The sequence below is a fragment of the Pomacea canaliculata genome, linkage group LG9, assembly GCF_003073045.1.
Source record: "Pomacea canaliculata isolate SZHN2017 linkage group LG9, ASM307304v1, whole genome shotgun sequence".
Taxonomy (NCBI): domain Eukaryota; kingdom Metazoa; phylum Mollusca; class Gastropoda; order Architaenioglossa; family Ampullariidae; genus Pomacea; species Pomacea canaliculata.
The window spans coordinates 26955055-27099233 of NC_037598.1; the positions used below are offsets into that span (position 1 = coordinate 26955055).

The 144179-nt window shown below is 44.2% G+C and overlaps 5 protein-coding genes and 1 long non-coding RNA gene across 12 annotated transcripts in view; 3 read left to right on the plus strand and 3 right to left on the minus strand.

Annotated features, from left to right (window-relative positions):
* LOC112573005 overlaps positions 1-918 on the minus strand; it is an 18608-nt gene extending 17690 nt beyond the window's left edge. For both annotated transcript variants that reach the window (XM_025253039.1, XM_025253038.1), the window contains exon 1: positions 85-918. In XM_025253039.1, coding sequence (XP_025108824.1) covers positions 85-885 — 801 coding nt within the window. In that variant the 5' untranslated portion in view covers positions 886-918. The remainder of the gene's footprint in view (positions 1-84) is intronic.
* Positions 919-8211: 7293 nt separating this feature from the next.
* LOC112572965 lies at positions 8212-12187 on the minus strand. The gene is made up of 5 exons (XM_025252983.1): positions 11205-12187; positions 10250-10876; positions 9665-9821; positions 9341-9550; positions 8212-9117 (listed from the first exon to the last, which is right to left on the minus strand). Exons 1-5 carry the CDS (start codon positions 11428-11430, stop codon positions 9021-9023), a joined length of 1317 nt encoding a protein of 438 aa, XP_025108768.1. The 5' UTR covers positions 11431-12187; the 3' UTR covers positions 8212-9020.
* A 10963-nt stretch (positions 12188-23150) lies between these two features.
* On the minus strand, positions 23151-91912 carry LOC112571559 (dystroglycan-like). 5 transcript variants are annotated; one of them, XM_025250620.1, is made up of 5 exons: positions 91763-91912; positions 69283-69337; positions 41311-41892; positions 31471-32217; positions 23151-31122 (listed from the first exon to the last, which is right to left on the minus strand). In XM_025250620.1, exons 3-5 carry the CDS (start codon positions 41548-41550, stop codon positions 29485-29487), a joined length of 2625 nt encoding a protein of 874 aa, XP_025106405.1. In that variant the 5' UTR covers positions 41551-41892; positions 69283-69337; positions 91763-91912; the 3' UTR covers positions 23151-29484. The 5 variants fall into 5 exon arrangements, with proteins under 5 accessions (XP_025106405.1, XP_025106406.1, XP_025106407.1 ...); XM_025250621.1 differs by lacking the exon at positions 91763-91912 and adding an exon at positions 74074-74143; XM_025250622.1 differs by lacking the exons at positions 69283-69337; positions 91763-91912 and adding an exon at positions 64756-64993.
* Positions 91913-110570: 18658 nt separating this feature from the next.
* Positions 110571-111571, plus strand: LOC112572271. Its single transcript, XR_003100963.1, has 3 exons — positions 110571-110682; positions 111118-111191; positions 111498-111571. It is a non-coding gene; the product is annotated as an uncharacterized LOC112572271 (long non-coding RNA).
* Positions 111572-111581: 10 nt separating this feature from the next.
* Positions 111582-114303, plus strand: LOC112572272 (galactosylgalactosylxylosylprotein 3-beta-glucuronosyltransferase 3-like). Its single transcript, XM_025251857.1, has 4 exons — positions 111582-111631; positions 112038-112124; positions 112309-112518; positions 113429-114303. Exons 2-4 carry the CDS (start codon positions 112056-112058, stop codon positions 113531-113533), a joined length of 384 nt encoding a protein of 127 aa, XP_025107642.1. The 5' UTR covers positions 111582-111631; positions 112038-112055; the 3' UTR covers positions 113534-114303.
* A 2452-nt stretch (positions 114304-116755) lies between these two features.
* LOC112572092 (galactosylgalactosylxylosylprotein 3-beta-glucuronosyltransferase 3-like) lies at positions 116756-121167 on the plus strand. 2 transcript variants are annotated; one of them, XM_025251622.1, is made up of 8 exons: positions 116756-117097; positions 117411-117469; positions 117788-118023; positions 118460-118533; positions 119384-119519; positions 119925-120011; positions 120235-120444; positions 120782-121167. In XM_025251622.1, coding segments are annotated over exons 1-8 (909 nt in total). In that variant the 5' UTR covers positions 116756-117095; the 3' UTR covers positions 120887-121167. The 2 variants fall into 2 exon arrangements, with proteins under 2 accessions (XP_025107407.1, XP_025107406.1); XM_025251621.1 differs by having other exon boundaries at positions 117416-117469.
* The last annotated feature ends 23012 nt before the right edge of the window (positions 121168-144179 follow it).

The window sequence follows — 144179 nt, forward strand, 5'->3', positions numbered from 1 at the left end:
GAATGTAAATGATTGTTGCATGCAACCACGCTCATACACAGAGGTCTACACACAATACAGAAAGCTACACAGTGTGACACCAACCTTGAGTGCTGCCCGTCGGAAGGGTAACATCTCCAAGATGCGATCCAGTTTGATGGCGTAGGCCAGGGTCAGGTCGTGTGTGAACTGTCTGCCTGCTTCGTTGACCGTGAACAGTGTGCTGGTGTTGGCGGCCTGAGTGGCCAGAGTGACGTGTCCCTCGCGTGACGACACGGCGTTCTGGATGACGTGCACCAGGCCGGCGTGTCCGAAGTCGAGAACAGATCGACAAAGGCGGAGCGCGTTGGCGGCGATGGGCTCGATGGCCACCACGGTCCTCTTCTGCAGAGCGGCTTGCAGCGCCACCAGCCCGACATTGGCGCCCACGTCGATGAGGGGCAAGTCACGTGACAGAGTTAGAAAACTCTCGATTTCTTTTTTCTCAAACATCCAGCCCTTCAGCGCACGTGCGGTCACTGTCTGGTCGTACTTGGCAGACAGAAAGCCGTAGAAAGTCAGGTTCCCGATGTCTGTGGACAAACTAATCGGGCGGAAGAGTTTTGACGGTCCGCAAGTCAGCTTTTGCCATTCCTTCTCACCACGTGACAGGAGGACATCCTCGTCGCTCCACGTGGGTTTCCCGCGACTGTCCTTTGCCGACTCCGCAGAAAGAGACTTTCTCTCGTCACTGATCCTACTTTTCCCCTCCACGTCAGCAGCGCTCCTGTCTGCCGCACCTGGCGGCGACTGACTGTTAATGTAGTATGTGTTGGCAGACAGGAAAAACGAGCTGTTAAGAAAAATAACTGCCATGACAAAGCCAGCGATTGCTGCAACCCCAGCAACCTTCACACGGTTAGGCATTATCCTGAGAGATCGCCTGAAACACACACAAGCATACACACACACACACACGCAAACATAAACACACACACACACACACATTATGTATATATAAAGGACCAGTCTATAATCGACTGACGATAATTACACCGACTTGTGTACCTGGTGTACAGACCTGCTAATCATGCTTACAGTACAGGTAACTAACTTAAGCATAATTAATTTCATGCATCTTGTTATACTTGACAGTCTGATTGTCACAACAGTTTCTGTAATCTGTGACAGTAGCATCTCTGTCATGTTACACTCTGTCTAATTAGTTTTTAAATCCAACTTTGCCCTTCCCCAGTGACCCCCGCATCGTGTACAAGTACTTTATTCTAACTTTTGTCGGCATTGACACGTGTCTGTATATAACATATAACATTTATAGTATATAACATATGTAAGTCAACAGTCAGCTGCTACTCAGCCTCCAGTGGCTGCTCACTTATTGATGTCCGATGATTAATCACGGGAATCGTTTTCTCCTGTACTTGTGTGATGGATAAGCTGCATCTTCAAAGACTAATTTATTTTCAACTCTCAGTCGGCTGTCACCACCTCGTGTACAGACGGTCAACGAGGAATCACACAGCTGCACACAAGTGTTGCCTTCATCTACTTTCTTACAGTTGATTTTCTCAAAGATAACATTTTAACGACGACATCATTAAAGCCACTCGCCACCAGGCAATAAACATAGTCGGGGCATGTTTGAATAGAACACGGGCTGACAATGTTGACAACAGTAAACATGTTTACGATGTTTGTTTACTGGCTCACAGACGTGTAGCCTGTGTTGTGTCCAACAGCGGGTAGAACTGAAACCTTCAAAAACTCATTTATCTCTAGAAAAGCGACATTGGCTTGATTTTTCCTACAGTCCGACTCTTGTTCAAAGTCTGATATCAGGTACTGAGTGTTAAAAAAGTGACTTGTAAAACAATAACAAACTCACAGCCTACATAATGTGTTGTTTGCTACATGTAAAACCATAAAAACAACAAACAGCAAAACAAAATAAACCTAGACCTACAGCAGTCGGTTTAACAGTGAAGTCGCCTTCATGGCGGACAACTAAACTGAAAATATTGTTCAGCGATTTCATCTTTTGTTACTTCAAGCCTCACCGTGAACTGAGCTGAGCTCATTCCACAGAGTTAAATAAAGATAAACAAAATTTACAAAAATTATTAGTGTAAAGATGGTGAAGGAAAATAGGATCTTGAAGTAAGGATTATAATATCGTCTTCCCTAGGACTACTATTGAAAATGAACGAAGGTCCAATAGATATTGAAAAAAAAAATATGAGTAAATACTGATAATCTAGTTACAAGTAAACAAATGGATAATTTGATGGATCCTTTACTCTCGGAGAATACCTCTACATCAGACCAGTCTCTCCAGGTCTTTGACGACAAGCTCGACAAGCTCGAAGGTTTCTCACGCAGAGACAATCTGAAGTTCTTCGGGATACCAGAAACTGGAGAGGATTCATACGAAACCTGTGCTGCTACGATAATACAACTCCTGCAAGAAACAATTCCAGGGAAAGTGTGGCAAACTACTGACATCGTGCGAGCGCACTGAGTCGGTAAGAAAATTGTGCCAGCAGGACATACCCGAAACAGAGAAAACAAACCACGTCCCATAATCGCTAAGTTCACTCGATGGTCTGACAAGTTGGATATACTTACCAAAGCACGAGAGAAACTGAGAGCAAAAGGTGTATCTGTGGCTAGTGATCTCACAGAAAGACAACAGTCGATCATAAAGTGTTACAGAGATAGCGGGGTGCGTGCGTTCTACAGAGGAGACCGACTCGTCGTTGGAGGACCCTTACACCAAAATACGAACAGACAACAGGAAGAGAGGGAGAATCCTCGAACCAACGCGGACAGATCCCCCTCTCAGCACCAGACAACCCTACAGCAACAGACTGATGAATACACACCAACAACAGCGCAGCAGAACAAAGGAGTCCGACAGCACCGGAGCAGTCAGTCCTACCTACCTCTACCTCTTTGGAACCGCTATCTACCTCTGCAATCAGATGAGAAAGAAGATGTCAACAGATTACAGGCTGATAAGCATGGGGAGCAAATTGACACAAACGCTGATACTGGCAGAGGGGCAACAGTGGAAAACCGGCATTCCAAGAGAATTCAGTGCACACCGACCACAATAGCACACGCCTTAGGCAACATTAGCAACAACCTACAGATGATTCCGACTGCTATCTTGCCTACTAAATGCCCTTCTGAATCCAGTATTACCAATACATCTACCGGCGACAATACAAAGGGGAAGGACACACCTCCATACACCAGTGTAACAGAAGCCAACAACAGCCAGACAGCCGATGTCAGCGAGTGTCCACCTGACAGCAATGTGCAAGTATCGTCCCCACACCCGGCATCGGTGTCCTCGGCTAGTCGTGACCCAGAAACCACGCACGGGGTACCCGTGCTGACTAGCCGGGTAAAGACAAGGAGCACGGCGGCCGGACACGCTGAAGAGGTCAAAGGGACGCAACAGCTGATGAGAGATGACAGTACACGAACACCCAAACGGCGCAAGAATAAGAACGGAGGAGCAAGCGAAAAGGGGAAGAAACAAGGCTCTCTGGACAGTTATACATGTATAAGTGACAAGAACACCTCAGATAGTTCAACAAGATCACAACCCAAGTGGAAATAGGAAAAAACTGGCCGTCAGGCAAGGCGTTTGACTTTTGCTAATTATAACGTAGAGGAGATAACTTGTTTGTAGATGATATCACGTCATTTGACTTTATTTGTTTAACAGGGACGCACATGGAGATAATCTTAACATCCTGCCAGAATACGTTAAGATTTATGCCCCTGCAAGAAAATTGTTTAAGAAGGGCCGATGGTCAGATAGGGTTCTTCTTATGGTAAAAAGCTGTTGGTCACAATATATAAAGGAAGCAAGATTTGATTCAACCAATATAGTTACACTGAAAATTGATAAAGAATTAATGAACTCTGACAAAGATGTTATCTTGATATCATGCTATGTAGACATGTAGTGCCAGAAGGCAGCCCTCTTTACAATTTGTTAGATATAAAAGATGGCATTCACCTATTAGAGGAAAGTGTATTGCAGTATATAGATAAAGATGAATTCTACTAAATTTCATGTGGAGGACAGTGTCCGAACAAGTTAGTACAGATGATGTTGTAAATTATTTTCCTTCTATGCCGCATTGTGTTACCACCATGTATGTATCCCCCCATGTCAAAATGACTATATGAGTCACTGACATTAAAGATCTCGTACTCGTACTCGTACCTCTACATCAATGCCATCTATTCATTTTAATTACAATATGATTTTCATAATGATGCAAGAGCAAGTGAGGCTCGGGTCAAACAATGTGAATGAAGCAGCTGAACACATTAGAATGAGAAAATAAGACATACCACACCAGCGCCAACACCTACCTCTACTTCCGACAAACTTGCAGAACACTAAGGCACATACGTGTACGTCCCTCCGACCCCAAAAGCGAAGGAGCGATATTTATACCTCCTATTCTTAACAAACCTACTTCGGTCACTAGAGGAAAAAAGGCAGGCTGTGTGTGTGTGTGCCTGTGTGTACCTGTCTGTGTGTGCCTGTGTGTGTGTGTGTGCCTGTGTGTGGCAAATGAACGGGTGGGGTAGGGGTAGCGGGGACAAGGGGTAGAGTAAAGGTTTGTTTAAGAGGCTGCATTGATTAGTCAGCCCGAGGATAGGATTTGCATCCTTCAGCCCACTGATGGCTGTGTTCTGGCCGCTGGCAACACAGCTGCGCAGAGATTAAAATCTCTTAAATATGAAAAAACCACATACAAACACGTGTCAAACCACATACAAACACGTGTCAAACCACATACAAACACGTGTCAAAGTGTACACGACTGTCAGGCTCGCACTCTGTACTCATTACATAACAACTGTAGTGAAGTCCCTCCACACAGCTCGTCAGCACGTGGGTAGACACTTGGTCCTCAACAGATGAGCTGCAGTCTTCTTCCTTCTCGAATAAACATCGTTAAGGTTTATTATGTCAGAGCTCAGAGATTATTGTGGTAACCGCCAAGCGGATTAAACGTACAGTCCGTTCACATGTCCACCAGATGATTGAGAGTGACCTCCCCTCGCCTAACTGGCGAATGGTGACGTGTCCTCCGTCATCTGTCGTCGTCGTCGTCAAATATTTGTGTCTAATGATGATCTGTGTATGTCTAACACCGTTTGCCATGTTCGTGCAGTGATTTCTGTGTCAACGTCTTTTCTTCTCCTTTATTTCTCCTTTATTTTTATTTCTGCTGCAATGTCTGCGCCATTTTGCTATGACAGTTGAGTTCAGTGGTCAGCAGCGTCCATTTCAAACTTTCAAACTGTTTCTGTCACTGCTGGGGAAAGTGTTGATGTTGATGTTGATGTTGTTTTGATGTCCAGCTGTCACAGCAAGCTTCGTGCGCACTGAAGACAGGTCTGAAACTACATCTGCAAGTAATTACCAAATAAATAAAACCAGCCTCAGGCATTTTCCGGAGTAAGGAGACTGGCTGCTAAGGGACAAATAAAATCTCTCTGTTGTCTCGCAGGGGTGTGGTTTCAAAGTCTGCTCTCTTCAAGTCATGACCGTGCTGTAGTGGACCGGGTGGATCCGTGAGGTCGGGCCATTGTGTCGATAGAAATCAGTCATAAAATATGAACAGGTTTACATCGCACCACTTGGCCGAGTAAGTGAGTATATTTATAGACCTTATCTCCCACAGGAGGCACGTGGACCTGATGTTATCTAACAGCCAGGTGAAGGGTAGGGGGCGAATCTCCTCCCCTCTGAGTACAGGAGAGTATCCGACATGATCTGCAGGTGCACACACACCGACACACGTACAGATACGCAAGCACACACACACACACACACACACTTTACAATGTGTATGTTCAAAGACTAGACTACGTAAGCAAATGATGACTGTTGTAATACCTGATGTGAGAAAGTGAAGATTGCGGAATGTGAGTACCTATGTAAATGGCTTATCTTGCAAGCAGCAGAAAGAAAATCTTCGCGAGACATAAACACATTTATTTGTACCTCAAAGTGTTATCCACCCGTTTTCTCTCATTTCCACAAGTACCCGTTGCTGTTATTGTAATCTTGCTTGGTGTCGACCTGCGTTGGTGTCAACCTGCGTGCGAAACGTGAGACTGATATTTCGAAATTTTCTGGTAATGACCGTTTCCGACAGTCATTTGAAACCTTTGATGACCAGTTTGCTCTCGGTAGTTGGCGTCTCGATGTCGTCACCGCTCGTTAGCTGTCAATCACCACCACAAAGACGAACACTCCGCTCGTTAGTGAGTCATTACCGGGGTCAGCGGCTGTAGCAAGATAGGACCTCGCGTCAAGACTCGAACTCCCCTCGAGGTATGCAGGCGCTGTGTTTTCTAGTGTTGCTGAACGGATTAGCAGACATTTTCGTGGTATTTTTTATCAAAACCAAAAATAAAGCGTGAGTTGTATGTGTTTAGTTTTTTTCATGTTATTTTTTATATAAATTTGACTGTAGTTACTCCTTAGCAGACGATCAAACACCCACTCGCGCAGTGATATCAAAGAAAATACAGTGATACCTCGGTTCTCGAACGCCTTGACTTTCGACCAAATCGGTATTCGACCAGGAAATTCGAGAAAATTTTGTCTTGGAATCCGAACAAATATTTGGAACTCGAACATCCGAACGTCCGAGATGAGCCGAGTTGAGCCGAATGGCGTTCATTCTGCCCAGCGCGCCTTGCTTGCGTCATCAGTGTGAGTGCAGAGAGAGAGAGTCACGTTTTGTGGAGAGAGTCATGAAATGTGTGCAAAATGGGCAGAAATCGCAAATTTTGTTGAACAACATCACCCTGATAAAGTGGTAGCAAATAGAGCAGTTAACATTTTTAATGACAATGTTATGTCCACTTTCCGCAAAATTTTGCAAAGGAGAAAAAAACAGCAAACAATTGACAAATTCTTCCGTAAAGAAATCAGACAAGCAACTGCAGAGCAAGATTCTGATTCTCCTCAGCAAAAGATACAGAGAACAGAAACACCCGAAGAGCAGTTCCCCTCTGTTTTTATTGAAGAGGACTCCCCTTCAAAACAATAACCATCCCCCTTCCCTCCTCCCTCCACATTCATTCCCTCCTGCCATAAAGTTTGGTACAGGTACAGTAAATGAAACACAATTTTCTGTACTGTACAGTACATTTTTTTGTTGTTGTTTTTGTTTTAATAAATACACTTTTATTTCTTATTTCTTGTTGAGACTCATGTTTTTCTACATATTATATACAAATTAGGCCAGTAAATAGGCATTTTCTGGGGCTTGGAACGAATTAATCCAGTTTCCATTACTTCCTATGGGTTTCATTGCTTCGGTTCTCGAACAATTTGGTTCTCGACCGTCCTCCCGGAACGAATTATGTTCGAGAACCGAGGTATCACTGTAGTCACACTATACACATCTCTTTGCAAGCTGTAATTATTTGAACTTAAAAGTTTTACGTGTTTACTGTTAAATTTAATTTTGTAGTATGCACAGACCATTGGTTGTCGCTGAGAGTTCGGTTCTGTCCTTACAACACCTCGAGTCTTGACGCGAGGTCCTATCTTGCTACACGGACACCCACTGGACACCCGGCCGAGGACGCAGTTTGCACACGACACTCGCCACCCTCACCGCAACCCCTCGTTAGCGGATAATTAGCCCCGACTTTGATCCTCGCTGTGAGCTGCCGCAATCGATTAACAATGATTGGTAGTCGCCGGTCACATGGCTTGAATTAAGTCTGCTGCCGAACATCGTGTTGCTGCGACCCTAACAGATTAAGATAAAGGTAAAGCCGCATCACGTGACAGACCGGAAATAAGGGGAGATAAGTGTTGCCGTCCTTGCTGTTGTTCATCTCTTGTTCGTACCTGGTTTCACGAAGGTAATAATTAGAACTTCGAACACAAGGGGAGGGTCTAGGACACCTGCTCGCCATGCTCCTGACGATGGCTGAGGTGCGAGACAAGAAGAAAGATTTCAGTATTCGCAGAATTTTTGGGTCGTGCAAGGTACAAGTCCTCTCAGTCTCTTCGTCAAGCTGTTTATATCTACATTTGTTTATCGGTCTTCTCATTCTCTTGTTCCTCTGCACTCATCTATTGTTATAAACAGGGACAGACACGTTTGGGAAGGAATAACAGTATGTTAGCTTTGCTGAAGGCTGTGCTTACTCGATTGCTTGCGCGCAAGTGTGTGTGTTTGTGTGTTTAGTCTGTGACGATTGCATTGTGTCGACGCCATGGGGGTCTCGATGGCAATGGAAGTTCATGACACAGACATGATGCCGAGAAATGGCACTGTCACATTTTATTTCAGGTAACGATGTGGCACACTGGCACCGTGACAATGAGCAACAGAGTGAAGGAGAGCAGCAAGGGAAGTAACTTGATAAGGGCGGTGTTGTCTCCCCTGCCCACATCTCCAGCCATCGACGTCTCGCAGAAAGAGAACCGACTTCGGGCCCAGGCCACAGAACAACTGAAAAGCTTTTTCCAGAAGAACCCGTACCCCAGATACCAAGAGCGAGAAATAATTTCACGGATGTTTAAACTAGACGCAGACAGGATTCAGGTTTTCTGTTTTATATCCTTTTCTTTCTCATTGATTTTCTTTCTTTCGTGTGCCTGTGTATATGAACAACGTTAGGTTTTAGCCATATGATCAGATTCATAACAGTGATGATACAACATGGTCTAATTTATTTTCCTTTATAGGTCCTATATATATATATGCACATTGTACTTTACTTTGTGCTCTGTGCCATGTTCAACAACACTAGAGACAAACGTCACAGGAAACCTGTTGTACTCATGGACATTTTCATGCTGCTCTATGTCTCTCTCTCTACCTCTATATCAATATCTCTCAGTCTTTCTCTCGCTTTGTCTGTTCCATGTCCTTTGCCAAGAATCTTCATGAAAACAAAACATTCTTGATGAGGTGATATCGTGATCAGGCAATCAGGACTCGACAATCCCTCCACACTCTCTCTCGTCTCTACGTCAGGCACCGACGACTGGAGCCAAACAAGATGTGTCTGGCAATCTCTCCCAGGCTGTTGTTGACCTTCTCAATATGCGCTCTCTCAAAATATCTGTGGCAAAAAAAAAAAAAAAGATAATTGTAAAATCAGACTGTCATGTTGACTGTCGGTTTCGAAATGCACAAGGACTCTTAGACTCCTCTAGACAGTTTTCAAACGCTTGGTGTGATGCTTCGATACTAAAAAATATTTATTGTGAATAGAACGGCTCAGACAATTTTCTAATGTATGCATCCATGATGACTCGATCAACCAATCAATCAATCAGACTCACTTGGTATTGAACCTGTAATACAGGTGAACACCGTGGTTGGAACGCCAGTCGTAGGTTCCTTCATACAGCGATGTCATGTTCTTAAAGTTTGGCGAGAAGAAAGTGTGGACCAGCTTGACCTCTCCCGGAGAGCTCAGCGCCATCTGGTAAGGAATTTCTCCAGAGTGCTGCATCCACCAGCTGTCGTTGAAAGTCTTGTAGGCGTCGTACCTGAGATGGAGGACAAGCTTCCCGATAAGTTCGACTACAACACATCACACTAGGATCGAGCTACTAAGACACAAAGATGCGCGGAGACAGAAGAGTCAGTGCCATCGTCTTTACCAGCGAAGCAGAAATGCTGCCTGAGGCTTGGCCAGGAACATGGCGTTGCAGATTCGACTTCCGTTGAACTCCACACCGAGAGTGACGTCAGACTGACGAAGGTCGTCAAGTGAACTCAACACCAGCTGATCCATGTCGAGGTAGAGGCCACCGTACTCTGAAACAGCCAGGCCGATATGTAATGCCTTAGAGATATGTAACTATATACAACTACTGTCTAACTCGACCATACATCAACTGTACAACTCGACCATACAAGCACATTATACTTATTACAATCAATCATACAACTACTGTATAACGCCACCATACAACTGTGTAACTTCACTATACATTACAAACAACCTCTGCAATAAAAGCTCTGCTACCTCATATCCTCCCTCCATCCACCTCTACCTATCACTAGGTGATGCAGGGTTCGATATTCACACTGTACGGTTGTCAAGTTCTTGTTACCTCCAGGGTCATAATTAGTGCATAACGAACATACGGGGTGGGGACAGAAGCTGTGCTCATGCTGCACACCAAGCAAAGCACAAGAACTAAACCCCAGATTCTGAGTGAGCACTAGTCACTGTCACTCACTCATCATCGCCTCCAGCCTCACGACGTCCGCGCGGTGATGCACCATGTCGATCTGGTGGCCAAATATGGCGGCAGGCTGCTCACGTGCCACGTGCACCACCTGGGGCACCAGCTGCAGCAGCACCTCCCAGGCGGGCCCGAAGGGAAGACGATCCCCGTGGACGAGCAGCAGACAGGGTTTGAAGAATCGGAGGGCACTGAGGGCACTGAGGAGGGCATGGTAGGGAAACTCCTCGCGAGACAGCGACACGTAGTGTAGTAGCCGGGGCACGGGCAGCCCGTCGCCATAGCAACGAGCTCGCACCGCTCGCTCCAGGCAGCTGTCGTTGAAGTTGACGTGGGCGGGCGGCGTGACGGCGGTGACCCTCTGCAGCGCGATGTCCGCGGACGCGTCGCGGCAGACGAGGATCGCTCTCAGTCGCGCAGCGCAGGGAACCCGCCGCAGACCCCAGTCGCACGGCAAGAAGCTGGCGCCGGGAGGAAACTCGGGAGGGAGGGGAGGACAGAAACCTTTCTGTGAGGCGCGAGCTCGGGCAGTCTCGAACAGGGACAGCATGTGGAGAACGTCTGGTGTGGTGGTCGTCATGGTTACAATGCTCGCTGGTTCTTGGCGATGGTCGGTCGGAGCTGTGGAGAAGATTTAAATGACGGGCTGAGTGGGTGGGGCGAAGGAGGAAGGCATTGTCACATGACCCCAGATGTTCTCACACTTCATTCCTTCAGTTCCTACCCGTCTGCGGGAAAGAAAGGGTGACAGTGGGAGAGAGACAGAAGAGTGTGTACTGTATGTCTGTGTGTTCGTGTGTGTGAGAGAGAGAGCGAGAGAGGCCGGATGAGTATGAATAATCCGTTCAGACAACTGTACTCCTAGACGATTGATTGGCTGTTTGATTGTTTTTCACTCATCCCATAAAAGAACAATTGTCACGTGATCACACTTGTTTCTAAACATTACCTGAAGAGGAAGGTGAATGAAGAGGTGGCGAGGACTGCTGTGGTTGCTTTGCGACATCAATGGTTGTCTCCTCTGCTTCAACAGCACTGGTTGACCTGCTGCACTCTGTACATCCCCAAAAGTGGTTCATCGGGGAGGAAATAAAGCTATACAAGAGTAGACAACTCAGTATCATAAGGGAGGTCAAAAGAATGAAGGTCCATCTCCTGAATTGCTTGGCGTACATGGCTGATGTTCTCCAGCGAACAGTTTGGCGCTAGGAGACAGGAGACTGAAGAAAGAATCAGAGTATGTCCAGCTAACACAGACAACCTAGCGCACTTTGTCGTTAGGAAACAGGAGACTTTGAAGAAACATTCAGGATATGTCCTGATGGCGTTAGAACCATTGTGTTGGAATGCTGCATTAACTGCATTTGTTGCAGCAGGTCTGATCACTGCCAAGATGATGTTTTCTGGTATCTGTCAATCACGCTGTCATCAATAGAGTAGACTAGTTTTGATCACTGTCTTCAAAAGACAGAAAATGTAAATGGGTTGAATGAACAAGGCGTTGTGACAAATGCGTTGTGACAAATGCGTGACACCAAGAAGACGTTGTAATGACCGTCAACCGTTCTCTTTTCGCCGGGCTGCTGATGAAAGTCCTCGGGATCAAGGAGTCGTCAGATGATTGTACATCTGAAGGACACGGGAAGAGCACTCTTCTTCTGCTGGACAGACAGATTGTCCTTAACATCTGGTCACACAGCAAAGCTTCGCTATTGACCAATCAAATGTTGTAAAGCGATCAACCAATCAACTTGTTTTGTTTGTTATTCCTTGTTACTGCTCGAAGAGCATATCACCGCAACATATCAGCTTCTTACATTGTGGTACAAGCGATCTCACCTTGACCATGACACCGAAGTGTGGATGTTAGTTTCGCTGATATCCGATGAAATGTCCGACGTCCAGCAGCTACACACCCACGAAATGTCCGACAATAACAGCGACCAACGCAAGCCAAGGGTGTAATGTCTTTTCCTCTCCTCAAGCGTTGACCTTGTGAACTATTTGCCGACACTGTCACCGGCTTAGGAAGACTCCCGGTCACCAGCTGTGGGTTAATGAACAGGCTGATCAATGGAGTGATGGACGATCAGGAGAGGAATCGACTAATTAGGAGGAATTGTTCTCCCCATTTATCGAGTGATTCCACTAATTGCTTTTGTCAACGTGACTGTGTGTGTGTGTGTGTGTGTTGCAATGTGCATATACCGGTGTCACTGTGTATTGATGGCATGAAAAGATGGACAGAGGGAGGAAGGATAAGTCTGAGTTGCGATCTGAGATTTGTGTGAAGACGATTATTTGAGGCGTGTAGTGATCACGTGAGCTCATTTTCGCCACCAATGTAGGCGATTGATTGAGGCACACACGTGCAGGATTTTCTCAACCGTGTCTGTTTTCTATTTGCATGTTGTATATCTACCTACAGTTATGTTTTGTCATTAATTATCTACATTTGGCTTCGTGTTCACCTTTCTAGTTGGATTGGAGCGGTTGACGTGGCAAAGGCCACAGCTACTCTCGCTACAACAATGAAAACTGGATGTCGTGGGTACGATCTCAGCATGGCCACTCATATGGTATTTATTTATTGAGTGTGGTCGGTGTGACATTCTGTAATATACATTTTATGCTTGCTTAAGATACTTGCTTCTCAATCTTCGTGTAAATGTAGATGTAAACGCAAAGCTCTCGGGTCCGCCCTCAGCAGTATACTGCGATATACAGATCAACAGCTTTTCTCGTTGTACATTTTCTATTCTGAGCAGCGGTGTGCAAACCCAGAGGTGAGTTTGTTGCACGTTCGATACCCGTGTGACGCAGTATTCTCTACCAAAGTCCCGCGGCTTAGAAAGTGAGTTGACAGAGTGCTGGAGACAGTACTACAGAGACCGAGAGATGTCTGACCTCGGAGAATGTCACCAGATATAAGGCTGGTCTTTAACACATCCCTCCCCGACTAAGTGCTACCTTTAACAGCTCACTACCCGACAACAGTCAGGTCACGGAGCTACCTGTACAGAACAAAACGCCTTGAGTATTCTTTTTCCAGGAAAGTATCGTGTCTGCAGACAGTAAGACTGAAACATAACTTTCCATAAAACATCATTACGGGATATAAAAGAACATAAAATAACATCCCAAGTTTAGATATCCATCTGTAATCACTGAGATTAACACCTGTCTCTCTGTCTCTCTCTCTCACACACAAGTAAAGCAAATCTGTGTACATTAAACTGTCTCTAAAAATAGAAAAACAAAGATAAAAAGTATATTAATTTTTAAAATATAGGAAATGGAGGTTCATATAGGACAAGCGTAAAGTATTTGCAGAAAATCTAAGCGCACATTAGAAGACTTCAGTGATTTCTTAATAACATTTATCGACGTTTATCACTGTACGTTTATCACTGATATCGATACCTACTATTTTTAGCAGTCAAGTTGGTTGGCTGGTTTATTTAGTAGGAAAGTGCTTCTACCTTTTGGTCATTTCGCGCTATGGAGAGGGAGGAAAAAGGAAACCGGAGTACCCGAAGAAAACCCCCGACGCCAAGCCCTACGAACAGGTGTCCCATAAAGAGAGTGTCCCGAGACCAGATCTGAACCCTGAGCCGCTGACTGCAATAGGGACATGCGAATTCCTACACTACCGGGCGCCCCCTTTTTTAACTGTCAACTCCTCTTACTACTTAGTCCTCTTTAACTAACAACCTATCCCACAATGCCAGTCCTTTGCCACACCCTTCCTTTTGCAATATCGTGTTACTCTCAGCTCTTGCTCTTATTATTTGGTTCCTCTTTGTCTTTTCTGTATTTGATTTTATTCTTCGTTTAGTAGGTTGTTTATTCTTTTATAGTTTAAATGTTATTTGTTTGTTTTCCTATCCCTAGTATCGAGTATTCCATGTTCCATTCTTGTTCTGAAGCGCCAAGAGCATGCTCCTTAGGAGTGTGAGTACGCGCTTTACAAGTTTTGCATTTATTGTTATTAATAACTATTGTCTCAAATTGAACTCAGTCTTTCCTAAAATCAATAATTACTTTCTATCAAGATTTATTACGAATCAGAATTTATTTTTAATTGAGAAATTGTGTATATGTAAAATGAAAGTTTGAAATCTTTGACAAGCGTATTTCGATGTGTAAAGGGAAGTAACTAGCTACTTACTTACTATGCACCGTAACAGGTTGCTTCCCCTGCAACGTGGTCGGTCAAGCAAAAAAAAATATATATAAATAAATGCAACGAACTACATCGACAAATGATGGTGAGAAATATGATGATCCTTTAATTTCAACAAAGTTAACCTCAGAAATTGTTTAAATATCTCAGTTCTTTGTTTCCATGCTGCTTCTTTGCTCATTTGCAGATTTTGTGTTAGTGCGCATGTGTGTGAGGAGTTATGCGTGTGTTAGTGCGTGCGTGTGAGTGAGAGTGAGAGAGTAAAAAGTTCTGATCTGATCCTCAGCCTCTGTTTCTACTGTGACGGTGCCGTTACGATGACGGTGACTCACTGAATCAACAGCACTCCATCTCCCATCTTCCAGGACGGAAACCATCAAAAATTACAATGAGCGGTGTTCATTCAACCAGCACTCGGTCACCAACGATTACGGCGCTACTTTCTCGTCCACCGTCTGCAGTCGCTGCCAAGCTGTCGTGCTAGTTACTGATGTTTCCCAAAGGAGTTGTGCTTGATGTGCAAGCTGTCCCCCTACGTGATGCGCCAGCTGTGCCCTCGTCTTTGGTGCGTCAGCTGCCCTCGTCTTTTGTTCACAAGACGCAATGACTGCAGCAGTCTGTACACAACCAGCCATACACACAAAAGAGAGGAACACAAAAAGACATTCTTCTTACTGTGTGTATATTAAATATCGGCTCCCACCAATCTCTTTCCACTGGCAGTTGAAGACAGGGAGGGGGAAGAGGGAATGCGTGGCGCCATTTCCTTGCCCGGACTCGGGGCCCGCCAAGTGCTGCACGTGGAAAGAGACTGGAATCCAGTTCGCGACCTTTCGCACGGTCTCCGCCTGGGTGCAGCGCTTTGTCAGAAATGTAGTTATTATTCGCCCCACACGTCTGTGTACGATTTGTGTCAGAAATCTTCCACAGGCATCTGTAGTGAATATTATTTTTATCTGCACAGATTTTTACAACTTCTCTCATGTAAGATATGTTTTCCTGATAGGCGATGTTACGAAATGACTTTCTTGACAGTTTGACAAAAAGAAACTTAAACGAATGTTCAAAGCCTGTCTTTAATTGCATTATTATTAACGGAACTCTGAAAAAAAATCACAGTGCATAACAAAAATAATTTTGTTCAGTCTGTTGACTTATCAGCTACACTGCTACAGGATACATGTACTACAAGATCCTCAAGAAGACTTTAAGGATGTTAATAACAGATTACCTGAGTGTATACTTGACTGGAATAAGTCAACTTGGTTTCTCAACTACGGATTTTCGTGGGGGCAGGCCCGTTCTTAGCCCCCGCGGGGCCCGAGGCAAAGGGCATGTGCGGGGCCCTCACGCCACGATCACACGGTTTTAGTTGGGATCTAAAGTCATTTCTTTCCTCAGGGATATCTCGTCTTTTATCATTGACAGCACGCTGATACACATTACAACATAAGCCTACGATTAATTTATTTGTAACGTTCGTCAATAGGTTACAATCAAAAGCGCGGGGCCCCTTGAAGCGCGGGGCCCTAGGCAGATGCCTCGTCCGCCTGCCCCTAAGCACGGCCCTGCGTGGGGGTATGTAATATGGGAAACTGAAAGACCAGAGAGAGAGAAGTGTTGAAGGAAAGAGAGTGTTGATGGAAAGTGTTATTGCCGAAATGGAGGGCAGAGTCCTAAAAGTTAAACAATTGGGCAAAAGCAAAACAAGAACAAACTTAACATCTGTCGGCTTCTCCCTGATATGAATGTTGAGTCAGGGGCTTGTCCAACGGTCCTCAACACTTCTACTCTCCGTGCGAGTGACGTCACACAGTACAGGATTGTCACCCAGGCCAGTGAGAAACGAGCGAAGTCACGTGTGAGGGTGTGGGCCATGTGGTTTTGATTTGTCTCCACTGTTTCACTGACGGCCTGTGATGACAGAGGCGGCGATTTTTTTTTCCTAGGCAAAACTGACACATTATCTAATAACAGGTTTCTTGAAAGAAGACCAACGGCTATGAGCTATTTCTGACAACAGCCGACGCCTTTATTTAGAGTTCGACTGAAGAATAGGGATGCTGCGGAAATGGACCCACAAGGTGCGCAGCTTTCGCTCGAGTACCTACTAGTGGGTGGGCCCTGTTCATGGAAAGCGGTATTGGCCGCCGGAAAATTCGTTTAAACACCGGAATCCATGGGCGCCTTTATGAGTCAGCGGGCGGCAACCTTTGGATCAAGACAAACGCAAACCATGCTCTCTCGGAAGAGAGACTGCAGTGCAGCTCTGCTTTTGGACGATATGTGTGATGTAAGTGGCACGTGATGTACGGAGAAACAAGCGAAGGACAGAAGGACATGGCTGTGGCAGACGTGCTCCCAATTCCCATCTTTCAACACAGCAGACGACCATATCTGGGCGGGAGGACAGACAAGAAGGGCAGATAACCGCTGACATTGAGACTGAGGAATGAGCATGTAGTTATGCCCCTTCTGTTCAGGGGAGGATTATCTCCTAGTTGCTCCTCCCCCTACCCCTCACCAACCTCCTTTCATATATTCCTGTCTCTACTCCCTAGCTGCTGTCTGGCAGAACACGTGGTTACCCTCACCCCAACCCTCACATTTTCCTCGTGGTTCACGGCAGCAGTGCTTTGCGCAGGTCACCGCGACCTACCAAGGTGACGTCATTTGACGCAATCGCGAGCACCGCGTGCGCCCTCTGCCAACCTATGACCGCTGCGTGGGTGCCAGGCGTCATATCCGCTCTTCCTCCTCGGGTCTTGACCTTTCGTGCACTCGGAAGGGAAGGTCGAGAGCACGGACCTTCATCATCACCACTCACTTAACTAGCACCGGTCGGACCAGGAACAAGCCGGACCGCCCGAGGGGCAGGTACTTGTCGTCGGGGGGACTCGATGAGACGCAGCAACGATAAAAGTACGACACGGGGGCCGATCGTGCACCTGTCAGGTCCCTCACTGGGCGCCTGTCCATTCTTTCACGTTTGCCAGCCAGCCAGCCAGACCTCACCTAAAGAACTATGTCACACTGTACTACCGTAACTGTAAAGATGGTGACGAACAGTCCTAATTTGTGATTTTTAAAAAAACGAAGAATAAAAAGAACAAAATAAACAAGCACTCTTAGAAAAGGTACATAAAGTAAATGTCTGGCTATATATACATTAAATATAATCCTTAACTTTATAAACTATGATACATTCATAATATAAAAAAGATTATTGTACCAATGATGGTCAAAGTATGGTCGTCATTTCACGCATAGACTCAAACTTACAAACTGCTATCATGAATGTGGAATAACAGAGAAAAGTGAGAAAAACTGCTTTACTAGATCAAAAAAGAGAGATAAATGTGTCATTCAAAACTGAATGGTATTCTATAAAATGGCCACAAGGCAACATTAAGGGTCTGGCAGCCAGTCATCATCTGACTTGGCAGACTACTTGTACAACATGTTTCTAAAACTTAAAACTTTCCTAAAGAAGTAATTAGAAAAAATGTCAAACGTCGCTCCTAATTTATTTACACGCCTTGCACAAGCACCTGCGAAAATTGTGCTGATGGGAACGAAAGTCTGGGGTCAATCTTATTTAAAGCAAGTTTTGGTTTAAAAATTGTAAACACTGAGCTGCGCACTGAGATTCTATAGAACTATATCTAAAGGTTTAAGGTATAAACGTGTATAAAACAGAACTGCGTTATGCATGTGGTTCCTGGACTCCAAAAAGTGAGGAACAGCAACTGGAAGAGGACATCATCAACACTAACCAGCACCTGCGGCGTCACAGAGCAACGATCCTCCTCTCACACCTACCCTGACCCATTCACCTCCTCTTCCCTTCCATCCCTTCCCCATCCCATAAAATCCTGTCCCTCGCCCTACTGTGGAAACACTTTTCCTCCCTGAACTCAGTAACTGATGATTTTCGCTAACTGCACCTCTCCCCTCCGTCCCGATCAGTCCCTAAGCTTGAGGTTAGTTCAAGAGGTAGCTGCTACAGCTGGCACAGCGCTGAAGACCTGCCAAAGGTCAGAGGTGAGGGAGTGTCAGGCTGGAGGTGACCCTAGGCCACCCCACCACCACCACCACCACCAACTGTGCTCGACTGGCAAGCCGAATCTCGAGACTTCTCGAGGACTCCGATATCAAAGCAAGAGCCGTTAGCGCCACAGGGCTCAGCCAGTGTCACTCGATAGTCGGACTCTAATTGGCTGACAGATAGGCGGACAGGCGTATAATGAGGTGCAGTTGCCGCCTGTGCTAGTTACTCAGGCGTGTCCACCCGCCCAGACACGCTGACATCACCAATTTACGTTTTCTAAGCGAGAACATTGCTGACACTGACCAAAGGGCTGTAGGAAGGTTCCAGAAGTGAATCAATCAAGAGACGCCAGTTTCACACTCGGTGTGTTTCCCGCAGTGACGTGCCAGAGAGTATCTTTATTGGTATCTTTGTTTGCTGTAGATAGCATTCAATTTTTATTCTTAAGCACAATATATCTAAAAGTGTACATTAAGGTTACTGCGTAAGTTGTCGCTGGGGTTTGAATTGCGGTTCTTTACTTTTAGGGTTAATTTGGGTTAGGTTAGGGTTAGGTGAGGCCTAAGTTAGGAACAGAGATGAAGACTCATCACAACATGTGAAGACGTACTACAAGAAAGTGTGCATAGACTTCAGCAAACTCAGAGTAAAAAAATAAATTCCTGATGTTACTAAACGCAGTGAAGAAAGGTCAGCTGTGGTGCGGGAGTTACCATGTCGTAATGTCATTTTGTTTGTACCTCGTGTAAATATCATGCTTATCAAATATTATTTTTAGTATTTGTATGATTTTACAGCAACACACTTGTGTCAACATTTTTTTTTTATTTGATACACTCAAACCTACTGACTACAGCAAGATGCCGTGACAGGGAGCCGGCGTCCCCAGGCGGACACGATGATGGCCGCCAACGAGAAGAGTTGAGATGGTGGAGCCTGATGCTGCCTGATTATTGTGCTTATTGCCGTTACAAATCTCCTGCTCAACGATTTTGAGCGGATGAAACAAGGTCAGTACTTGATTATTTTAATCCTCCAATGTACTCCAAGGTAGGGTTTATATTATGTTCTTACTGCAATTTATTATCACATCACCCTCACAGTTACTAATGATCGAATGGGTCTACTTGGGTTTAAGATGAATTTTTCCAACATTATAGACAAGATCACGCCACTCCTATTGCAACACCTCATATAGACCTACTCAAATGTGAGCTGCATTAATAAATGCAGGCACGATCACACGGGTGGATGGAAGAATGCACGATGCGGTAGATAACGACAGAGACGAGAATAACTCAGAGGTTCCATCTTGGAATGACGTCATGAGGTTTGTCATGCCCAACGGTTGTTGTTTTCTCTTTGCCTGTTGGCATTCAAGCTTGAATGTTGTTTTTCGCATCAGCCTGCTTTAGAGCTCAGCACAGCCAGCAAGCCGCCCCTCAGCTGCTCCTGTCTTCTCTCTTGCGATAGACAGACCTGTGCACGCGGTCTGGCTGATAAACTACTCATTCTCTGGTCCACGTGCATCCGTCAGCCCGGCGATAAAGGTGTGTATGTGTGGGTATGTGTGGGGGTGAGGGGCATTTTCTGGCTATACTACACCAGCTATAATCACTCTCATCAATATCTGGGTGAGATGGATTGTACGCATGTTATTTTTATATGTATTATTTGTGCGTGTGAAGATGATTGCAGTTATATATATGTGTGTGTGGCTGGAGATGGATGTTGTTTATGTATATGGGTGTGGAGATGCGTGTTTATATATATATTTGTGTGTATGGAGATATTACATTTATATATGTGGAAATGACTATATATAGTGAGAATTTGTTGTTATATATATGCGTGTGGAGATATGTTTTGTTGTGTCTGTATGTGTGTAGATATTTATGTTGCTGTATATACAAATATGTAGAGATATACGCACTGTCGTATATACACATATATGTGTGTGTGTGTTACCGACTGAGGATTCTCTCGATCTTGATCTCTTGTCGAGCGGTGACTAAGTTTTCCAGAGAAAGCCGTTGCTTAGTCGCTGATGTATTCACGTGAACCCGACAGAAAATAAAGTTGAGGAAGGTCAAGAAATCATCGAGGTTTGATAGTCTGCACGACATGCGGGATTTTCTTGTGGACACTGCACACGTGACAGCAGTTCCTGCAGACAGTTTGATGTAACATTAAAGAGAAAGTGTGATCACCAGTTGTCTTTAATTTCACGTGTTCTTTATTTTTTGAAAAGTTGTGCACTCGGCTTAGCGGGTAGCCAAGGGACAAACATTTGTTGTTGTTTCAGCCGCTGTGCTATCGGTTCTTCTCCTCAGAACACAACAATGGAGGGACGGGTGGGGTGGGGCAAGTCAAGACCTTCCGTTGCCTCCTAGATCACATCCCGTGCGCATGACAGACAGGTGATTACAACTTCCTGCTGCGAAGGCGATGCAATCGCTCACCACGGTTGTCGTCACAGCTCGCATTCGTGCAAGGGCGCCATCTATCGGCTCCAAGCAAGCCTTGCTATTTGTCGCCTTCTCTCCTCCCTGTTCACCCCATACCCCAAGCCTCCAGTCCATCTCCCTCTTCCACCCCCCACAACCCCCCACGTCTATTGACAGAAGGCGCCTGGGTTGGGGCTGTCATCTAGCGTGCCCTGTGTCAAAGGTCGGAAGGTAGCACGTTCTGTGTCAAGAGGTTGATACGGGTATGTGACGTGTCAACGGCAGCGAAAAGAAAAGCGTGTTTCTGTCTGTATTTGTAATAATGTGCGTTTTCTTCCACCCACCCAACCCCTCCGCGCCGAGGCGTGCACGTGCGTGATGTCTTCAAGATAAGTCTTGGAGAGTAAGAGTCGTCTGCCACCAGAACGCCGATGCTCCTCACCGCTCGCTCGTCCTCCCTGCACGTGCACAATCTCCATGCACGCACTACTTCCTGGCTCTGCAGCACGTGGCGAAGTGAGGAGCCGGAGACAGGTGTAGGCAGCAGCGGGCGCTTTGAAACGAATACAACAGGCGCGTGCGTGTGTGCGTGTGTAGGGGAGATGATTAGAGGGAGGGGAGACAACCGTTCTCACCTTCCACAGGTCTGCACGTGCCGGTGCTTAAACAGTTCGTAGATCACAGATGGGGAGATATTGAGAGGGTGGTGTGGGGTGGCACGTCTGCTGGCGTTGATATGGAAACACTGAGAGACTGGAGCTGTTCACGTTTGTTTTCTGTCGGTCGTGTGATGAAAACACACCAGACCGTTGTGAGTTCATACGGAACTCTTTCCGCTCGTGTCAAGGTCACGGTCAGGCTGCTTTATTGCACAGGTGACGTGCGCTGGTAACGGTCTTCATTGTCTGTAGCCGCGTGAAATGACCTACCACGAACATGTTTATGTTTGTATGTAATTAAGGCTAGAATGATATAATGAAGCGGACCGGAGGTGGGGGGAGAAGGGATGGGAAGACGTGGAGAGGCGGAAGGGAGAAAATAGTTTGTGAGTTTATTCCATCTGTCTTCTGCCTGTTTTTGTTAAGGTTACCGATATCACGTTTTGACAACACCACTAGACAATTAGGGGTAATTAGTGCTAATGAGAATGTGGTAAGGGATCTTGTCACAAGACAGGAAAGACAAAGTGTTTTGAGCGAGAGAACAGGTAGCGCCAGTGTCGCACGGCTTCTTTGTGACTTTGTGACTCTTGATCTCTAACACTGTGGTCAGAAGGCTGTCGCTGAAAACTACGGCCGCCCACGCAGACCAGAAACATGTCTTCCCAGCCATGAACACGATTTCAACCGCTTGGGGCTGTACAGCGACTGGGACTGCGGGACACCCGGCACGTGGACAACACGCGCAGTGCAAGTCCCGGGTGGGGAGGCACACAAGCCTTTACCCGTTCGTTGCGAGACAACGTATCGCTGTTTGCTCCCAGAGGTCGTGTGGAGGGTTCGTCGTCATCCGCCCCACACTGTGTGAAATAAGCTATTTTTAGCTCTGTCGGTGAAAGGACGTTTTGCTGTCTGGGCGGCCGTTTAAAGGGGAGATAATTATCTCACTTCTGCGTACGAAACATATACACTCTTCATAAATTAAAAAAAAAACCTAGACTGAATGTTTAATTCATGCCTGTGAGGCTGGGGGAAAAAACCCGACGTGCACATGAATACACTGCTCAAGTGAAAGCACCCCCTCATCCACTCTCCTACGTGTACACTCACTTGGTTTAACGATGGCGCACCCAGCATGCCTGTCGCACCCTTCTCCATATCGCACTTTCACCTGTCCATTCACCTGCCCACTACTTACGATACACACTGTTTATGTGTGCACTGTGGAGATGTCCTGGGTGTAGTATGACAACACAACGGTAAGTCACTGCCAGGACACGCCGCAGCCTCAACGTGCTGGGAGCGGCAGGGTGAGCAGTGTTCAGTGCAGTTTATTGAAGTTTATTTTACATTTGTGTTGTTCTTCGTTATTGCGTGCGTTAATGTTGAGCACATCCATCAGCAAGTTCAGCTGCAGACAATAACATCCACAGAACTACACAACACATACCAGAGGGACAAACACTTTCCTCTCTCACACACAGCCACATGCACACATACACATGCACACACACATACACATGCACGCACACATACACATAGACACTTTAGATACACTTAGTACATGTTTAATGATCAGGCTATGGCTGTTACAAGACTTGTACAAAGTGCCAGGGAGGTTAAGACATACACGATGTTTACAAATGCTGAACCTGATGACAGTCAGTCACACCGACACAGCAATCACCTGTCTCGTACGGCCAACATGGCGACAGGATGTGGACAGACAGGCAAGTCACATGCAAGGAGATTCTCGCAGAAATTCTGACACATCTTTGGAAGTGCAAGAGGTCGGATGTCAACATCTCGCTACCTGGCATCGCGATGTGATTCCATGGCAAGGATCAATCGTACACCAACGACACCCATATGTAAACATCACTAAACTTAGAAATGTACTCACCAATAAACCTGTTTTTGTCAGAAACAGAGCCTACTGAGAGATTCTTCATTTCTGTCTAGCGCCGCGCGCATGTCTTTTGGAACACACACATACACCATCCACACACACACACCTGTAACAAACACTGCTTACACACGTGCTTTCCAAGATGACTGACGGTGAGCTGGATATTACAATTGAACTGAAGTGTGTATATTCAGCCAAGTGTATTTTAAAAGCAGTTTAGACTAAACACAGCTCATAACAGAATAAGAGGCTGCTTATGCATCAGAAGGATGTAGACACAAATACATCGAGTTTAAAAATAGAAACACAAGCAGTCCATTCTGTCTGGATACAATCCCGAGGTGAGATGGGTACAAATATCACTGCTACACATTGCCTCCCCTCTTGAAAATGATAATTATTATAATAATGTTATTAGGCACACATTCAGGATGAATTATCTGTCCAATGGATTATATCTGCTTAACATTTTTGCATACAACGATCTCTCATTAACGACGATTTTGTGAGACTGCTAACAAAGAAAGGCATCTTCATTGTTAAGAGGGGCAGATAACGCAGTCCGTACGACCTCCAGTCTACAGGAGTTAGTTGCCCGCATGTGGCCAGGGCTGAAACTACTGGATACTAGTGGGACACGAACACTGCCTGTTTGACTGGCAGTACACCATCCATCAACAACCGCAGCGTAATGTAGATGACACACAACTTGACAACAATGCCAATAATAATACTAGAAAGCATTATAAATATTCCTGTAAGACAGAAAAATGCCACAACTGAGAAAAATACACTGATATAGCTAATGTTAGTTCCGATGCTGAAGGATTACAGTGTGAAGAAGCAGTCCCAGCAAAAGGCCACGCCCACAAAACGAAAACAAACAAAAAAGTTAAAAGTTGAAGAGAAGGGACGCAAATGGGTGACATCGTTGGTTGATGGCAAAATATAAAGAGAATAAGTCCTTGTAAAGCCATATAATTCTAGTTTTAAAGAAAAAGGAAGTGCAGCTAACCATTACGGAAATGAAACGATGAGGAGTAAAGAAAGATGCCGTAAACTTAAGTATGAAACTTCATTGTTACCAAACCATAACAAAACTTTGTTAAATCAGGCTTCGAAACTCCTAATGATCTCTGTAAGCGGACTTCTATTGAGTAGTAATGGAATTTTCAAATAGAACGAGTCCACAAACGCCAGCTCTCCAAGTCTCAGTCCCCTCCCTCCCTTCCCCCAAACACAGCACGCGATCAGACCACCAAACCAACCTCCACACAAGCCCGTTACTGGAGTAATCAAGCCAACCCACAATCACGAGTACAAAAACATGTTGCAGTCTTACCTCCGTCTAAATGTTTATAATGCTTGCCAGCATGACACCCAGTCACAAACAAGCTTGCCAGCAATCAACACAGGCCAGGATAAAATAACAAACAAAAGCCAACACAACATTACAACCAAACGTCAACATAAAACGAATTTCCCATTAACTGATTACCAGGCATACAAATAAAACCAGACGTAAATTCATCAAGATTTTCGAATACTTGAGTACCCAGGGTGTAGACGACGACACAGACGTACACGTGCGCTGTCCACGCGCCCGGTGTTAATATCAATAGCAGTGGTCTCGACTAGTAATGTCAGTAAGACCGGACACAGACAACAAAGCCGCAGGTGACAAGTTCGCATCCCTATCTCTACCTCTTGTTTCCGAGTTTGCCGAATCCCCTTCTGCCTGTCACATGCACGTGCCTCAAAGGTGCTCGCTGCTTCGGCAATGGAAACAACATGTCTGCATCTAAGTGCTTCCCCCCATCGACACAAAACCACGAAAAGAGCATTGACTAGACCCGCCACTCTCGCAGTCATTGCTCCACCAATTACCAACCCGACAATGAGTCCGTCCTGCCAAACTGTTCTGGCAAAAGTGTGGCCGTGTGCTCAGCAAAACGCTCGCTTCTCGTCTTTCTCAAGTGTGCTCCCAAGACAAACCTACCTCAGTCAGTTGGGTAACTAGCAGAAGACACCAACGTGTTCTGGCAATAATGTTGATGGTTAAAGAAAACATTTTTTTCCAACCAGCCAAAACTCTAAAAGCTTCATTCTGAAACAGTGACACGTTAGTGAGGCATCAGTGTCAATACAATAATACAAAAAAGGTCGCAAACTGAATTTTCTTTCTTCGAGTACTCTGTTTTCCGTAATTTACATCCAGTTTCCTTCAAACTGTTAAAAAAACAAACAAACAACGACCTAAAATTTTAATGCGGCTTTCGCAAAGGTTATTTTAGCCAATGTTTATCGGTTGAACTAATTTTTTTTTTAACCCAAACAATCTGGAAACATTATGCAACTACTAACATTGGCAAAGCGAGTTATTATATTACCGTTGCAAGCAGGAAAATGCTTTTGTAAAACGTGTCTACTGTTCTACTTCTGTACACCGCTCAAAAATGTACATGAAAAGACCAAGGAAATGTACAACAGTCCACAGTCCACAGGGACACACGCGGAATTATTGTGCAAAAAGATTTCAACAGAGCTTTCTTGAGCTCTCAATGCAGTCAACGACTTTGACCCCTTAAGAATCAAGAAAAAAATGGGGTGAGGAATTAAAACTGCTGTTTTCCTCTCCTCATTCTAGCATCAGCGGACGCAAATCACACCAGCAAACGCCATGACCTGTACATTTTAGCACGTGTTTACCTCCTCTTGTCCATCTTTTTGTTTGGAGACAGCTATTGATGAGCGTGCTCCTACCACCTGCACAATCAGCCCAACCATAAGCACTAGCACACAAACACTTCCTAACCTTATGACCCTGCGATAAAAAGCACCAAGTATTACAGCCCAGTCTTTAAAGATTATGCTCAGCTTATACAAACGAAACCAATTCCCCCAAAAGGCAGCTCAAGAGTACAATTCACAAAATGGAAGAAAAGAAAAACATCACACAATTATTATGTGCCCTTTATGTCTATCGACAGGTTGTTTAGAGGCAGTGGGCTCTCACATGGGAGTCTGAGGAAAGTACAAACTCAGAGAATCAGCAAAACTTCATCAGCCACTCGAGTGCCATTAGGTTCCAACACTGAGAACTCGCGCTGTGTGGCTGACCCTGTCTTTAGATGATGTAACCGCATGCAGCCTTTGTTCTTTCTCTGCTGCACACAAGCCGGTTAGTGACTTCTGCTCGTCACGTGACCTTTGCCTCAAACACGCAGATCAAGCAGAAAGAATCATAGACGTGGAACAGTCGCTTGGCAGGCTAGGCAAGTAACATGCTACAGAACCACCCAGTGACGTGACACACCCTGGGTGACGTATCTGTGAAAGGGCAAAATAGAAATGAGAGAACCGACATGTTCATAGTCTGGACTTCAGCCTGCTCGTTTCACTCAATTCAAGACCACAAAATCACAAAACATACAATCTCTTTCACTCACATACACACCTACATACACAATGAGGAAAGCTTGCAAGCTTGCATTATCTTTTCAGGAACGCCTGGGAGCAGGAATATTTTACGGATCCCAGTCACGTGAGTGACTACCGTTCCCAGCTTCTCTAGCGCCGATCCAAGGGCAAGGCAAGTGCACAGGGAAAAGTGTCAACTATTTGTCGCCTCTTCCCCTATCTTCTCTCTCCCCTGTGAAGCCAGTGTTAGAATAGGTCCATACGACGATGGACAAGCGAAGCCTGTGATTCGGCGACAACTGCACGGTGCGATGTCTGGTCGGCGGCGAGCATCAGGCACTAGTGTGACCATGAGGCACACCGGCAGGCCAACTCACTCTTTTGCACAGTTTCTGAAACATGAACCGGGAAAATGCAGATGGTTGCAGTTGCGGTGGGAGGGAGATTCCCTCTCCCCTTCACAAGCAGATCCAATAGCATTCAACCCAAACCTAACCTTCCTATACAGACAGACCGCCACCTTGTGGTCGCCATGCCAACCGGATCTAGAAGACAATAATAGCCACTCGATAAAACAATGTGAAAGATTGCTAAATTTGTATATTTCTACGTATTTGATTGCATATTGGCCCAGCTCGTCCCTCAATGTGTGTAAACAAGTAACCGAGACAGCCGGACAGGCGGACACAAACACGCATTTCTGTCAGAAAACCATCGTCTCCCATACAAAGCCAAACTCTGTACCCACACTGAAGGGTGGGAAACCAAGGGCCGGGAAATATTCACAAGCATGTGCAATACAGCGCCAATGTGACGTCACAGTACCCCACAATTTCAACGTACTTTCTTCACTAAGACGATCTTGTGTTACACCTTCCACGTAACATTTTTATTCTCACTCACACATGTATTCATTCCTTGACTGGCACGGTCGTTTTGGGGAGCACATAGACAGACGCGCCTGTGTTTGGGCAACGGGAAGCAGGTCCTGATGGACCATTCCACTCCTTGATCTTTGCAAGCCAGTTCTTCTGGCCACCGCGGCGTCGACCACCCTCCAAGGTTCATTGAAGGATGAAGTGTCGTGCCGGGTCGTGCTTACGTCCCTTGACTGTTAGAGTTTCTTGTGTCCTTTGAGTGTCAACCGTGCTTCGTACAAAGTCGTTGGTTTCATGTTTTCTGTCCGAGATATGGAGTGGCCTCCTCAGGCACTTGTTCTCCAATGACTGGATTCTCCTCTCCATACTGGCAAGCAGGGTGTAATTTTCACATTCGCATTCATACATACCCACAAACCTTTGTCACACCTTATTGCAACTAGACAATGCTCATGTTACAGTTACATAAACTGCAGCTGACAAATTATAATATTAAAACATCCATTACCAGAAGATTCAAATAGTCTTATATAGCAATGAAATTAAGCGATACAATAATGCTCCTTTATTACACTAACATTCTAGAATACTAATAGTGCTTCTTTATCTGACTAACATTAAGAAATAGTAGTAATATTTTCAACAGCGAATATTAATAGTCTAAAAAACTGAGTAAAAAAGGATTGATGGCAATGATTTAATCAATTTTAATAAATGTTGTAATCTACTTGTACCCTGAGCTACAATGCTTGTGGAGAACCATGTAGACATTAAGGCAATTACTTTAAGTAACTGGCAATCCTTTCTCCAAAAATCTGCACTTCTATACCGTGACATTACTTGTAAGGTCTACAGCCTAAAAAATGTATCCCACCACATCTTCCTAGATGGTAGTGTTGTTGGGGAAGGGGAATGCTGCAATATGGCCACGGGCCCTGTATACGCCATAGTAAGTTATCTCCCGTAGAGCATAAAATTTTGTTTATAAAAAAACTAATAAAAATTACAATCAAATAAAACAAATCGAGATAAAAGTGTACCCAGTAAAGGCGCTAAAAACATTATACATATTGGCACACACGCCACTCTGACTGCCCACAGCCAGGCAGACGATCATTAATTAGGCTAATTATCATTTTAAAAAGTGTGGCACAGAGGAGACTTCGCGTATGTAGAAATACTGGGGAACGATAGATGATGGAATCTCTGATCAGCGCTGTGCTGTGTTGAGTCCTATGTGGATCCAGGTTGTTTTGCTTTGAACCGCAACGTTCAGCCTCCAGCAGGGTATGAAATTCAAGCACCAAGATGGAAGCGAAGCCAGCGAGGAAAATGTTGAAAACTGTACTATGCAGTCCCGTCAGGAAACATCCTCCACTACCTGTCGGCAATCTCTCTTAAAGCACAATCCACACTAACAACACCAGGACTCCAGCAATAAGTCTAGTGCCGCACATTCGAAACAAGCGCACGACAGCTGCGCATCCAGCCAGAAGGTGAAAGGTTCAAAGTGAGTCCTTGTTTTGCATAGTCCCGCAGAAGATCTCGCCTAGTCTCTCCCAACAGTCTCCTACTGGAATATCCCCCCCCCCTTCCATTCCCGGCAAGTCATGAACCACTCAAGCATCATCAGTATAAACTGCACTGCCACAGTCTCTTGACGCGGGTCCCACTGCTCTCTACGGCTGGATCTTAGGCGGCTGAGATTTGTACGGCTGCTGTACATGTGGGCGCGCCTGCTTGCCGCTGGAGGAGGTAACGGGGGGTGGAGGCTGGTACAGAGGGGAGGTGACACTAGTTTCCTCTATATCAGGGTCAGCCTCGTCCGTCGGGGGTGTTGTCTCCTTCAGACCGGTCCTCCTCTCAGGGCTCTCGCTGGTACCCCGGTGGTACTCCGGGGGCGGGGCAGGCGGTGTCTCCAGCAGTAGCGGCTTGGTGGAGTCGCTGGGTTTGTCGTCCAACTCGTCGGGGAAGATGACTGGCGCGCCTTTATTAACAAAAGTGTTTTGATCCTCCAGGTTCATCTTGCCCTTTCGCTTTTTGCGGTACAGGATGCAGGCAATGAGCAGCGCCAACACCAGAATGGACACAATCACCACCGCCGGCACAACCGTCGTGATCCAGATGTCGTCAGTGCTGGTGGTGGAGCCCTTAGCCACGGACTCTGTGGTGTTAGGCGCAGGCATAGGCGGCGAGGTGGGCGCCATGGTCTTGTCCGGCTTCACCACCTCCGGCATAGCGACGCTGGAAGTGGGCTTGTATGCTGTGGTCATGTCAGGGATAGCATCAGGACGTGCAGTGACGGGTCTCATTGTGGCCGACAGAACAGGGAAGGCGGAGTCGTGCTGACACTCGCCCAGCGGCGCCAGGAATGCACCAACTAGTCTCCAGGGCCTTAGCTTCTCTATGGCTTCTTCCGACAGCGTACCATCGTCGCGGATGATCTTACTGCCCACGCTCCTGATGTCGTCTACCGGACAACCAGTGCCAGCCAGGGTTTTGTTAGACCAGGCATAGACGACGGAGCCGGGAGCAATGCGAGTCACCGTCATAGAGCTCACGTTGTCCTCGCCATACACGCTAGCCACCCGGCGGGCCAGGTCCAGCTTGCTGTCCAAGCTTCTGACGAAGGTCGCATAGTCGGCGTCAAAGGTCATACTGATTTCATGATTAATGGCGTTCTTCTTTCCGGGCTGCCGCACGTGCACTTTAAAGGACGTGTTGATAATGATTTCCTGGTCCGGCAACTTAGCGACAAGCGTCACAGAGTGCCGTCCGATTTCCGCCTCCATGGGCAGAGCCCTGAGGACTTGGTTCTTGCTGTCAAACTGCATCCAGTAGTCATCGGGGATGCGCGATGATGCGTTGAGTAACATGGTCAGCTGGAGGCTGCTGGTACCGCCCTTGCCACACGCCGTGAATGTCTCCTCCGGGATGCGGTACTCCAGCATTTCGCCTACGTTTACGTTTACCCGGCTGATTGCCTCATTGATGTCCGGTTTCAGACATTTCATTGCCTCCGTGGTAATAGTTTCCTTCGTGGTTGTGGTGGTTGGTTTAGGTGTGGTGGGTTTGGGGGCCCGAGTGACGGGTCGGGTGGTGGTAGTTGTAGTGGATGGCACGCGCGTTGCCATATCTGTGGGCAGCATCTCCGTCTTGGATGCCTCCACGGTTAGCGCCGGGGTTTCCGAGGGCTGAATCGCGTCAGGTTTGACCATCTTAGGTGTAGTGACGTCTGCATGGGTGGCTGTCTTGGGCATTTCTGGCACGGCTGGGGTCGGCTCAATGGTGAACGTAGGCGACGTCATATGCACAATCTGCGGGTATTAGAAACCAGGCTTAGCGATATAGACAGGTAGTGCTCCTGTACGTTAATGACGGTTTTCTCTCTTTCTCTCTCACAAGTACTTGCGCACAAAACCCCACCAGATATGTTACCACCGCCACAAATAGCTACAGCAAAGGATTGATCAATTGATACAAATAGCGATACTGTAAAACTGTATTCTCTGTAGGTGATTCTCGCTAACAATTTGCAAGTTATCCGATTTTGTTAAATCTTCTCTATGTTGTCAATTGTACAACAGCATTCAACAAGACAGCCCATATAAATATATATTTAATATAGAAATTAAGGGTGTAGTAAGAGCTGTAGACAGTTCTACCTTGTGGGTCATGGTGTCTGTGTCCGAGGTACCCGTGTCCACCACAGTGCCGGTGGCTGTTGGCGGCGAGATGGTGATGACGGGAGTAGGTGTGGCATGCACCTGCCTCCTGCGGCGTTTGACGGCGTGCTGCTGCTGCAGGCGAGTGTTAGTCACTCGCCATCCTATGATCGGGTGCCCCACGGCCTTGGCCATCTGGCCACTGCTAGAGTCGTCGTCCAGCTTTTGCAAGATCGCGAACTGACCCACCTCCACCTTCCCGCACCCGACGAGCCAAGAGAGGGAAACGCCGGGTGTCTGGGGATTCTTGGCGTCTCCAACGCCGGTGACGAGGGCCGAGGCGTCTTCCATGTTTCCCACGACTGATGTCACCTTCACTACGCCCTCACCCAGCCCCATGTGCGACAGGAAGCGGTCTACCAGCGACACTTGCTTATCAGCCGCCAGCATCTCCATGTCCACGTCCACAATGATGGTGGCGACGGTCTCAGGCTCCTCCCGCTTGCAGCGAACGACGTCCAGACCGGACTTTCTGAAGGTGAGCGACTGGCTGGAGGACAGGGAAGGCGAGTCTGGGTTGACGATGACGGAGAAGACGTCCATGGCCGTCGAGCCGTCTTTGCCGTGGGCGAACACCTCCAAGTACAACTGCCCTGCGTCGGGCGGGGCCGGGTAACCTCTGAGCACGCTCTGCTCGCCATCGAAATGAAGCCACTTGGGCAGAGTGTCTTTACCGGCCTCCAGCACCTACAGAACACACCCATACATGCCAATTACGAACTGATGAAACTTCAACTTACAAAACACGAGATGTAAAAATTTAAATATACACATGTACAAATGATCAACTTAAGTACAATGTTATTTTTGTACATTTTGTCTTTCACATGACAAGTTTCGCCTAAGTATTCTCCCCTTCCCACATTGTCTCCCCCCCCCCCATTCTGTTTCATGTGTATACGGACAACAATGCTAATTATAGCATACACAAGACACGAGTGTACAAAATGAAAGCGCTGAGAAATCGACGAGTTTGCTGCTTATACTGCTGATCTTTGAAGTGTTCGGCAGTTACAGCATAATTATATCGTACTCATTTATAGTATAATTCCATCTTACTCGTGTGGTCTCGTGTCCCCTTTTCTCCTCATCTTTTCCTCCCACCCCCAACCCCGTCTTCAGCTCACGCACTCCACTTTCCGCTCTGTTATCAAGGTGCGAGCGCGCGTGCGTGTTATCCGACAGATGAAGCCACCAGCGGTAATCGCGCTGGCAGTGGGTAGCGCTAGGCGTGGACAAGTGCTGCCAGACTTGGGAAACGTCAGCGAGTGCGAAGTGGCAAAGACAGCGGCGTCCATGACAGAGTTAAAGTAGAAAAAAAAATCAGCATTTGGTCTCTCTCTCACAGGTCTGCATGGTATGCCACAAAAAGTCTTGCGTTCACATAAGACATACAACTGGCACCCATGCAAACTAAGCTTCATCGTTTCTCTAAGCGCACTTGTTCTGAATAAAAGCATCCCCAGGATGTCAGTTTTACAGACGCCTTAATGGCCACCTCGCAAGCAAAGAGGTCTAAAGGTCAAAAGTCAAAGAAAATGTCAGAAAGAAGCACCGACCAAAGAACACCTCTCACATCCACAACGGCGGACGTTTGTTCAGTTTCCGCTACGATAGCCCACTCCAGCCCCCGTCTTTCTTATAAACATTTGAAAAATGGGGCACCGCAAACATTGGCATCACTGTGAAACTAACAGACGGACCATGTCTGGATCTGCTCGAAGTCGACAGATCGCCATATTGGAACTCGACAGACAATACTGTCTCAGTAATTGGGATCCCTTCAACTGTGTTTTCGTATTTTTTATAAACTGTCACATTATTTCCCTGGAAAGGTTTAGTTCTTTGATTTCAAAAATAAAGACCATAAGTGTCCAACCGTTCATGTTTTATGTTGGTGTTTTTGACGACGAGTGGTAAGATGATTGCCTGGTTGCTTCAGCAAGCTGTATTTAAGCGCGAGAGTCCAGTAGCTGTCCCCTTCTGCCCAGCCGAGCAGTGTAGCCGAGTTCTCTCAAATCATGTCTATTATTACTTCGACTCCAAAATTCAATCCGCCAAGATTTAACAATTCATTACTAGACTTTAGTTGCCAACCAGGTTTGACCCCTAACCCGTGTCGGCCGTCTGATGTAAGGTTACGCCTCTTTTCAATTCGATGAACCCTTTGCAAGATCTGCAGTCGTTGAACCCATACCTTGTCCAGCACACACACACAGAGGAAATGAAGCGTGGTTGACGGGACGACGATTGTAAATAATTTGCACTATCTATTCCACATATATATTTCAGCTTCGCTAATCAACGCTAAATAACCAGCTAAATGGACCAAGGAGGCACTGTTTTATGTGTGCTAGAGAGAAATGAACGAGTGAGTGTCAGCAATTAAAGTCAGTCATGCCATGCTTTGTATGGCCAACTGCTGTTTACTGCCTACTGCGCAGCACGTAGTCAAGCAGATTCTCAACGTCAAGGGCTGGTTGGCTCCAAAGGGAAGTTCTTTCCTCCCCAACCTCGTAGCCACTGCAAATGCCTATCGAGGGAAAAATGCCTGCGCCGCCATACTTAACATCAACCTACCGCCACAACCTGCCTCAGCATGCGGTCACCTCCAGGGAAGACAAGGCTCATGTTAGCACAACAGAATTTTCTACAACTCACAGACCAGTTTTCTTGAACGCCCGACCCTCCGGGGCAAATCAGCTTTAATATTAATAGCACAACCATAAGAATTACTACTACTTGAAAGTATTTTTATACCTTCCTTTCTACAAATACCTAGCCACCCACCTATAGTCGTGACCCATGACGCATGACCCCGTCGGTACACAAAGCATCCAGTCAAGAGCAGCGGCGACGTTGCCCTGGAGAGCTTTTACGTCACCTATGCCACGTAGAACGCTCGCAAAACGAGCCAGCGACCTTACGTGGGTCAGACTGGTTCCACACTGCCTGACTGCAAGATCCCCTCGCCACACCTCGAAATAGCGTTGTTTTTATAGCGGCAGCTTCTTCATCCTTCATGCCTATTCCTTGCCATGACTTCCTCCCGCCCCCTTTTCCCCCTTATTCCCGCACCAGTATTCTCCTCTCCCCCTCCCAACACACACAGAGCTCCCAATGACCTAGGTTTTAAATTAGACCCAGGTCAAGACGGCAACGTAGTGAATATACCTGTAGTCGGGCTGCCTTGATGTGTTTTACAGGCACACCTTTTGCAACGCGTGTACAGGTGTAAACGGCGGCGCCAGCTTCTGAGTCATCGCCAGTGATGGCGGCTGCCATTTTTCACGATCCCATCGCATGCCGACCGCACTAAAGTTTCACTAAAGTTACCTGGGTGTTTGATCACCTGGCCTGTAGTACACCAAGACAGACACTAAACACGGTCTACGCTTTATTACTGCACTGCATATCCACGCTCTACAGTGTTGCTTTCTTTCAGCATTCAACAAAGGAGGGAATGGGTGATAAAAACTGCTAATCGGGCAAACCTCTCAAGTTTTCAGCATTGAATTTGATGAATCAAGGTAAAGAGAATCATCAGTTATATATACTACCACCACCACCGACTCACTCTCTCTCACACACACAGGTGTATGCAGCACGTCAAAGATGTCAAAAGCAGACATACATGTTAAAGTATTCATTTCACCGCTTAACTTCCTTACTCATCTATTTTGCCGGTTTGTAGAAGTGGAGATTCTGTTCCCTTCAACAGCAGGGTCGGAAGAGGAACAATTCAACACGCGACTGGAAAGATCCAACATTAGGATCAACCGGGAGTGATGAACTTGCTACAAGTTTCCCTGAGCTGCGGGGGGTTGAAAGAGAAAATACCCGCTCTTAGCTCCTATAAACAACATATTGATTGTCCTGAAGGCCCGCACAGCTAGCCCCACCCGTATCTATTACTGTTTAATTATACGCATACCCTGGCCAGGCACTTCCGGAGGGTGTCTGGGGGTGGTGCCATGCTGCGGCGTGTAGCAAGACTGCAGCTTCAAGCTCACGTGCTGCAGCCGGATGCCACTCTGTAGCTTCAGCGCAGTGTCTGCTGCAGCGGACTTCCCCCTTCCTTAACTGCAGCCATATTGAGCAGTTAAACGATATATTGTGTACTTTATCTATGGTCGTCTACATCTTCCATATTCCAGTCAAAAATGCGCCCTCAAGCGCTGCCAAATTATTTTCTTTCACCCTAAAAGAATGGATTAGAAACACACGGCTTATTTTCATGCCGGAAACCAAGTGGTTGGTATTATTGCTTAATGACCTTACTGACCTGTCTGTCACAGACGAAATGCTTGGACACATGATCTATTAAAGAAGACTGGACTATCACATGTCAGACTATCATCTGTGTTAGTAATAAAAAGTTATAAACCAGCCCTCATCATCAGAAGAGCATGAATATAGGCGCTGCGGCACTACAAGACAAGTCAGCCTGCAGATGTCTGCATCTCGTTCTTCCTCGTTTACAGCGATGCTTTGAGATGCTGTCTCCTGTGCCTGCGCTGAAGAGGAGTTAACATTTACACGTGGGTTTAGTTACATTTGCTGAGCGCAGTACTCGGGGTGCACAGACACCATGTCCTGTCGCCAAGACGCCAAGCGCTGTACACAGGCATCGAACCTTCACACAGGCGTCAACAGTGTGTCTTGCCTTTTCTTGGCTACTCTTCCCCCACCAGGGTAGAAGATGCAAAATCTCACTTTTTTTTATTATGTGATTATATTCCTTCCTTTCCCTTTTCTATTGTGTCACGTGTGAAACACCGATGGATTAGTAACTATTTCAACAATTCAGGTATTTTTCAGTTTGAATCGTTTGAGCTACCACGAGATTGGTAATTAGTCTAACACTTCAGATATTTGCAAAACTTGTCGGTCAAAGATTGCTCACTTTAAGTGGATTGTACATACCAGCCATTCAAACTGGGGATACAGTAGTGCATGGCTTTTAGTCTAACTGGAGCAATAACGAGGATACCAACCATTTAAGATGATGAGATAGGGTTGTATGTCAGCCACTCTAACCGATAATGCCACTGTAAATGCTTTTCATTTTAAGCGAAAAGACAGCCATATCCAACCATTCTGACAGGAAGAACGCAGACCGGCACTAGAGAGGTTCGTCTTTAAGGAGTGCCCTGCTATATTTTGAATTCTGCTTCGAGAAGCATCTAGAACGAGGAGTGGCTCGTCTTCCGCCTGTCAGTCGATGAAAGAAGATGATTATGAATAATATCTGCTTGTTGCGGGAATGAATGGAAGGCCCTTTCAAATGACATCTATAACGTATATTGCAGCTTTCAAAACAAGGGGGTACTTGTGGCACTCCCCAGTCTTCTTCACACAGGGATGGGTTGTTTTCGACCTAGCATACTTTGAAAACAGTGTTCTCTAGGTCGGTTGGTCTGTTTATTTGACAGGAAGATGCGATTCGCACTGATGAGAAGGGCTGACGAAGCGGGGGTATGAAACCCCAGATGGCCATTCCATTGTCTATGCCTCACAGCCACAGAGAAGCAAAGTCATGAGATGAAATATGAACTACGGAACTAAAATTTTCGCTGTAATGGCGGGCAAGGAAGCAAGCTCCCAGAAGTTCGCTCTCTCCCTTTCTTCGCTTTTATTCAGCGAAGGATCAAAAGAGCAAAGAATGTACATATCCGTAGATCACCATACACTGCTATTTTGGAGGACCGTCCTCACAAACAAACCTTTCACTGATCGACATCAGGATAGTGCATCCTTTGTACCCGCCATCAATATTAGCATCCTCCAGAATATACATAACTGAACGCTCCTCATCTGTCGCACTATGTAGGTGACATCAATTACATATCACAACAATGATGACGGCTCAGAAATAATGTGCTGCTAATGTCTCGTCGTGCCAGTCCCATGGAAGGCACTGCCATTGCAATGAACGTCTTTTGGACAATAAGGTCAGTGTCATGCACCCACAGCTTTTGACTGGAGAGGAGTAGCACTATTATTTGAAGCTCGGGTGAGCTTTTACTCTCTATACACCTTGTCTTGACAAGAAAGTTTTCACCCGGTCAGGTGAAGCGCTTTATGACAAGACGAGGACGCACATTCAGGAGAGCAAAGTCCTTGCAAGCGCGAGGGGAGGCCGGCATTGAGAGACAGACAGTGCCGTGTAAGCCATGACAGCTAATTAACTGATGTCAATTGCATCACAGCTATGACGAACTGCAACACGCGACAACTACAGCCCCGTCCGTAAACATTGATGCCCTAGTGCTATTCGGTTCTGCTTCCTCTGCCAAGCGTGAACGTGTCGTACACAGTCGCTACATTATAACTACCCAAGAGGAAGGAAGAGGAGAACTGTAGGGAGGTTAAAAATCCTACCAACCAGTCACTGGGCAATCAACCTGAAAATGAACCAAGTCACCTAGTGCTGAAGTTAAGCTCGCTTTTTACGGACAAATAACACAGGTCAGTACTGTTGACATTGCCTTTTTAAGTACAGACTGGTAGATAGTATACTTGAATACGAGATTGTGTTGTTCTGATGCATCTATGCAATGACGCCTATAAATGTGCATGTGCGCAGGCGCATTCATTTTACATCCATTTGCTTTTCCTTGCTACTCTGCTTCGTTCTCTCCCTCCCTCACCTCCCACCACTTGCACACAAATCCATATTTACAGGGAGATAACCGTTGCGTTATTTGCAGACGCAGGTGATCCACTTCCTCGCTGAAATTGAGTTCCCGTGTTTTGCGCCGCTTGGTGTCCTTTTATCTCCCCTCTTGAGAAATAACACACATTCTCTTGTGACGAGTGGCATCGGAAAGTAGGGCGACATTTCTGATGCCCTCTGCAGGCATTGCTCGGCTCACAACTCTTGTCTCTGTGCCAGCATTGTGCGCCTTATCGGGGAGGACAATTGGTCGACATACAGGCCGGAGAGCGCAGTCTGGTCTGATTATCTTTTTCCATGGAATCGCACGGACTCATTTTACTGCCGCCGACGTCCCAGTGCGGCTATTTTCTCTCGATGAAGCCGCAAGTCCATCATTTAGATGTCGGCCTATTAAAATAGTTTACACTGAACATAACGGAACTCTCACAATCTGCATCCTGTCTGGGGAGGGAGTGGATCCCAGGCAACGCTAAGACTGTGTTCGTTTTGAGACAGATTTTGGGGGATAGTCTGGGCCTAAAGAAGGAAAGTGAAGCACGTGATGGTACAAAGAACGAGTGCGCGGAATCATGGGGGAGGGGGATAGAACTGGAAAGTAAACGTTTCTAGTGTGAACATCGCTGACATTGGCTACTGCACCAAGGTGTGATTTAAGGAAAATGTAATAACATTTTTTTCCATGTGACCAATTCTCTAACCCCTTCCACACCATCAACTCCCTCCCCCCGAGTTACAGAGAACATAAACATAGCGCTTTTATCCTCCAAACCAGGCTGTTGGAGAGTGATGTCCCTTCGCCTAACATAAAGGGTACTAGCTCTCAGGAGTTCTTTGAATTTTGTTATTTTTCTAAAATAGTTTTGATTTTGGAGTCCATTGTTTGACCTGTCAAGATCCTCGTGATGTGCTGGACTGTGTTTCTCGACTGTGACATTTTGTTTAAGGTCCATGGCGTCAGTTGATCAGGTGACCAACAGTCCTTTCTTCACGAGACGACGCCATTTTCATTAGTCCAGTTTCTTGTTAGTGCACGTCGACAGCGAGATGAAACTACGAAATGTGGCTAAACTTCTTGATGAATCGAGGTAGTAAAACTTTCTAGAGCTTGTGTGACCTATGGAGATTTATCCTAAGCAATTCCTTGTCATCATCATCATTACTATTTACGATATGAGCTTATTATGGCGCTAAAAAACTTTTATTGTTATTAAAGTTCTTTATATACAAGCGCATTAGTACACACCTTTTAGGAAAGTCATCAAATGCCCTTTTATGCCAACAAGCATATGCACAAACACAAACTGAAGCTGTCCCTACGTCAGTTTTATAAACAAACAAGTCCATACACACATATATATAAACTTGTGAAAGTGATTGCAACTGCTGTAGGAAAATCGCACGGCGTTCACTTTAAGGACCTTCGAACAATGAGCTGGTTTTCAATAATTAATCTTTTCGCACTTTCGTACTTGAGGCCTTAAACAGTGTTATAAAAGGAGTCTTGGGGGCTCCTACCGCCAACTAGACAAGAGTACGCACCTTGCGTCACACTGTAACACTACCCTAACGCAGGCAAGCAGGACCAGCCATGAAACCACCCATTCTCCCGCGTCCGCAACATCAACCCTTGCCTAATCCCCAGCAGCTGTGGACAAAGACGCGCCTCCTTGCCTGCAGTCCCTGCGTGAAAGAGGGCGCCAGATGGCGGCAGAATGAGAGAGAAGAAAAAGAAAGAGAAGGAACAAAAAGAGGAAAAGGGAGGACATTAATCCCAAGCTGACCTGTCACTGAAGGTCACATTTCGTGGAGGAGCGACAGCCATCTCCAACAGTTTTTTTTATCTCTCCTATATCCTTTATCTCGTCATTATATAGAATTATTCCAACGTTCTGTGCTGATCGATCCCATGAATTTACAATGACGTGTCATTTCATGAATTTACTTTACCAAGAGGAGATGTTTCTTCACTACATCTTCGTCTGATCGATCTTATTCCCCCATTATATGGAGTTAATCCACCATCACACGGTATAAGTCTCTCATATCCTTGTCTGATCGATAAGATACATGTAGAAATTCGATGCCAGTCTCACAATGTTGCAGAAGCAATGTATATTAATCAGTGACCATGGCAAAACCTTTGCATACCGAGTAGCTTTCACGCAATACAAATGCTTTTTGACAAATGATCTGCACCTTACAATAAGAAAAATAATCATGAAACTGAAACTGTGGACTATTCATTAAAAGACACAGACCAAGCTATACTCTTTGAAAACATTCTTACTCTCTGATCTGAAATACACAAAATACTTATCAAAAGGTGACAGTTACGATTCTCATAGTATCCTGGTTGCCAGCTGATCAATCAACAACGTGTTGCTCTGATTTCGACAAAGATGAGGGGGAGAGAAAGACATTTATGGCACACGGCAATGATTGATGTACGACACTATTTTTATTATTTTATGTTTAATTTTAAGCTGCGAGACACACTCGTGACAGTCGGAGAGCAAGGAATAATGAAATAAGTTTGGTTGATTTCACCGAAGATTCGAAAGACGCATAGGGTTAAAACAGGTCTCTGAGCTAGTAAGGCTTTATAAACTCTGTTTACAACAAAACCTCAGTCCTCACCCCCTCCCGGCCATCCTGTCTGAGATCTCTGCCCATCGCTAGCATCGATACACCTCCCTTCAAACATCGGTTTCTGTAACCCTCCCACAACCGCTGACGAACCTGTCACGCATTCTTTCTCTCTCTCTGTAGGGGGTGGAGGGGACTAGTCATTGGCGCCACAGCTCTGTGACAGCAAATCTTTCATTGGCAAAACCCACTAATATAACATCCACATGCTAGCAGGAACCGGCTTTAAAGGGGCGGTTCACCTAGATATGAGCAAACCCACAAAGCATTGCACTCTTCGCACTCTCACCTCCAGCGTATGAAGACTAGCGACTGAAGGAAGACAGCTACAGACAATCAAGCAAGAAGTTTATCTTCAGTGCAAGCTCAACGTGAAAGAAAAGGTACAATACTTTTAAACGTGAGCAAAGGCTTAGACAACGCCTAGATAAAGCAAAAATATCATGACTTACCACATATTTATCCACAGATCCCTTGAAAGCATCGCTGGGAATGTGGTACTGGAAGAGGCGGCCGACGGTTGCTGTGGTGTCAGCTATTCCCCACATGAGGGCCACCGGTTGGTGCCCGGAGCTGCCTGCTAGTACCTCCCCTCTGTCTGGGTCTACCTGCATCACCTTCATCCCATAGGTACATCCATAGACCAGGAGCAACACTGACCATGTCCCCATCACAACACGATACGACGCCATTGCAGGTTCGACGACTACACCCAGCACTGCCGGGCCAGCACCAAACGCCGGGACGATACAACGCAGGCGAGGTAACTCTTCGGGCAGCAAGCTTAGCTACACCCCCAAACGAAAAAAAAAACAACTTTCCTCGTCTAGCAGACGGGTTGTCGGCTGGAGCGCAATGCCACAAGCCTCGACAGCAAGCGTAGATCACAATTGCCTCATTTCTGGAATGCCAGCTCGAGCCGTGCCCCTGCTGCCGGCAGCCGGTATGCACACACGCGCGCGTGCAGAATCCACAGTCCAGCGGCGCTTACAGGAAAAAAATCTGCTGAGTCGGTCCTGCTGGCACTACAGGCCCTGCAACACATGGTAGAGATATACACTCACGTGTACTATTCAACACCTCAATAGATGCTGCTGCTGATGATGATTCACAAATATACATGTATGCAAGAGTGTGGAAGTGTAGGTGCGAGATAGTACGTGCGTGAGCCAATGTATTGTACTTTTATCTTCAATATTTTCTCTTCAGCGGCTATTCTACACTTCTTCTTACTTTCACAGAACCGCTTTAGTTCTCTTTCTCTCTCTCCTCACACACACACGTTTGTGACGTCACACCTGCCCCTATGAAAAAGAATAATGAAAGTAAAAAGAGTCTACGACAGAGTCTGCGGACCACATAGGTGCGGATCTCATGGTTATTTTAACCAGACTCAACATAATTTCATTTTTAACATCATCACTCTGGTAAAACCGCCATATTCTCGCCCGCGAGACTTTATATCATGTCCAGTGCAGCCCTCGGGCGAGAAAAGGTTGGGTACCATTGGTGTAGGGCATTTCTTAACATTGGCACTGGATACTGGATTAGCACTGGATACACTGACTCAACATTGCAGGCCCACCCTCCAACCACTCCCGCCATAACGAGTACCCCACCCATTCAGTCATGGAGCTGCACTGGGTAACACTGTTCTCCACGCCAGTAACCGCAACTCCAACACTGTAAGACTATCAGCTCATACTGCTTAGTGCTGGGTGGAGGCAATCCTGATCACATTTTATTTATTAACTGTTATTCCCAGGACTCTCAAAAGCCAAATACTTATGTATGACTTGCGTTGAGCTAAATTTAACAACTCAACGGGCCAGTCGGCAAGTTCGGTACGGCGGTACGGCGGTTACCCTGAAAGAGTAAAAGAGACTGTTGCTCCTCGGGAGTTTTAATGAGGGTAATGGAGGTTCCAGTAAGCTATCAACTTATCCATATAGTGTCATGGATACCTCACAAGTAGATTACTAATCAGCAGCTTGGTTATGTAGCAGAAGCAGTTTAGAATTTGCAATGGTATTTCTGCAACATTATACAACAGTTCACAACACCGCTCTGGAAAATCTTTCATATAGCGGTACGCTCTCTACATCAATAGGTTACACACCTTGAGCAATACTGTCACTTGCAGGTGGCAGTTTGTAAGCTTGAGAAATGCAATCAACGGTGCTGTGGCCCGCACCCGAGAAAACTAGATGAAAGAGCAATAGCAATGCCAGCCGCTTGCCGTAAGGGAAAATATGTACACTGACAGTAATGGAGCGCGAGACTATTCGGAAACGCACCAGCAGATGCTCACACACACACAGACTCCATCTTTACGCCAAACAAGCAGGTTTGGCCGCGAGCCAGTCCTGCATGCGAATGAGCGAGAAGCAGCGAGAGAAGTCGAGAGAGAGCAGATAACGACATGTCGCAATCAGTCCCCTCCTCCGCCCCCTCGACCTTGAGACTCGACAGGACGACTGATCCTACATGTGGGCCTTGCTCCAGCCAGGCTGGCACCACAGTTGACAAATGCGGGGGTCCTCGGAGGCCTTTCGACTTCATTCTCTGCAGCGCAAGTTGCGGCTGATCGATGGGCCAGAATCTCGCGAGATCACGCGCTACGACGTCACGCGGGTGCAGGAGGAGTCTGCGGGGCGGTAGGAACACGGCAAGATGGGGCAAAAAGCACCATCAAGGGCCATAACTGTCCGGACAGGCGTATTTTCGCGGTGCATTATCTCTGACCGCCAGCTAGGCGAGCTAAGCGAGACGTAAATATTTTCGCAACTAACCTCGAAATAGCTCGGCCGCAACGCGCATGCGTGCTCTAGCCCGCCTTCTAGTAGGCGCGCGGTACTGGAAGGCGCGTGATGGCGAACTACCTCCTGCGCCGGCAGTAAAATCGCCCTTCAGACCTTCATGCTGTGCATCACAACAATTCCCCCACCCTCCTCCCACACTTTCAGGATTAGCTGCTAGTCACTGGCAATGAGCAAGGTCATGGCACCACAAAAGAGAGGCACATGCAGACAGATGCGGGTGGCGCGCGCACACACATTAAAAGTCGACATTGAGTGCCTCCCCCCGCCCCACCACCAAAAACAAAAACAAAACAAAAAAAAACAACCCCGTTCACAGGGTTCCCAGGGATCAGGGATGGTGCCAAAAAAGGACCTTAAAAGGACCTTAAAAGGACCTTTCATGCATTCGAAAGGACCTAAGTGACAGTCATCAATGCTTAAGTTTTTCTCTTGTGTGGTCGGAAAGATGTATTATTTATGAATCTGTGGTCTTCTCTATGTTCTCAAATACATGTATTTCTAGTAATAAATAATCAAAGAGTTAATTTTGATGCCTGTCTGCCATATTTAGATTAGATAACTTAAAAAGTCTCCTTAGCACGCTGATAACATACACCGTTAATGTTCCAAGTTTTCTAGAAATCTAAGTAATAATAATTGCAAAACCTGAAAGCCATTCTTTGGTGTAATACAAAAGTCAGTTCACGTGTCTCTCTCTCGCACACACACTCTAACGGGAAGAGAGAGATAGAAATAGAGCTATGCACAGTAGTACTAGAAGATCAAAGTTCAAGAAAGAGTAAGTTTCTAAAGAACTTTTGAAAAAAAGAGCGTTTTTTGCGAATACGGAAGGGCAACTAGTGTTGTACAGATGTGTAGACCAAACATTTTCTTGTGACTACAAGGAATGCCAAGGATTGGAGATCAGATGAGGAATGAAAAGAGTGTGATCCTAATGCTAAACCAAAGATGGAATGAGTCGAAAACTGTCAAGCATTACAGCCCATTTATTTTTAACCTTGAGATATTATTTAAGCATTCTTATTACACATACATGTAACACATGCAAACATATACATAAACAGCATGATATACTAATACACATAAGATTAAGATTACAAAATGACAAAGCAATCCATCTACTATAAGCAAAAGTTTCATTGATGAAATTCAATTCTTTGTCACCCCTACAGCTTTACCAATACTAAACAATACAATTTCTTTACACAACCTAATTTCCTCTAAATAGTTCTGGTTTTTTAACATGTTCCATAGCATACATGTACAGAATTGTGCAGGCTTATTTAAACTGAAATAACATTAATTCTGAATGTCACAATTCAACACCTTTTAATTTCTTCCTGTAATCTATCAATGTCTGACTGAATCTTTGTTATCTCCTTCTTCTTGTCTTTGGCTAACAAACGCATGTTGTTAGATCTTTCAATAAGTGAAAAACTTTTTTGCTCTTCAGCCTGGAAACTATGTCTGTCAGCCAGTTCCAGCAGGTGTCGTTCTTCGGCACTGGTGGTCTTTAGCCTTTTTGTGAGTATTACCAGCTCATCTCCTAATCTCTTTCTGTGGACCTGCTTTTCTTCTGTTTCCTTCTGCTGCTTCTGCTCAGAGAGGTAACGTTCATACCTGCCATAGGCACTAGAAGCGGATATCATCAGTGGTTTGGAGATCTCAACATTTTCCACCCCTCCCACACTGTGAATATGATCAAGAATTACTCTGCGTGCTTTTAGTGCAGTCTGACTAAGATTGTCAGCTACTGTTTCTTTGTTGAATGAAAATCCTCTTTCCACTGTAGCTTGACCATGAGAGAGTAGGAGTAACTGTCTGACAACAGACCACAACACCTGAAACTCTGCTTTTCCAGCAAGGGCATCATAAAACCAACTATCCAGTCTTTGTGTCATAGGGTCAAAAGCCTTACTACCACACTCACCTGCAGAACTGTCAAGAAAATTACGGAACTCTGACAATACCTTGTCACAAGTCACATCATCAAACCTTTTCACACTTGGCAATACAACAAAACCTTTTTCATTTTTTGTATTGATTTGTCTTTTTCCCCCATGGTCTTTGGGTTTAAGAAAGTTATGTTTCTCACTAGGGTGTACTTCAGTGGAGATTTATCCTGCAATTTTAGAACAACTGCTTTCAAAAAATCTCTGCATTCAGCTCTGAAGGCCATGAGAGTTCCATCGTTTACTGATGACTGTTTCTTAGCTACAGCCAGTAGTCTATCAACCCTGAAGCCAAGTTCGATCATGCTCAGATTGACATGGTTAGAACTGTTGCATATATCAACCTGCACAAGTTGGAGGGCAGTTTCACATTTATTAAGTACATTTGACTTGATAAATTTGTGCATCAGATTTTTCATAATGTCATGTAAGTCTAAACAAAGGAAAGGAAGAAGAGGCTGATCAGCTTGGTATTTTCTCAAAAAAGGTTCAAGTATACTGGCAATTAAACTAAAGAAAGGCAGACGACATGAAAGCAAAGGGGTAGATAAGACTCCAGCTTTTACAATATCAAAAGATTTGTTCTTTGGCAATGTTATTTTTTTTCTCCATTGCAGCTTTGACAAATTTTTCCAAGTATGGAAGCATAACAATTGCTTTTTCAGCAACAGAATTGTTTTCAAGCCATCGGTGAGCACAGAACTTGGCTGGAAAAAGATGTGGAACCAGTTACTTTTATATAATCTTCTCTTCTGGCTGGGCTGTCTCTGAACAAGATATAAGCAGATGTAAGAAATGACTCAAGCTCCCATTGAGAAGCCTCGCACCCACGCCTAAATGCATTGTGCATAACATGGAGTCCACAGCTGCCCACATTTAACAAACCAACATTGTGATTGGTAATCATGTCGTTATTAATTTTCTCAAGAAGGTTTAGGTTTACAGAAGGTCCATCCATAGAAATTTGAAGTAAATTAGCTTGCTTGAAGTTTGATTCGCTAATTACCTTACTGAACTTTTGTTGAAGGTCTATGGCCGCGGAATGACCCAAAAATTCCGAGGTCAGGTAATGAGTCCTTACAGCATTGTCACTCCAGTAACGAACATGGAAATCCAGCTGTTTAGTTTGAGTCTTATGGTTAGAAGATTCATCAAACAAAAGAACATACTCAGGCGACGAATTTACACAGTCCAGAAGCAATTTCGAAAAGTGAGGAGCAAGCCCAAATGAAGTTAGATAACTGGCTTTTGTTTGACCGCACTTAAATTCTGCAGCTACTTGGCTGTCTGGGAACATAAGTCGAAACAGTTCAGCAGACTTTTCAGCAGATCTGAAACTGTAGTGTGATTCCACAATCTTGAGAGTCCACAGGATCTCTGCCTTCAATCGTTCATTGCTCATCACGAAACCTATTCAAAGAAAACATTTTAAGTTACCATTATGTCTGTAAACATTATGTTCTGTCTGAATAAAGACAGGTTTCAAAAAGCAATAATTAATGACATGATAATATAAATAATACTAAACTAAGTTAAAGTATAAAGATGGCAGCATAGTTGAAAATGAAAGTTATTTTCAGCTAACTGATTTAGCTTTAATGTTAAATTGTTTGATTTTAAAAATCCAAAAATAATGTATTTGCTGGTAAAATAGGATAATAAGCATACATTATTAATTATACTTTCTTTTTAATCTTTCCTGATCAGATGCCAAAATTCAGATCAATTTTCTGCAGCAAAGCTGTAGTAAGATTCGTGATTGTATAAAACTCTATTTGTAGTTCGAATCATGAGAAAAATGAAAATCTCAACTTTTTAATTTAAATAATTCTTTGCTATTTACTGATCTTTAAGCTATTGGCTTCACCGTAAATTAGACGATAGGCTTAATAAAGAGTGGAAAAAAACCGCAAAATGTTATGCACGCTTTAATTTAATGTGTTTTTCTAAGTACCCACATCGTTAACTAAATGAATCGCTAAAGATAAATAATTGTCAACTTACTGGACACACTTGCAGAGGCTGGTCGGTGCCGTCTGATTTTGAGCGGGCTGTGGATGTTCTCGATGACGAAAGTAATCAGTTACACAAAAGCGCGCATCTTTCAGAAATACTTTTATTTGCCTTTGGTGTCTTTCGGTAACCATGTGCTGTTTCAGAACACTTTCGCCCATTGATGAAAGATTCAGAGATATTTTGCAGGCAGCACATCGTGCCAAATGTTTATTGCTCGAGTCTTTATTAACCAATCTTTATACTTGTCTTCCTTTAGCCACTTCTCCTGAAAAGAGCACTTCCCCGGCATCTTTCAAATTGTTAAGCAGACAAAGAAATGTGGTCGACACGACGAGAGTGAACTCGCGAAAGGCCGAAACGGACGTTCCCGCCGCGAGCGAGACTGGGTAGTCATGTGATTAAAATAGCAATGCAGCGAAAAATCGTCGGTATTTTGCGCCAAAGTCTACTCCGGAAATAAATTTGTTGTAATATTTTATCGATAAAAGGACTTAAAAGGGTCACAGAGAAAATGTAAGGACCTGTGTGAGAATTTGAAAGGACCGCATGGCAAATAAAAGGACTTAAAAGGCCTTTTGGCGAAAATTCAATATAAAAGGACTTAAAAGGACCTTGCAAGGACCTGGGAACCCTGCGTTCACTGTTGCCACGATTTTCGCCCCAGACGACGTTGATTAAACGAACCTCTAATGTATCTTGAAGCATTCTGACAAGGGTTCAATGTACAATGTGATAAAACTGTTGGCTAGTTAATGAAAAATTATGCCATAACCTAAAAGTGAAATTGTGTCATTCGTGGTGGGACGAGATGGTCAAGGGAGTGGGAAGAAACGGGAGGATCCGGAAAAAAAATCCAGACGGCCAGCGCCGTAAACAAGTGTAACCCACAGAGAAAAGTGTGCCCCGGGATGTGAACCAGGGCTTTCGATTTTCACTGCAGCGATGACTACACTAATTGGCGGTCTCTTTGCAGCCTTCCTATTATTACAGGGCTAGATTGATGCAGCACGTAGAAGAAGAAGGAACTGCCCTATTTCATAGGCTAGGCTTGATAGTTCTTTTTCTTTTTCCTTGGTTTTGGCTCTCTCTCTCTCTCTGTGCGTTACTGAGTTAATAAATAAGAGGATCCAGAGTTGTACATTATGAAATAATATCACTGCAAAATCCTGAGCAATAATTTTACAATTTACAATCCCTTTAATAAGGCAAGAGTACCTTATTTTAGTAGACTGTGGTTTTAGGTGACTTACACTATAACCCACTGTGAATCAGCTGAAAGAAAGCCAAGTTCTCTAACCCTGCGCCATGCTGCGCGCGAAGAATGAGGGAGTGCAGCATGATCATCAACCATGGTGTCACTGGGTGTCGCCACCACACCAGCTGCAGCAGCAGCACAGGCTCTCTCCCTCCCTCGGCAAACCGTCGTCCCTTTCTTTGTGCGATGTTTGTGATCGTGGGTAGATAATGCTTTCAGTAAGTGATTGATACAGCTACCGTCTCTCTGTGGAGTAGTACCCGCCTCAGAAGCTTGACACTGTTCTAAAGACCTCGTCAGCGTGTCACAAACAATAGGTCTGCAGATAGTTTATTTTGTTGGAAATCATTTTGCTATTATAACCCTATAACTTCCTTTATTGCGAAACTTCGGTGAAAGGTCACGACCAAAGCAGCGCAAGCCACGATAGGAGTTGCTAAGTGATGGAAACGGTGAAGTAGGCGATAACTGAGGCAACTTCCACTGATATGTTGCCACAGAGAATACGGAAGAGTTGAGTGTGGGTGTGTGCATGACAGCCGCTAGCTTGAAAAAGCAGACATGCAGACGTGACTCATGTGCACACTAATAACAGCTATTTCCTCCGAGTCAAATAAACAGACACGAGATGTGGAACGGCCTGAAAGACAGAAATGATGAAAGAAAGGTTGCAATGAAAGGCCGAACGCCAGTTTTGGGTGGGGGCTGGAAAAGTAGAAGGCTATGGCGACAATGACGACAGAGACCATGTGGCCTGACCTGCTCCTCTGTTGTCCCCAGATACTGACAGTCTCGTAATACTGCGGTCTGGAAGCTGTCCATGCGCACAACACGTGCTCCGTTACACACACACACAAAAAGAAGAAATAATAATACTGATACGAAAAACGTTGTTAAAGAATTGTTGCAAGAATAATTAAAGAACAAGCTATATATATATATCAGGCAACCATCCAATTCGCATACCGACGCTCCAGCATCGCCTCAAGATAAGTTAACCCCTGCCAACATTTGACCCCTACATTGTGACCTGCCACGCTGCGTGCATGTAAATCTCAAACACGTGCAGAGGACGGATAACGCCAGGAATGATGTAACATGGCGTTCACTATATCATTTTGTTTTTGTTTTATTACCAACTGCTATTTTAAGACTATCCCACGAAGTCTTTCTGCCAGTGATTCTATTCCTCTTCTTCCCCTCCTCCCCTGCATTTGTGTTACACATCCATTATTGCTCTCGTTGTATTACAAAACAGTGTCATGTGCTTCATGCAACATAAGCATTGTAAATTTTAAAAAAATTAATTGCCCATGTTTTTACATAGTTTAAGGAGTACAAAGAATGTAGGAATAACAGGCGAGTCGTAAGTGCAGGAGTGTAGAGAACCAGTGTGCAGTGAGTGCAGTGAGTGCAGTTCACCAACACCACGATGCTTGACGGTCAAGGTGCAACATCTTGTTGTGGCCCCAGCAGCGACCACTCCAACATGAAATAACAGCCAGACATAGGGAGCTCAAAGTCAAGCCCAGTTGGGTTGTCCGCTCATTCCAGTACAATATAACCTGACATGTCTGCCACCCTGTTCAATACAATTCTACTTAATGTGTCTGTCGCCGTAATAAAAACCGTGTAAGACGAGTTTTAAAATGTTCTCGAACATGCACGGTCGCACGCAACATACAGAGCTTTACACTGTTTACCAGCACTATCTCCACCCCACCACAATCGCCACCATCCTCAATGCCATCTCTTGAGATTACACAGGAGTTAAACAACATCCCCAATGGTAGCAGATGACTAATAAATTTCAACTCTATACAATCCAGTGTCATAATTTGTGACAGCTGCGATAAACAAGATCTGAAGAGCTCAGCATCCAAACTGGAGGATTTTGAAAGCTCATGCGAATCTTCCGACAGGAAGCATCGATCGCCAGTGTCTAGTCTCAGCTCGTTAGGTCCTTCCCCCCAGCTCTCGCCTATTTTCGCAGCTCGTGTACACAAAGGTCACGTGGTGTCGCAGATCGTGGCCCGGCGCCACGGTGACCGAGTGACGAGATTTCAATCGCCAACGGCCAAGCTCTAGATGCCTAGCAACTCACATGTGTGGATGGTGTGAATAACACTCCAATATCCAGTCTGGAGGAGGCCATAGACTGAGTTGGTCTTAGCTCGCAAGACGATGATCGCTGATCTTTCTGACACAGGTTCAACTGGGAAGAAACGTTTAGTCACGAGATGGTTTCACAAGGACTGAATTTTTTATGACTACCAACTGCAAGGATATACCCTTAAGAGATGCATTTCTTGTAATAATGACGGTTTGAGGTTTGCGGGGATGGATGGAATATGGTGGCAGACCTAGTTTTAGCATCAATGGATATCAACAAGTATAGAATGTTGGTTTTTTTTTTTTCTCTCCTTACCCACCTTCTTCAAAAAGTGTTGCCTAGACACTCCTTAGGTCGACGCCATCGCCAGCCACCCTATCCCCTAGTGCTCTCCGAAACACAGCATTATTTCAGATGGGTGACTAGAGGAGATCCCCCAAAATGCTTTAAAAGCGCTGACTATAAGGTAACTATAAACCACATTTCGTGTCTCAAGAATGACTAGACAGCACGCGCCGTGGAGTTCTCACGAGAAACAAGGATCTCAAGAAAGCTAGCGGCAATAATGCAGCCATGAGAGGTCTACATCCCTGTGAAACAGGAACTCCGTGACTTTAAAATAAAATTTAAAAAAACAAACTTGAAAGCTTGGCCGAAGTCTTCTGGTCACTTTTTATTTTCCTTTTTTAAATCCTAAGCGTTGGATATTTTTTGTTAGCCTTCTCCTCCACTCCTCCCCATTGGTGGCATCGATCCACACAAGCACAGCTCGTCCCTTTGTCAGGTCAATAGTCTGGAATTTCGTGTGCAGCGTCTCGCACGGCGATGGAGCGAGATCATTCCGCTGTCAGGACGAGTGACTGGTATTCACGGTCACCACTACAAATACAGCAGAAAAATGGCATTAACCTGACGGAATCCCCCGCCTCCTGAACGACCGGTGATGCCAGACATCCCTCGATTTGCCTTCACTTTGTTCGACTGTTGTCTTACAACTGAGGACTGATGGCCACTCGCTCACCTCGCGTGCGCGATCATTCCCAGAGACAGCACGGTGATAGCATGAATAAAGTGAAAATGTGATGCTAAACATGCTGACAAAACTGGCAAAACGTTTAAGTAGCTCGATCTGGATTATCTATAAGATATAATTTTATAATCCACAAGATTATTAATTATTTGGGATGCAATTTGATAATCCCAATTTTATCATCAGATTGTTTTGATTTTGTCTCAGTGGTTAATATTCAGTATTTCGTGAAAACTGGGAGTCATCGATCAAAATATGAACACACACACAAAAGCTATAGGGAGAGAACGAAGACATGTTGGTGTGCTCTGAAATATAAATAACACGAGGGAGAGACGCTGCTAGGGGAGAACGAAATCGAAAAGTTAGATTGTCGAGCCGGAAGTGTAGCCATTACTGGCAAGTCATAAATGAATTTTGGGAAGAGAAGTAGTGCCGACGAGACGCACAAACACGTGTAAGAGAACTGCACCCACCTTGAACCCCAACTACACTGGTCTGCGCCCACACATCACACAGCTGGAAATTCCAGTATGTCGCTAATGTCGGGTGGGGCCGACCACGGAAACAACATTTACATGGCAGCAGTGTTGATGTCGCTCACGCCAAACTCCAGATGACAATGCGAGGACTCTGACATCGTGCAGTGTTGCTGTGCTGTCCATCGACTGACTGACTGACCCCCAGCGGGGGAGCACTGCGGTCTGAGTACAGGGTACAAAGACCTGGACGATCACCGGTCCGTGGCAACAAGTTGCTGAGGCAAGCATGGAGGCTGACTTCAGGCTGGGCACGAAAGCCTCTGCCTCGATCAATATCACGTGATGACGTCACCCAAATAACCGACTGATTAGGTGAATGATCCACCAGACTGCTTGTAGACTTCAGGCGCTGCCATTTCATAGCCAAGTTGTAGTTTATGTCAGCTTTTCAGCTTTAAAGTTCTTTGCCCTCCCCTTCCCACCCCCACATCCCGTATGTTTGTGTGGAAAGGCAAGGCGTGCTATCGTCTCTGTATGGATAGTAAGTAAACGTTGTAAATATTGTATATAGCTCTAAATTGGTGCTCTTGTCTCGCGGGGATGTTGTCTAAATATTAGTGTGCTATCCTAAGCCGTTTCTTTAGTGCTGACTGGTGTTCTGAGTCCGACCTAAAAGTTCTCTGGTTGCTGTTCGCAAGTCTAGCAAGCTATGTAGGTACTGAGGGTTTCTCTGTCTACCCTCATAAACAATGTTAGGGAGGATTTATTCCCAAACACTTCTTAAGCATGCAATGTAGGCATACTCTGTGCAAATGTAGGAGTTGACAGCTAGTATTCATAAGTCGCTATCTCTCTACCCTTTCCAACAGCACACTTGCGAGGTGGTAGTAGTGAATATTTTCTGTTTCCTGGATACAGTTGTGAGGGATTCACCAAGAAATCATTCCGCCACTTTCATGGCGAAGCATTCGAGGGGCGAATGGGTGGTTCTCTGCTCGCCGTGCAACTCAGGCTGGCATCATAAACAGGCTTTCCTCACAATGCAAGCAGCTTGGGGTTAAGGGACACATGCATCTAGTTAGCTGCTAGTATTCAGCTAGCCAATATCTTGTCAAAAGAAATTGCACCGATCTCCCCCAAAATTATCTTTTGCTATGATGTAAAGAAGGACCATGAACAATCAGACCATAAACGCAATCAGGGGGGATAAGTGTGTGTAGGAAGTGGAGGAGGGTAGTCGGTCATATTATGGTGTGGTCGATGCACTGTCGCTGTGCTAGTGGACTTACGCAGTACTGTTGCTGCCTTTCGTGGGAAAACAAACTATAGTACCAAATAAATAAGTGACAACAAAAACAATGTCTAGCTCACAGGCGCAAGGCGCTTGCCAACAGTGCTAGGCACTCTCGGCCTTTCCTACCCAGTGCAGCTGGGCCAACCAATCGATACCATTCGATTGCTGCTATTGTCGTTGCTGCTGATTATGATGTTGCAAATGCATGGCAACGCTCTCCACGTATCTTCTGCGGCTGGACGGTACAACAAGTGTGGGCAGGCTAAGGACAAACAGCCTGTAACTCTGGACATGGCAAAATATGAATCGACCCAAGGGGCTTTGTCATGTCCTTAAAAAGACTACATATTATTTTGAGACCTTACACGTGTCAGTCTGGATACGCATCCCTCACATCTGAAAATGTACTATAACCCAGTGTCAACGGCTGACGACATCTCAAGCTTGTGTAACATCAGTGTTTTCACAGGCAAACTGTTCTCTCTTTCTCGTACTCTGCTGACAACATTACGGCGAGGCTAGTACGTCTGCCATCAGTCAACAAGATCACAAGGCTTCCCTAGGTAACGACGTGGGATCCCCTAAAAGCTCTATCACGTGAATGGCTGTTTATTTTGGTTTATTTCTGCGCCTAAACTAACACCATAACAAACTTTTCAGAGTTGTATGACTCACGATAGGCCGAAAGTTTCATTAGCGCTGGAACTTTTGTTTACATCATAGGATATTACTGAAAAATACTTACATAACCTTGTTTCATCTAAACTCTTGCTCAGCAACAGCAGGTGTAGGAAGTGTTTTTTCTCTCTCGCACACACACACACTGTGAAACACGATCTGCACTGTAACTGAAACATGTCGGTGTAAGGCTCAAGGTAATTACCTTCAGTACGAAGCAAGTAAGCTGTTGCGGCCGGTAAGCAAGTTGCACACGTTGCGAGAGGCATCAAGGGCACACCACTGTACCGTCACGTAGAAGGTGCTGCACAGTTGTGGCGCCTGGGCAGTTTTCCGCCACGGGGTTACAATCGACTCCAAGGAATGTCAGGTCCACCACGACCTTTTATAGACCACGGCGACCATCCCTAGACGACACACCGAGCTACGCAAAAATGCAGCAAGGACGACAGTTGCTTGCTTACCCTTGCACAGGTGGCGTTCCCTGCAGGTTACATACTAATAAACACCTGGTCTCTCGTGCGCAGTGTCAAGGTATATAGTGTCGTGTACACTCTGAGTCTTTCCGGTGGTGAAGATATAATTTCTTTAGAAATCATCTGAATGATAAAACAATTCAATATTCGAATACAGATTAAAACTTTTAACAGTGGGCCGGCGCCGTCTTCGCGTCACACAAAATGTCATGTGGTCTCCTCAAAGTACTAACTGTAGGTTTGGCTCAACAGCCCATTTCCCTCGACGAAGCAAAGTGAAACAACAAAAAAGAAATTAGAGCATTGATCTTACAAGTTACACCTGTATGCAAGCCGTGTTACGATGCTCCCACTGATGGCTGCGTCCATGTTGCCGTCTGTATTATTTGCTGCCTGCCTGTACCGTCTGCTGTGCACTCTTTTGGCTCCTCAAACCCACCCAACCACAGTCGGGTATATTTCAAAGATGGCAGCTGGGACAGTTGAGCCAGTGCAGCCATAACGACTGTGTTAACGGTTGACTCTCCCAGCGAACCTCTGATCTTCCCCCCCCCCTCCACCCATATATATACACACACACACACAAATATCTCTATACTAAGCTTTATTTATATAAAATATATGCGTGCGTGCTTGACAGAGAAAGGGGGCGCGAGAGGGACAGTTACACATCTCTTCACAGTTGTGGAGGTCGGCAGTTCAAGTACAAAGCAATGGTGTCAATACGTGTGTGACAGCATACAGTCGAAACAGGTCAGTCGTGTAAACAAAGCCTTTGACTCGGAACGTCCATGACGAGAGTCGCGATCTCACGGCACAGTAGGGCTGGCGACAAGGCAACAAAGGTCGCAATCGACCAGAAAAGGGTATGTTTACAGCAGGGGTGGGTACGAGAACGCCAATATGTACTCATTTGTTGCACATTCCATTAACACTAGATTTGTTGTGTAGTCACCTATCGTGGGTTTTTCGGTATTTTACCGGCCCGCCACATAACTTGGAATTTTGAGTGTGTGTGTGTGGGTGGGGGTGGGGGGTAAGAATTTCACGGCACAGTGCTCGTGCTCTCAAGCGTGACGTCTTGGCGCCTGGTTCTCTTTGTGCAGTCTCACCACACTCAGACCCTGGCTAACCAGTCGGCACTCTGACAGCTGACTGACGTGCGTTAGTTGGACCAGCTTGCACTCTTGACCACTGACAGCTGATTTCTTGTACCTTCATCCTAGTCTCCAACGGCCAGCTTGACAGTCAGCCAGTAGGTTCCAAAAGTCAGTCGAGCAAGGTGGGTAGATAAAGAAAAATTACAACATGGCTGTCGGTCTCTAGTCACGCCGAAGATGTGGGAAACGACCGCAGGGTCTTGTCCTTTCTTTGCGTGTATGGTCTGGACCTCATAATCATCGAGGACAAGGTAGACGTAGAGACGTAACTGGAAACAGGCAACAATTTCATCTCATGTGATCTTTCGTCAGGAAATGAACAGACCTCAACAATGACAACCTGAGTATTATGTCCTGTCTACTGCCGCGTCCTGATATCACCCATGCAGGTAGTAAGGTACGAGATGTGGCTCTGCCCCACCAGATCTTTGTCATAACTCCATCACCGCCCCATCAGCGAACATCCTATCTGAAGAGCACAACTCAGCTTCCAGTAGAAAACAAAATTGCCACACTTCTAGGGCACCAGCAACCTCAACTTTCAACAGTCAAGACGTAAGCTGGTCTTTTTGCTCATGTGACCCAGTACGACACCTTGTCAAGACTTGTCTAAGGCATGTTGGAGGGTGGCCAACACCGTGGTGACCAGATGAAGAACTGACTTACGAACGCCACAGACTGGACTGGTCGTCCTGTACACTGTGCACAGGACCTGCTGACTATCGCCAACCAGACAAGAGTGGTGGACTCTGGCAGCTGCTGCGTCTATTCATGTGATCGTCAAGGGACGACTGTTTCCCGCCCCTCCCATACTCGCCGTTTGGATGCCACGAATCACAAGCTACTTGAAGACTGATCCTGTCGGTGGAGACAGCAGATGAGACATCTGTCTTTAGTAGATCATCAGACGTGTAACAGCCACCAGCGTAAGCTACACGTTGACATGGTTTATTTCAGCCATCTGGACGGCCGTCTGCATCTCTTTGATAATTTAAAAGCGCCCATGGATTTTCTGAGACTGAACAATTATTTATGAAGAGGATATTTATCAGCACACTTAAGCGGGACTTTCTCATGTTAGGCTCACTTGTGGACAACATGTAATGACACGCATATACACAGCGACTACTGAGTTTGTATTATTTATGATACGCCCATAAATCAAATACTCGTGTCTGCTAATGGCGGGGTGTGCCGTGAGTCACATCTCGTAGCCAGCACTGAGTCAGTTGGCCGTCTGCCATCACAAACTGCACAGGTGTTCACCGGAAGTAGAGGAGAGAGAGAGAAGTAACGCACCTTCCATCGTCACTAATAGTGGGGTCCCGCAGAGATGGCTCTGCAGCAGGAGTCAACCTTTCCAACTGCCTGCTCTTGCCATCTAACTACATAAAACCCGTTACTGAGTCACCTGATAGCAAAAGAGGTAGAGTTGGAGAGTTGTGGTGGGGATCGTGACCTACGACCGGGATTTGAGAAGTACTATCACTGTCGAGGTCGTCCTAGGTGGTGGAGTGTGGTCCCTACCTCATCCTCCTTCCCTCCACAACCTTAATGAGGGCAGAAGTCAGGCGTCAGGCGTCTGGGTCACACGGCAGGACGCCTGAGACCAACTGGGGGTGGGGTGGGGACATAACTTCGGAAGGGCCATCCTAGCCTTCTATCAAATGCCTAAACACGTTTGCTTTACTAATGGGCCGCTTTCTTCGTGCCTGCAAAGAAGCATTTCGCGTCGATAGCGAGCAAACATCGTCTACCTTGTATTATCAGTTTCAGGAACAAGTTACCAGGAAAATCCGTTGTATGTACTCGTAATGAAATGTTTATTACTTTTGTTTTTTTTTTTGTTTTAGTTTTTATACTGAAATATTTTATATTTTAAACCTAGTTACTTAAATTTGAAATTTCTTTATCGAAAGAAAAATAAAAGTTCTTTAATAAACGTATCTGTAAGCTGTTTTCCTGTATTATTGCCGTTCAGGGATGAGGTAAGTTATGATTTACACCCTTATAGGTGTGTTCCAGTAGTAAAAAGAAAAGAATGTAAAGCTTTCCGTTCTGCAATACATTAGGAGAACGCGTGGAAACGGGAATAATAATAATAATTGTAGTGCTATCTGATTAATAAGTGAACGAATATAGTACTCATTTATCTAACAAGTCTATAAATTAAATAAATGCATAAATTACACGGACAAAAATCTTGGAGACAGAAGGAAACGGAGATCCTATTTGTCTGTACGGCCTGGCGACACAAATAACTGCCACAAATCGTTTTCACCAGTTGACCACTTCTATTAAGGGTCTCTGCAGCGTGTTGTTGGAATGGCCCATCTTCCCGATGATTTTTGCTTGATCGGATTACTTGTCTGCACTCCTCAGCAATTATACCTTTTTGTCTCTGATCGGCGCACTATGTAATCTTCACATTTTCTTATTTGCGGGCTTTGTGCTTCTGATGCTACATTTTCCGGACGTCGACTGTCGATGAGAGATGTTTTCATTCTCTCCACGGTCTTTCTCGACTATTTCGTAATAACTCCTCATATTTCCTCGGTTCCAGAACCTGACGACCTTGTGCCCCTAGCAGTTATTAGTGTATGCTGAATTTTTGAAATGTCTTTGAGCCTCGTCTTGGTGGCGAGGAAAGGTAATTATTATTAAACTGTTTTCTGTAGCCAAAATGCTGAAGCACTAAAAACTGAACTGCAAGCAGCAGCACGCGACCAGCTTTAATATAACCAGTCGGCAGTCGTGTTTTGTTTTGCGACGGACGCCGACAGATAACCAAGTGCAGCAAACTAGGACACATCACAGTTATGGAACAGCCACTGACAGAAGGCACTGCTACGGATGACATCATGGCAAGCCGACCAGTCAAGAGTCAGGACGGCTACAGCTTTTATTAGAAGCTGGCCAACGCCTCGACTGATGGCCGGGTGACAAGCTAGGGTGTCGGTTTATCCATACCCGATATTCGAGCCCCTTCTTCCTCGCCACTTGTCGACAGCTTTCTTGCCCATACTGCCACTCACGTTTCTCCCAAAGCTTGGTGGCGACTGCACACCTGACATCAGCTGTAGGAGACACAAGATCAGACCCATCGACATTGGCGACTATCGCGTGGGCAGCTCGTGTTCGTCTTGACCTGACCCGACAGGTCGTCCCTAGACAACTAGACAACTAGCTTTCTTCTCAGACGAAGAAAGGAAAAACTAGGTGAGTTCAGGGCCGTTGTGTTTAATCACTCGGACTTTGTTGCTCAGCCAGGGTGACAACTTGTGTGCCAGTGGCTGATCAACTTTTCGTAACTTAGAATCCAAAATGTTCATGCAGCTTCACACACACCTCATATCCTCCTCCTCGTGAGCACAGTGAAAACAGAAATATGAGCCGTCAAAAAGACAACAGAAGTGTACAGCCTGATTTAAATATTAACTTACCAGTCGCGTAGGAAGATGCTCGTCTTTGAGGAGGAGGGGGACAAAGTCCATGCTGACAGTGAACGACGTCTACATTCTTGTCCCCTTAGAACTTTTTTTTTTTTTGAGGGGGCGGAGCCGTCCCTCTTGCTCCTCTGGTTTCTGCGCAAATGTTTATGCTTAAACCCGTGGTTTAAACCGTGTTTTTGCCCTACTGAGGCTCAACTCCACTAATCACCACAATGTATTTCTGCGCACATCTCTTCCTAATCACCTGCTACGACCTCCCTGACCTCTGCTCCTGAGTACATGTCCTGGCAACATTCCGTGTACACCAATGAAACTATAAGCCACCCAGCCTTCCGTGTACCTCTCACCTCCCCACAGCCTCGTCTTTCCTCACCCGGCGTCTATTTCTGTTCCTCTTGTCCGTGACCTTGCCTTGAGGTGGGTATGTAACAGAATCTATCACACCTACAGCACACACACACACAGTGGGTTGTGCACACCAAGAAGCGCCTAACAGCAAATATTGAAAATATATCACCCAGTCTGTCAGTTTACTCACACTCACCACAAAGGTATAAAAGAAGCAGTAACAACTGGCTTCATGCAGTTTGTTCACTCTGGTACCCAGAACTAGGGCATGACGGTCATGACCCAGTTATGCGCAAATCTTTGGGGCAAAAAAGGTCGGTTTGTGGAAAATACGGGTGTAGAAGGGGAAAATTACAGGTGGATGCAATCACAGGTGTCTCATTGACAGTGGAAAGGGATGCAAAAAGCAGAAAGTGTTTGACCGTGTCACACCTACAGGTGTGTTGATGGATCAGGCAGCAGTTAGTCACGGCATAACATTCTTTAGACTTAACTGTGCGCATACCTGAGAGTCTTTCAGCCGACACCTGCCACCTACAGGTGTGCACGGACGATCGCGTACCTGGATTTATTATGCTGACACTTGCCATGTATGGAGTCTGTTTACATTCTCACAAACCACTTCCCATCCCGTGAGTTATGATTCGGGCTTGTGAGTGAGTGGAAAGGTCCGGTGGGGAACATTCACAGTACCTCGCGACTGCCTCAAGTCCACGAGTGCCTTCGTGACCGTGCAAGCTTGTGTTATCTTCTTAATGATGCTTGAAATAATTATATGGGTTATCCTGCAGAGACTTGACACTTGTCTGCCTCAAAATACTACAATCGGACTTACTGACTAGGAGATGTGATGTACAGATCATTTCCATCACACTTAGCGAAAACAAACGAATTTTTTTTTATTGAGCTAAACCCTTTGGTTTGTTTCAATGCATCTATGCAACTAACATTTCTTTATGTTTCCGACAATAAATTCATTTCATTTCTGCTTTTAAATAGTTGATACAGATATCGTGAGATTTGTTTAATGGTTGTTTCAGTCTTATCTATAAAGACTTGTGTGGTTCCATCTGCGCCCTGTTCATATGTTCAACTTTCCATCTGTAACTGCCATAGGCAGGACAATCAAGCAGCATGTGCACTTTATCTTCAATCTCATGCTTGCATCGGGGGAAGATCAAATGGCTGGAGATACATATTTTTGTAGCGATTGGTGCACACTGATGGGTGATATTCCAAATTTAAATAAATGCTTCCCTGAAACAACTTCTTAATATATTTACATATCTCTCAGGCTGTACGAAGCTCTTAAAACTACAACACAGCTCAAGTCCTCCACTTGTGCAAATATCATTGTGCCATTCTTGTTGGAAACAATCTAGAAGTCTAAAATTCTTAAAATCGCGTTCTTGTTACCGATACATTGCTGCAGCCAAAGCCATTATCACAGAGAAGTTCTTTTACAAAGAAAGCCCAGATAGGTTTACCATTTTGTTGTAGATAATTTAACATTCTGTATGTTTCTGGGGAGTCTCGCGTCATTCATAAGACGAAGCCAGTAGTCAATAATCTGTTTTGTAGTCCCCAATATTGGATGCTGTCGCAGGTCACCATGGATCCTTGTGTTCGGACTAAGCGAGAGCAAGAGAGAGAGAATGCAGCCTCGGACCTCGGACACTAAGCTGGCCGCCAACAGTTCACGTCTGCTCCCTACCATGACCTCTGTGTCCCAGCGTCAGGTACCCAGCGGTCACAGTGGACGTGCCCTCTGACTGAGTCCCTCTCTCAGGTGATCAGATAGCCAGCCTCCCCACTGTGCCCCTCTAGGAGAGGTTACAGCTGACACCCGCAAGTCGCGCCCGGAGTCTGGCCGCTTGAATCCTTAAATATCGCAACATTTTTCTTACACTTTAATCCTTCCTTTCTCCATTTCTGTTTGTAGACGACGAACATAAGCTCTTGTTTACAGCCTCCACACACAATCAGCTCTAGCTTACAGGCTCAGTACACACTGCTAAACACAAGAATGCCACTGACTGAACGCTTGGGTTTTTCCAACGTCACCTTTAGCCTCACTCTTAACCACAGGAGGGAAGTCCACCCAAGGCAGTTGCAGATTTCGGTAAATCTATAAGCTGTTATTCATAACAACATAAATATATGTCAAGGGAATAATAGTAGTAAAGTAAATTTCGAGGGATAAGCAAGCAAGGTCCAACAAGGAATGGACAGGGCACCTCTGAGCACATGAGGTGACAGACACGTGCATGCGTATGGCCTTCACCCCAAGCCGAGGGTAGACCATGTCCGGTTTGATGCCGGCATGCTTCGACCATGTCAGCTAATGCGATAAATGTGAAGGATTCATGTAGACACTTTGTAAATGCTATGAACTCCTCCATCAGAAGGAGGTATATGTGAACAAGTCACAATTAATGTATTTCCACTGCACAACACAAACAGAAAAGTGGGCATTAGGAAAAAAATGTTACTCTTTATTGTCTTCACTGGTAGCTTTCTAGTTATCCTTATATTACAGACTCCAAACAGTTGTTTCGCAATGCTTTTCACAGTGGCAGAACATAGTTTCCGCGCAACTAGTTACTACAGTTTGACAAAGCAGGCCAATATTTCAGTAGATAATGTAGTACGGCCCACGAATGATGTTAAAGACATTAAAATGGCCCTTGGAGGACTAAAAGTTCCCCACCCCTGCTCTAAGCTCTTATTTGACAGAGTCAGCTCTTACGCGTGCATGGGTCAGAGGTTCTGCACTTTTGTTTAAAAGTGGGTAGCCACATACATGTATTATCAGTTTGTACCCGACAAGGCATGCCACTGATACAAGCTGAAGATCGCGGTGAAGGCCAGCTATCGGTTGGGACAAAGCTTCGTGATTTACGCCGTGCCAGCAACTAAGGCCATATCACGGAGGACAAAGCCTGGTGGGCTTAACATTTGTATCATGACTACCACAAGAGCAAGGAATACCATGTTTAAAGTTTAAACTCTAGGACATGTGTGACTTTGGATCAGTAAAAATCTCAGATGAGTATCTGTGGTAATGCTTGCCTTTCCACTACCTGCAAAGCGTGCTGTGCAATGATGATAGGTCTCTCCCATCTGACAATAATCTGAAAACATAAGAACGCAGTCGGACGAAGGCGAGCGACTGTCCTACAGCACTTGTTACGATACAGACATTCAGTTCGCGAGCTCCGACATTTCTGAAGGCTACGCCGAGAGCAGATTTAACACGTTGTCACAGTAAGGCTTCGTTAACATGTGTTCATGTTTTCGCATTATAACCTGAAATTACTTTAGAAATGACCGAAATCCCAGTGTCCACCCTCAAGATAAAAATGTAATAAAACGCAATTTGGGAAACAAAAACCCGACAAAACCATTTTGATATCTTGTATTAATCTTTATTTCATCGTTGACTCGGGTCTGTCGTAGGTGGACGTCATGTATCGATAGTAGCTGCCTTACAACGAGAAGTTAATCATCCATTCCCAAGCAAAGAAAAAGTCTTCTAAAAGGTGATTATCGCTCGATTTTGCCATGTCATGATTAATCACCACTCTTACCCCTTCCACGCAAACAAACTAACGGTATTGCGCCAGTCTGAAGTGTCGCCATGTCTAGGATGACAGAAGCTTTCCAGATTTTATGAAACCGATTTTTAGGACAGTTTGTGACCCGGTGTATTTACTCAGCTATAAAGAGCTGCCACCCTTGGCCCGCTCCGCTATCACCTAACACAAAGTATCGCCGCTGGCATATAAATGAGGGATGGGATGACATAGCATCACGCACACACGAGGCAGGAAAACTGAGATGGCGGAGATTAGTGCGTCTCACATCCCAGGCAAGGCGTACACTGATATCGCTGTCTGTTCGTCTCCTGGGGCCTCTTTACTCACCCCACCCCCACTGCGGAACGGCTGAGCTGCTGCTGCGGCCAGTGGACGTACCGCATGCTAATGCCGTCTCCGCCACAGGTAACACTACCACGAGATGTACACGCGCTGGGATCTCACCTCGTGCGTACACACCTGTCGTAGCAGCTTTCAAGCAGCTAACGCATCGTATGAACACGATCCCACACCTTGTACAGGGATTTCAGCTAATGCCTAAAATGCCGTAGGGGTGGCCCCAGTCCTGCAGTTGGTGCCCAGTTCTGCAAGCAACTCCGCTCGAGGGTCCCAGCAATTTAGACTTACGAAAGCTAATAACAAATAAGGATACCCCAGCACCCTCATAGAAAGAAGCATAACCTAACTGCGAAAGTATACCTGCTGGTCCACAGGTAATAAAAATGACACCCTGGAGATAGTTTCACTAGCTTGACTGACCAGCTGTTGCAAAACACACGAGTCTATGCTAATAAACGTTTATAAATGAACCCTATATCAAATACTAGTCAAAAGTTTTACCTAGACAGGTGCTGTCAACAGGTTTTCTCAACAGTTTATAGTAACAATTTTAACGATAAATTGCTTTAAGTAGTGGTAATAGACGTTGAGTCTAATTTTTAAATGGAGTGACTGGTGTTTGGTGTGATAAATCACCCTTGAAGTAAGTCACGATGTGATTGCTGTCAATCTGTCACGAACGAGCCACTCTCAACTCCACTCTAAAAATAGTTCACACAAACGAGCAAACGATCGACTCCAAATCAAACTCGCACCTGCAGGTGTGGTCAATCTACCTGGTGTCGTACACTTTTAAGAACTACCTATCGCCCCCCAGAAGCTGTTTTTACATATCAATGCTAAGTACTATTACATTTAAACCAAACCTCATGAAAGCTTACCTTAGCGAGAAAACATTGAGTGGACTAGCGGGTCACAAGTTCACTTCGAATCAGGCCTCGCTCTGGTGGGTACGTGAGACACTCTTTCACCATGAGAAGTAGACACCCGATTACACCAGGGCCTCCCGTGAAAAGACTTAAAAGGCCTTTAGCTCGCGCCGCAGAAAGGTGAGAGCAGCCGGACTGCGATGTGGCTGAGGGCGAACAACAGACTGGCCACTCTACCTCTTGCCCGTCCGGGCCAGCAGTGGTACAGACACATGTACAGCTTGGCCTACTTTGTTCTCATGTTGGGAAGCTGATCTGTGACCTATTTTTCCCCACTCTACAACTCCAATGAACCTGAATGTGTAGAATGTCAGGCTAGCACACACACACACACCTGTCTATACGCACTCACACTCATGCCATCTTTTCATTAGTTCATCGATGTCGTCGTTGTCACCAACATGTACCTGTCTCTGGCCATGTGCAATGACGGTGAGATTGATGCTGGTGGCAGTAGAATTCCGCCCTCCACCCTAACCCCATATGTTAGTCGGGGAAGGGAAGGGCAGCGTGGAAGGTGGCGGCGACAGTTGAACAGGCGTTCACAGGGTGCACTTCAACACACACAGCTCACGAGTCTCCTGTAAGCTGATGATAACTACACATACCCGGACGCGATGTCAAAGAAGTGAACATAAAACCCAAAGGTGTGCGGATTCCACAGGTGTGAAGCTTTAGCGCGTGGCACAGTACAGGCTATCAGTACTGTCAGCATTCCAAGCAATTATACCACAATGCTATACGAAACTATCTCTGATCTGCACACCTGTGAGTAAGTGTGGCAGGTGGAACCTGCCAGCCAAGCAGGTTCTTGTGCTGCCAAAGAAAAATAATGTTTTGGTGGGGTTTAGTCGATGACCTCCCGACACAGTAGTGGACAGTCTTTTCATATGATGTCAAGACCGGGGTGTGGCACACCTGGTGCTACAGAGTGCAATTCTCAAGAAAACGAGATCTCCATTTGTCACTCACTGAATGAAAAATGTCGCGGTCTGCTGTCTTATCACACCACAGTCGCGCCAGAACACCACAAGCACATTTTTCACTGAGTCTGCCAAGTCATCCGCAATTTTCTTTGTCTACGAGCCCCTCCCACTCACCATAGCAGGGGGTCTGGTACCTACTCCCATTCATCATCACCACCACCCCGGAAATACTAGTCCTGCAGAACATTCCAGTACAGTGTATGATATGGTACACAACACCTACCAACACTGCACTGCTGCATGGACACTATATACATACATACTGTCAGTTTAGACACTATACAAATACTGTAATCATGACACTAAACATGTCACTAAACATGTCAATGCCTGGATTAGAAAACAGCCTAGTTGTTTTTAGAACATTGTAATGCAAAATTGTGGCTAAGTTTTTAGGCAAGACATGCCCAAAGGAAAACTGTTGTTTCTTTATTCTTTCACACTCTAAGTGGTATTGGGGTAAAATATAGCCATACATATTCACACATATTCTGATCTGTACATACAATTTATCTCTCGTTCAAATACACTCACCGGTTGGTTTATGACAACTAATATATAGGAAAAAAACCAAACAAGACAAAAGTAACAAAAATGAGCAACAAAACAACAGGAAAAACAAACTCTTTGCATCAATCCCTCAATCTTTCCTTCTTCCAGCCTCTTCATGAAAACCTGTATATCTTATCAAGTTAATTAAAGCAAACAAGCACATGTAAACACAGGATAAACAAACTCTTGTTCTCTCTTCATATACATTGTGTACTCTTTTCTACCATGCAGGGAGTACTGTTCGTGTTAACACTCTCTCATCCATCCCAATATAAAAGATATCTCACACTCACTCGTCCACACATTTGTACACATTTTATCAATTCATATAGTTCAGAATCCTTAGTAATATCTTCATAAATCTAGCTAATCTGATGAAGGATTTTTTTTAATTAACAATGACTGGAATTTATCTTGGGTGTGCATATAGCAAAGTAGTAAATGATATCAATTTCACTACCTTTATTCACTTGAAAGGAGTTATTCAATTATCTAAATTTTATAAAAGGGAGATAATCATGGGGAGAAGTCTTTTTAAGTAGGGTTCTAGAGCATAAGTGCTTTTAAACATTCTATAATTTGAATATATTTCTTTGGAAGCAAGTTCTCCTGTCCAGTTCTGAATATACTAGTCCTGATGGGACCTGTCTACATTTTTCTTGAACCAATCACCCGTGTCAAAGGGCAAATGGGAAGCAGCAGTCCACTACTTGGGTTCATGGGGTTCCCCTGGGGCGAACACTGGGGGAGGGGCTAACGGTCGTCAGGTCTTTGCCGACTTCCAAGTATTGTATTGCAGACTATCAGTCCGGCCGTCAACTATCACTGGATGAAACGACAACCCAGTCCAAAGTTTGGTCGGTGACCTGTCCATGACCCGGATGATCTTTGTTGGTTAGGTCTGGGCGTCTTGTTGCTTCTTGCAGCGAATAATCCTGACGAATAGTCCTGACTTTCAGGTGCTGTGGCACAAACATGTAGAGGTAGCCAGAATACAGCGCACAGATGTACCACGGGTATACATGTAGTCCAAAAACAGCAGCAACTGTGTCCCGGGTACATGCATAGTTTGAATACAGCGGCACTACTTAATCACGGGTACATGTGTAGTCCGAAGCTGTACTGGTGCATCACTAAACGGACTTAATCTAAATAATGATACCTCGATTTACTTCTTTCCTTGTTTTTTCACTTTTTCCTTCCTTTCTTCTGCTGCCAATCCGATTCTTCTGTCTGCCGTCTGTCTCTCTTGTTACCTCCATGTGTCCAGTATGTCTGTCTGTATGCGCTGTCTGTACCAGGCGGTAGCAAATCAATGCCGACGGCACCATGAATTATTGATAAGCGAAATATCGACAGACTGCATCAAGGTCCCGAGGGAGGCAGAAGCGAAAATAAAATGAATGGCAGAGGTTACACGCTCCTGTTGTTCAGGTGCGGACTATGTATGTATAACGATTGTATCAGTGCACGGTGTTCCCACACAAGTCGATCTTTCTGTACACTGAGCTGCCTTCTAGGTCGAGGTCTCTAGATAAATGCTACGTGTGACAATTTCACTAGCAGCTGTAACTTTAAAGAGGGAAGCATGAAGTAGCACAATGGTTGTAACTCACCCATACCTCAAATCAAGACTCTTCAAGCTGTTCTCTTCATAGGCTACACTTACTAAGTATTCATCTACTGACATGCAATTTGTTCCCAATGCTTGTCCTGATAGCAAGTATTAACAACTTTTCAAATGTATCCTTAGTTGACAGTAAAGAATTCCTAGCAGCTCAAATCTTGTCAGCTACAAATTCCGCAAATGCTGAGTACTCCAGCGTTGAGGTGTGACTGCCTGTACTCAAAGCTTTCACATAACTCACATAAAAACTGTTGGTACGATGCTCAGCCTGTCGGCAAATGTCACCTACAGCGAACTGGGTTACAAGGAAATAGTGCACAAAGAAGAAACCTTCATTTCGTCAACAAACTAAATAATAGAAGCGCCCTTCTGATAGCGGAATGCAGCAGAAAGAGCATTTCACAATTAAGTTATTAAAAGTAATTAAATCAGAAATGTTTATGTACATGTATAGAGGTACTTCACGGGGGGGGGGGGGGGGGTCTGACACACTTTCATCTCTCTATTGGATTGAGAGCAGACGAATTGTGTTTCCCGCTAAAGCAGTTTTTCAAAACGTCGACATACAATCTTGAACCTTTTTTTTTCTCAGAGGCAAAATGTTTGCGGTGTTAATAGTTTTTGGGGGAATGTAATTACTGTCAGGTGGATGGGGAGGTGTGTATAATCTACTCAAGGAAGGCAAGCGGTTTGGTTGAAAGTGAAAGAGGAGGGAGAGGAGACAGGGAGCATACAAGAAAAGGAACAGTTCGTGGGCTCAGACAGCACACCAGAGAAAATATAGTGTTTTTGTGGGTTATAGCGCACCAGAGAAGCCACGGTGTGGTTGAGGATGAGGTAGAAAGGATCTCAGTGAAAAAATAAGATTTTTTTTTCTAAATAAGAAAAAATAAACAGGTATCGGCCATCCTAGGAAAAACCCAGCAGATTGGCTCGTCTGTCGTGTAGGAAAACGAATGGGCTAAAATAAAAGCCTTGTTGAACACCTGTCTCTTTTAGCAGGAAGTCAGGAGCATCTCATGAGAAGCCGCTGTTCTTTCCTCGCGGCTTTGGAGAAGGTAAATAAACTACCCTTCACACCCTGCGTCCTAGGTAAACAAAGCCACCACAGTCTTCACAGCAGCAATATCGTCCCAGGATTAAAATCGCCTTTGTGCAGCCATTTTAAAAGTTAAGGTATCTATTACTTGTTTCTTAAATTTGGCTGATATGGCAGGCCGCGAAATCATCATTCTCGAATGCCTGAAGGAGAAAATAATTAAGGAGATTACATATATTGAATGACAAAGCAGCTGAGTAAGAACATTTACTTACAACATGGATACGGAGAACTTCCGGAACGTCGGTCAGGGCGACTTTCTGTGTTAATCTGCAGAAGAAAAAATATTGTGATTTCATATAAAATGGAGAAGCAAGCAAATGTCAAGCTGAGTTAAGGATTCATCATACAGCCTTTATCGTCTTTTGGTGTAATGGTGTAGTAGTATCAGTAATTTTTAATTAGTACAGCTGTAAAAATAGTAATAGCACGGTAGGTGAACGAAGAAAAATAGCACGGAATGGTCGCAATATTCAAAAGCATATGACAGACCAGACGACTTTGTAATGCTGTAAGCGGTAACATGGCGCGCTACCTGGTCTCTCTGTGAATATTTGAAAGGCTGCATGTAAGAAAAGAATGGTATAATTGGCTCAGGGTTAGGGTTATATATATCTTATATATATATACACGTTTGTGTTTTATATTCAAATCTTGTGCATCGTTGCCACGCAAGTACAAACTGACTAGTATTGTAAATACAGAGTCAACATTCTTTCAATGCATAACCAAAGTTGTTTAAAGGCTACAGTGCGGATCCTGTTACTCACCAACTCGGATTTTGAACCTTGGCAAAGAGAGAGACATTTGACTGTGAAAAAATCAGAGGCTGCTTATGAAAGTGTTTGTTACAGATACTCGGCAGGTATGACTGAGGGTGAGAAAAAGACTGAAAAAAATTGCATCGAAGGGCAAAGGCATGGAACACAAAATTTCTTGTTTTGTTTTTTGTTTTCATTTTTGAAGTACTTGGCGCACGATCCCTGCAGCGATTATTTTTTAAAGTGCACATAATTTTTTCCTGGCTCTAGCAAACTAGAAAAAACATTTCGATGTCATTCCTTGCTCTCGTTGCCAGACTTGTCCAACCTGCGGACGAAGGTGGCGAGTCTTTACACCGCACGGTGCCATAGTGGCGCGCGCTGTTTAAATGAGTATTGCAGCTACACACGTGCAGGACGACCAGGACCGGCGGACAAGCAGACAAGCACAACATCGCTCTAAAGATTGACTTTCCTCTCCAGTTTCTTCTCTCACTTTATGGCCAAACTTCTGACGCCTCAATCAATAGCAGGTGACACGTGTCTGTACTCCTCTGAGCGTGGACAACCTTCAGAACCTCGGGTTTAAGCCAGCCAAGATTTTGTTTTCTTTTTACGCTGCTTTTGTTTGTGTTTGCCTTGCCTTGAATGGTCCAAAGGCAACTGCGCAGTGGTCGGAAGACCAACATCATGGTGCACAACGCCATTTTGTTACATAAGACTAAATGGATCCGCGTGTTAGTTACCGCCCTTCGTTATTTGGACCTAATACTGATATGTCCGAAAAATATGTATGAAAAATAAAGTGACATATGAAGAAGTTGAACATCGCTGGGTTGGACACAGGGGTAGAAATTAATAATTTCTTTTGTAAATATCATCCGTGACTGCATGTACAATAATTGTATTTTCTTACAACCATTTGCATTACAACCATTTGCCACTTGTCTGGTCTGAACTGCTTGTGAGTTACCTCCGACTGGTCAAAAGTTTGGGGATATGATAACCTCGTCACGTGGGTGCCCCATAGATCAGCGGCTCGCGTGCGAGACCTTCTTTCTGTGCTGTCTGTCTGGTGGCTGACGAATGAGGCGTCGCCCTCCCCATCGCTTCCTCCCTCCACTCCATCGCATGCGCATGTTGAGATTACGGAGACCAGAGGGTTGCGGGAACTGTTATCATGTTCGTGGCTCACAAATAATGTGCGGTTTATGTGTGAATTTGTTTTCTTAGTTTTGAATTGTGTTGTTGCACTCTTGCAACTGGTTAAACTCCGCCCCATCCCTTTATCTTGAATGATAAAAAGGACTCACATGCCAATGCTTTCTTCAAGTCCTTTACCTCCACTTTTCCTTGCTCCACAGAACAGAACAGTACATGTATACCAGAAGCGTCTACAGGTCTTTGCGCATGCGCCGTGTAAGCTGTTATAAGCGGCGTCGACAGCGTTGTCTAGCTCGTAGTGTGGATTGGTGTTTTACGCCGAGCCACTAAGACTATATTAGCCAGCCCTGTAAACAGATACTTAATTCCAAGAAAGAACAGCGTGCCCGAGACGAGAGCTGAACCCAGGACAGCCAACCTTCACTATACTAATGACAGGCGCTAACCGTTGCGCTACCGGACTGCCCGACTAGTACCCATCGATGATTAAGGCGGCTGCAGTGTCTATGTCCAGACGTGGACAACACTAAACGAGCTCAAGCATTTCTTTGGACTTAGCCCAGTCTTATCGCTTTACTTTTGTCCTTCCATTGTATCGCACTATCATTATCTGCCGGCCAGACCAATATTTTTCTTTGCCTCTTGAGACACAAAAATTTAGTCAAAAGGCTAGGAGATGAACTCCATCCTTACCACCCCCACATATTAATATGGCGCTGGTCTTATCAATTCATACAGTGATAACGATGGCGGCGGCAGTGGCAATAACGACGACAGCGATGATGACATTATAAACGTTGCGATTGCAATTTCTCGTGCGGCATTATACTAGAGCCCATATTAACGACTGAAGGTAACTGGGAAATAAAAAGCACAAAGAGACAACGGAGGACCAGATACAGGAATATATTTCCCACACAAAGTCGCTGGTAACACACGCACACACAAATTCTCACAGCTCGTTTTTGCATCAAGCATGGACAAAGACTGCAAGGCATCCTTTGTACTCGTATCAGGAGTGAGGCTGGTAATCAAAAATGAGAAATCTCTGGTCACGTTACCAAAAAAAAAAAAAAAATAAAAAAAAAATCGAGCATATTTTTCAGATCACGTTACAAAAAATCTGGAGATACTGGGAAATTATCAAAGTCAAAACTGCAGTCTTTACTAGAATAAAGGTGCAAAAACTCTTACTTTATTTATCTAGTTCACTAGGTCCACAAGGAGCATACCAAAACAGCGTAAGGTAAATCCAGACAGCGGCGTCCCCTCCCAACTGCTTCCATCCAGAAGATGGTAAAATCAGTTGTAAACGATTGATGTATGCGTGGGGTTCAAGAATTGCGTCCCTAGCGACAGCCTGCCATCTCGTCATCAAGCCATTTTGTAGCCAACAGTCTCAGACCAAACACTGGAGACTGAAACATTTTGCACTGAACAGTCTCCAACTTAGACACTCCAGGTTTTACATTTAATAAATTCCATACGCAAAAGGAAGAACACTGCAAGACCGTGACGCTCAAACTAAACCCTTAATTTTTCTCATTTCGAAGACCTGTCCACTCCTTCTACCAGAAACATGATTTGTTTAGGGACACACCTCGTTACCACGGGACATAAGCACTCAAACTATGCCATAGCGGGAATATTCTAGAGCAGGAGTGGGGAATGTCCGACCTGACCCGGCCTGGACAACTTCAGGCGGAAGTCAAAATTTAGTATATCTAGGACAGTTGGGTTTTTTTTTTTTTTGTTTTGTTTTTGTTTTTTATAGCGACATACATTTATATTACGATAAGTATGAACACAGCTGTGGCGAAACTACGGCTTGACCAAGTACGGCAGGCTTATTTTTAAGTTGATAATCTTGTTCGGCCCGGTACGATGTTGTATAAATATTTTAATGGTCCTTGACAGAAAAAAGGTTCCCCACTCTAAAGCACATCTAACACCACGGTAGTGTGCTTGCAGTTAGTTTTCTTTAAACATTTTTTCCTTGAACAGAACACATGGGAACAGCGAATGTTGCAGGCTTTAGTGGTTCTCACGACATGAGCCTCATCACACGCATGCGTGCACGTACAGACAGGGGTGAACACACTGCACGCCATTTCCAGAGAACTAGATGCACATGTAAGACTGTTGTTAGGGGTCAAACCCAGGAACTACATGCACGAGGCGTTGACAAACACTCCCCCACCCATCGCTCTTTCCTACATCCCCCACCAAATCCCTCCCCCAATCGGACCAGAAGCCATGTGTTGAAATGCTTTCGGTTAACATCAAGAAAGAAAATCCTAGATTTGCTAAAAAATGTCTCCAAAGGGAAGGGAATATGAAACTAAGGGGCAAATTAAAACAATGTGCTGTCGTGATTTTTTCGAAGGCACTTTGATGTAGACAAAACTGCAAATGTCTGCGTACAGAAGCAGGCACAAGCACTTTTAACCTGCTAGTATTGTCGTGTGTGTGCAGTTGAGTTCGGGAACAAAACATGAACCAAATTAATGAAAATGAGAGAAGCTTGCATGTCCATAAGAACACGCATGCATGAAAGGTTTGAAAGGTAACCCAGACCGTTTTAAATATTTCAATACTGATCCAAAAGATTTGCCGAGTAAAATACTGTGCTTTATAAAAATGTTAACTTATAAGCTCCATACATTATCTCGAAAGTTCTATAAGCAGAGTAGTGCTCAAGAGCACACACACACAAATTTCTGCCAGATATATCTCTGTGTTACGGACAGCAACACTTTATTTGGCTTTTGATAAAAAAAAACCCTAAAGAATAAGACGTCTTGACACGAAGAAGACCATCAGCTCCAAGATACAAGATGCCCTGCACTTCAAACAGTCCAAAGATCATGAAGATAAAAGAGGGTAACTCCTGTTGCTTTGTTCAGTTATGGCACGTTGTTACTGATTCTAACATTCTGTCTTCTCTCCCCTTCTGTTGCAAGGCACTGATAAGGAAACATATGAAGTCGTAATATATATGGGATGTAAGAATACACCACGCGGCCATGAAACATGAGGATGGGAGTACATTGAGATAAACTAGCACTCAAATACACTCACATTTCGAGAAGCACATGACACGAGTAAATCATGTGTGCATTATACACCCTGGTCCACACGCCCTGATGGAAGTCCCTGGGACCTGCTCACATGAGTGCATCTCAGCAAACAGTAACAAGTGTATGAGATCAGAGAATCCCGTCAATTCCCGACATTCCTTCACACATCGATAACATCCTGCTGTTACAGGCAAAACCACCAAGATTCTTGCAAGTCAAGTGACTGTAGTGCCAGGACCTTTCATGTCACTCGACGTCCATTCGTTGACTTGTTATCCCAGAGGTCTTCATGCTTGGTACCACGACTAGCGAATGTGTAGTAGGTGTCACGACGAGCAGTCACGAGTGTCTCCATGTACAGTTTGGCAACAGACAGATGGAACACGACCTTGACTGATAGCATTTTGACATTTTATAAAGGTTTACAAAGGGTTTCCGACCATTTGTAAACGTTTATAAAGTGTTATTTGGGTTGACCTCAGCGACGGTCGTGCCACGAACGTTTAATGCCTAATCTCTGCGCTCGAAACCTGCCCCAGATTATCTTCTATTCTCTTGTAACGCTCGCTTGTAGTGGGGTCACCAAGCACGTGCAAGTCAGAGTAAAGAATCAGAAAGCACAAAGTCCCCTCTCAAATGATGCTGCCTGCAAGGAATTAACACAATACGTTCTACCCTAGAAATTACTTTTGTAACTAGCTTTCTCTACATATATCTTGGTGTTTTCATTTTTCTATCCACTACTGTCTCATAACAATAAAGGGCGGTGAACACGTGATTACACGTCTTTCATGTTTCCAGACAACGCAGGTGCTCATTGGGTGGAGATGGGAGGAGGAAGTAAGGGTGCTTAAAATCGCTGGCCGGAGCAAGCTTCCAGCACAAGATGTTCAGTTGACGCCGAATGTTTTGTTCACATGCTTGTGGGCCTAACCCTAACCCTCCTTATTTTCTTCATTTCCTTTAAGTCTTTTTAAGACCAGGAAGTTGAGAAATTTTAAAAGGGACAATATCACTTTCTCCAAGACGATAGTGTCTTAAAGCTTGACGCATCTTTCTGCCCCTATCTGCAGTTTTCTTAGGTCCGTGTAGTATGTCACCCTGCATGGCAGTTACGTTTGGTGCGACCACACGATGTCCAACTGTTTTGTATTTTTAAAAAAGGCAACAAAAAAAATGGGGTTAGTCCTCTTACCTTTTGCTTGATGGGTGGCTGTGGGGATGGTGTTACAGACTAGGACTTTCCCGTGGCCACTTTTTTTCTGAGGGTTATCCTCGTCCCCAGTGTTATTATCTATAAGTCATCATGTAGGCCCCAAGCTAGGAAAAAGACAAAGAAACCGCGCGGAGATGGGCCGGATGATGACTCTCAATTAGATAGGTGTGAACTTTGACCTTCTTGCGTCCCAGATAGAAGATAAGAATGGTGAACTAGTGGGACCAGAGATTCAACTAACGATTCCAAGGTCAAAAGAATCGTTCATCCTCATCATCATCATCATCCTCATCATCAAATTATGTATTTCACTTGTAGTAGATGCATTACATCTACCAGGTGGTATTGTATCTAAACTACGGGATGCCACTAAACTCCTTGTGTCTCCACCAAACAGGTCCCCGATGTGGGGCAGGCCTTTATAAACTGTTTTCTATCCCAAGCTCACGTTCTGTCCCAGGAAAGGAGAATTCAACATTCAATAAAGAACATCTGTCTTTTCTCACAGCTATGTTATGAAAGAACAAGTGCGAACGTTTCAGTGACAGAGAGGTTCTAGTCACTCAAACACGTTTTGTGTTTGGTATTTTTCTAAGATTAGTAAATTTAGATTAATATCTTTAAAACTGAGACAGGGAACATGCCTGTTTATCATCTCATAACACTAAATTGCCTTCTTAGGTTTACCTAAATCTTACTTGAAGATCAGAACTGCTTCTGCTAGCATCACACAATATGTGTTTGACAGACGTTTCCTGTAGCTGCCTGCGATGCCACTTGTTCAGTGAACGGTCAGACACTACCAGCTACTTCAGCTAGGTCGTTAACTCGAAATGTCCAAATTGTGGATTGTCAAGGCAAAGTGTTACAAAATGCCCATTATCTCTTGAATAGGTCATGAACTTAGTGGGCAACTGTAAACGTGGATGTGGAGGGAGTTGGGGTGACACTACCACAATGATGAGTGTGAAATCACTGTGAATGTGAAGTCTTCTAGTCTTGTGTAGACGTAAAACTATGCCACTAATCATCTGACAAAGTATAAGGGTATATTTCTCCTTCAGAAATTAACTTCTCATGTATCTGGTATTCATTCGTATCTTGAAACCTCTCCGTGTAGAAACACAATGGTAGTCTAATTTGGATGTTGTCCATGCGGTTGTAACTGATAATACTGAACGCGAACTGGTAGCTATTTTTCGAGCCCCGCACTAGTTAGCATGAAACTACTAGGTTAAAACTAGATACAGTGGAACCTCGGTTAACGAACGCCTCGGATAGCGAATTTTTCGGTTAACGAACAAAAATTTCGCTAAAAATTTGTCTCGGATAGCGAACAAAATTTCGGATAACGAACAAAAATTTCGTTAAAAATTTGTCTCCGATAGCGAACAAAATTTCGGATAACGAACAGCCACGTGAACCGCACCAGCATGTAATCATTCGCGCTCGAGACAGTTACGATCAGTCGTTCCTTACCTGTGCGCATCCTTCTTATTTAGTGATTGTTGTGCTTTATTTTAATAAATAATCCTCAATCATGGCTCCAAAGAAGATAAGAGCAATTAATAGTAGTGAGGTAATACAAGGACGCGGCCAACAAATGAATTGAAAAAGGAAAATGATTTCAAAGTATGAAGGTGGCATGTGTCTGCGGATATGTGATGTCGTCTTACCGAAGAGTTTTACAAAAAAAGGCAGAAGAAGCAGACACTGGACAAGTTTTTTTCTTCAACCTCAAAGCTACAGAAAAGAAGTCTCCCCGATTTATAATGTCACGTGTGCTCATGGAGAGGGGATTCAAAGCAGTAATTCCAGCCCTTCCTCCCCACACCTGCTTCCAACCACGCCGTCAAAACGGCAAGTTTTCTGTTTAAATGCTTTCGTTAATGTTTTATGTTTATTAACTCCATTATATTGTATTATATAACTGTTCTCATTAAAACAAATACCTATACAGCCTGTAACTTTCAAATAGCGAGTCAACAGGGGCTGGGAACCAATTAAATTTATTTCCTTTATTTCTTATGGAAAAAATTGTTTCGGATAACGAACATTTCGGTTAACGAACAGCTTTCCAGAACGGATTAAGTTCGTTAACCGAGGTTCCACTGTACCAGCCTGGCTGAAACTGCATACTGCAAACATAAAACTACATATCAGTTAGCTGAAACGCTATATTAATGTGGCTGAACCTACACGCCACAATGAAACTGCATACCGTGTGTTAATAATAATAACCACGGTTCCATTCAGTATGAAGTCATTACTGTGCTTAAATCACAACAGAACATCTGCCAATGCCACTGAGACTCCTAAGCACATGGCGGCAAAACAAAAAGCAGTTCTAGTCAGTCTGCTCACATTGCTGTTGGCTTCTAAAGACTTATGACTGTCACGTGATGTCTTTACACAGCAACGCAATAATAAGCAAGTTAAATTAACATAAATCTTCTAAAGCCTTTGTCCCTTTTCAAGCAGCTGCTCCAAGAATTTTTTGTTCTTCTAGAAAGTTTCTGCTTTTTTTTAAATGCCGGGCGACAGCTTGACTAATCCACACAAGGGGCTTTGCCTACAGCTGTGCTGGGGTTGTGTATTGTTTATCACACAGTCGTGTGGCAGGCGGTGTAACGAATCGAAACCTCCGGGCGTATCTAAACGTATGGGTATAGTCTGCGCATGCGCACGAAGCGAAACTTCACTATTTACTTGAAATAAAAGTAAAGGAGAAGCATTACAAAACATTACGAAATAAATGCATTGCAAAGCAAAATTATACAACTCACAATATGCTTTGAGCTGGTTTTGATAAAATAAACCCCAAGAAAATATTTACTAATCCATCTGATGTTTATTTATCAAAAACCAGATCAAAGCATATTAGGAGTTGTATAATTTTGCTTTTGCAATGCCAATTTATTTCGTAATGTTTTGTAATGCTTCATCCTTTACTTTTATTTCAAGTAAAACTACCAGGCGGTAGTGAAGTTTCGCTTCGTGCGCATGCGCAGACTATACCCATACGTTTAGATACGCCCGGAGGTTTCGATTCGTTACAGCGGCCAAGCAATAGTGTTAGGCTAGGAAGCCGGCATGACATCCCATCTCTTTCCCCCACATCCACCCCACCACACACACACTGGCGGAGTCGAATTCTCCCCAAGAGAGGGCAGGAGAGAGCGGGAGAGGTGAGGCCCACTTTTCGATTATTTCTTTTATAAAATACTTGCATACTGAGGTGATGTCCTCAATTTCATCTAGCTGACCCTCGCTGTCAGAAGGTACCCACCAGCACAACCTCTCTGTCGTCGCTACCTCTCATCACTGTCACTGCTGCTCCAAATGAAGACTTGTTTCAAGACCTCGCCAGCTGCTTCAATCGTTATTTTCTGTCACACAGCGCCCCAGCCTCAACCGACCAAGCACTAATATTCTGTTGCTTTTACTGCAGCACTAGCAGCGTACACAAAGAACTTGTACTCTGTATAGCAGCGAATGAATATGACATGTTGCTTAATCTGTGTAATATGTGGGGAGTGCCAGAACACAAACCATATTAGAACCAAAGCAAAATCGCTGTCCTGGCAGAAAAAAAAATGGTGCCCACAATACAAAGGAGACGCCACTCGCAGACTGAATCACCGGATACGAAGGCACTGTGATTCACTCATGCATATTCATGCTGACAATTACTCACACGTGCCGTCGTTGTTATCTGTCATTTCTTCCAAGCCGATGATAGTGGCTGCAGGCAAGTCTCAATATCGCAAACACGCCGGCCAATTGTGCTACAGACAGCAACACCCGCAGAACACAGTGTCACGGCCATGTTTATCCAAGCTGCCATCTCTTTGTCTAAACATGACAATGGCCTCAGCTAGACCCCTCTACACTCTACAGGACCATCAACTCCACTATTGCACAAAAATAACGTTTATCAACAATGAAAACAATTTCAAATTAACCTTTATGTAGCACTGATTCCTCAATACAAAAGCCACTTGCTTCTTTTACATATTTCATAAAAGCTCTTATGGTCCAGTCATAACAGTGTTGATATGTATCGCTAATATACACAAGATGGGTGCGCATCAGGTTATTTGCATGTATGCATGCCTTCGTGCGAAAATAAGAGACGAAAAACGAATGGTGTGCTTCAAATGTTAGAACTGAAGAGCTGTTGATAATAGCGGTTTATTTCAACGCTGCCTTTAACTTCTCTTAAAAAAAAAAAAAAAGCTTTAATTCTCTTAAAGCTAGAGCTCTCTGTCTCACTATTATCATCCTTATCGTCAATACTACTACTAATTAATGCTTCTTCCACGACAACAACAGGAGAGTACGGCCATCATGACCGCTGTGTGGTGTGGCAATAAACGCCCACAGGCTTTGAGGGAAACACAGCAACCAATCGTTACGATAATGTTAGCAAGTAGACTGGTTCCAGCGAAATGTCGTCCCTCTCAGGCCCAAACAGACCACGTGACACTGGCGTGAATCCTCCAGACACTTTCCCGTTGTTCTGATGCTGTTGCTCCCCCAGGTTTACTCCAACTTCTTTGTAGCCCCCATCTTATTGCTTACACTCAACCTGTTTTCGCTCGACGAACCACATTCACTCATAAAGGCGTATGATCAATTATCAGTAACACCGAAATCTCAGACCCCAGGGGAAGCAGTCCAAATCAATAAGACAGAGAGAGAGAAGGAGGAGGAAGACGATGTCCAAATACACGAAAAATAAAAACGAAAAGTAAATGTTGAACGTTGTAGAAGCAGGAACGGAAAAAAATGCATAATAAATGCAGAATTCTGCAACACGTGAGGGCGAGTGTTGGGGACTAAAACAGCTGCCAAGCATTGTCAGATGAAAGGAAATAAATCTGAACTCGTGCTGTCTGCTAGAAGATTCAATTAGGTAGGCACCATCAATCACACGGCAACCCTCAGCCGTACACGAAGGCGTGGGAGGGGGAGTACCGCTAGTAGCCATACAGCCGGACCACCTAGTGGCAGAGACCACGATTCCACTCGACCCAACGGCAGGGCTCATCTGCTACGACTGTAAGTGAAGGCCATCACAAGTGAAGCGTGAAATGTGCTAACCTCAGTCCTTCCCTTGGGACGAGTATGTCTTGTCTCTTCCGAGTGCTGCTTGTGTTCAACAGTCACATCTCTCCCACCTTGGATAACTCTTGCTCCGCTTTAATCCCCCATCTCCGTCTTCACTCTGGTGGACTTGGTTTCAGTTGGTAAGCCAGACAGCGACGATCTGGGAGACATGGTTAGGGAACACACTAGTGATTGGTTGTGACCCGAGCTAAGAGGGGCTGTACTATTCGAGAAAAAAAATAAATAAAATAAAGACAGAAACAAGGAAAAGCTCTTATATCAAGCAGAAAAAAGTACGAGGCAAAAACACAGAACTACAGAATTTTCTACACGCCATGTACGCCATAAGCTGTTGTTGGGACATCATGTGCTGTGCTGTTCCTCCTGCCATATCGATTTCTGCGAGCACACAGGAGATGGACTGAAGCTTATTAGCTTCATCAGTGGCGCCAGGCAGGAAATAGTCATTTGGGTGTCAGGCTGTGGGCATCGCCCGTAGCAACAGGTCTCAAGGACGCATCCATGAAAATCCCGTTCTAAGCCTCTGCAGCCATTTTGACACTAGCAGGTCCAGCCCCGAGGAACTGGGGACAGGGGTAAGCTGCTCACCTTGCGCTCCTCTGCTGTCAAGACTGCGGCTGGTGACCTTTCCCGACTAAGACCGGCAGGTGTTGGTACCCGAATATATTTCAGTAGTTGGTCACAGTCGCTCAAAACACAATGTTCACAGCCTACAGAGACGAGTCACTTTACGAAGGGACACAAACAACGCAGTTACCTTATAACCCTGGATTTAAAAACAGTTTCCCTCCTTTCTCATCTCTCGTACAAGCACCCTTCCGCGTTACTACCGCGCTACCTTTTGTTAAAGATATCTGGATGTGGGCAGTATTACGCATTCCCGTCTGCTAAATCTCTTTCATCCTCCATCCCTTATCAGCAATAGATATGTTATTTCTTTTCTACAAACGCCTGTTGTCTACAAGAGGCGGTACGCCAGGGAATGTTATAAGTCGACAGGTCAGCACCGAACACGCATAATAAATGTCAAAGCACAGTACCAGGGCGGCAGCAGTAGAGAGCGAAGCCGTGGCAGACTGTAAACACGCCTACACATTTGGCAACAACAGCCCGCCGCCAGTCTCTCGTCATCCCTGTCGACCCCCACTCCCTTTCGCCCGTTGATGCTGGCTACCTGCTTTCCTACCACTCACGATGAATGAAGCAGCAACACCGCTGAACCCTGGTGCAAAATAATCCCACGTAGTCAGGGTGTGCCACAGCCACTTCTGGTATGAACAAAATAATGGAATCTGTTGTGTCGCTGTATCAAAACCCATCTCTGGAGAATGATAGGGGATTTTTGTGGGAAGAAAGAAGAATCACCTTTGTGGGAGAGTAGACTTGCTGGCATCGGACTAACACCCTCAGCATTATCATGTTCGTGGCTGTCAACCCAAAGATGCTGTACAGCCGGGCAATGTAATACCAGTATTGTATGGTGTGCAATTAGCTTACTCTGCTCTGATTCAACGTGTTGCCATTTTCAAGAATTCACATTATTGATTCATCTGTAAAACAAATGATGTCCTCTGCATGATCTTTTCAAAGTCTTTATACAAGATCTCTGAATAAATATGATAAAAAAAAAATAGCAACTGCACGAAGGACAATCTTTAGTGATAGCCACCACTTTCTCGACAATCACCAATCACACACTTATAGATGCCATTAAATGCACTATTAAATACACACTATGTACCAAAAACCAAAACCCTCCTGGCGCTAATGCATGCACGCGCACACCCTCACAACACAGTCCACTTTCCCCGCTGGTTGCATGCAAAGATAATTATACCCACACATGCGGGTACGAACACATGCAAGCGCGCGCACACACACACATACAGCGCATTTCCCCATTCAGTGTCACTGTGACGATTATGGAAATGGTTGCAAATACATTTAAGTAAAAACTCGTGAAGACTTTTACTCAAGGATGACAAACTTGCCTTTCTTTCCATCTCACACACAGACACAGTGAAAACAATGAAGATTTGGGCGATAAGACCCGAGTTCACGCAGGAGCAGCCACAAACAAAGCGCCGTCTTCATGCTGCTGGTGCTTCGAAAACGCAGCACACCTTGAAGACTTCATCTGCTTCATCTAGACTACGCCGGCGACATAGCCAACAAGAAGCTTCTGTTGGGAGCTGACTATGCCGGCGACGCTAGGCCTGACGTCGCTGTCTCGTCTGGTGGGAGCTGACCATGATGGCGATCATTCATCTGATGCCACTTGTCTCGTCCGATCTCGAGATTAACGCAAGACATGGCTTCCCTTGTCTCACTCGCAGCAGTAGGTGCTTACGAAACAGAGCCTGGAACGTCCTTTCATAACTCCTTTACCTACGGAAGGGATTTTCTCTTAGCAAAAAAAAAAAAACAAAAACAACAATTCAGTCACAACTTTGTGTATGCCCTCGTGCGGTCCAGCAACACAATCCAGTCAGGAATGGTGTGTCGACGGATGGAGAGGCTGAAATAACAAGAAGCGAACAGTAGGACTGGGGTGTGTGACAGTTTGTAGTACTGTTGTGCTCCCCTCCCCAAAAAATTCCTAAATGTTTTTCGGGTGTCAGTCAACTCGTCTCAAAAATAAATATGAGATATATTTGCATACGTTCGCAACTTAAAATAATATTTTTATGGCAGTGGACGATCTCTATCGACTCCCCTTCCTCCCCTAAAGCACGAAAACAAAAAACAAACCATAGCCAGAAAGCTAACGGGGAATTTAGTGAAAGTGGAAAGATCATTCGGGCAACTTCATCCCAAGATAGGTATAGAGAGCCGCGCCGAGATTTTACGTGTTGCTCTCTTTCCCGAATGTTCGGCTGTTGCTGTTGTGTTTGCTCTTGTCTTATCTGCTCGTGCGCAGAGGAGCAAAGACGTGACACTGATGGAGAAAGCCATTGTTTCGGAAGACTTCAGGATCGGCAACCCGAGTATCTGCTCTCTCTCTCTCCCCCTGGGCTCTTATTCACTCATTGTTTATCTCTCACTTCCATTTAGTCTTTTTCCAAAACATTTTGCTTATTTATTTTGCACCTTACGATTAACGATGATGCTTAATGACAACAGCAATTAGTTGTTTGTGTTGAGATAAACGTAGCAAACAAAATAACGCACTGCCCTCAAAATATGTCTTCTCGTCCCGTTCCCTTTTCCAGCCATGGCTAATGAAACTTGCGGGCAGATGATACGAATAGAATTATTTGAAATCAGACTGCAGTATCTCTTTACAACCAGCTTTCATTCTGAACTGTAGAACGACGGGTCTTTCTTACACTTGAATATAATCCAAGAGAATTCCTCATATGCTTCGTGAAAGGTAGAAATTCAACATTGAATTGTATAGAACAGCGCATGCCCAACATGCAGGCATTGAGATACTAACAGTTAAAAGAAGCCCCCAAGCGTGTGTCTGCGTTGTAATAGACAGCTGCAACAGAACTGTAAACAGTTAAACCGTTATCTAAATACTCTGCTCCTTCAACTTGAAAATGCCCAACGCATTCTAAATAAACCCAGCTACAAAAAGCAGTCTGTGTATAACATGGACGATACAAGTGTACAGGAATGAAAGGAATGGGTCGGGTGCAACGGATTGCATACCACGTCATCTGGTTCTGCGGTCTTCTGCGAGCCGTATGGACAATTAGCAACTATGACAGCGATTAATCTACAAAACGCATACAAAAAGTGTCCAAACATTTCTCATAGTCTACCTAACTTTTTGTGCTTTGTTACAACAGTGTAAACATGTTACGACCAACAACACGGTATTAGCTGGACAACTAATGCTTAGAAGTGAGCTAAAATGCTTACATAAAACATAATATGCTATATACATATATAACAGCTCGTTCATGTCACAAAGCTTGTCATGGAACACCTGTTCTAACACATATGCACCGTCTTCCCGACGACCAGTGTAGTCAAGGCACTGAAAGTTTTCCTCACGAATACAGAAATCTAATAGTGACCCTGGCGTACGGGCATACAAACATACAAGAATGGACAAACACAGACAGCAGCTGGCGGTCAATGATGCGTGCATAAAACTATCATAGAGGCGGAATCTGCGAGACTAGAAGATAACGAATTCGTAGATGTCTTTGCATATCCGTACTACATGGTGAGAACCTGTCTACCACCCAGTAACGCAGTTAGCAGCCATGGGTAAACTCCTCCATGGACACTTCAAGTGTCTGTGTTCAGCAGCGGAAAAAAGCACGTAGCACCCCGTAGGCTGGACGTGAAAACGTTACCTAGTCTGCAGTGCATCATATCCTACATCGCCTTCATCGCCACCTACTCGCAGTTCTCACAATCTTGAAACAAGAAGTGGCTTAGTGCCAGACCATAGGGATGTGATCTATCTCTGTATCATCAGGTCCGAGGAAATACAATAAGTAAACATGAAAGCAGATAATTGGCACATTTCTATTTGCTGTTTACTGCTTCCTCTTCTCTGAATGCTCATTATCATGTGTAAATAAATTTTGACAAAGGCTGGGGATAACTTGCATAACTGTACATTACAAGCACAGCATGACTTCATGAAATAACTTTTAACCAGACTGAAACCGATTCTTGTAGAGTTAGTCATCTATGCTTGCATCTACTATGATTATAGCTATTCTAAAACAGAACCATTTTTCAAAACCAAAATGGCCCTGCCATACACAAAGACAAGTGCCTTTGTCTTGCCGAATTTGTTTAAAATCCTACATTTCGAAGATTTTTATCACTTGCATGCGAAAACAAAAACCACAACATATCATATATGCCATCGTTTGTACAGAAGACACACGGCAGTGTCTGTTCGATTTGACTTTCTCTGGACAGAGCTTAGCTATTGTTCCCCACAATTATAAAGACCCACAAAGCCTCGTTTTGGAAGCCGGAAGCCGCACGCCAATAAATATGGCAGATGCTTCCCGTCCTTTAACATGTCTTTCAGTGCCACCAATCCTGCCCTTGCGTCGTCTTTTCTCCCCCCGCCCTCTCCCTCCATTTTTTTTTTTTGGGGGGGGGGGCGGGGGATGAGGGGGTGGGGAGGATGCGGGTGTGCGGGCGGACGCTTGCCTTTTCTAATAGCGTGTCATATGAAGTCCAGCTAAGCGGAGTTCGCACTCCTTTCTCTGAGTAACAAAGGGCAGATCAGTCCCGAAAATCTGCTTCAAGTCTTCACGGATCACGGTGTTCTCCAAGTGCACAGACGCCTGGGCCGCCAGAGGGCCGCTCCTGAGACAGGCGAGATAAACGTCGAAGGTCAAGCCGATGGCATTCTGCGTTATGAGCTTCAATGAGCTCTTCTTGCCCGGTAAATATTGATTCGACAAGGCTCGCAACTGTCGTAAAGAGCGTGTCTCCTCCATGCACTTGATGACCACAAAGGTCGCTAGGAAGATTCCTTTCCCCATCCCAGCTATCACGTTTTGCAAAGAACTGCACTTACTAAATAATACTTTCTCTCAACTCTACAATGCACGACCGACATAGTCACATGGCTTTCTAAAGCCAAAAAAAAAAAAAAAAGGCAGGAAAGGGCGCGCTCACAGACAACTGCTTTTTTTTTACCTTATTCCATTGACAGCTTTGCACGAGGTAACTGAGTGACGCAAAAGGCTGATGTTTACAAGAGGAAGCCTGCAGGGCGAGGTCTGCAGGGACTTCTTGGCAGACACACCTACGCCCATGCGAAAACGGCAACAGATGGTAAACGAACACCTTGGATCTCTCGGCATAGCTGGAATCTGAACCCCGAGGACGAGCGAAGTACTGTTTGCTAGCGTCTGACCTACACACTGTTGCTGAAGTGAAGGGTTTCAACGATGCAAGGAGGCGCGAATGAGTACGACACTCCACCCAGAAACACGCTTTGCCTGTAAGCCAGCGAGCGGGTGTAAGGAAAGCAAGTGTGAACAAAAGAAACTGTATTCAGCCTTCAACAAGACGGAAGAGTGAAGAAATGGCGGAAGAGAATGAGGAGTATATTCTGCCAAACCAACAACTTAAAATACATAATGCCATAGCAGAAAGACCTGTAAGAAGGTACTACATGCAGAAATATGAAGCCAAGACTACTTATTTTGCTATATTGCTGACGATGTAGCGCTCGCCTAGGAAGGAGGAAGATAAGATGTAGAAAAAAAAGATGGTGATGACGAGGCGGAGAAGGATGAAACTTATCAAGAGCCACTACTAGCAATGGGTAAAATGTATGCTCTGTTCTCCGATAACTAAGGACAGCTTGCGGTGACAGAGGGAGGAAATATTCCAGATCAACAAAAGGGCAGAGCGAGCGATCTCACCTACTGCTGTTAGTTGTTTACTAGCCAGTAGCAATACCTTATCGTTTGGAGCGGAAGGGACGTTGAGGGGCGGGTAATGAGCAAGAGTGATTACGGTTGGATAAGGGGAGAGAGGTCATTTAACTATCTGTCAGAAAAAAAAAAAACGATGACCACTCATTCTGGCCCATCGCACGGTTTGCCCTAATGACAGTTGGTCAACGTCTTCTTTTGATTCTTCTTTGTTTACAGAAACATCGAAACATCCTTGTCTATGATACGAAATACTATTTTTTTAGATCTATAGCGATCTAAAATAATAATTCAACGAAAGTTTAAAAAAAAAGAAATCTCATAATGGTTCCCCCCCCCCTTTTTTTTTCTTTTTTTTTTTTTTGTTTTTGAAAAGAGTACATTTGAGATAGAATTAGCAAGTATCCTTATGAATATGTCAACCGGCATTTCACTAGATTTAGAGATTTTCACACTGGTTCTATTGAATGTTTCAAGATGGAAAATTGTATTCGTCCTTCGGGTTGAGCAAACGATTGTGAACAAATGCGTGCCGTCCTCCGGGTAGGCGACTGAGGTGAACAAACTGCACGGAGACGGAAGGGGGACGATCCAGCGAGCTGAGCACGTACCTGTCGCTACTGCTGCGGGCCCTGGCGGAAATGACCGCTGCGTGAACTTGCAACCCAACCAAAAGAACAAAAGGCCAACAAACTGAGAGGTCAAAGTTTACTACACTCCCGATAATTCCCCTCTCTAACCGCCTCTTTCCTCCATGATCTTTCTGCATCAGCATTCGGTCCTCTCCCCTCGAATTACCCCCGACCTACCAAAAACGTCAATCTCGTGGCAGTATATCTGCCAAAAAAAGCATGTGATATGACGATACTGTAGATAACTGGATTTATTTCACCCAAGCAGGTTTGCCATGAATCAGACGAATGAAATCCTCACAAACAGCTGAATTACGATGCTGGTGCACACTGTTAAAGTTATTTAGGCCCTTGACAACAAATGCAGGCCCTTGCCATTAAGATTACGCAAGGAGCTCTCTGTAGAAGTCATAAAGATTCTTACAAAGATTCATCCAAACGGTACGTCTTCATTCAGAAAAAAAAAAAAACCACGAAAATTCCACACACACACAAATCCATCCCACAGCTGACCAGGGTGCTGCATCTCAAGACAACAAAGAGATCACTCAGATCAGCCCCCCCACCCCCCACCTTCCCTCGCCCTCCAAGTCGCGAGGTGCACGCCTCTTGACTCTGCCCTTTAACGAGTGGGCGTGAGAACGACTGCATCAGTCGATGAGCGCCAAAAATAGCTCAGTGCAATGCATTGTCTCATCTCTTGTCTGTTGAAACATCACGTGTCGGCACGGACCGCGTGATGCGAGTTAAATCCCTTTTAACAGTTAAGTGAAATTAAAGCTATAATGCCTCCAACAACAAAAAATAATAATTTGGAAAAAGAAATCTGACAAGTGCAATGAAGCTGCAAAGACCGCTAATGGGTGCGGCATCGTCAGAAACAGCTGGCTATTCAATTCTTTTGTTTTTGGTTGTTTGTTTTTTTCAGTTCAATTGGCTAGCACACACAAAGGCGCGCCGATTGTATTTCTTTCACCCCAACTCAAGGAAGAGTAAGCTGGTGGGTAGCGCACACTCATCCTCACCTACCCAACAGCTAGTCACTTGACCTCTCGACCTCCTACAAAAGTGTCACTAGAGACAGGCATCGCTTTGGCATGAGCGAAAAACAACAGGCCACTTGTGAACACCTCTGGGGTAAAACACATTCGCAAGCGGAGGGCGGCGAAAGATGGCCCTCCGCACTTACTAGGGACGCTGCGATCGTTTAAAGGCCAAATCAGTTCAAGCCAGTTAAGTGGACCATTTCCCCCGAAAGCTTGTGGGTTATTTTTTCTTACCTTGGACAAAGGTTTGTTTGTTTCATCCTTTCTTTGATTTGCGTAGTGTTTAGAATGAATAGTCGGAGAGGTCAACAAAAAAGTTTTGAGCATGAACAAATCACTATCCCCTCACACAATACTGCTAGCTTAGCTATAAAATATGCATGTATCCTATTATTCCAAAACTTTGAAAGAAAACGGAAAACAAGATCTGTATAAAGTCCCCATCTTCTCCATCGCAGGAAATAAAAAAGAAACAAAACCAGTATCTCCCACTCTTTCACTGCGCTAGACCCCATAAAAACAACTGTTAAAAAAACGAAATATATCTTTACCACATCAGATATCTTTTGAGTATCCTCAGTCATCGATCACTGTTCCTATCATCACAATCATTGATGAGATTGTTTTAAATGTATAAATAATATTCATGCTGTGTCAATCACATAGAACTAAATAAATCTCTCAGGCACTAGTTAAGATATACATGCTGTGGGCCAGTTTTCATTACATTTATTTATCAAGTTTACTTTTGGAAAATTCATGGGGACTTTTTAATTACTGCTTCTTCTAAGCCTCTTTCCCATTGTTTCCCGTTTTGGAATTCTTTCTGCATTAATGGCTCCTTAATGGTGGGGAAAGTTGCTGTAAACACTAAAACCACTTCGAGGCATCCAATGTGCACCACCTCAAACACACAGAAAATCCAGCTTCTGTCTATGTTTACAGCTTGAGGAAATCAAGAACGTGAATTAAGACACTGCTTGAAAGAAAACTTTGGTGTTTGGGAAACCTTATAGACACTTCATTTTTATTGTATTTATTCCCTCAGATGTTTCAGTTATGCTAAGCAAAAGCTTCATCCTCCATCCATAATAGTGTTTGACAATCATGAACATGAAACATGATTTTAAGCTTTTCATGTTTGTTTTCATGTTTATAAGTCTGGTTTTACTATGTTATTCCCCACCCCCACCAGCTCTTGTTCAACATGTTGCTCCACTGTATGTGGCCATGTAATGCATTCTGTACAACCTGATGCAGCAGCAGATTAAATGAATGAACTACAACTACCATTCATAGTACAACTTTACATTATACAGAATCTTTAAGCTTTCTGCCAAACTGTTCATTTATGTTGGTAAATGATGGGACTTTATGATCTTACAACATATCGCTCTCAGTAAATTAAGATCCTCTTTCATTTTAATCTCACAATCTGTTCAACTGTACCTTATTATCAGAGTGAATATGATAAAGGCATGTGTCCAATTTAAGGCTTTATTCGGAAGCATAGCTGATCACATTGTGCCTATTGGTAAAACATAATTTAGATGAACAAGATGTGCTATTGAGCAGAGACGTTAAAGCTCACGTCTATGTATTGAGTAATCTGGCATTTGGCATGCTACAGTAGTACTGCCACTGTATCAACAGTAAGTTTATAAAATGTATTTATACATACTTTTTGGCCTCCTGACTGTCTTTAAATATAGATTTCTATTCATATTCTCTGTTTTTACAAGATACATCTGTGTAAACAAGCACTTGCTAATCCTAAAATAACCTTAAGGTAATGTATGATTAATAATAATAATTAATAAAAAGTTAAGATTTCTGGAACATCCCACTTATTTATGGATGTAACAATGTTTGGAAATAAACATTTGTTGTAATACAGTCTTGTAACTAGCCAATAAATAAAGATATGAAGTCTCGCAACCAGCCATTCAATTTACTATTCCTAGAGTTCTCAGCTCTTCATTTTCGTTTTTCATTTAAATCCATCAGACGTTATGGATATCATATACACAACAGCATTTCAACTGTCGCAAATGCATCTTCCTTAGATATCCCTTATGCTTTACAGTGAAAAGAGAAGAGAAAAATCAATACTGCACCCTCTGGTATCATTAGTCAAGGCCAATAATGACTCAACACTGCATGAGTAATGCCCCTTGACAAAGAAACTGGGAGAAAACAAGTTTCAAAATTTCCTTTTAGTTTTATTAAGGCGTTAGTGTTACTAGTTTAAAGTCTTTCTGAATAAAACAGAAGATAATGGTTTTATCAAAACAAAATATCAAATATGTTCAAACAACTGGTGACAGATGTATGGTTTATTTATATTATATGCTTTGTGTGTGTGTGTTTTGTACTTTTCCAGATTTGTAACTAAAAAGGTGCGCACATATATAGCTGGCATATATAAAACTACAAAAGAAACTTGAAAAGCAATATGGCTGAAACTGCACAATTGTCACACATGTAATTGCATTTTATCTTAGTATTTACAGCGTAATATGTTGTGGAGATATTACTGAACAAAATGCTGGACAGCTAATCTGCAAACGATTTATAAATAGATAAATTTTGAATAAAAAAATGTTGAGGCAAATTACTTCTCTCGATGGCTGTTCTTATTTTGCATCATTTTACTGTAAGCAATAGAATGAATAGAAATCGCAGAGTTTTATTACATAATTTATGTGTATTTTTTACATGGAAGGACTGTTTGGTAAACACAAGAGACGTGCCTGGATTGTGTCTGGCATATTGTTCCTGATCAATACCACAGACCACCCTGCGCTCACAGCAAAATCCCAATAACCTAGATTCCCAGAATGCCAGCCGTTGTGAACTGTCACAAAGGAAAAACTTAGCCTGCGTAGTTTCTCGTTATTTATTTGGAACACACTCTTTGTTGTGGGTAGTCGGTGGCTTTGCAAGGCATTCCTACCTTTCAAGGTTAATCCACGATGACCCCCTCATTAACATTTTGACAATAGACATATTTTTTTCTGTCGTCGCTTAAATTTTTTTCTACGATTAACTTTTTTCTGTACTGTTCTGGAGAAGTGCGCAAAGTTTTCTACAATTGTACTCAATAGATTTTTTTTCCATGACGTTGCATGCACACCTTTTGTGGAGATACGTGTAAACCCACAGCAAAGCAGACGACATGTGCCGACATGGGGCGCCAACAGGGTAGCGAGAAAAAGAATAAAACACATGGCAATAAACAGTCCATATTGTACACGCAATCCCAAACAACAATACAAAAATTACTTACCTATGATTATGCAGTTTAACAATAGCCAAGTGCAGACACAATCGGTATCGAAAGTGCAAAGATAGCACCAAACGCTTGAAAGTCTTTCGGCTCACTGCGCGGCGGCCAGACTGCGGCGTCCCACTCAGTCGCTACCGCCGGCCACACCACGTGACTCCACCGTGTCATACAGCATTAGCTCCCTTGAGCGGAACTACCCGGAGCAGACGACAGGCATGGATGGACCACGGATGTAGATAGGATATTAGTTCGTGGACGGACAGACGGCCACCACACGTTTTAGTAGCATAAACGAGAAGGAGGTACAATACCTGGCGTGATGCTTTGTCCGAAATTTCAGTTAGAATTGATGACAGTTGCATACATTTTCAGGTTTATTCGTCATCCACCCCTTTGTGATTCAGCGGACTACCAGAGGCACAAGTAAAATGATTAAAAGTTCTGTGAAGCGAAAATTATTAGTAGCTATGCATGCTACATAAGCATTGTTTTGATGTGTATTTGAGAGAGAGGACAGTGTGATTCTTACAAAATTAATACACGCTTTATAGTGTGCTTGAACAAATTAAAATTATATGTTATCTGGTAGTTTTAAATTTCGTCATCATCATCATCATTATCATCATCATGTTATCTGCAGTCTAAATGAAAAATAGTGTTATGAACTGCATGGCGAGACATTTACATGAAAATGGCGGCTGGCTTGTACAGTACACTGGCGATGTCTCACAGACCTTCTTGTGATAGTGCCAGCGCGCGCCATGTGTCTCACGCACCAAGACGCCTTTATTCTCCTCGCCTTGTTTTCTGTTGGCATTAAAACGAGTTTTTTTAGTGGGTTTTTTTTTTCCTTCTGCGGACTTGTATGGAGTCTTCTGGTAACTGCACTGTGAGACATTCAGCCAGTGCCAAGAACTCCGAAATCTCCAGTTTCATCTTGCATTGTTCTGTGACAAACAGATGGCTTCCTTCACTTGTTTTGTTGCATCTTGTTTTCGCTTCCCTGTTTCCTGTGTGGTTTACGGACTTCGCGGCCATGACTTTAACAAACTTGAGCAACTCAAGAAAGACATATGTGTGTGTAAAAAGACAGAAATGGGTGAATGAGAAGCAGGCTCAAACAAGGCAACAAGATTATTTTGAAGTGAGCTTGACATCTCAAGCGGTGGTGTCGTGCTTCTGTGATTTATAAAACAAAACTGGGAAAGACACCACGAAGATACAAGTAGCCTTGTAGCACCACAGGACAGTAGCTGCCTTGCAGTTCAGTTATCTAGGTTTGAGACACAGTTTGGTATCACTAGACCTCAAACACATCAGCAGTCGTTTTCCGTTGATTGTCCATTGTCCACTCAAGTCCATCGATGTCTCTCGAGGCAGAAAGTAAAATTTATGATCACTGTAATACAAAGCTAGATACGATCATGGTATTAATACTTTTTGGAGTGTGGATGTTGATATTGTGTGCTGTCATGGTAATTGTTATAACGAGGCATGTTAATGCAATGATAATCAGAATATAATCACAATTATTAACACACATCCAACTGCCCTTGATCGCAACAGTTATTCAGCCAGCCAGCCAGCCAGAAAGCCGCCGGTGCGTCCTGATATCCTCTTGTTCATAAATGCAACAATGATCATTAGATGTCCATTGTTCTCTAGTTCATAAACTTAACACTGATTTGTGGGTCTTTTTAAGTGCTCATATGACTCATTAAATAATATTTTAGTACTCGTGTTCTCTCATTCATAAACTTTACAAAGATAAATATCATTACGTATTATAAGTCTTTAAATTCATAAACTTGACAACAATTTATTACATACTAATGAGTCTCTAATTCATGAACTTAACAAAGTTAAATCACATACTATTAAGTTCCCAATTCTTCATAAAATTAACTAGGACTCACTATATACTATTAAATACTTATGTCATATATTTCATAAACTTTACAAAGATTAATTACATATTATTAAGTACTCACATCTTCTAGGTCATAAACTTAATATGATTCTCTACATACTATTAAATACTCAGATCCTCTAGTTCATAAACTTAGCAATAACTCATTGTATTCTACTGAATAACGACGTTCGCTCGATCATAAACTTTACAGAGATCAATTAAATATCTTTAAGAACCTACTTATTTTAGTTCATAAACTTCACAAAGATTGATTTACTTAAGAACATAGGAAAGTGTTTACGGGACTGAGATGGACCACAGAGAGGTCGGACAGACACACGAAGACACTCGCCAGGACACACTCTGGAATGTCACGCCTGTCGCTGGAATGCCTTTGACGGTTTTAACCATTTAACGGGACATTTAGTTCTGATAACCGCCAAGCTCAGTGGAAACCTGTGTTTAAATGTCTGAGCTAACATCCCTGCTTTCATTATCGCAGCACGTCTATTAACATCACCATCGTATCTCACTGTAAACATATCAGACTTGTTTTCCCACGTGCATACCTTTTAAAGCTCTCTGATTTCTCATGGGATGTTGCTATGACAACGTGAACGTATTAATATGTAATCCCTGTGTTGTTGACCTTTTTCTGCACGAGTTTATGCGAGTGCCGCCATTTGTCCTGGGTTCAGATCTCGTCTCGGGCATCTGTTCTTTCTCGGCGTGTAGCATCTGTTTCCAGGGCTGTCTGTCCTGCCATGATACAGTCTTAGCTGCTGGCTCGGCGTAAAATATCAATTCCCCCTCCCCATGTTAACATGCTTATATATATATGCATTCTGTAAGTATGTGGGGCTATGTGCTGAGCAAGCTGTACGCTTCAGTTCTTGTGTATTCGCAGCAGGCGTACAAAGACAGCAACTGGAAACAGACCGGCAGACAGGAAGACAAAATGGACAGAAAAGACATGCGTATAGATGAGTATGTGCGGTTGCCTTCTCTTGGCATCTGATGAAAAGAGGCTTAACATTTAAAGGCAAGAAGTTCAACTCTGTTTGGGAGGTCAGGTCATCAGCTGAAAGTTCGCCCATGTGTGGGGCCGAGTCTGGAACATGGCGGCGCTAGTCTGGCTTTTGATCTCTGTGTTTTTATTTTATCTTAATCATTCTATCTTGCATGTTGACAGAAAAGGACAAAATACCTTTAGAAAAGACTGCCCAGAGGTCCTGGAACCCCACGAAAACTCTTGTAAGAATGCTTGTGTTGTTTGTTTGTGGTTAGTTGTTTCTTTTAATATAAAAGTGGTTTCACATCGCGTCTATTTTACCCATTGAAGGGAAGGGGTGGTGAAGGTGGAAACCAGAGTACCTGAGAAAACATCCGGCGGTCAACCTTGCAAACTGTCAGGGAAAAGGCTATCTCCATTAGCCCATGCCTTCCTCATGGTTTGAATGATATTCGAATGCTGAATCTTGGCAATGAGTTGCTGGAGGGTCAGGTTGCCAGGCTGCCGCTGTGCGGGTGTGGACAAGGACGCCGTCGCAGACAGGCTCCGCTGTACCCGGCACCAGGTTCGCTCCCTCAATCATCGCGTCGTTCACGTATGACGATGGCGCGCGGGAATGTGGCTCCCTCTCGCAGAACGACGGGTGGGTAGACGGGGGCAGGCGGGAGGGCAGTGGGGTACAGTTGTAGGACTGCGCTGTATTGTTGCCGGAATGTCGGGTATCGCAGAACACGTGAAGCAACGTGCGGAGAAAGATGAAAACAGCGGGGTCACGTTACGGGGGTCAGTGGGTTCTTGTCAGGGAAACAAAACAACCAGTGGCTGGATATGACAGGCCGTTAAACAGTTTCGAGTTTTATTTCTCTCACGAGTCCGCAGCCTTCCTCCAGTCCTCTAATCTCTTAGGGAATCATATTTACGGGAGCTATCGGGCTTCCGTTCCTGAGATTTCAGGAAAATAATAATTAATAATTCTGTTCGTAGTTCCTGGTTATGTGAGAGAGAGAGAGAGCAAAAGAAAAAGGAAAGAAAGACAATCTAGAATGTGTTATCTCGAAGAGAGGACGGAAGTATAGAGAGGGCTGTGGGTTCAGGTCTCGTTTCCGCACACGATCTTTCTCGGCGTGAAATATTAGCGAGGACGAAACATTACACGTGGAGACGGTTACGATGAAGTCAGCTCGGTCAACAGTAGACTGGCCTCACTTTTCCAGTGACGTCACTTCCGCTTACTCACAAAACTGTGACAGAAGCTCTCGTCTCGTGACGACGGACGATGAGATCATGCTATGGCTGTACAGTTTCAACCGTTTCATTGGCTTTTACTCACGGAATAATCTGTACAATATGTGTGTCAGTAAGTATGTACTGTGAATGTCGGACTGTAAGCCGCGACTTGTGACCTCAGGTTTGAACCCCGCGGCTTAAGCAAGAAAGCGGCTTGTTTGCGGATTTTTCCCGAGATTTCGATTTATTTTTATTTTTTTCGATGAGCTCCATGTTACAGTGCTAACTGTTCACGTTGTCACAGTGCTAACTGTTCACGTTGTTACAGTGCTAACTGTTCACATTTTTAAATCAAAGCACCATACAAATGAAGCATTCAGGTCAGCTGCTGAAGCATACACCCTCATCATGCAGAAAACGAGATGAAATGCTTGTGGATATCTGCGGCTTATAAACAAGTAGAGATTTTTAAAAAAAAAAATTAGTGGGTGTGACATATACAGGTGAGCTCAACAGACCGAAATTTGTGGAATGTGTGCATGTGTGTGTGTGTCGTCAACCTCGGGTACGGGTGGGCGAAATGGACAGAGGTGATGGAGCCGCTGCCCTTGGACTGATTACACTCGATGCCCTCGCCAACCACGCCGACATCTACATGTATGCGAAACACGCTAAATTACAGGTAAAGATAATACAATTGACTCCACCAGCCTAACATTCCAGAATAATCACCTGAAGGCACTTTAGCGTGACACAGACAATTCTAATCAAATCAAAAGATTTGTACAAGAAGATACAGATAATACAATAACTTCGAAGATTCAAAATATGGCTCGTCCTCTATGGCTCCCTTTTACAATTCCTGATCTGTCATCCATATAATGTGAGTCACGGTCTAGTTACCTTAGTTACCACACACACCACACTATACTCGTGCGACACACACTCGTCACTTGTGTCTCTCGTTTGTGGAGGTCCCCGATGTTTACTGGCGAATGAAATCCGATGATGTCCTCGTCGATGGTAACTGCTTTCACACGAATACTGACACACGAGTCACGTCCCTTGTGTCACCATGTGTCCTTCCATAGACGGAAGTGGTGTCTATCAGTGTCTAGTGAGGGACCAAAGCTTGTCCACAGGCCTCGAGACCAAACATCCACTGGCGGCATGAAGTGTCACAGAGCGAGTCTGCACAGCTGAGTAAAGTCGTGCTGAGTAGTCACGTGTCCAGCACTCTCAGCAGACGATCTGATATCAACCACCTTGATCAGTCTCTTCATTGACCCTTTCCCTGGAGAGCCCAGTGCTAGACGCGAACTCTCAATGGTTGCAATGATAAATCCTCATCCTCGGGGATCATCGTCTCTCGCGACTTGCCAAGCGTGCTATACACTCACTTCCAACCATTCTGTTACCTAACTACGACCAAAAGCTAGTACACGATGGACAGGTGATCACACTGATTACTTTTACCAATTCACCCCTTCTATCCCCCTCCCCTACCTGTAACGCAACTGTGGAGAGAGACGCCACCTAGTCGGGCTACCTGTTCACTTCCTGTGTCGGCTTGGTGGCGCTAACATCAAACGTTGTACACTAGGGACATCCGACATTAAGTGCAAAGTGGGCATTCCAGCTCGCGGTCACCTCTGGTTTTAGGGAGTTCAGATGTGTGCATGATGTGGACATCTTTCAATGATTCTCCCCTCTCCCCAGTTACTCGCCTAAAGACCGTTTTGGCCTATGTCATCTCCACAGAGACTCTTAAAGAGTATTTAGGAGTTAATGGCCCCTGATCGTCTTCACTCCAAGTGAGGGCCAATATGTCTCCTCCCACAGGTATGGTCAGCTGTGACTGATACACAGGTATAGTCAGCTTATAACAGAATCGTCGCAGACAACTCCGGCCCCCCTACTCGTCCCATTCTACCCTCTCACGTCGTCCTCCCCGTTCTCTCCCTCCCTGTTTTCTATCTCTCATGGCGGTATTAATCTTCTCTCCGTCGCCATCTTGCAGCAGTCGGAATTGCAGAAGCACTCGCCGCCATGTCGCCATGCTAAGCCTATCTAAGGGACACAACTATCTTTCTCACGACAAAGATACAGCGATGGTGAGGCAAAGATACAGCTACGATACGCAGCGATACTATCAGCAATAGTTTTCCTTGCTGCGCCAGTAAGTCTGGGGCCGTGAGTATGAGTCAGCCGAGCTTTAGCCGAGCATCAACCCATCAGTCTATTGATTCTGTCCACGTGACTTCCTGCCGTCCTCGCTCCTTTTTCCTACAGCGACGTCACGCAATAACGGGGAGATAATCCCGCCTTTAGGCATCAGAAGCACACGTGGTGTCTGCAATCTTTGGGAAAAAACCGACCTGTTCGTCGAGGAAATGAAGTCTTCGACTTATGAAGATGAGACTGAGTGATGAAAAAGACTTCAGCGAGACAGCTCAGGCCACGCAGCAGCGGCAGAAAGTGCTTTCATGTGATCACAATCCTCGTGGTTGGAATCGGAAGGAACTTGGCCACAGATGGGTCATAACTGAATACACTTCATCTTATCTGCAGTGACCAAGCTGTTTAGTCAGGATGATGGAATCCATTACTGGAGAGAGTGAAGCAGGCGCTCAGTGCTGTTTTCATATTTTACACAGGAGATGTCCGAGTGAATATTAGGCTTCGCCATCTTAGACCATGTGTGTGTGTGTAAGAGAGAGAATCTTTTCATTATTTTTTTTTAAAGACATAAAGAAAAGCTCGAGCACTCACACTGATAAATGCACGCAAGAACGCATGTACTCTCCACACACACACAATACACAAAACCTAAGACATGGTCAAAAATGCATGCAAGCGCATAAAACACACACACAAAACACAAACACCGACACAAACGCTTGTAAGAGAGCGCAGGTAGCAGAGGTGCATCAGTCACGTGGCCTAAGTCACGTGTCCGGCAGACAGCCGCCATGACAGATGAGTCAGCAGATGGCGCGGGACGTGTGACTTCATCACGTGCAAACAATCAGGACTGAAAAATCGCCCTGACCCTGCTTATGACCTGTGAGCCCCTGTAGTGAAGACCTCTACTGGCGACATGATGCGGGCTTTCGGTGAAACAAAGCGCACCACCCAGAAAGAGAACTTGTCCGGGTACTGACCTCTGCTCTGCTCCTGTCCTCCTCTCGCTAAGAGCGACCTCTGCCGGCCACCCACCAAGCTCCCCATCTGGCTGTGTATACTATACAGTTGTATCCTCGTCATCGTAACATCTATCAAGCGCAAATACCCTGTAGACTAACTGCGCTGGTACACGACCGATGATGTGTATCCGCTTGAACTCTCCAAAGTGGGGACGTAACCCAGGGGTTCAGGTCAAGGCCGCTCGACACGACGACGACTTGCCGCAGCTCGACAACATTTTAGTTTCTTACTATAGTTTCTTGATATTTACAACTGTGGTAAAATTCTCAAAGTGCTCAATAGACTTGCAATAAATTATTTAGTCACTTCTTTTCCTTTAACAAAAGTCCTCGACGTTCGCTTCTCCACTAAAGTAAAAACACAGCAGACCCTAAAGGTTGAGCTTTTGTCCCTCGTCAACGTGCTTTGGCCTCGTTCTAGATTTTAGAAGGTAACGCGGAGAAAATTGCGTTTGCAAGCAGTCCATAATACGTGTCCACAATGAGACTCTCCACAGGAGAGCAGGTTCAAGGCCAACTGCCTGTCGTCGACCTGTCATCGACCTGTCATCGAGGATGTCAGTCGGCTATCAGCTGTTGGCGCCACAAACAGCCTCTGGCGTTGATATCCCATCACACTCAGCGAAAAGGTCAAAGTGAACATCGACAACATCCGGGTAATGTAAGCGCATGAACTGGAGTAGAGGACTGAAGGATCAGTTGATCCATTGGTCGATGGATTGTTAATTTAATTAGTTCATTAGTGCATTCACAATAATCCCGTTCGATCTATTGTGTTACATCAATGTCACGGACACCGGAATCAAGGATGAAAAGTGAGAGGCAGGTAAATCTTGTAGATAACTGAGGTCAATGGGGTCCTTCCAGACAACAAAGCACAAAGCAAACTGAATCCAGTCTGGCTGGACAACGCCATTTTTCTCCACACCCTAATTCCTCCCTAGACCATCTTCCCTTCCTCCAGCTGCTAAGGGGTTGCTCTAAGAGGGTCTTCCTCCTCGCTCATTACCAGAGAGGAAATATGAAAGAGAACGAGAAACGTCTTGCCTGTACCTGAGGGATGATCGAAACTGGAGTGTGCATATCTGAAGATTTTCAGGATTCGGAGAACGCGATCTGTTACGAGAATTTTCGCGAGAAGGAAGGAGTAAATAAATGATGAAGTTGACATTACTTGAAGTTGCGAGAGAAAGTTTATTAACTGGTAATTGGTTCACACGGAAAGGCTGACAATTATTTTCCAGGTGGAGTGTGAAAAAAGAATGAGTGAAAAATAAACATTAATCATGAAAATTATTTGCTAGTAATTTCTAATCTCTTCAGGTTTTGTTAAATACACATCAGTTCTGGAGTTGTCGCCACTGATTGCTGTTGATAAAGATGATGATTCCGGAGGGAAAAAAACAGCAGCGAGAGTAAAGTTCAGTTGCTATCGGACAAAAGCCTTCAAGAACCAGTTCACGTGTAATGGATGTGATTGTTTGAGCCGGATGCCAAGAAAGTAGCAAGACTGACCTCCCCTGTTTACACGACAGTGGCGCCATCAATAACAATTAGCGCCGTTGGTGCGTGAGGTGGCCCGGGGTTATCGTACTTGGCGATTCCTTTGCTCAGCCAAGTCCGCGACGTGACTTGATTGATTGATTGATTGATTGATTGATTGATTGATTGATTGATTGATTGATTGATTGATTGATCCCGGCGCTGTGCTGAGAAAGTGTGATTAAAGACCTGAAATAATGGCGTGCTGGCTTGGCAACAACGGATTTTGTTTTCTGTTGTTTTGTTTCCTGAGCTGCAATCTGATCAGGTTGTTGATGTCAGTAAGCTGACCAGATTCGGGATGTACACCCCCAGGGGTCTGAAGGAATGGAGGTAGCGGGCGATGGGGTGGAAGGAGGGACTTTGGAGGGGGAGAGGGCTGGGCAGAGCGTGGACGCACTTGTGGAAGGATAGATGACGTCAGGTCGATGGACAAGCCCTGGAGCACGTGAGGGATGCACGGAGATGCCCGCAGTCTTGGCCGAGGATCGTCTTGAGAGCGTCTGAGAGATTCGGGGCGAGGGGATCCTGTCTGGGTTACACTGCCTCTCCCTCTCTCCCCTCTCTCTATCTTTCTCCTCTCTCTCTCCATCTTTCTCCTCCCTCTCTCTTCTTTCTCCTCTCTCTCTCTGCTCTCTCCCCCTCTCTCAGCTCTCTCTCTCTATGCAGCTCTCTCATCAATTTACTGAGTTCGGGTGCCAAGTAGTGGAACCTCTTACTTATTTTCATTCTGTTCAGTCACCATAACCTCTTCATCGTCCCAGATGATAGTAAGAATCACAACAATGATAACGGCGACGGTAACGACGACGATTACGATTACGATGACGATGCTGCATTATTTCATTTATCTGACTTAAGACATAGAACAAAGCCGAGGCTAGTTTTCATTTGAAGAGTAATACACTAATACAGTGGTATTCAGTGTGACACTAGTACAGTGGTGTACAGTGTGACACTAATACAGTGATGTACAGTGTGACACTAATACAGTGATGTACAGTGTGACACTAATACAGTGACAGTGTGACACTAATACAGTGTGACACTAATACAGTGATGTACAGTGTGACACTAATACAGTGATGTACAGTGTGACACTAATACAGTGATGTACAGTGTGACACAGTGTGTGTGTGACACTAATACAGTGGTGCAGTGTGACAGTTAGTCGAGTACGAAGCACATTTATTTCAGGTGCACAGCACAAATCAGACTGTGTGCACGAATGTTCCAGAAGAGCTTTTATAATTTGATCACAAATAAAATCAGGAATTACGTGTAGTACATCTACAGAAAACTGTGATCGAATGGCTTTCTTTATCCCACGATACTCTAATGGATGCGTAGGTAAAATCCAACACACTTCTAACTGTGGACAGACAGACGGACGGACAGACAGACAGACAACGGCAAAGAAACAGTTTGTGCGGGTGACAGTTACCCCAGTGGCGACATCGAGGCAGGACTGGGGTGTGTAATGTCGTACACGTGTAAGTAACGTCTGTGATGTGTCAATCGATGTCGAGGCTGTCACGGGATCCAGTCTGTCTAAAGCCCTCGGCGGAACACCAGACGACAATCGAATGGAGCGACTGGCGCCGCGATCAGATGTCGGCAAACTGCAAAATCCTTTTACGGCATTCAATCGGATTGGCTGCCAGCTGTCACGTGATTTGGTCGACGGTAATGATACGGGCCGACACACACACAATCACAACCATGCTTCTAAGATTTCTGTTTTAAATGTGTCAGAACCTCATTAATTCGTTCTGTAATTTATGTTTATATCCTTGGCATTGCTAGTCGAAACCGTTTGACAAACAATATATTCTTTAGAAAGTTTAAAATTAAAAGGTGATGATTTATAATCAAGTTTTATAATGAGCGCTCATTTTTGAGCTCTGTATATCGCAAGACATGTGCAGTAAAAGTATTGCTTCATGGAAGACACCGTTGTTGTTGTTGTTGTTGTTGTTGTTGTTGTTGTTGTTGTTGTTGTTGTTGTTGGACCAATGTAATGCCGAACCAACACTGGATCCTTGTAATGTAGATGGTATTTGTTAATGAGACTGGGTAGGTTCCAGAAAACAGATGAAGAGGAGAGAAAGACAGAGCAATGGAGGTACAGAGCGAGAGCCAGGATGTGGCTGACATGTCTCAGGGTGAGTGTCAGGACACACGGCATTAATCATGCCAGACACTGACAGCCTTTGAAGGCGCCGCGCTAGAGAGAGATTTAATTAAACACTGAAGTACCAGCACTTGGCGGCAGCAGCTTCTGGCAACACTTCAAAGCTTCTGTGTCCCACAATTTTTTTTTCTAAAACACCAGTCAGTCAAGAGGATCAACTTATAGATACTGTAGCCTACTTTCCTTCCTTTGTTTATTAATTTATTTCCTTCCTTCCTTCCTTTTTTCTTTGTTTCTCACAAAAGGTAATGAACTTGGCTTGCTCATGGTATCTTTATACAGAGATTCACGATTCTCTACTAGTATGTCTTAGCGGAAGTCAGTTTGAGTTGGAGTTGGAGTGAAGGCAGTGTGTTATTAGATGTGTGTTAGTGTTAATTGCTAACTAGTGAGGAGTAGTGTGTGAATGTTAATTACTAACTAGTGAGGATTAGTGTATGAGTGTTAGTGTTAATTACTAACTAGTGAGGATTAGTGTGTGAGTGTTAATTACTAACTAGTGAGGAGTAGTGTATCAGTGTTAGTGTTAATTACTAACTAGTGAGGAGTAGTGTGTGAGTGTTAGTGTTAATTACTAACTAGTGAGGATTAGTGTGTGAGTGTTAATTACTAACTAGTGAGGATTAGTGTATCAGTGTTAGTGTTAATTACTAACTAGTGAGGAGTAGTGTATGTGTTAATTACTAACTAGTGAGGATTAGTGTATCAGTGTTAGTGTTAATTACTAACTAGTGAGGAGTAGTGTATGTGTTAATTACTAACTAGTGAGGATTAGTGTATCAGTGTTAGTGTTAATTACTAACTAGTGAGGATTAGTGTATGAGTGTTAGTGTTAATTACTAACTAGTGAGGATTAGTGTGTGAGTGTTAATTACTAACTAGTGAGGAGTAGTGTATCAGTGTTAGTGTTAATTACTAACTAGTGAGGATTAGTGTGTGAGTGTTAATTACTAACTAGTGAGGATTAGTGTATCAGTGTTAGTGTTAATTACTAACTAGTGAGGAGTAGTGTATGTGTTAATTACTAACTAGTGAGGATTAGTGTATCAGTGTTAGTGTTAATTACTAACTAGTGAGGAGTAGTGTATGTGTTAATTACTAACTAGTGAGGATTAGTGTATCAGTGTTAGTGTTAATTACTAACTAGTGAGGAGTAGTGTATGTGTTAATTACTAACTAGTGAGGATTAGTGTATCAGTGTTAGTGTTAATTACTAACTAGTGAGGAGTAGTGTATGTGTTAATTACTAACTAGTGAGGATTAGTGTATCAGTGTTAGTGTTAATTACTAACTAGTGAGGAGTAGTGTATGTGTTAATTACTAACTAGTGAGGATTAGTGTATCAGTGTTAGTGTTAATTACTAACTAGTGAGGAGTAGTGTAATTACTACTAGTGAGGATTAGTGTATCAGTGTTAGTGTTAATTACTAACTAGTGAGGATTAGTGTATGAGTGTTAGTGTTAATTACTAACTAGTGAGGATTAGTGTATGAGTGTTAGTGTTAATTACTAACTAGTGAGGATTAGTGTATGAGTGTTAGTGTTAATTACTAACTAGTGAGGATTAGTGTATCAGTGTTAGTGTTAATTACTAACTAGTGAGGAGTAGTGTATGTGTTAATTACTAACTAGTGAGGATTAGTGTATGAGTGCACTGCATCTCTGATGCTAACACATGTTAACTTGTGTGCACTCTCATGTACGTGTATGATGTGCGTTGTACCTCAAGTAGCCGCACTGACAGTCACACAAACAGTGCTGTAGTCAAACAGTCACACTTACAGTCACACTAACAGCACTGTAGTCAAGCAGTCACACTAACAGTCACACTAAGCAACACTGTAGTCAAGCAGTCACACTAACAGTCACACTAACAACACTGTAGTCAAGCAGTCACACTAACAGTCACACTAGCAACACTGTAGTCAAGCAGTCACACTTACAGTCACACTAACAGCACTGTAGTCAAACAGTCACACTAACAGTCACACTAACAACACTGTAGTCAAGCAGTCACACTAACAGTCACACTAACAACACTGTAGTCAAGCAGTCACACTTACAGTCACACTAACAGCACTGTAGTCAAACAGTCACACTAACAGTCACACTAACAGCGCTGAGTCAAACAGTCACACTGACAGTCACACTTACAGTCACACTAACAACACTGTAGTCAAGCAGTCACACTTACAGTCACACTAACAGCACTGTAGTCAAACAGTCACACTAACAGTCATACTAACAACACTGTAGTCAAGCAGTCACACTAACAGTCACACTAACAACACTGTAGTCAAGCAGTCACACTAACAGTCATACTAACAACACTGTAGTCAAGCAGTCACACTTACAGTCACACTAACAGCACTGTAGTCAAACAGTCACACTAACAGTCACACTAACAGCGCTGAGTCAAACAGTCACACTGACAGTCACACTTACAGTCACACTAACAACACTGTAGTCAAGCAGTCACACTAACAGTCACACTAACAACTCCCAACAGTCCTCTTGTCGCCATCAAGTGTACGCTATTAGGTGGCTGAATGGGGGAGGGAGTGGTAGTGAGCAGCGACCTAACCCTACCTCTGTCAGCTCAAAGAACCAGCCAGGTACTGGTCCACCCATACACAACCTACAGACTCTGTGGCTTTACCGGAAGTCACGACCTCGGCCACAAGGTGGCGCTTGTAACCTGCACAGACGCCCTGCGACTTCCAGCACTCACGGCCGCGATGATGATGATGATGATGATGATGATGATGCACTATCCAAGTAGTGGTCACCTTTAAAAACTTGACCTGCACAGATTTGTTTCGCTTCCATTTTCATCTCATTAAATCCTGGCGTTATCTAATCTGCTTCTTATTTATCATCGTTTCCATCATCAGCGGCGTTTATTTACAGCGGAAAATGGAGAAGGTTCAGAGGTTATTTCTCCACGAACTACCGACCTACATCAGTGAGTACAGCAAGTTCACCGTCAAACACGAAACAAAGTTTTTGCATTTTTGTAATCGAACCTCAGACTGCGTGAACCAGATGCAGGCCACGGATGGCGGGCAGTTGAAGACCTGATGTCACAGCTGTGGTGGTGTTGGTGTGGGACTGGGGAAGTGTTGCTGTACAACGACAATACCTGTGGCAGACACACCTCACACCTTGAAAACGTGGGTGGGGGAGCAGGGGCTGACTTTTCTTCTGTCGTTCAGCACAAAGAGTGTCAACTGTGGTTTGCTACCTTCATCATCGCCTCCTTTATCGAACAATCATCACCATCACCAACATCACCACCTTTACCATCCTCATCATCATCACAACCACAACTGCTGCAGGTGTTATCACGAATTGGTGTGTGTGTGAATGTCTCTCTGTCTGTGTTTCCTCAGTGCCTCCCTGTCTTTGTGTGTTTTCAAACTGTGCCACAGCAGCAAAGACCAGCCGCTGCTCTCGCCAGCACAGAGGACTGAGACGACGAACGTGCCTGTACGAGCGGCGATGAACAATGAACTGAGGTCACGCTGACCTAAGGCACGCGCTACACTGCCGCAGCCTCCAGCTCGTGCCTTGCACGTGCAAGAAGCCACGTCATCCGTGCAAACCGTTGAGAGAATAATATCCCAGGCCGAAGGTTCGAGAACCTCAAACTCTGTGACTCACGAACAGAGGTAGTTGCATGCACAAAGAAGGTGTGACTGAGCTTTGCTATGAGTCCGCGAGATTACTGTTGGACGTACAGGACGTAGTGTGCTTACAGCAAGAGAATACTGTTGGACGTACAGGACGTAGTGTGCTTGCAGCAAGAGATTACTGTTGGACGTACAGGACGTAGTGTGCTTGCAGCAAGAGATTACTGTTGGATGTACAGGACGTAGTGTGCTTACAGCAAGAGATTACTGTTGGATGTACAGGACGTAGTGTGCTTACAGCAAGAGATTACTGTTGGACGTACAGGACGTAGTGTGCTTACAGCAAGTGCGATAGAAGACGAAAGGAGAAAGGGAGCAAACTTTACAGTAATTACCAAGTCTGCTCGTAAAAAAGCATAAAATGCATAATAAATGGCGAGACTGTTCTGTGAGCAAGCGGGGTTAAAAATAGTTCTGACATTTTCTGTTGGCTTGACGCTAACACTTGACACGTGACTTGTGAGTCAGGTCACTGTGATCCTAGGATAGTCCGCAGACATGTTGTGATTAATGACTGTGTGATGTAGGTCTAGATGGCGACGTCAAACGTATGCAACCATGAAAGAGAAAAAATGCAATGAAAGTAAACAATGGAGGGTGGTGCCACACACAATTTTCTGATGAAAGTGTTTATTAGGGAAAATGGTTTTAAGCGCTTGTAATTTTGGACGATTGGTTGAAAGGACATCACTCAATGGTTAAAATGTCAAACAAGAAAAACCACTAGTTCCCATGCAGAGACAGAAAAAAAGCTTTTGGAAGTTACAGAAATCTGAGGAAGAAAGAAACAAAGGGAGGTGTTGGAGGAGATGTGAACGCAGCCCATCACGCTCTCTCTTTACCAGCGGCCATGAAATATCAGCCGCCATCTTGGCAGTCTTTCCTTCGTTTCACTCGAGCAGTTTGTTGCTGCTGAATAGGGCGCTCACTGGCGTAGTGGGCAAAATATTGGCTGGTCACCATTGTAGTAAGAGGCCCTGAGTTCGAATTTCGTCTCGGGACATTCTTGTGACACGTGCTTGCAGACCTGACCTTCGGGGGTTTTCTCCACATGTTTAGGTTTCCTTTAACCCCACCATAGTGACTTACGACAAACTATATGCTAATTATGCACAAATATATACTAATATGTGACACATTACATATAGGTCTACCATCCCAGGCAACATGCTCCCATGACTAGTTTCAGTCGACCAAAGGTTGTGCTGGTGGTCAGGAGGAAGCAGGTGGACTGGCAACACTCCTTACTGTTTCTTCATCGCTCTCGGCACCCTTGCAGGGTTTGAACGTGGAAAAATCCGTATCCTGAATATGTTTTCTTGTTGTCATAGTTCCCCCAAGTTGATGTTTAATGGATATTTGTTCCGTTTTGTTACAGGCGCTGACAGTTCAAGCAATACGAGGTCGTGGTCGCTCTCACTAAACGGACCAAACAGCTGACATTAGGTTATTATTGCTGACAAGTATTAAGTCATCGATTGTTTACATTTGTACATCTTGTTATTTTATTTACTTTACGTAGGAGGCCACAACAAGTTTTTCTTCCTCCACCAACGGGCTGTGTGTGCATCCGCGAGAAAAACGAAAACTGAAAAACTGTTGAAAAGAAGTTTGTTTTGTTTGGTTTGGTATTTTATGGGCGCTAAGCGACTGTTATTTGAAAGTCAACTTTTATTTCTTTTGAATATTTTACATGATTAAAAGGTCTATGTGTTTCTTGGTTGTTGCTGTTGTTGAGTTTTATTACTTTTGTGTATGGATATCTAAGTAGAGAGACTCCTCAGACCAGAATGCACTGCGACAAAAGAGAAGAATATCAGGCTACATACGTCACTGACAGGAGACCGCAGCCATGGAGTTCTTCACAGGAGACATACATGGACAAGTATTTTACCCAAGTTTGGCAAAGTTTGCAGATGCCGGCTGTGTAAAAACTCTGACAAACTCTCAAAATTATTTGGGCAGGTAAACTTGCTGTTATCGACACCATCTTGGTAATCCTCATTACTGTAATTAGCAAGCTGCATACAAACAGAACAAAGCTTTTATAATCAGTAAACACATCTTATAATTTCAAAACAGTACAATAAATAAATAATAATCTTTTAAAGAGTTGGGTAAAAATATAAAAGATATAAAAGACTAGTGATTAATCTCCCCACGTTGATAGAGAATTTTTTTTTAAAAAAACCATAGAAACAGTTGGTTTTTTTAAACTTCTGTAACATCTTGCTGGTTGGGTGCAAGGAGGGTGAAGAGAATCAATAAGACGACAAACATATCTATGTTTATACGAACTTTATATGAACTCGAGACCAGCTTGGCATGGTCTTAGCAACACAGATATGATGCAAATAAAGTATTGTTTGCCCACACAATAAATAACCTTAATACTGACACTAATACCAAGAAAGCATGTTGGGTTACATCACACCTGGACACACCTAAGGTTAAAAAAATGTGTCTAAACAGATGTTACACATCTTATATTTCTCAACCATTAATTATGTGGACATAACTGACCACTTAAGGCTTTCCCTTTCTTTCTTTGATTTCTTTTGCTTGCATGTGTCACACTTCATAAAGACAGCATCTTAAAACAAATGTTTAAACTTCTTGTATTTTCAAAACTGATGTAACATCGGTGTAAAATGTCAATGGTTACACCAGGAGGGACCTGCTGATCTCACCAAATGTTGCAAATCCTTTCGACATCGATGTTGAGCAAAAGGCGTCAGTCACACAAACGTGGCCACCCGTCAATAGATGGAAGGATTAAAAAAACCCACCCACACGCCTACCCTATATATATGTAGTTAACAAGATCTGTCACCTGAAGAGGGAGTGATACTGTGTTCGTGAAAGTGAATGTAGTTATGAAATCAGGAGGCGGCACGTGCTTGGCTGTCAGCAATATCCTCCAAAAGGTTTCTACTCCTCTAAGATGGTGTGTGAAAAGGTGTTTTGAGATTTAATTGCTTATCAAGATGTGATTGACAAGTCAGGGCCTATCCTGCATGTCATTTTACAGGAAGCAACTTTTGTGCAAGTTCCTTTATTCTTCGTAGCCACTACGACAGTGTTTCCAGAGTTAAGCACACCGCCATCTGTACCTGGTGGTAAATAAAACTTTCACACGCTGACATATTTATTGAATACGGCTCGTCTCCACCTCGAGACAAAGCGATATGTTTTTGTAATATATTTGTTAGGTTTAGTCAGTCAACAAGCAAACACTTCTTTGTGTCAAGGAAGGTGCACAACCGTCCACGTGCTCTCCACTCACGAACACAATGAGCATGCGACTCAAAGCTCTCAAATGTGAGTAAATTTGTTACTTCTGATTTCTGCGCACACGCAAAACACACACACACTCACATACCCACTCACACACACACACACACACACGAATGCATGTGCATGAGCATGCGTGGACGTATTCAACAATCATTCAATATCAATCGGTTAACTGACTATTTGTTGTTTTGGCTTATTGAATGTTCTGTTCATGTTCTTTGAGGGCAGGCAGGATCGCCGCCGTCGTCACATGTTTTGTTGCCATATTTCTTGTGATCAGCAGTAAGTACTTTTTGTGTTTTGTGAAATTCTTTGTATATGTCTCTCTCATACTTTTCTTCAGCAGCTTACCTACCCCAAAAAAGAATCACCCTGAGTACAATCTTTAGAGACTGAAAGAATATACGCTACTAGCACAGCTCGAAATTATTTGTAAATATTAAACTATTTATAGTATAATAAATTTCACGGAAATTACAACTTAGTATTATTAAAAACAATCAGTTTTATTGGAAAATAAAATCCATGGAACTTATGACAAGCGTATGATGAAGTTTACAGACTACTTTCCGGCAATAAGACTTATTTGCTCGCCAACAGCTTACACACACCAACTGGACACGGAACATGGCTTTACAGTCTTTACAGTCATCAGTCAATTGACCTACTCCGTACAACAACAGCAACAACGCCATCTGCCCCCAAGAGCCTACGTCATCACCCCACGTACCAACGGCCGACGCAAGAAGCCGACTTGCTACGTCTGTGTTACACCCTCATGCAAGCGCCGCACGTCAGGTGGATCATCGTCGAGGACAGCGACGACAAAACAGAGCTGGTGTGGTGCGTAGGATGGAGTTGGGGTGGGGGAGAGGGTAGTCAAGAGTGTTTTATTAGTGGGATGTAAGTATTCAAGTGTTTAAGACAAGGCGTTGTCACGACTGGGTGGACAGGTGAGAGTTTGGGGGTCGGTAACCAGTATTAATGAGACAACTGAAGCAACAGTCTTGCCTTTTGTTGACACGATTTCAAACATGGTTTTGTTTCTGGTTTGTTTTGCTCTGACTTTTGCAATAAATTAGTTTTCTACATACATACGATGGAGTCTCCACATGTTTCTCCACTCTTGTCACACGTCTCCAAATAATTCTCTTGATGTGACAGGCTATGTTTCCCAGAGTTCTCAACTACTTGGCATGATATAAGTCTTTACATTTCGTTGTACTAGACACGGACTAAGTTGTGATCAAGTTGATCAATTCACTGGCGACAGGTACAGAGGATAACAAAGGAGTGTAAGGTGCCTGACATCACACATCTGGTGGCAAGAACGCGGCTCTTAGCAAAGTAGGATTTTTTTAAATTTGTCTTTTCTGCGTTAAACATTTTTTCTCTTTGTCTCCCTTCCTATCTCGAGTGTTTTTTTACTTTGAATTTTTTCCTTCCTTCGTTTGTTCTTTCTTTTTCATTTCTGTATAAAGTTTTGTAATTCTGCTGTAAACAACATCAAACGAGCTGGTCACGCATTACAGAAAATTGTCCAATGCTGTCGCCTACATCATCTGACAGAATGAGAATCATGTCAGTGCAATGTCGACACAAACAGGAGAAAGATGAGTACAAGGTGTTGTCTGTCCTCTCGCTGTATTACAGTGAGTCTCATCGAGGTGTGACTCAGCGCAACACGGGGCTGGCGTGGGTCCGCCACAATGTCCTGCCTCGTCACGTGCAGGGGCGTGTACTTCGCTGATGACGACAACACCTACGACCTGAGAGTTTTTGATGTGGTCAGACCAACGTTTCTTTCAATTCTTATTTTTGTGATAATTATTATTGTTAGCATCTTAATTGGTTTTGATTTCTGTCTTCGCAAAGTACTGCACATTGTCCTAACTGTTCTGTGTTTATTATACATAAACAGATATTGTAAACAAACAGGACTGCGTGTAAACACCTGTAGCTCAGTTTTTAAAATGTTTCCCAAGTTACAGAACTTCTAGTATCTCAACTCTCCCCTTGGCACACGTGACTGCAATGATGTGACACCTGTCCCCAGTCCTCACCTCGTGTGTAGCCTTATCAGCGGCTGTGGGGCAAACTGAGGTCCGTGTTCGTCATCGGTGTTGATGTTGGTGTTGGTGTTGGTGTTGGTGTTAAGGCGCTTACACTTTAAATTGTCTTCCTCTATCTCAGGTTCGAAACACGACCAAGATGAGCACATGGAAGGTCGGTATTGTGGGCGGACTGTTGGAAGAAGGACCAGTCTGTGTGAATGGAAAGGTGAGTGTTCACACAGTCACACAGAAGAAATGTGACAGCACAATATGTTACATATTGAACACATAACGCACGTGTAACGTAGTACAACACCTGGAAACAAGAAAACACAGTCAGCATGGGACAGGTGGAAACAAGGAGACACATTTAAATGAGAATGACACGAGCTTTCTTGTCTCGCTTACAGGTAATCGGGTGGACGACTGGGTTTTCTCCTAGGAGAAAGTACCCCATAGACATGGCAGCCTTTGCTGTTGGCCTTGACCTTCTCGCTCAGGAGCCAGGTGCAAACTTTAGTCACACGTCAGAGTCGGGACACCTGGAGACAGACTTTATAACTTTGCTTAACGTCTCGTCGCCAGACATCACCACAGCTCCAGACGGCAACTGCTCCAGGGTGCGTCACGCTTACCTGTAACGTCACTACCTACACAATGCTTTGACCAAGGAAGGTATATTGACTGGACTGGTGGCAGACACATCCTCCCACCCTAACCTCTACAAACAGGACTTAGCGAAGTAGCTATAGACTGAAAGGAAAGAGAAGAAGCAGACGATGTGATCTCTCGACTCTAGAGTTGACGGAGGGATAAAATGTGACTCATTGTGTGTTTACTATTGACAATAAGAAGTTGGGAGCACTCTGTCGTGAACTTGCTCCGGTTACGGATGTTGGTCAATGACGTAGTCAAGGTTCGTGGTTTAACGGTTAGGTACTTGACCTTCGTCAGCTTTTTTTTTTTTCTCTCTCTCTCTGCACTACATTGATGTGCATCTCGGTTTAGCGGATTTTCAGCCAGGATCTGGGAGCTGATGATAATGAGCAAACATTCTACAGAGCTCTCCGTTACATCACTTCAGACTGCCAGTTATTGAGTTATTCTGAAAGTGTAGTTGACAGACACCACAGCGGCCTGACAGCGTCTACAGAAGGGCGTCAGCTAGTTACCCACCAACAACAAGTGGTATACAGCAGCGGAGACAGCACGAGATGCTGACACAAGCTGAGCTCAGTACTATATAATGAAACAGCCGCCCTTATTATTGCTTTCTATTAAGTGTGGTCATCAGGTTTCCGCCAAAGACAGCAAATTCGACTGGCATGTTCGCAGCACAGGACAGTTGACACTGTGAACCACCATCATATCCATTTCGAGATCACAGGCTTGCATTGGACTGTTGCCAGTGGTTATAGCTCTGGATATGATAATGTAGCATTATTTGACAATCTAGTTCTAAATGTTTCATTTGCTGTTCCCATGGGTTTCTGCATTTACTAAGCTGACATTTGACAATGTTGCATTCAGGTTCTGGCGTGGCACACCAAGACAGTACTTCCGGAGGTCGACGGGACGCCTGTGTTCGTTGTCAACAGCGAGCGTCAGGAGGATCGTGCGGAGAAACTTCAATGATCTACTCACATCACGATTACTGACCTTACTGTTTGCACTTGGTGGACACTTACACACTGTCTCGCTAGTATTGTCAAGTTGACTACAAAACCGAAAGCTAGAGAACCTATTAGAACTAATTGAATAGACATTTTTCTCTCTCTCTTTCTCCATTAACATTTTAATCAATGGAGTTTATTTTTTGTCTAGTTTGTTGAAAACAAGCATAAAAGATTTTATAAGATTTTATAAAAGGAAATAAAAATCCCTTAAAAATAACGAATGGCAGAGTGCATCATGCAGTACACAGAATACTAGTGTATAAAAGATGGAGCTAATAGTAAGGTTTGCACCAGCAGTTCCTGACCTCACTCTACTATGAAACTGAACCTACTTATCATAATATCTGTAGTCACGTCACTTGGCTTTCTTAATATATTATTACCTGTAGTCACGTAACTTGATGTTCTTAATATATTATTATCTGTAGTCACATCACTTGATGTTTGCAGTGTTTTACATTATCTGTAGTCACGTAACTTCATGTTCTCAGTACTGTATTATTACCTGTAGTCATGTCACTTGATGTTCTCAGTAGTGTGTTACTGCCTGTAGTCAACAAATGTCTATAAATCAAGTCCAGTCCCATCTATGGTACAACATCACAAGCTGTTTATGTTACATTTGACTGAGATGTCAGTCGGTTGTTAAGTTTATCAGGTTTGGTGCGATTAAATATTTTCTGTCATTCCTTTCAGGGTGATAGCTCTACACTACAGTTTTGTTTCGATTTTGCTTTAGTAAACTAAGGCATTCTCTCTGTCTCTCTCTCTCTCACACATTCATCATCCCTGTTTGCACTTCGCTACCCACCCACTTCCACACATTCACCACGTCAACATAGAGTTACATAACAACATCAACCTAAAGTCATACAACACCAACACAGTTATGCAACATCAACACAGCTAAACAACATCAACATACGTCACTACACACCCCCTACTCTCCCTTTCACAAAATAAATCTCAAGATGTTAAGGTGTTCAAAACAATCTTTTTATTCTTGGCTGCCTTTTATGATATACAAATTCAACAATGACTAAGTCGGATGTCAGGTGTACAATATCGCTGCAGGATAATTACCATAGTACATACGATCTCTCTTTTTCTACCATTCATCGCATTCCTTTCTCACTCACACATAGATGATCGTCATGCTGATGATAACTTCACCACATGCAGGTTTTGTAAGTGTTCTGTCGTTTTCTTTTCGAGGCCTTGCTAGTGATGGTGCATGCACTGACTTGTTTAACTTTTAACAAGAACGAGAACCCACAGTCTGTCGTAGATGTTTCTTGTGGCGATGCTTCATTGGCACTGACCTGACACAAGACCAAGCGATGGTACAGGTGACAGAAGGCACAGATCATCTCGTGTCTTTGTCAACCTGCTCACCTGACTACACACCTGCCACAACGTTCAGTGTCACATGCCTGAGTGTGCGAAACCTTTTTAGTCGTGATGAAACCACACCACGGGTGTTGATCTCCCTTGTCTCCAGAACATTGACCTCAGAACTACGCTCCAGTGACGTTTGCCCTTCTTGAGGTCAAAGCAACTGCTTCAGGCAGGCCTGGTTACAGAACATCACCCGGGACTTACTGTCAGCAGCAGTTTTCATCCACTCTGGACTTGGTGTCCATGCTGAGGATCTTCCTGCCCCCTGGCAGTGTCACTACTGGGTACAAAGGTCAAGGACTGCAATTGCAGGAGGCAATGCAACATCGCCAAGATCAAGGCCAACTTTTTATTGTAGTCTCATATCTAACAATGTATGCCATTGGCTAATTACTACCACTACCACCACACACATGCACACAAATATACACAAATCATTCTAGCCAGAGTGACCACAATATCACCAGTGAAATTTGTGACAAAAAATTCTGATCTTTATAAAACAGGTATGTGAAAACATACTCGTTTTTGTAGCATATGTAATATAAGGCAAAGATAAGTTCATAATTTTTTTTTCAGTGTTGACGATTGATTCAGAACATGTGCAAATTGACCGATCAAGTGTCCTGAACACAGCACTTTCTGCATACCAGTCAATTAGTAGCAATACCTGTGTCTAAGGATCAAGCTCACAGATGACACCAAAACATGCTCTCACATGCTTTCTACCCAGTGCTGAACTTACAAAAAGAATGAACTTGTGTTGTATTACTGGCTGCAACCAGCAAAAGTTTAAGATTTCTTCGTATCCCAGCTGTACCAAAAAAAGAAAAAAAAATAAAAGAAAAAAAAATAATCCATCAATAATGAAGAAATTGTATTTTAAATCAGCAACGAGGATGGCAGAGTCAGATCCATAGGAAAGAAATAACAGAATACAAAGCAACACCATGGCATCATGTTCTCTGCATTCACATTGTCTCACAAATAGGTGGAAAAGTATTTTACCCAAGTTTGGCAAAGTTTGCAGATGCCGGCTGTGTAAAAACTCTGACAAACTCTGAGAATTATTTGGGCAGGTAAACTTGCTGTTATCGACACCATCTTGGTCATCTTCATTACTGTAATTAGCAAGCTCCGTACAAACAGAACAAACCTTTATAATCAGTAAACACATCTTAAAATTTCGAAACAGTAGAATAAATAATATAATTTTAAAGATTTAGGTGAAAATATAAAAAAGCTGTGGTGACTTCTACCAGGACATAAAGGACTCAAATGATTAATCTCCCCACTTTGATGGGAGATGGGAGGAAAAAAACAACCCCACCCACACACCTACCCCCATATATGTATATAGTTAACAAGATCTATCAAGTGAACAGATGGAGTTATATTTTGTTCGTGAAGGTGAGTGTAGTTATGAAGTACGGAGGCGGCACGTGCTTGGCTGTCAGCGATATCCTTCAAAAGGTTTCTACTCCCCTAACATGGTGTGTGAAAAGGTGTTTGAGTTTTAATTGCTTATCGACATCTCATTGACAAGTCAGGGGCCATCTTGCATGTCATTTTACAGGTGTAAGCGAGTGGTGGGGGTTGTGGTGGACTGACGACAACAGTCCGACACTCAAGCAGACAGACAGGAGCAGTAACCTGAGATAACCCTCTACTGAGTGTAAGATGGTCACGGCTGAGTTGTCTCGCCTGCTGCTGTCTCGACCGTCGCGTAGCTGTGTGACGTCCTCCCTTTTTTTGTCGTCACCTTATTTTGACGTCACATCACCTTACGTCATTTGCTCAAGGAACTTCACAAGTGACATCCGGACCTCTAGACAGCAAACAACTTTTGTGCAAGTTTCTTTATACTTCGTAGCCACTACGACAGTGTTTCCAGAGTTAAACACACCGCCATCTGTACCTGGCGGTAAATAAAACTTTCACACGCTGACATATTTATTGAATACGGCTCATCTCCACCTCGAGACAAAGCGAGATATTTTTGTAATATATTTGTTAGGGTTCAGTAGTCAACAAGCAAACACTTCTTTGTGACAAGGAAGGTCACAACCGTCCACGTGCTCTCCACTCACGAACACAATGAGCAAGCGACTCAAAGCTCTCAAATGTGAGTAATTTTGTTACTTCTGATTTCTATTTCCATTGATATAACAAGCATATTTCTACTTCCATTGTATCTGCTCGTTGGTTGATGGCCACATTTAGCTCACCAACAATGCCAACACTGGCCAACATGATTTTACACTGGTTCATCTGTATATTTATGTGATATCTGTGTGAGTATGCGCGAACACAAACACACACACACGAATGTATGTGCATGAACATGCGTGGACGTATTCAACAATCATTCAATATCAATCGGTTCACTGACTATTTGTTGTTTTGGCTTATTGAATGTTCTGTTCATGTTCTTTGAGGGCAGGCAGGATCGCCGCCGTCGTCACATGTTTTGTTGCCATATTTCTTGTGATCAGCAGTAAGTACTTTTTGTGTTTTGTGAAATTCTTTGTGTATGTCTCTCTCATACTTTTCTTCAGCAGCTTACCTACCCCAAAAAAGAATCACCCTGAGTACAATCTTTAGAGACTGAAAGAATATCTGCTACTAGCACAGCTAGAAATTATTTGTAAATATTAAACTATTTATAGTATAATAAATTTCACGGAAATTACAACTTAGTATTATTAAAAACAATCAGTTTTATAGGAAAATAAAATCCATGGAACTTATGACAAGCGTATGATGAAGTTTACAGACTACTTTCCGGCAATAAGACTTATTTGCTCGCCAACAGCTACACCCACCAACAGGACACGGAGAATAGCTTTACAGTCTTACAGTCATCGGTCACGTGACCTGCTCCGTACAACAACAGCCCCAACGTCGTCTGCCCCCAAGGCCTACGTCATCACCCCCACGTACCAACGGCCGACGCAAGAAGCCGACTTGCTACGTCTGTGTTACACCCTCATGCAAGCGCCGCACGTCAGATGGATCATCGTCGAGGACAGCGACGACAAAACAGAGCTGGTGGGTGCGTGGGATGGAGTTGGGGTGGGGGAGAGGGTAGTCAATAAGTGTTTTATTAGTGGGATGTAAGTATTCAAGTTTAAGACAAGGCGTTGTCACGACTGGGTGGACAGGTGAGAGTTGGGGGTCGGTAACCAGTATTAATGAGACAACTGAAGCAACAGTCTTGCCTTTTGTTGACACGATTTCAAACATGGTTTTGTTTCAGTTTGCTTTTGCTCTGACTTTTGACAATAAATTAGTTTTCTACATACATACGATGTAGTCTCCACATGTTTCTCCACCTCTTGTCACACGTCTCCACATAATTGTCCCTGATGTGACAGGCTATGTTTCCACATAGTTCTCAACTACGTGACATGATATAAGTCTTTACATTTCGTTGTACTAGACACGGACTAAGTTGTGATCAAGTTGATCAATTCACTGGCGACAGGTACAGAGGATAACAAAGGAGTGTAAGGTGCCTGACATCACACATCTGGTGGCGAGAACGCGGCTCTTAGCAAAGTAGGATTTTTTTTAATTTGTCTTTTCTGCGTTAAACATTTTTTCTCTTTGTCTCCCTTCCTATCTCTAGTCTTTTTTACTTTGCTTTTTTTCTTTTTTCTTCCTTCGTGTGTTCTTTCTTTATCATTTCTGTATAAAGTTTTCTAATTCTGCTCCTTTTCGTCCTCCCCAACCCTCTCCCTCCCTTGAAATCGTATTCTCGTAATTTTACTTTTACTCGTTGTGTCCAGCTCCCGTTAGGTGTATTTTTCTGATTGACAACATTAACACAAATAGAGGATTGCCTCACATGTTGCTTAGTCTCCTAAGGTACACACACTGCCTGAGAGAACATGTTACCTGCTCATGATGGACCACTCTCAGTATTGTCACACGTGTCATAGATTATGTACATTATGTCGACTATGTCTTTGATGATGTTATGAGGCTGCAGAGAGTGGACAGAGAAAATTCTAGCTTTAATATGTCGACAGAGACATGTCACTGCAACATGTAGACAGGATCCGAAACATTCCTCTGCACCTTGTACACAGGATCAGAAACGTGTCACTGCATTAGACAGGATCAGAAATATTCCACTTTCCTTGTAGTAATTAGAAACATCTTGCAGCAACATGTAGACAAAATCATGTCACGTGTGACAACTAGAGCCAGTAATATGCTACTGAAATATGTAGACAAACATTATGTAATCAACAACATCAAACTGGAGCTGGTCACGCATTACATAAAATTGTCCAATGCTGTCGCCTACATCATCTAACAGAATGAGAAGCATGTGAGTGCAATGTCGACACAAACAGGAGAAAGATGAGTACAAGGTGTTGTCTGTCCTCTCGCTGTATTACAGTGAGTCTCATCGAGGTGTGACTCAGCGCAACACGGGGCTGGCGTGGGTCCGACACAATGTCCTGCCCTCGTCACGTGCAGGGGGCGTGTACTTCGCTGATGACGACAACACCTACGACCTGAGAGTTTTTGATGTGGTCAGACCAACGTTTCTTTCAATTCTTATTTTTGTGATAATTATTATTGTTAGCATCTTAATTGGTTTTGATTTCTGTCTTCACAAAGTACTGCACATTGTCCTAACTCTTCTTTGTTTATTATACATATACAGATATTGTAAACAATTCAAACAGGATTGCGTGTAAACAGCTGTAGCTCAGTTGTTAAAATGTTTCCCAAGTTACAGAACTTCTAGTATCTCAACTCTCCCCTTGGCACACGTGACTGCAGTGATGTGACACCTGTCCGCAGTCCTCACCTCGTGTGTAGCCTTATCAGCGGCTGTGGGCCAAACTGAGGTCCGTGTTCGTCATCGGTGTTGATGCTGGTGTTGGTGTTGGTGTTAAGGCGCTTACACTTTAAATTGTCGTCCTCTATCTCAGGTTCGAAACACGACCAAGATAAGCGTATGGAAGATGGGTATTGTGAGCGGACTGTTGGAAGAAGGACCAGTCTGTGTGAATGGAAAGGTGAGTGTTCACACAGTCACACACAGAAGAAATGTGAGAGAACACACGACACAATATGCAACACTATACAATACATAACACACAGCACAATATGTTACATATTAAACACGTGTAACGTAGCACAACACCTGGAAACAAGAAAACATGGGACAGGTGGAAGCAAGGACAGACATTCTAACGGCACATTGATAGAATGACACGAGCTTTCTTGTCTCGCTTACAGGTAATCGGGTGGAGGACTGGGTTTTCTCCTAAGAGAAAGTACCCCATAGACATGGCAGCCTTTGCTGTTGGCCTTGACCTTCTCGCTCAGGTGTCAGGTGCAAACTTTAGTCACACGTCAAAGACTGGACACCTGGAGACAGACTTTATAACTTTGTTTAACGTCTCGTCGCCAGACATCACCACAGCTCCAGACGGCAACTGCTCCAGGGTGCGTCACGCTTACCTGTTACGTCACTACCTACACAATGCTTTGACCAAGGAAGGTATATTGACTGGACTGGTGGCAGACGAATTGTCCTACCCTAACCTCTTGAAACAGGGTTAGACATTGCCATGCGACAACACGGAGACCTCGACACTGTGAACCACGTGATAAACATCATATCCATTTAGAGATCACAGGCTTGCATTGGACTGTTGACAGTGGTTATAGCTCTGGATATGATAATGTAGCATTATTTGACAATCTAATTCTAAATGTTTCATTTGCTGTTCCCATGGGTTTCTGCATTTACTAAGCTGACATTTGACAATGTTACATTCAGGTTCTGGCGTGGCACACCAAGACAGTACTTCCGGAGGTCGACGGGACGCCTGTGTTCGTTGTCAACAGCGAGCGTCAGGAGGATCGTGCGGAGAAACTTCAATGATCTACTCACATCACGATTACTGACCTTACTGTTTGCACTTGGTGGACACTTACACACTGTCTCGCTAGTATTGTCAAGTTGACTACAAAACCGAAAGCTAGAGAACCTATTGGTAGAACTAATTGAAGAGACATTTCTCTCTCTCTTTCTCCATTAACATTTTAATCAATTGAAAGGCAGTTTATTTTTTGTCTAGTTTGTTGAAAACAAGCATAAAAGATTTTATAAGATTTTATAAAAGGAAATAAAAATCCCTTAAAAATAACGAATGCCAGAGTGCATCATGCAGTACACAATACTAGTGTATAAAAGATGGAGCTAATAGTAAGGTTTGCATCAGCTGTTCCTGACCTCACTCTGCTATGAAACTGGAATACTTATCATAAACTATTATCGCAGACTGTTCAGCCTAAATAATTTATTGGGCTTCTGTGTCTCCCGACATGATGCAACGTGCTTTCCATTCGTGGTATTGAATGTGTTGTTTATCGGACAGGTAAACACTATGTATTCACTGTGTTTCCATCATAGCTGTGATGCTGAAGACTCTTGAAGAAGTCAAACAAGTCTCGTGGCATCTTAGGGGAAATTTTAATATTTTACACTTTTTGATTATCTGTCCTGAGCTTCAGACTACCCGTTGTCAGTTTTTGTACAAAGAATTCTTTATTTTCCTTATTTAGGTCCTTCCCATCGGCAGCAATCTTTTGATTTTTGAAGAGGATAGGACTGTACCATCAAATTTAAAAACAATTTGTCCTGATAGTTTATTATTGATTTTGGTGTCTTGGTAGCCTTTTTGGGCTTCACCACCCCTTTTTTACGCTTTATAATCCTTTTTTTACATTTTGTTTACTTATTATGTTGGCTTTTTAAAAAAATATATCATGTTTAAAGGACTTGGGAAAATTTATCCCTAAAGCTTTAAAGTTACAGCTACTTTTTGCCGTGACATAGCCATAGTACATAGCACGGCATAAAACACAAACAAACAAACAAATCTCGGGTTCCTACAAGATTCCTCGGGTTCCTTGTCATTTTGCTGATTTTAACCCATTACTTTCAGTGCAACCAGCAAGATGTCACAGTAGGCGACAAAGTGTTAATTTTGCATTAAGATCAGAAGATTAATTCCATCACACACTGATTGACACAGACACACATTCATTTACACACAAGATGTTCATCAAGTTTTGTCTTTGTTCTCATTTGATAGAGCAACAACTCATTATATTGCTGATCTCTTGGACAAATCACGTATCATGTTTATTTGTTTATGTTCCGTTGGTTAAAGTAGCTGTCTAGCAAATGTCAAAAGGGGTTTAGAAAGAGCAGAATTTATTCCATCTGTGTGAACCCTGCAGGTAAGATTACAGGGGAAATGATGGGCACAGTGTATCTGTGAAGCAATAAGGTCTGCAGAAAAAGACAAAGTTTGTAAGACTTTCCCCGCAAGTGGCTGCCACATGTTGTTTCACAGGGAGGCTTGCTGGTCCACTTCGTCTTCCCCACTCCCACTGGACGGTTGACAGTTCAAACTGGCGCGCTGACCGTTAATCACGTTTAATTTATTATTTGTATGTACTTCTTGAGAAATAAACAACTTTCGTTCGCGTTTATGCTATATAGTCAAAAAAAGTTTATTTTTAACTCACCGGGCTCTGTCATCGTTGGCCGAATAAAGGACATCACACGCTTGTTTGTATGCATTACATTGTGAGCAGTTTTGTCTCAGATGAAATGTTTGTGATGATTTCAGCTGAATTATCCAAACCACTTTGCAGTATATTATTTGAATTCTTTACGAAAAATCGTAGAGAACGACCTTTCAGCGACAAGGGGGATCGGTGGGTGGGTGGGTGAATGTAGTCAAACAATTTACGGGCGACCACTCATATCTTTGCGGTCATCCTCTTGCTGCTCTCCCCTGTGATGCTTTCACTGTCAACCTTCTCGTAACAAACCTCAAGTTTTTGTTTAACAATCGTGAATTGAACTTCTGAGGTATTTAGCTCCATTAGTCTGGTGTGTTGCATTCTGTGGTCGTGTGACACAAGCTACCGGGATATATATATATAACTTACAGTTGTCGTGAGGTAAGCGCTAACATTAGCACAAGTAACTGTTGACAATGTTGTAGTGAACAGCTGACATTAGCGTCACTTGAGTGACGTTATTCTCAATCGTTTTATTGTTTGTGATGTTACTTGAATTTGATTTATTTTTGCTCCTTATGTTTATAATAGCTTGTACTCGTGATTTTAGTCCTGTTGTTGATACGGGCTTGCAGGGAAATAAAAAAAGGTCTTTAGTCAAATTATATGAGTTTTAAAAGCAATTGAACACTCAGTGTGCTTTCAAGCTCATTTTACTTTTAGATGCCATAAACAGGTTTGTTTTACACCGTCTCGTTAATTATTCACAGCATGAGTACAAACAGGTGGCAGCGGATTTCGCTACAAAGTGTAGGGGAGACAAGTAGGGACGCCTGGTAGATTTTCTTTGTTGCCTCCCTTACCCAGTGGTACAGCGTGAGTAGTCCGGACTAACAGCCTACATGCAAGCGAACAGTGCAACCTTACCAGACTCTGGAGGCTCCCAGCAACTTGTGGCCATCACTGCACAAGGAAGGCTGGGAGGTGTGGAGGATGGGGCCGCAGTTTGACACCGCCATGTAAATGGTTTCGAGAATAGGGGCACATGCTGTACCCAGCAGTCTGCACGTGAGGGGGACCATGCCATGCACGAGTCGCAGCATGCTTAATTTTGTTTTTAATCTCTGAAGGTTTTACAAGACTCCCTTTGTTTATCCTTTGAAGACAGTGTTGTGAACGCGGCTCCCAAGATAGATCTTTATCGCTCTGTCTGTGTGCGTGTGCGCGCGATCTACTGTTTGTGTGTTTCAATGTGTCGTGAATTCTGTTAATTATTAAGTGGGGTTTTTTTTTTTGTTGTTTGTTTGTTTTGTTGATTATCTAATATTATATGTAATTCTTAAATTTAGATTTTTGCTGAAATCTGGTCCGAACATTGCTGTAGAGCTGTGACACCACCATAGTTGAACATATTTGTTTAACGAGCATTATTGTTTACACAAATCAACATGGCTGTCAATAGTTATTAACTTATTATTATAGTCAGTTGACTAGTCGCCTGCTCGTCTTCCTCGTCATTCCTGTGTTTTGTTTCCTTATTTCTGTCTGTGTCTTCTACGTTTCTTTTATCGCTTGAATGCATAGTTGTTTCTCCTTCTGTCCTTTGTATTATGTTTGTGTCTCCTCTTTAGCTCTGAGAACATGGGAATAATTATGTGCTACGTAAGTCACACGAATATTATTGTATCGTTTGAATGGTTGGTGGCAACAAGTAAAACGTTGGCGCTTCCCACAACATCAACACACAGCTACGTTAACATCACACACACCAAAGTAAACAACGTCAGCAAACATACCTACGTTAACAATCACAAAATCAACATCAAGACTTTATGATGTTCAAAACAATCTTTATATTCTTCACTGCAGTTGACATTGATATCCATAATTTTTGTAATACAAAACAGACATTGGTATACAGTGCAGTATCTACAAGGGTTAGATTAGGATAACACAATAACAGATGTTTAATACCGCTATAGCATTCTTCCATAGTCTTAATGATTATGATTTTTTCTACCATTCATCGTATATTCTCTCACTCATTCTCTCATTCATTCATTCTCTCTTTCTTTCTTTCTCTCTCTCTCTCTCACTCACACACACGTACTTTGCATTAATTAAAGGTAGTGTAATGGATCGTCACTGATGATAACTTTACTGAACACAGGTTTGTGAATGTGAAGTCTTTTATCTGATGCTTAGGCCTTCCTAGTCACCGCGCATGCGCTGACTTTCATAGTTTCTCGGAGAAGAAAAGAACGAGAACCCACGGTTCATCGCCGATATTCAACGTGAGCTGGCGATGCGTCATCGCACTGACCTCTGACACCAGGGCAAGCGACTGTACAGGTGACAGCAGGCACAGGTCACCTCGTGTCCTTGTCAACCTGCTCACCTGTCTGCACTCTGGCCTCAACGTTCACTGTTGCATACCAGAGTGAGAGAAACCTTTCCACACGTGATGAATCCACACCACGGGCGCTGATCTCCCTTGTCTCCCGGACGTTGACGTTCCAGTGACGTTTCCCTTTCTGGAGGTGAGAGCGATGGCTTTGGCCAGTGACGACCACTCTGGACTTACTGGACTTGCTGTCACTGCCAGCAGCAGTTCCAGTCCACTGTGTTCTTGCTGACGATCCTCCCTTCACCCTGGCATTGTCACTACACCAGACTGTGTACAAAGGTCAAGGTCTGCAGGTGGCAAAGATCTTGGCCTTTGTGTTGTAACCTTCCGAGCTTTGAGTTTACACAGCTTAAACTCATCCACATTCACATTCGTCCACATTTCATACTGTATGCCATTGGCTAATTACTACGCCACACACAAATCATTCTCGCCAGAGTGACAAGAGCAAGTCCTACCCAGCAACGTTGAAGTGAACAGTATATACCTATCATTCTCCTACTTGTGTAAGTTAGGAGTGTTGTTTTACTGACCGTGAGAAATCTGTCTGTTTTCCTTCTGTCCTTCTCTGTACTTCAACAGTATTAGAAGAGATGGATTGTGAAATATTGTTAGATGTTTGTTAGATGTGTGTTGTAGATATACGTTTATAGGACCTTTACTGAGCGTGTGATAGCTGGAACAGCCTCCGGGTAGTTATAAACCTACAGTTCTTATTTCAGTTCTATTGTTGTTATTAGTAGTGATGGTGGTGACGAGGTGAGTAGGGATTGCTGTGGCTGTGTGTGTGTGTCAGTGCTCGCCCAAGCATCACTGCCCATGTGTTCTGTGCACCACCCTCTGGGCCTGACGATGTCACGTGACAGCTGTTGCTTTAACAGGCGTCCCACGGATTTCAGTGACAGGTTCTTAAACCTTACCCATCATCTTCTTCTATTGCGACACATTTTATTACTGTTAGTCAGGTCTGGCATGCATCTCTAGGCATGTGGAAACCTGACTGAAAATTTATCAATCAGAACTGTTTGAGCCTTCGAGTCCCTGTAGAGCGACTTTGTGCGTGGGTGAGTGAGTTTGGAGGAGGTGTGGGGCCGTGGTCGTTGAGCTTCCGTATTTTTCGTGACACCTGAGGGAACAGTTGTACTGACAACACCTGTAACCCCGAGCTGCTTGTGAAGTTTCTACAGCTGCGGGTCAAAGGCGAGGATGCCGTCACGTGATCAGAAAGCTGACGGCGACCTTTGAACTCTCGTGCCTTTCTCCGCCATCGATGTCGACAGGCAGTGAGACGAAGGCTGTGAAGACATGGACTTCACTGACAATCCTAACGAGGAAGATTCCGGAAAACCAAGCAGTCCGCCAGCAGAAACAGCAAAACTAGAAGCACCGGCCTCTGCAGGCAGTCCGTAAGTACATTATAGTCAAGTGTAGTCGTGTGTAGCCATGTGTAGTCATGTAGTGAGTAAACCTTTAGAAAGCCAGTAGTCATTTTTTTAATCCTTTCGGTAAGCTCAGAGTTCAGACATTTGATTGCCTAATAAAAAAAGTGCACAAAGTGTATATATATATATGCACCTTTTGTTTAATTATACTCTTTTTTTATTCATATTGAAGTTTCTATATTTTAAGGAATGTGTTGGAATTAAGAGTGTGGGCGCATGCTGGACGAGTGCATGCGAGTGAAGTGAACCATTGCGAGCAGGACTCACATGGCAGTCCATTACAGGTAACGAGTGGGATCCTCGAGAACATAGGAAAGGAGTGCAGGTTATTTATTTATTTATTTATTTATTTATTTATTTATTTATTTATTGATGTTCTACAGGTTTTTCTTGGTGAACCTGATAATATACGGCGTCATCGCATTGTTGGTGTTGATCTTCTGTGTAAAGATGCCCTGCAGCCAAAGACAATGTCAGGGCAATAAAGTCGGTCGTCACGAGGACCTTGTACCTTTAGTTACCAGCTCTTCATTCCAGAGTGAGAACTCATCACTGCTCGAGCAAGATGAGGCAACCCAGGACTGCCAAGACCCGCAAGGATTGCCGCAAGCACAGGGAGGAGCTCAAGAGGGAGCACAGGGAGGAGCTCAAGAGGGCACAGGAAGGGGCTGAGGCTCTGGTGCAGACACAAGAACCTGGCGACGGTGATGTGACAAAGCGACCTGGAGTCCGGCACTTCCCGTGCAATGATTCTGTCGTGTTGGGTGCTCGTGAATGTGATTATGCGGGTGATTGTGTTAACGTGAATGAGCCTGGAGAAGAAATGAGAGATAGGAAGCTCGCTGGACCATCTGCAGACAACGAAGAGTCTGTCGACCAAGATGGATGCGCCAAGAATGCTCAGGCAGCCTGCAGCAGCGGAGAAGACACCAAACAGACAGACGATGACAGGACAAAGGGGGCCACCAGCTCGCCTAGTACACCATCCAGTGCCCACCCCAACGTTGAAAAGGACAATATGACTCTTGTTTATCTTAGTATTCACTCCCTTGAAAAAGTGGAGGAGGTGCTAAGGGCTCGGGGTGTGGTTGGGGCGAACAGCCATTCGAAGTCTGGCCAGTTGAGAAAGACATGAAAAGACTAGGGCATGTAAAACCAGTTTGTTTGTGCCTCTTGTGTTGACAAAGTCAGTCAGTTCTCCTGTCAAAGATACAGTTACTTTCTACTGACATTGCCTCGGGTAGAAGCACCACATATCACTGTTTATCTGTGTTCTAGAAAACATTAAGTTATTTGTTTACATTGTAGCCCGAACGGTATTCTTGATGTGCGAGATACTTCTCAACATATGGGTTCCGAGACCGAATTTAATGGCTTTAAATGTAGATAGTTAAAAGAAATAATTCAAGAAAATTTGATTTGAAGAAGTGCCTTCATTTTTTCTTGAGTAAGCGTGTGATCGTGTCACTGGGCGCGTGCGTCTCGTGTCTCGTGACCCATGGTGTCCGTTGCTGGACTGGTCATCTTGGCAGTGAGACCTCGTCATGGTCTTGATGAAGTACATGTCCTCAAAACAGTTGAAACAAACTAGTTTCAAGCTTATTACGATGCAGAACGTGTACGCAGCCACAAGCATACTTGGCAGAATCCAGTAAATACTGATTTCATGTTAATTTAAGTAAGTTTAGTAAACGAATAAACTGGCTCGCTGGTAAACTTTCGTTTGGTGTAATTTAAATGTCTCAATGCCAGCTAAAAAGCAGATATCTGAAGAGTTGATCAGGTTAGTCCTATTGTTCCCTGATGATAAAGGTGTTAGAAACATCAACGAGAGGTGGCACGTCGCTAAGAGTATCAAAGCTGGGATGAAAAAACTGCCGCAAGGTAGTAAAGTCAACATCGGCAAGACGTGGCATCCTCAGCTCAGCGACAAGACAGCAGCCGTCAGAGATCATGTGTACTGGTGTATAGATCATTGCGATGGCGACCCTGTGAGACTTAGGCACTTGTTGGATGGATGTATTACACACTTCCAAAACATCCACGACAAGTGTAACCAAGCCTCACCTTGCAGGCAATCGCTCTATATACCATCTCTAATAGTGCTGACTGTCAAGCTGTCAAGCTGCTGAGCGACTTTCTACACGGCCATGTCCTGTATAAACATCCTGAGGACTACGTGCTGTCCAGGGACACATTTTATGTTGAAAGTTTTAATAATATATGTCTGATGTATCTGCCTAAGCGTGTTCATATAAAAAGCCCGATGCACTATGACATGCGCATGGGTCTCGCTGTTTTAGACTGGAATGAACATGTTGATAGAGACTCTACTTCCAATTACAACAAAGCAAGTGCACAGCACAACCGGAGACAGCTTGGATAACGCACTTTAAAAAAGAAAACTTATAATTTAGTAGAGGATATCTGGAGATGTGTCGTTGAACAATACAAATTTGATTCCAAACATGAGGAAAATATGTTGACTGAAACAGACAGTAGTTCTGATAAAGATTTGGAAATGAATAATATAATTTAAATAACAAATTCCAACCATTGTTGATAAATGAGATAATAATTTACCATCAATGTTTGCACTTTCAAAACTGAAACTGTTCTAACCACTGCACATCTCCACACGGACAAATGTATGATTTCTATAGACATGTTCATTCCAGTCTAAAACTGCAAGACCCACGCGTATGTTATAACGGATTTTTATCTTGTTCACTTTACATATTTGTTTTTCTGTGATATCAACTGTAGAATAAGCAGCAGTGTTAAATTTGGTGTTTCAATTGTTGTGCTGGTGATTCTGTTTTATTATATATCAATCTGTATGACAGCGCCTCCAGCCACTACTTTTGGCAACTAACGTACAGCGGTGTATACACGTAAGTGTAGAGTGTGGTAAGAAAATGGTGTAGTAGAAAGGACACGGAATTCATCAGATGGACACGACTTTCATTTTCCAGATTCAGAGTGTAAGAAACAAAGTATACATGGCAACTGGAAAATAAAATAGCAATACTACAGTACTTCAGTTGCGCTGTTCATTCTTCTCTCCTTTATATATTCTAGTTTTGTTTGTGGAGTCCTAACCCTGACAGTGTGTTCAGGCAAAAGTCGTTTCGCCTCAGCGCTCAGACCCTAAGGCAAGTACAATGGTCAGGGGAGGGAGACGTTTTATGGCCAGGCTACTCGGCGGTGCCTGTGATGTCCACCCCGCCTTTTGTCCGGGTAGTAATTGGAGACGACTGGCCGATGGCAGTCCGGACCGCGTGTACTCCTACCTGTATTCATACCTTCCCTCGCACGGGCGATACCACTCACTTCACTCAGGAGGGAAGATATCGGCCTTTAATAATAAATGACAAAAATGTTGACTCATGACCCGCTGGCGACACACGGTGTAGGTGACCAGGTGACCAGGGACACAGTCGGTCCTTCAGGGAGAAGACGCCCCGTAATAACGACGTAGAGGACAACACTGACACGGTACAGTTACACCACAGACAGTGTGCATCTGGTTGTGGTGCTGCACTAGAAAAGTGTGTTGTTGTTAAGTGACAGTTATGATGTACTTGTGGTCTTGATTTGTGATTGGCTACTTTTTGATATTATGAAGAGAACTATCAAGAAGCTAGCAGAATCTGCCTGAGACTAACAGAAACGTCGGAGGTTGAGAGTGATGACACACTACAAAGAAAGAGGACACGGATAACTCCAATTAGATGTCGGTCTGCGATCATTTTCTCTGCCATGTTTTAGGGATCTTTTTTGTGGACACCCTGTAATGACACAAGGCTGTCACCTTCCTGGTGATATAGTGTACTTGCAGTGATAAACAAAGTTTGTCCAATAACAATACAATGTTCTCTTAAAAAATAAAGGTTTTAAACAACAGCGTCTAGTTTTAAATTTACTGAGCTGAATAAGTTTATGCAAATTTATTCATTTGACACGGGTTCACAGCTAACAGACGGTGAAGGGGGAAATGAGGCCGATGAATCGCAACGTAATGACTATTCAGCTGTGCAGCAGTTTCAACCACTATTGCCATACTCTTTGATGCCAGTAGTTGTGAGCCCTAGTGTAGCCCTAGTGCAGCAGTGTCCATTGCCATACTTTTTGCTGCCAGTTGTGAGCCCTAGTGTAGCAGTGTCCATTGCCATACTCTGCTGCCAGTGGTTGTGAGCCCCAGGGTGTCTGAAAGTAGCAACTATCGGCAAAGCAGCGTTTGACCTTTGCACTCACGCCTCCAGCGCCCCTAGTCTTGTGTTCCACAGGGACCCACAACCCCTTGGAAGGTAATTTGAAGTCATTTTGTTTAATGACTATTCAGCTGTGCAGAAGTTTCAACCACTATTGCCATACTCTTTGCTGCCAGTAGTTGTGAGCCCTAGTGTAGCCTAGTGTAGCAGTGTCCATTGCCATACTCTTTGCTTCCAGTTGTGAGCCCCAGGGTGTCTGAAAGTAGCAACTATCGGCAAAGCAGCGTTTGACCTTTGCACTCACGCCTCCAGCGCCCCTTGTCTGGTGTTCCACAGGGACCCACAACCCCTTGGAAGGTAATTTGAAGACATTTTGTTTATAATCATTTTAACATTTTGTTTGTTCTTACCCTCGGTCAAGACTTTTGAACAGGTTTTTGTGAAATATAACCGGAAGTGCACAATCCCAGGCTTCTTTTGCCATAGGGAAAAATTGAAATAAATATGGATCACTATTTTACATGTTTCCTGCTATTGCGTTCGTTGGTTCCAGGTAAAGACGATAAACTAGGGAAAGCTGTACAGCACATACAGTCTCTTGATGAAAACTGATATGAAATGAAAGATGTCAAAAATAGGCTTGCGCGGATGGAGCGCCAAACCCAAGAAAAGGAGGTGACACGGGGGACTGCCACAGGGGCTACAGTTCCCTTGAAAGCCTCAGAGGATGTTGAAAGTCTCGAGCATGATTTACAGTCAGACCCTGGAAAACGGGCTTGGTGTGTGCTTTGTTCTGAGTTGTTAGAAGGAGGAGTCAAGTGTACATTGTAAAATAGTTATTTTGGTTGTAACAGACCAGTGTCCAATTAAAACGAAATGCAGTCTTTTGATTAAAGAAATTTCGATTTAGAAAAGACATCTCATTTCTTAAAACTTCTTATATATTTTTTCTTGATGGGGATGGGAACTAATTACCAGAAACTAATGCTATATCACCGAAAATCGCTGTATAAAGCCATTTCACCAACACAGGGACACGTATCCCTGGTGAAAGTAAGTTAATACGTTACTGGAGACTTTATAAATGCATTTTGTACTACTCGGGTATGAAGCTCTTTCGTGTGTACAAGGAGCTTATTTTGCAGTGAAATGGATCTGGATCCTAACGACATAGTTATGGCAAATGTTGACATCACAGTTAGTCCAGTTGATGTAGACATTTCAACTGCTCGAAAGAATAGCATACGCTTGTTGATGAAAATATGTGTGTATATGTAGCTCGACCTATGCTACAGAATAAATTGCTGAAATATTTATGGTGTGCATGAATGACTGTTTCTATGCATGCTCTAAAAGAAATAGTTATAATGGTAGCAATGATTGTTCTAGTAGGAATATGTATTGTTCAATACTATATACGTTGCATTGTTTATTTCCAGCGAGAGCTGTCTTTCTTGCACGAATGAGAGGCGAGTGGGCTCGCTTGAGAGAGGATGAAAAAAAAAAATTCAAAAAGGATGCAATGTCCTGCAGAGGGCAGCTTCCTCAAGATGAAGGACAAAAAACTGCATACCTGAGAAAGGTGTGCTCTGAATTGAATCAGCTGGTAAGAAAATGGTGTAGTTGAAAGGACATTGAATTCATGAGATGGACACGACAGTCATTTTCCAGATGTAAGAAACAAAGTGTACATAGCAACCGGAAAACAATAATAATACTACAGTGTGAACACTAGCGTACATGCACGTCGCACTCAAAACTTGGGTGGAATACACACAATGACAGTACATGTAAACACGGACTACAAGCCGAATGTTGATATGCCCGCTAATGAGGAAAAAAGGATAAGAGATAAAGAGAGTGACAAAAAAAGCAATAGAAATACAGTTTGAACATTCAGTTGTTTTTATGTTTGTGTCATTTGCGCTGTTCATTCTTCTCTCTTTATATATTCTAGTTTTGCTTGTTTGTGGATAATACTAATACACTCAGTCCTAACCAAGACAGTATGTTCAGATAGAAGTCGTTTCACCTCAGCGCTCAGACCCTACACCAAGTACTGGTCGGCTGCGGGAGACGATTTATTGCCATGCTAGTCGGCAGTGCCTGTGATGTCCACCCCACCTTTTGTCCGGGTAGTAACTGAAGACGACTGGCCGATGGCAGTCCGCACCTCGTGTACTCCTACCTGTATTCCTACCTTCCCTCGCACGGGCGATACCAACTCATTTCACCCCGGTGGGAAAACTTCGACCTTTAATAATATAACACTTAATACAAGTCTATTGTACTGTATATATGTGGGTAATCCTGTGCAACACCAACCCAAGAGCCAAACATCTCATCGCCGGTGTGGGTCTCCTCTGGCTCATCTTCGGCTTCCAAAAAAAAACTCTACCTTCAACGTCGAAGTGGGCAACTCCTGCGGACCCGTGGGTGTCGTCACCTTTTGCGTGTTCGCAGTGGTCTGACAGCGACGACGACGACACCTCCCATGATGATGATGAGCCCAAGCCATCGATGACGACGGCGGTAGCGGCAGCGCCTACAGACCCCCTTGTGCGTCGTCGCCTTTTTGTTTTTTCGGAAGATGACGACAACACTATCGACGGGTTGGCTCGACGCGTTGGTGCACGCTCAAAATGAACGCCCCAACACTAAATATGAGGTGGTAGCCATCATAGCCTCAATGACTTTCCGATCGGTTGCTGTACGGACAAACCATTACCAAATTATCTCCAAAACAACCCGCACATCAACAAGTTGCAAAAAGATGAACACCACGGTCACCTTTATACAGACAATCTCTGTTTTTTTACAACCCTCGCATTACATCGCGGCGCCAATGTACACGCGTTACAAAAACCGACGCGAGAGCTGTTAAAGCAATGGCTGCACAACAACTCAAAGACCGTCTCTGCTTCTTCTTTTTCGGACTTTCCGGGAGTAACCCTGCGAGAGCTCCCGACCTTAGAAGACACTTTTAACGTTAATATCGAGGTTTTTGAATTTGACGAGACTCAGTCCCCCAACCACCCCGTTCTTGTCCCAATACATCGCAGCGCATACAAACACACAGTTCTCTGTCTGTTACTTTACAAACAACACTTTATGCACGTCATCGACATTGACAAGTTCAGACACACCTTTTGATGTGCAAAATGTAAAAAAATGTGGAAACAGCGCTGGCTTATGGAGCGACATTGGAAAACGTGTCAGGTCGATAAAGTTCAACAAAAGTATCAAGGTGGTGTGTATCAGGGTACACCGTACAAAAGTATCAAGGTGGTGTGTATCAGGGTACACCGTACAAAAGTATCAAGGTGGTGTGTATCAGGGTACACCGTACAAAAGTATCAAGGTGGTGTGTATCAGGGTACATCGTACAAAAGTATCAAGGTGGTGTGTATCAGGGTACACCGTCCGTCATGGAAAGTTTAGCGACGTATGGATTTCCTGTCGATACGTCGTTCGTTTTTCCATACCGAGCGACTTTTGATTTCAAAGTGTACTTTGAGCACGCTAATCTACCCCAACCAAAAACACTACACAACAACAACAACACGCGGTACACAGCACACCACATTCCATTGTCCGTGTCGATCGCGAGTAATGTACCTGACTTTGAATCCCCGGTTTGTTTTGTCACCGACGGCGACTCGCAAGACTTGATTGACCGCATGGTCGAGCACCTTGAAAAAATTTCGGACCAAAGTTATCGTGATTTAAGAGAGCGCTTTAGCGACGTGTTTTCACTCTTAGACGCGATCAGCAAAAAAAACTCGCCCGACAGTCTTCAGATCCCCACCGAAACCCTCAGAACTCGACTTGACGACTACTTGCGACAACTTCCCGTGATAGGGTTTAACTCGGGAAAATATGACATCAACGTTATCAAGCAGTACCTCGTTCATCGTTTTGTTATCCGCCCTAGTCAGCTGACACAAACACCCGACGAAGAAAAAGAAGAAGCAGAGACTATGATGCTGATGCTGATGCCGATGATCACGATTTTAATGTTTTTTGGATGAAGAGTGCGGCGTTGATGAGCATAAAACGCCCCGAAGCGCGTCAAATAACCCATTTAAATTTATAGTGAAGCGTAACAACACGTTTTTGTGTATTTGCACCCAAAAGCTTAAGTTCTTAGACGTCGTCAATCTTCTCGCGCCAGCTTTTAGTTATGCAAAGTACTTGGCTGCCTACAACGTCAAAGAGGAAAAGGGTTTTTTCCCTACGAATACGTCACCTCTCTCGACACACTACAAGAACAACTCCATCCCCACGCCGCATTTTACTCTACGCTCAAACAAAACATCACAGACGAGCAGTACGCCTACTGTCAACAGGTCTGGAAAACTCTCAACATGACATCGCTACGAGACTTTTTGAAGTGGTACAACAACCGAAAAAACGCGCGAGATCACCGCGTATCTACAAAACGATGTCGGCGTTGTAGGAAAGTGGGAGTGTCAGTGGAAAACGGACAAAAAGACTAACCCCCAAATCAAAGCTTTTTTAAGATCAGGATCTCGTCTCCTCTCCTCCTCCTCACCCACTTACAGAAAACGTAAACTCCACCCTACTGAAAACATTTTAAACGCCATCCCAGAGACGCTTGTCCCAGAGTGAGGACCAACCACTTCAGGTACAGCAAGCGCAAGACTCGCAAGTTCAAGGGTTACCGGAAGCACGTCACGTGGAATGCTTCTGAAAGACGCACAAGGCCGGGTGCACTCAAGGGTACCTATTATAAATTAATGCAGTCTTTTAACTATTTATTGAGTACGATCCTGTAAAGCATATTAAAGGAAAGCACGTTTCATTTTTTATTTGTTTGTTTCTTATTTTTGACTCACGGGTTTTTTGTGGTCAGCAAGGTGTCACAACACACGTGGAGCACGCCGAATGTACAGTTGTGTGGAAATAAGGACACACTGGATCCCAAAGGACATCAACATCAATGATTCCTCTGTGGGAAAATTATCCATGTCTGTTGGACACTGGAGACCCGGACGCGTATCTTTTTTTCTTGAACAGTGAAGCAGCTTCGGAAGCCTTCGGAAGCGTGACGTCACACTTCCGAGACGACCACTTGAGTTACAATCCCCGCCATACGCAGGTGGGCTAATTTTTTAGTGTGATCTTAAGATGGCATCAACGATCGGGGCTTGTCTGTTATGAATGATCACGCCTGCAGCGAGCAGCAACTTAAGTGTGTGCAAGTAAGTGTTAATTTTTATCCCAAGAAATGATGTAAAAATGCAAAGCGCGTGAAAATCGGCCACATGTACGTCGATCACATTTCGACAGCACTGAATTTAAAGTCACAAGCAAATAGTAAGAAGATCATATCCCCTCACAAACTTCTTTTGAAATCGGGTTCATACGAGAAAGAGTGAAGAAGATAATATATACTGGCAAAATTTTAATTTTAAAAAATCCGATTTATACTGACTGAACACACAGGCACGCACACCCCCGGACTACACCAACAGATATAAAGCAAAGAATATCTTCACAGAAATCGCTCGTCCTATGGGCAATGGTATAACAGGAAACAATTTTCTTATCTTTGCTTCGATGATTGCGTACTGTTTAGCGATTCAGTGATTAAAACACTTTCAAGAATGCATGAATCAAGATGTGTGCTGCTGATGCTAGTGATGGCTTACATGAAATAAATAAGTGAAATGATACGCCATACCAGAAATACTGAGAACTTTGCCATAGTAATATAAGGAAAAACATTTTCTTACGTTGCTTCATCACGAAACAGTCTACAACTACATAAAAAATGAGCAGCTTTCGTAATCTTTATGGATATGCTTTTGTATTAATACGATGTAGTCTTCTGTTTTCCTAATTTCAGAAATGAAATGTGAAACAGAAAATGCGTTCACTAAGAATGTCCTTTCTGCAGCAGCTGTGTGCATACAACGGCCCTGTATAAGCGGGGCGTCTGCACTTGATGTGGCAGAGCCTTCAGCAGCCCCTGCAAGGGTTAGCAACTTGTGCACACGGCACTTGCATAACAACAGGAGGGAATGACAGGCGGCTTGTCCTCAAAATCGAGCTAATCGCAATAGCATATACACAAGATACTGGAAAATGTCAGACTTTGTTGGACTTTGTAGGGACAGGAGATATCTGAAGAGCAAAAAAAAAAAAAAAAATGGGTGCTGTGTCACGGGTGTGAACTGAGGCCCACCTGCGTCGTTCACAAGGTACGATCACTGGACCCAATCCACATGCAGTGCCGTATGTCGGTCACCAGTGGGAATGAAAAAACTAAACGAGAGGAATAATAACCAAGTTTAAAATTCCATTGCCTTTTTGTTTGTCATTTGGGTTGTTTGTGCAGAAAATCAATTTTTCTACTTTCAGTATGTTTAGTGTATTTAGTGTGTTTAGTTATCCTGTTAGGGTAGAGTTTTGAGTAGGGCCGCAGGATAGGGTCAAGAGGTCATGAACGGGTCAAGCTGGCAGCACATCAGCCCGACTGACACGCCACCCGTCTGACTCCCCATTCAGCAACCGGTGGCCAGTCGGGGCTAACAACAACATCCATGTAAGCGGCCGCGAGTAATGTACAGCCAGGGGAGATAACTGTGTACCGGCCACGGGAGATAACCCATTATCTCACAAGGGAGAACGCACCAACAAAACCACGGATGCTAAACTGGTCCTAATTAACCCTTTTGATTGTACAGAAATGTATTGCCGAGCAAGATAGTTTATCAAAGAAAAGTAACTCTGGACTGTAACCTCAATAAAGGTTTCTCTCATGGAATTACACTTTGGACGAGGAAAGGAAATTATTGAAGTAATGTGGCGAACACGTGGTACTCAAGAGAGAGAACAATGACACTTGCCTGCATTTTGTGTGATTGTCGGTCTGTCTTGTGTGGGGAGAACATCAGAAGGCAAGGAATATTAATTAAATAAGCTGGATAATGTGACCTGCCACTTTAGTTACACTTACAGCTGATGTCACTGAGTGCTGCTAATGAAGGCAAGATGGTCACTTGCTGGGTGGTCGGTCCTGTCACTGCTGGCCTTACAATAATGGCGAGACTACAGCAACTACAGCCACGATAACATCCACAGAGTCATACAACCACACACACACTTCACTCACTAGGTGTCGCAAATAACATGTGCATGCGATGTCTGTCTCGTGCATTCTCTAACAAAATGTAGCCAATGGCAAAGACAACAGCAGTGAGTGATGAAAGTAAGACATCTCGACCACCTACATTGTGGACGAACTGAGACAAAGTGAAATTAGAAATTTACATTTTATACGAATTTCTACTGTGTTTGAGGTATTTCTCATACTTTCCTGTGAAAACTAGTCTTACTGAATTACTTTCATCACTCACTGCGCTGACATTAACATTTTTACAATTCATCGCATTCACTCTCGCACCTCTCGTTACTCAAAGCGGAAGTTACCGTTGATGATGACTTCACTGCGCAGGCGCTTGATAAATGAACGTCTCTGTCTCTCTGCCATGGAGGTTGCCCCAGCCCCAGGGGAGTCGGCTGGACAGGTGTCGCCACATCGTTGTCCTCAGAGAACGAAGAAGGAATGTGTTGTCGTCGGTGGTGTCGTCCACGCTGGTGGTACACGATTTCATAAACATCTGGCTGCTGCGTGCCTTGAAGTCCAGAGAATAAATAATTTCTCACAGACCATTCCAACAATACAGGATGATGTCCACCATGTGTTGACCTCAGTTTGTGTCGGCGTGAGAGAAGCTCTTTTGCAGAAAGGGAGTCTGAATCTTGTCTGAGAATTTCGATTCTTCGACTGTTCTTATTTTGCACAACAAAGCGACTTTTCTGTCATACCGAGGTTATAAAAACTGTCAGACTGCAGCAGCCACAGAACACTTCTGGATGTTTGGCAAACTACCGAAAAGCTCCACAAGTTTTATCACTGTCCAGGCTATCGTGGCACCCACGTGGTGATGATGAGAGTCCAGCACAGTCCGCCTGCTAGCGGCAGTGAGGTGGCCGTCGGAAATGAAACTTCTCACTGACCTCCTGACCTTTTATCTTGGTCAGACACTCACAGGACCGTGTGCCATTGGCTAATTGCTTCCGCACCAATAGAATTCACTTTAGCTGAGTTGAGCAGCCATGTAAGTGGGATAAGCCCCGCCTCCACTCATGACGTCAGGTGTCGTCCACCTTGTGGCGGTTGCTGACGACTGGAAACCCCTCCAGCACTAATTACATGAGTAGAGGATCATACCTGTAGCTATTGCGTAGTAGCACTTAGCCACATGCCACCAGACTACACACCTGTCTAGCCTCCCCTCGGGGGTCAGCTTGCGTAACGAGCTTGACCCCGTGGTCAGTGAGCCACTGGTCTCCGCTGGAGTCATTACGTGGTCATTACGTGGTCGGACTGTCCTCAGTCTTATCTTACGTACTAGCAATGGTGGCCGGAGTGGCTCGGGATGAATAATCCCATACACTTCATAATCTGTGAGTTGTCAGCTCTTTAGTCGAGTGGTAGAGTGTGACGTCACTACCTTGCCATGCGGAGTGGTTTGAACATCGCCATCTGCGCAAGAAGTCAAACTGATATTTTGTGCGAGTTGTGTGTTTACCCCACTGCTTCCTATTCAAGCAACAAATTCAGAGCAAAATTGCAATTTCAACTCACGGGAAGTTCACTGGCAGTTGTTGAGGGTTTGTCGTGTGGAAGAACAGGTTTCGAGACAGACTTTGTGTCTAACATGAAGTGTGACGTGTCATCAAGTCAGCAGTTGACGAGTGACGTAACTAGTCTATGGCTCTAAGTGCCCTCGCTGCGATTGTTGTTGATTCCACCTAAGGGCTGTTTGGCCCTGTAGGGGATGAGAACTGCGATGGGGATTACGATGTATTGATGTCGCTTGTCTGGAGACCTTACGTCCTAATAGTCTCCTCCCTGTCCCTGACACTAATGAGGCTCAGAACAACCGAGACAATGTCAAACTGAAAGTAGGTTACATTAGGTGACATGGCCGGCAACGTGTCTGTGTAGTGGTTACCAACAAACTCTAGTTCACATGTGGTGCGCACCCAACTTTAGCCGAGAGCAGTGATGTCATCTAGCTGTGTAGTCTCATCCACAGACACCCAGTCTTTACTATATTTACACTTGTAACTTCCCACAATCTTTCCACAGCAACCAAACATAACATGTTCGTGGGTTCTCATCTCTTTACTCCAATGTCAGTCGATGGTGTGGCTGTGGCGAAACTCTACACAAGACACTCGACACTCGCGATCTGAGGAATGTGCTCCCCCCTCTGCCTGTCTCCTCACCTTCTCACCACTGACTTCTTCACCCGACCTTCACGCTCCACTCCCCCAAACACACCCGCGCACCTACACTGTCGCTAGTCGTCCCCCTCCCGCTCTGCTCCGGTCACGGGGTCGTCACCCGGCCAGTGATTACCCTCCATCCCCACCCTGTACCTCCCTGTATGTGTGTGTGCCATCTTCCCTCCTACTTCCATCCGATGTCCCACGCTACCCACACGACCATACACTGATATGGAAATGTACATAGTCTAGACTCACAGATGTTTACCATTGTGTCAGTATAGTAATAATAATTATTGCTTTTGAAAGATCATACTTTGATTTTTATGTGTATTCTGTCCTCAGTACCACCCACCCCCAGCCACAGCGAGAGTACGTGGCTTTACACACCTTACTGAAGTCATCTGTGTCCTGAGTCATTCCAAACGATCGAGCTTGTATTAGCGAGGGGCATAGGTCAAGTTCCGGTTTAAAACATAGCAAAACTAAAACATTGAGATCACAAAAGTTTTTGTTCCACCCTGGCTTTTATTCTAAAACCATATTGAAACATGTACAATCAAAGTTCAAAGTCCGGCATATTGTCCACAGAGCTCGGCGTCGGGGACTTTATCCGGGTACTACTGTGTCCTTCCCCATCCCTCTCCCCCCATAGCGCGAAATCGCTGCAAGGTTGAAGACTTTTTTACTGAATAAACCAACAACCCTGCACCCCACCACACACACAAAGTGTACTCACTGACCTCTCACCCCATAGCTGCCCGAAACCATGGAAACACGTAGAGGGAAGGGCTTGACTGCTGACGAAAAGAAAAAAGAAACCAAACGAACAAAATGTAGAAACAGCTGGCAGCTACAGCGTGTCGTATGTTCAGCTGCCATCAGCATCATCCCCCACAGGCTTCTACACGCACATGCACGCGCACGATTGCCTCCATTGTAGACGGAGGATGCTCACTGACGTCATTTCCGCTTCTGCTGCTGTCCCTAGGGTGTCCCGGGGTCACTCCAGGCACAATTACCTCAGTCCACTGTCGACAGACGAGGCTCTGTGTTGCTGAGAGTGTCCTCAGTGACCCTGGCACTACATCACTATTTACTTTACACTAAGAGCGAGGTTTGTTTTTAACCACAGCAGAAGTGAACTATGATGGAGAGATTGATTGTGACGGTTGTGACCCGCTGCTCCACCTGGCACCTCACCAAAAGGACAGATGATAACTAGGTCAGATGTTGTTGATATAGGTCGGTATCTAAAGTTTCTTGGAAATGAGGGAAGCGATGATTCTTTTCAAAGGAGGTTCGTTCCGCCCCTGAGAGGTGAGTAGTCGCTGCAGAGCCAGCAGCGTGCCCTCCACACTCCGGCTGACGGTGTAGTAGCGAGTGGCACCGACGGACTGTTTCCCAAAGTAACCTCCACGAGCTGCGCTTCCCTCCCACCGCCATCAGCTGCTCGCGTGGCGGCCGTAAGACGGAGGCAGACGCGCTGCAGGAGCCGCAGCACCGCTGTGCCGTGCCGTGGTGTGGGTGCTGTGCTGTGCTGTGCTGTGCTGCCCACTGCTGCAGCCTGCTGCCGCTCGCTGGTGCCGCCACTTCGGACAAAACGTGGGAGTTGTCGCCAGGGTGGACTTCGTCTCAAGACTTGCACAGTGCAGGGAGACTATTCGTGTTCTGTGTTACAAGAGTTGCTCGCCCCGCCGCTGCTGCTGCCATGCAAGACAATCAGAAGGTGAGGCTTGTGGTGTGCACCTCCTTGTGGGGGAGTCGGGGGGATGGTGGGGAACCCATGATGAGACAGACAGACGTTGGTTGTGGCCTAGAAACTGCTGCACGGCCTGCCCCATCCTCCCGCTGCTGCTGTGTAGGTCACGTGTGGCATGTTTATAGTCACACTGATGATGTTGTTGCTGTCTATAGTCACACTGATGATGCTGTTGCTGTCTATAGTCACGCTGATGATGCTGTGTAGGTCAGGTGCTGCTTGTCTATAGTCACACTGATGTTGTTGTTGCTGTGTAGGTCACGTGTGGCTTGTCTACAATCACGTTGCTTGCTGTCGGTGTGTCACGAACGTGTAGCCGACGTCACATGCAGGGCCGTTATTTCCTCTTCTTTTTCCTTCCTGCATTCTGTCTGTTGACCGAGAAACGTGCTCAGCCGGAAGTGAGCCTCTGTGTGAGCACAGCTGACGTAGCACTACTCATCGTGTGAAGTCATTGCCGACATCGCCATCATCCTTTCCCGCCATCATCTCTCCATTGTGTGCGCGCCGTCTCAGTGCGCATGTGCATTTATGGCATAATAGTGTGTGATACTGTGTATGTGTGCGCGTCCTTCGGTGTGCGTGTGTGAGATGATGGGAGACATGAGTAGGATTTGCACAGACGTTGAGTGCAGAAGACCAGAGGCTCGGGTGGGCAATTGAGCGCGTTTCCACCCTGACCTGCCGATGTCCAGGTGATCAGAGGCCAGACTGACAGAACCTCAGCAGATGGAGATTATTACAGACTGATGACAAGGGACACATTTGAAGTCCTTGCCCAAAGAAAAAAAAATGTTTGACTAGTCTCACTGACCTGCAGACATAGAAACACATACCTGTTTAATAAACAACAAAATAAACATCATCATAAGAAGAAGAATAAAAAATCGTGTTTAAAGAGATTTCTATTTGTTTCCCCAAAACGCCGTTAAAACACATCTGAGTAAATCATTAAGAATGTGGCTGATAGAAGAGTGAAGGACGGAATCAACGAAATAAAATACATCCGCAGCTTCACAAAGTCAGTTTTCTCTCTCACAGTCAAGTCAGTGAACCTTGACCTTTGTGTCAGTAGGTGGACAAGATGGCAGTCAGGCAAACCACAGACGACGAGACAGTCCAACACAAGGATGAAGACACCAACACCAAGTGTAGAACAACAAGTGGCACTATTATATTTACACACACATAAAACGATGAATGCGGGGGAAACGAAGTCAGAGCTACCCTCCCCCTCCTACTGAAGTCAGTTCGGGGAAGGGACATGTCTATTAAATTATCACACTTCACACCTGGTAAACATAAACAGGCTGTAACAGTTTTGTATCTGCTGGTTGACAGGTTTATACTAGTCTTAAACTACTCTTCTGATGCTCATGAGGGAACATCAATGAACACCCAATATCTTCATATCGATAATAAAGTATTTATCGCAAAATAAATTGTAAACTCGCCCCCGAGGTCTGGAGGTGTCTGGTTGCAGACAAAGACTGGAGGGTGGCTGTGGCTTCCTGCTGCTGGAAGCTGGCACGAAGGATGCAGAAACTGTTCTAGAATATTCTACTAAACTTGCTGCTAACAAAAATAAATGTCTCTAGAGAATGACCTGTGTACTAACGAGGTAAGAAAAGGACTAAGTAAACTGTTTAATTTGCTGGACATCCATGGAGAGAAACCATCTTCCCATCTGCAATCATGCTACGACTGTTTGGACTGACAGCAGTCCCTGTATGTGTGTGTGTGCGTGCGTGCGTGTGTGTGTTTTTACCAAGTTTACACCATCTTTCCACATGACCTGAGCACACCCGGAGGTCAGAGTGTTTCAAGTGGATCAAGCAAATCTCCACGCGCGAGAGATGACAGGACATTAACGGCGGTACACGAGGCTTGTCCAGGGCTTAGAGATCGCACGATCACGTGACTACTTTGCCCGTTGGCTGTCCTCCGACTGTGACATTCCCCTAACGACCGTTGAAACATTTTGTGTGGGCTGTAAGAACTGAGTAATGCTTATCATCACTTTGATGTCCAGCAATCAAACTAGAAGACGGAGACAAAGTATCTGTTGATTGATCTTCCCAGGCCTGCAACTTGGCGGCGGTAGGACGAGGAGCTTGTAGCAGGAGTCACGTGACTAGATGACCAGATGCCGAGCACAAGTTACTGGCCGTTCAGTAGCTTTGTTCCTCTAATGTAACTGCACTTACAACTGCACTTACTTACAAGACAATTAGTGAAGAACCGTAGAATGGGAACTTGCGAGAAGATGGTTGTGTGAGATATCCACTGAAAGGGCAAAGTTCAGCCAGACCAAGAAGACTCAGAAACCACGTGACGCTGGAAACTTTATTTCCATTCACATGCAGCCTCACATCTACCATCTTCCTCTCCTAACCCATTTCACCCCTTTCACTCCTGTGTCCACCATCACCATTTCATCTTCTAACACTTGTCACGCACTGAAAACAATCTTCATCTTTAGTAAT

Excerpts from the sequence above, each read along its gene's own strand:
- LOC112572965 (XM_025252983.1), bottom strand. The coding sequence starts at position 11,430 with ATGTACGCCAAGCAATTCAGGAGATGGACCTTCATTCTTTTGACCTCC. Across the intron at positions 9,822-10,249 it reads GAGGCTGGAGGCGATGATGA|AGTACGGTGGCCTCTACCTC; the intron begins GTGAGTGACAGT and ends TGGCTGTTTCAG. Across the intron at positions 9,551-9,664 it reads GCAGCATTTCTGCTTCGCTG|GTACGACGCCTACAAGACTT; the intron begins GTAAAGACGATG and ends CCTCCATCTCAG.
- LOC112571559 (XM_025250620.1), bottom strand. The coding sequence starts at position 41,550 with ATGGCGTCGTATCGTGTTGTGATGGGGACATGGTCAGTGTTGCTCCTG. Across the intron at positions 32,218-41,310 it reads GATCTGTGGATAAATATGTG|GTGCTGGAGGCCGGTAAAGA; the intron begins GTAAGTCATGAT and ends TGTGTTCTGTAG. Across the intron at positions 31,123-31,470 it reads CAGACACCATGACCCACAAG|ATTGTGCATATGACGTCGCC; the intron begins GTAGAACTGTCT and ends TAATACCCGCAG.
- LOC112572272 (XM_025251857.1), top strand. The coding sequence starts at position 112,056 with ATGAGCACATGGAAGGTCGGTATTGTGGGCGGACTGTTGGAAGAAGGA. Across the intron at positions 112,125-112,308 it reads CAGTCTGTGTGAATGGAAAG|GTAATCGGGTGGACGACTGG; the intron begins GTGAGTGTTCAC and ends TCTCGCTTACAG. Across the intron at positions 112,519-113,428 it reads CAGACGGCAACTGCTCCAGG|GTTCTGGCGTGGCACACCAA; the intron begins GTGCGTCACGCT and ends TGTTGCATTCAG.
- LOC112572092 (XM_025251621.1), top strand. The coding sequence starts at position 117,070 with ATGAGCAAGCGACTCAAAGCTCTCAAAT. Across the intron at positions 117,470-117,787 it reads CATATTTCTTGTGATCAGCA|CTACACCCACCAACAGGACA; the intron begins GTAAGTACTTTT and ends GCTCGCCAACAG. Across the intron at positions 120,445-120,781 it reads CAGACGGCAACTGCTCCAGG|GTTCTGGCGTGGCACACCAA; the intron begins GTGCGTCACGCT and ends TGTTACATTCAG.